Genomic DNA, 144179 nt, shown 5'->3' on the forward strand with positions numbered 1-144179 from the left:
TGGTCAGCAGGATTATCCTCTGGTTTTACATGTCTCCTGTTGGCAACTGAACTCAGTTCCTGGATTTCAGAGACTCTGTTGGCCACAAAAGTTTTCCGGTGACCAGGACTATACTGCTGCCAACAGAGAACTATTGTGGAGTCCGTCTGCAAATGAATGTCACTGCTATCTATGATGTCTAAGGCATTGGCCACCTTGTGAATGAGTCGAGCAAAAAGCAGAGCACCACATAATTCTAGTCGGGGAAGAGACAGTTGTTTTACAGGGGCAACCCGAGATTTGGCTGCAGCCAATGAGACCAACACACTGTTATTGGGAAGAACACATCTGACGTATACACACACACACCAATACCAACTGTGAAGCACCATAAAAACCATGAATTTCTAATTTAACATACTGGGGCAAGGAATGATCTTCCTGTTAATCAAAATACCATTTAGGGAAGGCAGTTGCACACAAACAGCATTCCATTCATCAGTGAGGTTGGATGGAAGAACTTCATCCAAATCAAGGCTTAGTTGCCACATTGCGCTGCAAGAACAATTTACATCTTATGACTGCTGGACCTAGAAGTACCAGTGTGTCATAGATTGATGCTATTGTAGACAGGACATTGCGCTTGGTAACCATTGAGAGCCGATGACTCTTCAGCTGTGCATGGCACTGGAATGTGCCAGAGCCATAGCATCAATCTATGACACACTGGTACTTCTAGGTCCAGCAGTCATAAGATGTAAATTGTTCTTGCAGCGCTTGTGGCAACTAAGCCTTGATTGCCATAATATCCATAACGTTTTTATGGCTTGTTCACCAGTAGGATGACAAGGCAAAGATGTTTCTCTGTCCTGCACAGTATTTCTTTCCATGACCTTGTGACTAGTTGAGTCAGCTGGGTTTGAAGTTCCTGAGCTTCAGCTTCTGTAGCTGATCCACCTAAGAAGTCGCCCATATAACAGCTGGACATCAACGCTTGCGACACCACTGGAAACCTGTTTTGATTTTTCAAAGCCAACTGTTGAAGACATCTGGTAAGAAGAAAGGCAGCAAGAGCTGTTTCATAAGTGAGTGTACACAGTCTATATTCTTGCATCGGTTTAGACGGTGATTCCCGCCACAGAATTCTCTGGAAGTTCCAATCATCAGGATGGAGACACACTTGGCGATACATTTTTGCTATGTCAGCTGACAAAACCACATTAAAGGAGCGAAAATTTATAATAATGAAAAATAAATATGGCTGGACAGTGGGATCAACCATCACTGAGAGATACTCCATTAGAAGCGGCAGCAGAGCCATCAAATACTACCCTCAACTTAGTAGTGGAGCTGCATTCTTTGAAGACAGCATGATGTGGAAGGTAGCACCTTGGACCAATAATACCTTGAGAATTAGAAACCTCCATGTGTCCCAGTTCAACATATGCATGCATAAATGCAGCGTATTCCTTCTGCAGATACGCTTGCCTTTTAAATCTCCTCTCAAGATGCGCCAGTCTCCGAGAGGCTTGTTGTCGTGATTCACCTAAGTAAGGGCTTACAGTCACGTTTCACTGGCAGCCGAACCAAAAATTCTGCCTTCTTCATCCTGTGCCGTTTGGTGCTGAAAGTGAGCCTCATATATTTTATCCTGCTTACTCGTCGTTTTTGCAGACAGTTCCTCTAACTCCCAAAACCTTTGCAGTTTGGCGTCTAAATTGTCACCTCTAACAAAGCATGAGGTCACTGTGGAACGAGGCATGTTGCATGCAGCTGAAGGCATCCTACAAGACAAAATCCAGCCAAATTTTGTTTCAATCGGTGAAGGATAACTTGGTTTCACCAGCCTTTCCTTACAAACAACATCAAAGAACACCTCAGCACCAAGAATTAAATCTGCTGTGACAGGCTTGTTGAATTCTGGATCAGAGAGCGGAAGATTACATGGGACACTCCAGAACCTTGTGTCTGTCTTGCTCATTGGTAAGTCGCCGGTGACATGGTCTACAATAGCACAAATGGTTCTAACATGAACGTCGTTGAGCCTAGACGACAGTTCAACATTACAAGTGTAAGACACTGACGCTGCAAAGGCATTGTTTATGCCTTTCACAGGAAATGAATGTTTACTTCGTTTCAGTTTTAATTTCTCTGCCATGTCCTTAGATATAAAGGATAGCTGACTCGCACTATCTAGCAGAACTCTGCAAACCTGCTGTTTACCCATGCTGTCCTTAATGTTGACAACAGCTGTTGCCAACAAAACATTACAATGGATATTTGCTTTCCCGTTCGTAGCTTGATGGCCCAAGGAATGGTCACCAGATTCACTGTTCTGCATTCCTTGGATCATCAGGCTTGTGGAGCAGTATGTTGTGCCTTCCCTTACAGGTCTTATGAGGAGAAATCTTGCATTTAATCGAGAAATGACCAGAGCAGATGCACAAAAAAGAAAGCTTATTTTTTGTCACATATGCCCGCCGCTCATCGGCATTTAGTGATTGAAACCCCTTGCATTTCACTACAAAAATTACATGACTTCTCAGTATCAGCATTAGCCAGATGAGCTCTCCTCACATGTCTCGTTTGATTTGAATTATCAGCATTTCCTTGCGAGGCCCTTGAGGTGTTATCCATGAATCTGATCAACTCAAAGACCTGACATTTTGTTTCCAAATAATCTATCAGTTGATTTAATGTGGTGAATGTCGACCCAGACATCTTTACCTCTCACTCATGACGATCTGTGGGTCGCATACTAGACAGAATCTCTTCCGAAATAATAACTTCATTAAGTGGGACATCAGGTTTGATAGCTTCTGGGGCTACATACGTGATTAATTAGTTGCCTATAATCGCTCGCTGCACCATGGTCAACTGTAGGTAAGGCCAACAAAGCCTCAGCATATATGGCTGTAATTATTTTTGCGTTATTATACCTGTGCGTAATAAGTCCCCAGGCTATCGATAGGTTTCCTGCTGTGTTTCAATAGGTCTTTAGCTTCACCCCACAAAGACGAATTAAGGTAATGAAGTTTTTGAACGTCATCAATTGATTTGTTATTCATACTGAGACTCAAAAATGTGTCCCCGTATGATGACCACTTAAGATAGTCGCCTTCAAAATTTGGCAAGTTAATAGCGGGTACTATCAAAGAACTGACGCTGCCTGGCGGATTCGAGCCCAAAGGCTGCAAAAGCTGGCTGTACCTCTTCATTGATCCCTTGATAGTGGATTCAACGAAGTCCCACGAATCCTCGAATTCTGCCCTGTCCTTACTATGATCTGCTGATTCGTCTTCAGTTTCCAGCCGTGTTTGAGACGACTCAAAATCAGCCTGAATCCAGCCAATCGACTTAATTTTGATTCCAGCATTTCGATACTGCACAATGCTCGCTAAGCGCGCGAGAGCGGCCGTTGCTACAGCTCTCTGTTTGACTAATTATGTCTTTTCTGAGGACTCCATTTTTGGACTGGGAATATGATAGCAGGAAGCCAACAGCTGCACTGACCAGGCTGCAGCGGCAGTAGGAGGCAGTACGGACTGGAACAGCAACGGCATCACGGGCACTGGCAGCTGGCGTGGCAGACAGGCGCTGCAGTCTCCGGCGGCGCGAAGTTTCGGCGGGAGCAGGAGGTGACGTCACCGGTGATGCTGGCTCCGACGCGTTTCTGTGCCTCTCGCGTTTGAATTAGAGACACATTAAATGTTCACAAATATGTCCCCGATCGCCGTTGTTAAGGCTGTTATTGTCAAAGTTCTGAACAGGCCTTGGGACACTCGATAGCGGTCACCAACGAAACGTAACGTGCGCAGCTCACACGTGGCTTTTTAAAAGTTCACAAATACCGGAAAATAAATCCGCGCGAACGTAAATTCCCCGTAGTCACTGCATCCGGCCTGGAGAACCAAAAATTGTACTCACGGGCTCTTCCTCCCACGGTGGTACATTGGAGTGTGAGTGTATAGTGCTAGAGGACTCACTGTCCTCCCCTTGTTTCCACTCACAATAATTGGACGAAACAAATTATATGGTTTAAGTGTTTATTAGAATAAACTTTACAACGTGCACAGGCAGCGCGCCAACTGCGGCTCCTGGCTTAGTTGGGAGACATAGACACGTCCGTCCGCTACAGAGTCTTGAAGCTACCTATTCGGTCGTTACAATGGCGGCTAATCTTACCTACACGCACGTATGTCCAGGGAGATCCACATCCACACTTAGGTTGCAAGGTCTCCCGACGGGGAGCAGACTAAACTGGACAGTCTGACCTTCCCAGTTTGGTAGCTGCCACTAGATGGCGCTTGGAGTGAGTTGCAGAGTCCAAACAGCAGCTGAGTTAGCCCTACTTCTAATTATAATCTATTTCAGATTCCTCAAACAAAAAACCACGCCCAGTATTTGAAAGAAAGCACAATTCATGCCCGTCTACAAGAAGGGTGGTAGAAGTGATGCACAAAACTACCGTCCAATATCCTTGACATCGATTTGTTATAGGATCATAGAACATATTCTGAGTTCAATCGTCATGAGGTACCTTGAACGGAGTGAGCTCCTCAATGCCGACTAGCGTCGATTCCGAAAACATCGATCGAGTGAAACACAAGTCGCTCTTTTCTCACAGGATATACTGAAAGCAGTATTTATCAGCATTTGTCCCCATACGACATCTACAGTTATTATCAAAAGTTCAATCGAATGGGGTGTCAATAGAAATTTGTCACTGGACTGAGGATTTTTTGGTGGGGAAGACACAGCAAGGAATCTTGGATGGAGAATCATCAACATTGTTGATTTAACTACAGGTCTGACCCAGGGAAGTGTATTGCGAACCCTGCTGTTCATGTTGATATTAATGACCTTGCGGACAAATTTAATAACAACCTCAGATTTTCCACAGTTAATGAAATTAACTCTAATGCAGTACTGGCTGAAAAAAACTGCATAAATATTCAGTCAGTTCTTAGTAAGATTTCAATGTGGAGTAAAGACTGCCAACTCGTTTTAAATGTCCATAAATGTAAAATCCTTCAATTCAGAAAACAAAAATACGTAAGTTTTTGTGAGTGTAATAACACTGAGGCACACCTGGAATCGGTCAACTCACTGAAATACCTGGGTGTAACATTTTGTAGGGATATGAAATGGAATAATCACTTAAACACAATCGTGGGTAAAGCAGCTGACGGACATCAGTTTATTGGTAGAATACTGGGGAAATTCAATCAGTTTGCTAAGGGGATTGCTTACAAATCACCCTTGCAACACATTCCAGAATATTGCTCAAGTGTGTGACATCCAAGTCAAATAGGGCTAACAGGAAATACCGAACGTCTATAGAGAAGTACAGCGTGAATGGATACACATTTGTTTGACCCAAGCGAGAGCGTTACAGAGCTGCTGAAGAAACTAAACTGTAAGACTCTTGCAAGATAGACGTAAACTGTCTCATGAAAGCCTGCTGACAAAGTGTCAAATATCAGCTTTAAATGATGACAGTATGGACCTACTACAGTCCTCTACATATCACTCTCATAACGACCATGAGGACAAGATTAGCAATTACAACGTGCACAAAGACATTTGAACAGCCATGCTATGCACTTCATAGTGGTTTCCAGAGTATATGTGTAGATTTAAATGCGTGCTAAGTTTGTAAATGTCTCGCTAAAGTGCACTAATACGTGTTAACGCTTGACAAAGTGCGTTGTTTAACGTAACTTTTAATTCTACTATTTTTCCATTTTGGATAGAACTGTGGCAACAACGATCCGCGACTGTGTGTGAGCAGTATTAGAAGTACACACTTTATTAATTTACCAAATCAACATATGAAACATGCAGTGGAAGATACACTTACACAAAATAAACACGAATGCAGCAACCAGAAACAATCGAAAGAATTCGTCAGTTAGAAACAAAACAAAGATACTCCGCACTGCCTGTCTTGGTCTTCATGTTCGACTACTTGCGTTACAACGAACCGCCCCCCCCCCCTGTCTCCCCTCCCCCCCAAATAGAGCGGAGCTTAAGGTATAAAGGTGTATTTATACCAAAGAGATCTGTCAGTCCTCATGCATATTGGAGAAATAGAGTGAGAGTCCTGTGAGCTTCGGTCCAAGGACGACATAGCGTCATTGGTAACTGCATTTACTGACATAGGTGGTGACTAAATGGACTCATATAGTGAGGGTGTAAGCAAGTTTTACAGTCTGCTATAACGAAGGCATGAGGCAATAATACTGGAACTGACCCACAGTGTCAACTGTTTGGAGCAGGTAGGTCGGCTTGGCGTGTTTAATGGAAACATTGGTATGTACTGAATGACATGTGCAATGAGGTCCAAGCTGGATGTGGATCCATATAAGGGAGTTGCAAAGGGGTCTTGCTGGAGTCTATGTACAGCATAACATGAGAGCATGTAGTGAGGTCTTTCTGAATTAAAGTGGATGGGTCTGCATGGTAGTAAGCTATGGTCGGACGAAAACTGGAAATGCAGTTCTTGACTTGCTGTGTTATGAAGAGAGGCTCTTGAGGTTGGTAGTCCTGTTGCTTACTGAAGAATTTCGATGGAATCCTGACGGTTTCACCATACATGAACACTGTGGTTTATGCCTCTGGGGTAGGGACGAAAACAATGTTGAATCATAACACATTAGGGCCGACTTGAAGGCCCAGTGCCAACATGCCATCATACTGTTATGGAAGGGTGGTAACTGGTGGTATGATGTATAAAACCACATAAATCCTCCAGTTCACGAAACAAGATGGACTCAGACTGGCGGCCTTGGTCCTTCGTTACACTAACAGGGCAGCCAGACTTCAAGATCCACGTAGCTAGAAATGTTATATGACCTACCGAATGTTGAAAAAATATACATGAAGCCTTCCACAGCGGCGAGAGATCCTACCAGGTCGATATGGACATGAGAAAAACGTTGTGTACGCTCCTTAAATGAACCAATTAGTTAGTGGACATGACGTCCTACTTTGGCCGATTGACAAGCAAACAAGTTTTCACCTACAGCCTGCAGTCACGCCTCACACATGCCAACACAAATCTGTCCGATTCCTATAGTACCGCTGACTCCAGACTGAGCGAGTTCATGGATGGCATTAAAAATCTGTTTCCTAAAGCACAATGGAACGAAAGGTCATGGACGGCTTTGAGAAATATCATATAAACTAGGAAACTGGCCAATGGCAACCTCTGCAGACAAAGTCCTATGTTTATTTTCATGATAAACTCCTTTAACTCTGCGTCAGTGTCTTGCGCCATAGCCAGTTGCGTGATCCTGATGCCTGCAGAAACCGCATTTATGTTAGAGAAATAGTCAGCCACGACATTATCAGTACCTCACAATGACGAATATCAGTAGCAAACTGGTCGCTGAATTCCAGATGGCGGAATTGCTGTATTGATGAACGATCACGGGGAGTGCTGAGAGCCAAGCAGACTGGTTTATGACCGGTATAAAAAGTAAAATGGCGTTCTTCTACTTTCAGTCTAAAATGCTTAATGGATTTGTAGATGACCAAAAGTTCCTCTGTTGTAGGCACTCCATTTTGACTGTGACTCCAATGATGTGCGCAAAAAGAACCCAAGCAACTGCCATGTACCACTTACTTTCTGTTGTAGGGCCACTCCTTCACAGTCTGGCTAGCATCAACAACGATAGCCAGGGGAGCAGAAGAAATAGCACGTGCTGGAAGCACTGCATCCCTTTAGCTGGATTTGATCTTGTTAAATGCTTATAACGTTAATAGGACAGGGTGATGTCCTTATGAAGTTGGGCCAGAGAGTGAAGCAGTGAGGGGTGCTTGTATGGTTGTGCATATGGTAGGTGACACCTGTAGAAATTCACCATACCGAAAAAAACGGCATAACTGTTGAAAGTTCTCTGGGAGAGGCACAGAGCGAGTCAAGGCAATCTTAGTTTGCAAAGATTGAAAACTAGAGGAGGTCACGCAATGTCTCAAGAGACCGCCTTGTCAGTCTGAAATCTGTAATGGGAAGGTCTGTCAAAAATAGTCTGTAGATTTGTGTCGTATGATATGCGACACAGAAGGGAAGGCCCAAAAGCACTTTGTCCGCGAAGCGTGGCCATGTTTGATCTGGATTCTGTAAGCCAAACAGCATTCTGGCATATTCGAAAAGGCCGAGAGATTAACCACTGCTGTCTTCTGAATATCTTAATTTTAATCGACATGGTATGGAGGTAACAGTGATCTGTTCTTGATGATCAGTTACTAAAAACAGCCAAGATCATAGAATATTTTATTTTTTAAAATGACTTGTTTGACATGTTTAATCAGCCATCTTCAAACTATGTGCATCATTTGTCTGGAGCCGGTGGCATGGTGAACAGCTGTATGTGGTCACAGCGCTAACAGTGCCCTCCACCACACAAAGATGGCTGATGTAGGTGTAGATATCTTTGTCTGGAATAATACTTGGCTTCTCTGTCTCCAATGTTATCACTTTCCCAAGTAGTTCACTAACAGCATTCATTGTGGTAAGAAGTTATTTTAATAACGACCATTTGATGTTGGCAGGTGAAATGCGGCTGTCCCTGCTGGTGCCGATGAGAGCAAAACCACCATGAATTTCAGTTCATGGCCGTGTGGGGTAGCTGATCGGTTTGAAGCGTCTTGTCACCGTCCGCGCGGCTTCCCCCGTCGGAGGTTCGAAACCTCCCTCGGGCATGGGTGTGGGTGTCGTTCTTAGCTTAAGTTAGTTTCAGTTAGATTAAGTAGTGTATAAGCTTAGGGTCCTGTGACCTCAGCTGTTTGGTCCCATAAGACCTTACCACAGATTTCCAATTTTTCCAGTTTCAGTTCATGAGTATTGTGTCAACAGTTAGTACGTCCGTAAACTGCTCATAATCTGTAGATGGCCAACTAAACGCGCCGAAGCTGGTCATTTTAATAAATGAGATATTCTGTGATCTTGACTGTTTTTTTAACTGTTCTGTACATCTGTCGGTTCCATTGGAAACTGGTGAGATTCAGAGCTGCTGAGCTCCCACTAACGTGACTGTAACGTCCTGGAGATAACAGTCAATAGTCACCCATGCTTTTAAAGCGTGATAGTCCCCACAAGGACGCCAGGAACCATATTTCTTCTTTACTAAATGGAGAAGAGATGGCCACGGTCTATCTGAACAGCAAATAATTCCTTCATCGATTAAAACTTTTATTTTTTTTCATGGGCCATACTTCTCATGTGCCACCCAGTTGTCTTTTGAAACAACTGGAAGTCCCCAGGTATGTGATGGCTACTATTGTGCATTATTCTAGAGAGTGGCACACACAGCTGATTGATGTCATCCAAGGTCACCTGGGGAGTGATGTCATCACGTAAAATACATAATTTAACTTGAGCCACCTAGAGGGCTGTGGTCCGTCGGTAATTCGAACAAATAATATACCACTAGAAAATTCAAGAAATTAAAGCTAATGCAGAGACTTACTGACAATCACTCTTCGCATGCACTATTCATGAGTGGAACAGGGAAGGGATGATAAGTTGGTGGAATCAAAACTTCCATCTGTCACACACTGATAGGTAACTGATCCAGATGTAGATATCTTTGGCTGGCATAATCCTTATTCTCTCTGTCTCCAAGATCGTCACTTTTCAAAATAGTTCACTGACAGTCTTTGTTATGATAACAAAATCTTTTAATTACCTCTCTTTGACATTGGCAGATGAACATGGCTATCCCTTATGGTGCTGTCTAGAGCAGAACCACTGCGTTTTTCAGTTTGAGAATATTGCGTCAACAGTTAGTATATCCATAAAGCGTTTCACCATTCATTCAGAGTTGAGTCCCCCATGAGGATACGTCAATATGAAAAGAACGGGTTCAGCAATATCAGCAGTCATAAGGCCCACTGCAAGTTCTTCATAAAACCCAAACACACCACCTTGCCCACTTTGCTGTGTTGTCTGAAAGTCGTTACCTAAGAGTTAGTTCACAGCAGTGATACAAGAGACAACAGTAGACTGATCTTCAAGTTTCACCTGTAGAACACTGATGTCCGATCCCTAGTCAATCAAATAAATTCGTGCACCACAGGTGTCTTGGACATACAATCGGGGTGGTGTAGGAAAACAGTGAAGAATGGAATGTCAGTGAGACATGGCTGGTAATACAAGGGAGAAACTCACCATCTTAGACTCAGGTGTTCAAAGCTGATGTCAGCCCATGTGAAGCAGAAATTCTTGTACGGGTGTTGTGTAGGCACTTTACATCAGAGCAATCACCTACACCTATTCCCAGCCACTGTTCTTGTTTGGTAGTTACACAGAGTGTGCATTTTCTAGCCATTTGTCCAAATCAGGCTTGACACCAAGACTGTCTGCGGCACTTGCTGACGTCACGGAGAGTGCTGCGTCGTTTGGCAGACCGAAGACTGCTGGGAGCCGCTGGAGCTTGGCGCAATTGCCATTGGACAGCACTAAAGTTGTTGTTGTTGTGGTCTTCAGTCCTGAGACTGGTTTGATGCAGCTCTCCATGCTACTCTACCCTGTGCAAGCTTCTTCATCTCCCAGTACCTACTGCAACCTACATCCTTCTGAATCTGCTTAGTGTATTCATCTCTTGGTCTCCCTCTACGATTTTTACCCTCCACGTTGCCCTCCAATGCTAAATTTGTGATCCCTTGATGCCTCAAAACATGTCCTACCAACCGATCCCTTCTTCTAGTCAAGTTGTGCCACAAACTTCTCTTCTCCCCAATCCTATTCAATACCTCCTCATTAGTTACGTGATCTACCCACCTAATCTTCAGCATTCTTCTGTAGCACCACATTTCGAAAGCTTCTATTCTCTTCTTGTCCAAACTGGTTATCGTCCATGTTTCACTTCCATACATGGCTACACTCCATACAAATACTTTCAGAAACGACTTCCTGACACTTAAATTTATACTCGATGTTAACAAATTTCTCTTCTTCAGAAATGATTTCCTTGCCATTGCCAGTCTATATTTTATATCCTCTCTACTTCGACCATCATCAGTTATTTTGCTCCCCAAATAGCAAAACTCCTTTACTACTTTAAGTGTCTTATTTCCTAATCTAATCCCCTCAGCATCACCCGATTTAATTTGACTACATTCCATTATCCTCGTTTTGCTTTTGTTGATGTTCATCTTATATCCTCCTTTCAAGACACTGTCCATTCCGTTCAACTGCTCTTCTAAGTCCTTTGCTGTCTCTGACAGAATTACAATGTCATCGGCGAACCTCAAAGTTTTTACTTCTTCTCCATGAATTTTAATACCTACTCCGAATTTTTCTTTTGTTTCCTTTACTGCTTTCTCAATATACTAAATACTAATATACTAAAGTATAGCATGCTAACTATTTCTGCTGGCAGAAGCTGCTCCTCTACAACAGTGTCGCCTGTAATTGTACTCATGACACCATGTCCAGTTTGTAGGACCCTACTTCCGATATTGTATTACAAAAATTATATAGTTGATCAGCAACGAGTAACTTTGAGTATAAATTTGAGGTGTTGCTGGCAACCACAATGCTCTTGCCCGCAAAGGCAACCGATTACTCCACACATTTCTAAGTATTGCCTCTGGAAACTAGTGGTCAGAGATGACGCCAGAATGCAGAATGCGATTAATGCGATTTTCTACCAATAAACTTATTTTGAAAGACTTGTTGGATGCTATGATCTGTTGTTTTGTGCACTCGATGAAGCACATTGGCCTTAAGGTGTGTGTATCTGCACGCCTGTGCCATGTTATGCACTATGTTGGGCAATAACAACATGGTCTGAGAGTCTAATGTTCCTAGTGTCAGAACGAATTGCAGGGTGTCATCAGTGATACCGTAGCTGGTAAATGAAAGTTATAGAAGCCGGAACCATAGACCTGGTTGTTACAATATGTACATCGGAACAATGAATTTTCCACATGGCACGGCAGACACGATGCACCTTATTGGCGAAATGTTTGCGAACTGCATGTCATGAGAAGTGTCCAGCACTTGTCCGAAATTTATCGCCGCTTCTGGAACGGTAATCATTCTCTCAGAGGCACATAACTATCCTGTGAGAGAGAGCATCCAGAGTGGCTGGCAGAATATCCTCACTTTTGATGTGAGTGTCACCTGTTATGGTGCTCGTCGGACACACCACTTGTCGTAACGTCGATCCACAGTTAAGTGCGATGAGTATGAGCAGTACACACTTTATTAACTTACCAAAAACACATATGCGACACACAATGGAGGATAAACGTTATGCAACATGAACACAAAGAGAAAGGTGGCAAAAGAAAGCAACTCAAAGAGCTGGTCAGTCAATAACTAAACAGAGATATTCCACGCTTTCTGTCTTGATCTTAATGTTTGATCATTTGAGTCACCAAAGTTATCAAAAACACGTATTTTGTGAGTTAACTGAAAGGAACAAAAAATTCTCGTGACTCTTGGGCAGTCGAGAATTTGACCACATAGGTAACAGATTTACAGGTGTTCCTAGTATGGAAACCACAAATCGTGCTTGCTTCTGGACATGTGAAAAATATCGGGTAGCACTGTAGTTCAGGTTCCACGTTATAATCACTCTAATAACTTAACTGAACATTTAAACATTTGTATAGCACGGTTTTAATGTTTAACTGCACGCATATTTAAGGAATTATTATTGCATGAAAAACGAGGATTCTAGTCAGTACATGCTGCCATCATTGAATCATGATTAGGTGATTAACAGACAGTGTACTATACTTTTTACCTCTTGTGCCCAAGCATTTAGAAGGGTTTTTCTTTTCATTGCTGTATAGTAGAGACAGTAAGAGCAAAGAGGTACAAGTACGGTATCTCAAGATGTTTTTGGAAACCAAAGGAACAAGTGTTTCGACTTCACTGAAATCTACTGAACTGTCCAGAACACTAGATGATGTCACATCTGAATCAGATGAAGCTTGCAACAAAGTGGATTTAAACAACTCTGATCATGAAAGTACTTTGACTGAAATTGCCAGCAATATTCTGGATAACATCTCTGAAGACAAATACGTACTACCCCAACAATATTCAGCAGCTGAAATGACTGGAGAAATGAGTGCCAAGAACCCTGGAAAAGCTCAATGTATCGTGCCAGATGGAATTCCACAACATGATACAGAACTCTCGACAGTCGTCAGATAGATTGGAGGAGTAGTTTTGCCTCGAAAATCAAGAACTTAAGTCGTGAAGTACAGTTCAAAGCACTTTCAAAACCATGAAATCCCAGTTCATTCAACAAATAATGACCAATTAGCAAACATTGGTTCAAAGGGACAAGGCAATGGTTTTGGTGATGAAGTGATGCATTGTAGGTTGGTGCACTTGACACCAAAACATCAAAATTTTGTATGTTGCCTTTTCCTCTTCAAGATGGGCGCCTGGTCTTCTTCGAAAAAGAAGGACAGATATAGGCAATAGAAGACATCTGACAGAATGGCCATTACGAAAACGCAAGAAGTCATTGTCAATGCATTACATAGTGGAAGCCGTTTGATAGAAATTTCGTTGAAAATGAAGGACTGATTGCCAAAGAACTAAGTAAACAGATCAAAGACGCCAAGGAGAATGACGCAACATCTTAAAAAGAATTGTTCACTGCACACTATACTTGACAACACAAAATTTGGTTTTGTGTGTACATAACGGAGTAGCTTCACAGAGACAATAATCCCTCTAGTGCAAGGAACCTTCATGGTCTATGGAAGCTACTTACCAATTTTGACCGTGTCATGGAAGAACAGTTCATCCATTTGGAAAATCAACCAGATAACGCATTTTACCTGGCTTCCACCTCATCCATGTGGAAAAGCCAATCCGATAGCACAATTTTACCTGTCTCCACTTACACAAAACTAGCTCATTCAGCTAATGGCGTCCGCTATTCGCCAGTCTATTTAGCCAATGACGAGTGCTGTCTTTTGGTCAGGTACATTGTAAGCAGACGTATATGGGCATACGTTATGAAGATAAATCATTTCAGAAGCCTTTCTTTAGCCTCACTGAGATAGCCACAAGGACAGCATTAGCCTTAAAAGTGACATGTTAGACCAAATGAAAGAGGATTTTAGGTCATAATATTGTGACAATCCTGCAATAATGGCTGATCGCAAAAGCAGAGTTAGTTGATGGATTGAGAACAGAAGTAATCTTACTGTCTTTGTGATATGTAATAGCCACTTTCTGAATTTAACATGCGTGCTTTTGATCAACAAAGGTACAACGATGGTACTATTCTTTGAAAGTATTCCAGTGCTCTTCGTTTCCTTTTCTCAATGGACGCTGTACCTGGAAGAATTTAAAAAGCCATATCTGTGGTCCAAATTTGGATCCCAGATCATATGGGGTGCGAGAAAACAAGCTGTATACCCCATCAGGCCATATAGTAACAGTTTCCCAGCACATAATAAACGGTCAAGATTTAAAGCAAGCCAGTTGTATAGCCACATGTTGTGTTAAAGATTTCCCAACTCTGATTCTGATTCTGGAGCGAAATTCTCACCCCATATACAGAGTTTAGAAAAGGCTCCACTTACCTTCTATGAAATTCCATGACTCTGCACTTGATCTGAAGGCTCTTCACTATTAGATCTGTGAATGAAGAGAGGCGTTACTGACCAAGCCACACATCTGGAAGGATCTAACCTATGCAAGGAGTGAAGTGTCAGTAATGTACTGAGCGATGGATAAAGAAAGCCAATGATTGACAAGAAGTTAAGAGATGCAGGACTGATGGCTGAGAAAGAAATAGAAAGAGTGAAGAAAGTAACAATGAACTGTCTTAATGTTGAAATGAGATGGACGAAAAGTTCTGGTTTCCTTTTCACAGATGAGATCTGACAGGGAGGAGCTGAAGACTAAATGCGAAAGTTTTGCATAATTTACAGCCATTAACAGCTATGTTCCGAAATTTTGGACTGACGGATTCTGTTCCTTCTGTATTTGCTTGATTAGTTCCTGTGCACCTACATGTACAGGTTTTATTAATTCACAATTATAGAACCATAGAACGAAGTTCAGGTTCGTAAAATCTGAATGAGCTGAGTCAGCATCAGCGAACAGACTCGATGATGGAAGAATAATACCAGAAAGTTCATAATTCCTCCCACAGTAACTATCAGCACAGAAATCAATTTTCCATATCGCAGTCTGTACTCAAATCCAATAAAGAGGAGCCAGATTCCAGCAGCACATCACAGGGATGATCTCAACAGTGAATGATTCTGTGCCTGGATTTCCTGACTACTGCTAAGGCAATCTGGCCTCAAGATGGTGAGACCAGGTGGCTTGCTGGGAGTGCTGCCTATCCTGTGCTGCCATACCCCGCAATCTGTTTGGCTCGGTAACGCTGATATCTTCAGTAGCGGAATCGATGTCGTCATCCAGCTAAGCTGCAAGCTGTCAGGCTGTGCTTCCATCAAAATAGGAGAAATTGTACAGGTCATTGTTAAATACAGTGACGAAAGTAGCTGTCTACATCATACTGATTGCCCCTGCCTCCATCGTTGTGAGAGATTCTATACCGAACTTAAGAGTACCAATGAAACAAAGTATGTTTAATCATTTCACTTAGTACTGCAAGGGAAGAGATAGATTAGGATAATTTTGATGGACTGATTGAGCAGTTTGTAGCTACAAAAGGACAATAGTTGCTAGGTTAAGTCAATCATACAAGAGAATTTTAATAATTTTTTATTTAGTTTTTGTTGAAACAAACATAATTCAGCCATTTGCTGCAGCAAAAGTGCAATCCGAGTTTCTTATGTCATTTTATGGTTTTTGTGAAAAGAGTGAAACGAAAGACTTTCAGATACAAAAATATGACTAATACCAGCTATTGGCTTAAAGTGCCATAAAACGAAACTACTTTTCTGTTGATTATAGTTTCAACTTTTTTCCTGTACAGAGCAGAAACGTAGCTAAGAAATGAGATCCCATAATTAAGACACAGTGAAAAAATATTTTTTTGAAAGAGTTGAGTTTTTACTGTATGTTCTTTGTGTTAAAACATCGTACATATGGATTATACAAACTAGATCCTACTATGTTCTCTTTTAATATCAACATAACTTCAAAGTTACCTGTTATCAAGAACACAATAACCAATAAAAGTTTGTAACATCCAAATTATTTAATTATTGCTCACATTTTACTATAACCCAATTCATTTAGAAGTATAGACGATTTGGTTTGGTCTGCAGTTTCAAATTGGAAATTTTTTGACAGTTTGCAAAATGGGTGATATAACTAAAGAATTCTAGGCTTAAAATTTCTCTGGTCTAAGATACTCAATAATTAATGAGAAACATGTAATTTGCAATTTTACTTTATTTGTGCACTCAAATGTAGAAAATTAACAAGGATGTACAGGATGAGAAGTGGGACAGGGCTTAAACAAAAAATGGGTAGAGGTCGGCACAGAATAGGACTGGAAAGTTCGAAGTTCATCCAGTATGACTCCACCCTTTAGGGCAGGTTGGAGAATCCACATCCATGTTCATTACAGAACCAACAAAGTCTTTGAACCAGATCCTCTACTCGGCTCCAGACCAGAGGATCCTGGTCAGCTGCAAATAGACAGTTATGCTTCCGAGTGAGGCTCCCACAAGTTTTTCGAAAAATTTAAGATTGGTCTCAGATCCCTGGTGACAGATGTAGCTGGCGCAGACATGAGCAGTGGATGGTATCTTCCACCCAGTATGATACTATTTTTGTAAGAGGAACCATCACTCACTTAACATTCGAGTGACCTCCAACTAACAGACCCTTCTTTTACCTCTGTAGCTTTCCAGGTGTTGACAAAGGAGAGACTGCAGCTTGAGCAAGAGAGACAAGACTATCAGGACCATTTCTATTATTAGTGAGAAACAATACCTTAAGTCTATTCATTAGCAGTATCAGGCTAGCTTTTTAGCCATTTGCCACATACAGCCTTCCCTGTGAAACAGCTACAAATCTGAACATGCGCCACACACCACTTGACGGTTACTTCTTAGTGATGGATTCAAGTTCTCTGCAGACCATGTTTGCAATAGAAATAACTGCTAAGTTTTGCGGTGCATTCATAGGAACAGGAAACTGCCCTGTTGAAGCCAATTCACACTTGTCTGATGACAAATCAGGTCACGTTATGTCAAAACATTTCAAAATTTATTTCAAGTGGCGACATTCACGTAGACCATCAACGGACTAACATGTCACTTCACGTCATGTTAAGTCCCCATCAAGTTTCTCGGGAAGAATGTAGACGAGATGTGGCTCAAATTCAAAGATATAGTAGCAACAGCAATTGAGAGATTCATACCTCATAAATTGGTAAGAGATGGAACTGATCCCCCATGGTACACAAAACAGGTCCGAACGCTGTTGCAGAGGCAACGGAAAAAGCATGCGAAGTTCAGAAGAACGCGAAATCCCGAAGATTGGCTAAAATTTACAGACGCGCGAAATTTGGCACGGACTTCAATGCGAGATGCCTTTAATAGGTTCCACAACGAAACATTGTCTCGAAATTTGGTAGAAAATCTGAAGAAATTCTGGTCGTATGTAAAGTACGCTAGCGGCAAGACGCAGTCAATACCTTCGTTGCACAGTGCCGATGGTACTGTTACCGACGACTGTGCCGCTAAAGCGGAGTTATTGAACGCAGTTTTCCGAAATTCCTTCACCAGGGAAGACGAATGGAATATTCCAGAATTTGAAACACGAACAGCTGCTAGCATGAGTTTCTTAGAAGTAGATACCTTAGGGGTTGCGAAGCAACTCAAATCGCTTGATACAAGCAAGTCTTCAGGTCCAGATTATATACCGATTAGGTTCCTGTCAGATTACGCTGATACAATAGCTCCCTACTTAGCAATCATATACAACCGCTCGCTCACCGATAGATCTGTACCTACAGATTGGAAATTTGCGCAAGTCGCACCAGTGTTTAAGAAGGGTAGTAGGAGTAATCCATCGAACTACAGACCTATGTCATTGACGTCGGTTTGCAGTAGGGTTTTGGAGCATATACTGTATTCAGACATTATGAATCACCTCGAAGGGAACGATCTATTGATACGTAATCAGCATGGTTTCAGAAAAAAAATCGTTCTTGTGCAACGCAGCTAGCTCTTTATTTGCACGAAGTAATGGCCACTATCAACAGGGGATCTCAAGTTGATTCCGTATTTCTGGATTTCCGGAAAACTTTTGACACCGTTCCTCACAAGCGACTTCTAATCAAGCTGCGGGCCTATGGGGTATCGTCTCAGTTGTACGACTGGATTCTTGATTTCCTGTCAGGAAGGTCGCAGTTCGTAGTAATAGACGGCAAATCATCGAGTAAAACTGAAGTGATATCAGGTGTTCACCAGGGAAGCGTCCTGGGACCTCTGCTGTTCCTGATCTATATAAATGACCTGCGTGACAATCTGAGCAGTTCTCTTAGGTTGTTCGCAGATGATGCTGTAATTTACCGTCTAGTAAGGTCATCCGAAGACCAGTATCAGTTGCAAAGCCATTTAGATAAGATTGCTGTATGGTGTGGCAGGTGGCAGTTGACACTAAATAACGAAAAGTGTGAGGTGATCCATATGAGTTCCAAAAGAAATCCGTTGGAATTCGATTACTCGATAAATAGTACAATACTCAAGGCTGTCAATTCAACTAAGTACCTGGGTGTAAAAATTACGAACAACTTCAGTTTGAAAGACCACACAGATAATATTGTGGGGAAGGCGAGCCAAAGGTTGCGTTTCGTTGGCAGGACACTTAGAAGATGCAACAAGTCCACTAAAGAGACAGCTTACACAATACTCGTTCGTCCTTTGTTAGAATATTGCTGCGCGGTGTGGGATCCTTACCAGGTGGGATCGACGGAGGACATCGAAACGGCGGAAAAAAGGGCAGCTCGTTTTGTATTATCACGTAATAGGGGAGAGAGTGTGACAGATATGATACGCCAGCTGGGATGGAAGTCATTAAAGCAAAGACGTTTTTCGTCGCGGCGAGATCTATTTACGAAATTTCATCAACAACTTGCTCTTCCGAATGCGAAAATATTTTGTTGAGCCCAACCTACATAGGTAGGAATATCATCAAAATAAAATAAGAGAAATCAGAGCTCGAACAAAAAGGTTTAGGTGTTCGTTTTTCCCGCGTGCTGTTCATGAGTGGAATGGTAGGGAGATAGTATGATTGTGGTTCGATGAACCCTCTGCCAAGCACTTAAATGTGAATTGCAGAGTAATCATGTAGATGTAGATGAAGATGTAGAAGAAAGTTTTGATGGGGGTGTCGTCTGCTAACATATAAACTTAATCTATTCTCGCCACACACATTCAACTTATAGTAGTAGATAGACTGGTTTTGTGCCTTCTTAATCTTTATTGTACCATTTGTCTTGTTTTCGTGGCCAATTTCAAATGTTCCATGATGACTTCGATATTTTTTCCATTGAGTGTTCTTCCATAAACGAGATCAGATATCTACAAGCGAAAAATTATTTAGCTGTTAGAGTAACAGAATAGAGCTGATGCCTACTCTGTGTCTAAATAATAACTAAGTTGATGAAGCAGTTATCATTAAATACAGGGAGCAAAAGGCTATTTACAATTTGTACAGAAACCAGATGGCAGTTATAAGAGTTGAGGGTCATGAAAGGGAAGCAGTGGTTGGGAAGGGAGTGAGACAGGGTTGTAGCCTCTCCCCGATGTTATTCAATCTGTATATTCAGCAAACAGTAAAGGAAACAAAAGAAAAGTTCGGAGTAGGTATTAAAATCCAGGGAGAAGAAATAAAAACTTTGAGGTTCGCCGATGACATTGTAATTCTGTCAGAGACAGCAAAGGACTTGGAAGAGCAGTTGAACGGAATGGACAGTGTCTTGAAAGGAGGATATAAGATGAACATCAACAAAAGCAAAACGAGGATAATGGAATGTAGTCGAATTAAGTCGGGTGATGCTGAGGGAATTAGATTAGGAAATGAGACACTTAAAGTAGTAAAGGAGTTTTGCTATTTGGGGAGCAAAATAACTGATGATGGCCGAAGTAGAGAGGATATAAAATATAGACTGGCAATGGCTAGGAAAGCGTTTCTGAAGAAGAGAAATTTGTTAACATCGAGTATAGATTTAAGTGTGCGGAAGTCGTTTCTGAAAGTATTTGTATGGAGTGTAGCCATGTATGGAAGTGAAACATGGACGATAACCAGTTTGGACAAGAAGAGAATAGAAGCTTTCGAAATGTGGTGCTACAGAAGAATGCTGAAGATAAGGTGGGTAGATCACGTAACTAATGAGGGGGTATTGAATTGGATTGGGGAGAAGAGAAGTTTGTGGCACAACTTGACAAGATGAAGGGATAGGTTGGTAGGATATGTTTTGAGGCATCAAGGGATCACAAATTTAGCATTGGAGGGCAGTGTGGAGGGTAAAAATCGTAGAGGGAGACCAAGAGACGAATACACTAAGCAGATTCAGAAGGATGTAGGTTGCAGTAGGTACTGGGAGATGAAGGAGCTTGCACAGGATAGGTTAGCATGGAGAGCTGCATCAAACCAGTCTCAGGTCTGAAGATCACAACAACAAGAACAACAACATTTTTAAGTGAAAAACTCAGTTTTAATGGAGGAGAAAAATACGTTTGTTCAATTTGGTATTAGTTACATAAGGAAAAAACGCAATACATAAGGCAAACAAGCTCTATTTATTCTGTTATAAATATTGTTTGGTGTGTTTGTATGTATATATTTCCGCTGTCTGATAAATTTCGAAGTTTTCAAATGTTATTTCAGTTCTTAACACTTTACCACTCAAAATTGATCATGAACATACGTTACGAAATTTTCTTTTGGCAATAATAAATTTTATCATTTCTAGTTCCTCAATTCTGACACTATAATCGGATTTATTGTGCAGTGGATTATATCTTGTAACTTCTCTTTGACCATTCAGTACTGGGTTTAAGAAAATTGATGTGAAATGATGAGACATCAAGTGTGAATACACCCTGACATGATGCTCACATGATGGTAAGGTGACATGACATGATGTGGTGGTACATTGATGCCTAACATGAATCGATCTTTACTCCACAACTGGCTCAATTCTCAATGGCCATATGATGTTGGTCGATGGTTATCAACATACCTTTTAGTCATCTGTGAACAGCATGAAACACTTCAATCAAGACCCTGCAATCAACCCAATCTTGAGCCATAATTACTCATGAAAGCTACATGTGAACATATTGCTAGCAACGATAATAACAAACAAAAAATTAAAGCATAAAATTCAAGTAAAAACAAGTTGTTGCTTCCTTCCAAACAAAAGTATATAAAAACTAAGGTGTGTGAAATGCACAGAGCTTGTGCTGCAACTGAAGCTGCTGGTAAATAATCACGATTCCCTGGGATGTGCAGAACTCAAAAGTTTCTTAATTTAATCTCTTCTACAAGAGATCTTTGCAATATAGACAAAGGATTGAAAGACATCAAGGAATGTGTGAGCATCAAGGAATGTGAGATGAGAACCAAGTTCTAGCATTGATGGTTTCTGGGGAAACTCAACCATTCTCCTCCAATTAGCATGAAAATCAGTCTTGATGCCCCATCACAAACTAAGAGAGAGCCAAACCGAAAAGAAAAAGAGCTGAAATACTGTGAAGAAGGTGTATATTTCTTATTATTCCTATTTTTCGTCATCTTACCATTTTATCTCTGCTACTATTACTCGTGGTGTTGTTACTCCATTTCTGCTATCTGCTCCCAAATCATGCTCCCAAATCATGAGCAGGTGTCTTGATTAAACGCAAGACGACTTAGCTTCAGATGTCTGCAATCATTTATCTACAAAGTTTGCAGATTCGCAGTACTTACAATTTCCTTCAGCTGTCATAGACGTCACAGAAAAAGCGGTGAGTGACGTGTGTCAACATCAGAGCATGATCACTTGTTATCTTTCAGGTCACACAGTCACGATAAAGCAGTAAGCTCTCTACCTGAGTCATAGATGACTTAAGTGAATGAGGTCAATCACCTATTTACAAATGCATCCAAACAAAGGACATATATGTATCTGTTGAATCTCATATCTCTAGGCCAAACCCTACTTTCATTTTACGATTTTCGAAACATGACTTACTTAGATTTATATACATTTGAGTAAATGAATTTCACATAATACTTCGCTTTGCAATAAATAGGAAGCTCAAATTCAATTTGGCTTTAATTTCAGATACTTTCACACATTTAAATGTTCTGTTATTCATCAGTTTAAGTTATTGATCACCATTACAATAATAATCCTATTAAAAGCAAGCGACAGAACAAATTGTTAAGAAAGAGTTTCAAAGAATTATTAAGTGGTTCTTTCAGAATGGACTCTCTCTTAATTAGAAAAACACCATATTCAGCTCTGTGCAACAAATATTATACTCCAACAATTAATGTAGCACATGAACAGGTGTCAGTAAGTAAGGTAGAATGTTACAAATAATGCATGTACATACTGATGGTGAAACCTTCACCTGGAAGAAACATATTACTAAGATGCTCAATCAACTAGGTTCAGAAAGTTTCGCTCTTCATTAAGTCACTACTTTTGGAAACAAGCAAACTAATATCCACTTATTAATGCATTATGGTATACTTTTATGCATATCCTATCATTTCAAAAGACAGTATTAATTGAACACAAGTGAGCAGTAAGAATAGTATGTTATGTTCACTTACAATTATCATGGAGATGCTTTTTCAGGGAGATAGACATTTTAATTGCTCATACATAATATGTACAGTTCTTGATGAAATTCACTGTACATAATTCGTAAGTACTTGAGGAGAGTAGTGGTGTACATAGCTACATGACCAGAATGAAAAATTACCATTATTACACTATTCGTTATTAAAGCTGACAGTGACTCAGAAAAGGATCCAATATGTGGCCACAAAAATCATTTGTCAGTTTATAAATAAAATAAAATATCTAACAGGTACAAAAAGGGATTTCAAATCTAGACTAAAATAATATATTTCTAATAATTGCTATTCCATATTATAATTTCATGTACAGGGTGATCAGAAACAGCCTGAAAAATTTGTGAGGGTGTTCTTGGAGGGTTGTGCTGAGGAATAATTGTTAAGAACAAAAGTCGATATGTTGCACCATTTCAGTGTTGTTTAGCATTGAAGGTAGCCAATCAGGGCACCCTCAAATTCAGGCACTTGCATGCTTTAAAATTCAATAATGTACAGACATCTGTGGATCTGTGAGTTACCACTTGGTCAAATGCTCATTACCAGTTAAAATGTTCATTTTAGTGGTAAATTTAAGCTAGATGAGCAAAGCTGCATTTGTTCAGTTTGAAAAAACCAAATGAAGAACAAATTTGGCAACACTTTCTCTGGAAGTCCACTTGAATTTGTGTGCACTACAACCTGATTGGCTAATTTCGATGCTAAATAACTCAGAAATGGCGAAATCTAATTTTTTCCTCAACATTTATTTCTCAATACAATCTCCCCTACAACAATCTTACAAGCTTTTCAGACTGTTTCTAACCACCCTGTAGTTAGGGGGTGGACCATTTTAATCCCTAACAGAGAATAATTTGGGATATAGATGAGATACAGGAAAATGTTTTCGATAAAAGTTGTGGGTGGCAAAGAGGGTCACATATAGCTATTAATGGCCCTGACTTCTAACATTATTTTCAAGGTGATGTGGAGGTTAAAGTAATTTTCTTGAATAGGAACCCTAATATTTGATTTAAGATATGAAACTAGCAATAAATTTTATGTAAAAACTCATACATTATTCAAGGCCATTGCAAGGTCAAATAAGCAAATATGTTTTTAGTTCTAGTAGGGATTAATTCAGAATAGAGGAGAGATACAGAAAGATATAGTGTTAGATACAAACTGGAAGGGGCATAAGGGGTCACATATCATTACCAATAACTATGATCTCAGAGACAATTAGTGAAGATCATTCAAAAGTTTTGTTTCATGGGAACCCCTATTTGTCGTGTCAGACTGGGAAAGAGCAAAGACAAATCTGAATTTTAAGTTTTAATTAAAATGTCTGTTGGCAAAAAAGACTACACCACAATTTGTAAATGTTATTTTGACACTTGTGAGACAGAACAAACATTAATATAACGCAGATCATTGACTTAAAAGTCGTAAAGTGGATCCACTTGGCTCTCATTCCTCGAGATGCCTCCTTCGAATTTGTATCTAACACAGTATTTTGCTGTACCCCTCCTCTATTCCGAGTTAATCCCTACTAGGACTAAAAACATATCTTCTTATTTGACCTTTACTGAACCTTGCCATGGTCTTGAGTAATGTATCATTTTATATGTCAAATTTATTGCTCTTTTCAAATCTGAAATCAAATATTAGAGTTACCATTTTAAAAAATCACTTTAACCTCCACATGATCTTGAAACTTACGTTCAAGGTCGCAGCCATTAGTAACAGTGCATGATTCTCTATGCCACCCACAAATTTTATCTAAACCAATTTGCTGTATCTCATCTTTATCCCAAGTTATCCCCTTCTATATATATACCACGTTATCCCCCATAATGGATATATATATACGAGGGTTGTTTTTTAAGTAAGGGCCGTTCGCGCGTATAGTCCCATAGTTCGCGCGGACGCCGCAACAAGCCACCGCGCCACTTGCCGGCATCCTTCCCGTTCACACTGATGCAAGTTGCAGCTCTGTAGCTGACGTGTACGCATTGCTGTGCTACTTTATAATGTTTATGAAAACTGAATCGCCCGCCGCGTGTGAGATACGGTCAGTGATACGTTTTTTGACCGCGAGAAGCCTATAAGCTGCAGAAATTCATCGTCAGTTAACAGAAGTTTATGGCTTGAATGCAATGAGTGAAGGTAAAGTGCGTCAATGGGTTAGAGAGTTTAAAAATGGCCGTCAAAACGTCCATGACGGCCGGCCTTCTGTGATCACTGATGATTTGGTGGCTGCAGTCGAAACAAAGTTTCGTGAGGACAGAAGATTCACAATTTCCACTCTTTCTTTGGAATTTCCACAAGTTTCAAGATCGGTTTTGTACAAAATTGTGTCTGAAAACCTAAACTTTAAGAAACTGTGTTCGCGGTGGGCACCCAGACTCCTCACAGAGGACCACAAAGGGAAGAGATTTGCCACTTCATTGGACTTTTTGATTCGTTACGAGGAAGAAGGGGATGACATGTTGAGTCAAATTGTCACTGGAGATGAAACGTGGGTATCCCATATCACTCCCAAAAGCAAGCGACAATCGATGGAATGGCGACACAATACCTCACCTGTCAAGGTCAAAGCCAAACAGACGCTGTCAAGGCGCAAGATTATGGCAACTGTGTTCTGGGAGTGGCGCGGTGTTTTGCTAGTGGACTTCATGCCACAATGAACGACAATCAACTCAGATGCCTACTGTGCAACTCTAAAGAAGCTCCGCAGAGCAATTCAAAACAAAAGGCGCGGCATGCTGACAAAAGGAGTTTTGCTCCTGCACGATAACGCTAGGCCTCACACCTCTCAAAAGACTCGGGATTTGATTGATTCTTTTGGCTGGGAAGTTTTGGACCGTGCACCATACAGCCCCGACCTTGCTCCAAGCGATTTTCACGTTTTCCGGTACCTGAAACACCATCTTGGCGGGCAGCGCTTCAATGACGACGATGAAGTGAAAGTGGCCGTGAACTCTTGGCTGTCGGAGCAGGCGGCCGAATTCTTTGAAGAGGAAATTAAAAACTTAGTTGTACGGTATGACAAGTGCTTAAATAAACAAGGCAACTATGTAGAAAAATAGGTAAAAGTGTGTAGAATCAGAAAATAAAAGTTTTTTACAAACGTATTTGTATCTTTTTTTAAAAATAAAAAAAGTCCTTACTTAAAAAACAACCCTCGTGTATATATATATATATATATATATATATATATATATATATATATATATATATATATATATGCAGTATTGTAATTATATGAGAAAGTGTCATGCTGGATGTGTCAGCGAAGTTTTTAATGGTGATTTAGTCTGTATGTTCTAGATTAAAAGCTGTAAAGGTTAATAAATAAATCAATGTTTACTTAGTTGGACTCCAGGGTACAGGATAACTCACTTAGTTAAGTATTCTACAGATCATTTGTGTGACATTTATATATATATATATATATATATATATATATATATATATATATATATATATATATATACGATTAATATCAAACAAATGATTTATGGAATGTTTAACTAAGTGATTAACAGGGTATAATTATTGATTTATTTGTTAACCTTCACTGCTTTTAATCAAGATATATGCAAATTAAATCACCATTAAAAACTTCACTCACTCATCCAATGTGACACTTTATAGTATAATTACAATACTGCATAAAATGAATAGTAATGGTCCCATCACACTTCACTGGGGCATATGAGCTACTGCCATGTAGTTGTAGTTGGCTTCATTATACATTCTGCATTCTGCCATTAAGAAATTTTCAACTCAATCACGATCCTCGTTAGATGTTCCTTATCAATGTAATCAATGTAATTTCTTTACTGGGTACTTGTGATGTATTAAATTAAAAGCTCACCAAAGCCTAGGGAGACTACATTTACCTAGTTACCTATATCAAAGTTGCTGACGATATCATCTGCAAGAAACGTGACTTGGGTTCACATAATTAATTCTTACATAATCCATTTTTGGTTGCCATGTGACAAGTTAGTTTATTCCAGATACCTAGCATGAAACTCAGAACGGAGATGAGCAATATTGGGTAGTAATTAGATAGATCTGCCACATTTTCTTTCCAGTCAGAAGAAATAAATTTCTCCTCAACAGACATTTGATAAACTACACTCAAGAAAGGAATTTAATGACTAACAAATTACGTATAGAACCTGACAAGGATCATGTAGGGCACTGGGGACGAGTTGAGCTTTCATAATTTCAGCTGTTTTTCAACACCATTAGTACTGAAATTAAATGATTTTATGGCATTGTTGGCCGGGAGGCCCCAAGCTGAGGATTTCGGCCGCTGTACTGCAAATCCTCTTTAGTTGACGCCACTTCGGCGACTTGTGGGTCAATGATGATGAAGGACACACGACACCCAGTCTCGTGCTGGGAATCTAACCCAGGCCCCTTGCGTGGTAGGCGGAAACGCTATGGCTACGCTACAGAGGCGGATATCATTAGTACTGAATACTATGCTGTTCATCTCAGCAACGCTATAAGAATTTAATAATGGAGCACTTCTTGATTTCAAAAAAGGAATTCAGTATTTCGTGTTATTTTCTGCAAGTATCTATATCGATCAGTGATTCCTCAACAAAAGTCCGGGCATTAATTTTTGTACCAGGTTAGGCGATGAAACTGTTACAGCACTGCACGTGCAAAAGGCAATCCAAATGCCCGTTGCACCAACCAGATTAAGTTTTTTTGTGGTTTTCCTAAATCTATGAAGGTGATTGCAAAGCTGTACGTTTGTCTAGGATGAATTTCACATATACACGTGATTGCTTTCCTTCTCTGTCCTTGTCCAGTTCGAGGCAATTTTGTGCCTCTGATGACCTAGTCGACGTTAAACCGTCATTTGCTTTACTTCCATTTCTAGGCTATCAATTTTTCCTCCACTGGCAGCTCTCACCTACAACCAATACCTCTTACGTGTTTTGAAAAGACCCCGCGACGTTTACTGCTTTATTATTTATTGAAGACTTCACACATTGTCCTTTCAGCAATGAAGAGTGTTTCAAATAACGTCCGTGGATGTGTGCTTTGTTGTGTACCAATTGTGCAGTGAGCGTTGTTCATTAAGAAACTCCTGATACTGTTTTTGTACCAACAGCTTCTCTACCATCTTTAATTATTGTATTAGAATATATTTTGCTAGAGCATCATCAACTGTTCCCTTCAATATGACACATAGTTCCTCTATACGCTCTTTGGCCAAATTAAATGACTTCTCCATTTAACTGGGAGTATGTTTTAGTTTTTTGGTTGTTTTGTAGCTCTTTACTTATTGGTGACACCAAGTGAGCTAGCCTGTCACTGCAGAAGACGACATTACAAATAACCAGTATACCCAGCGAGGCTTACGTTTTCCGTGGGTTTCCTAAATTGCTTGAGGCAAAGGCGGGATGGTTCCACTGAAAAGGGCACGCATAGTTGACTTACTTCCCCGCTTCGAGTTCCACCCAAATGATCTCATCGTCGACAGAACGTCAAATTTTCCTTTTATCTTGGCCATCATTGTTGCTGCAGCTACATTATAGTCACTGGCCTAAATTTCTAAGAGAACATCCACAATGTGATCAGTTCGTTTTCTGTCTGTTTCCACGATGGGTAGCTCTCCGAAACATCAGTTGTAGATAATTTTTAGAGAAATGTTTTATTACACTTTGTATCGTCCGTGACTTATGAATTTGTATTTTCCCGTTCTGTGATGTTTAAAATCTGACGCTCAGTTTCTACTTGCATGTAATAGTCTCAATGTTGTCTTCAGTCGAACATATAGTACAAGCAATATATTAAGCCATGATTTATGGTACCAATAGTGAACAGAAATAAATTTTGATACTTTTTAACAAAGGGAGTTGTGAAAAATATCAGGAACTCCAGTGGACCGGTAAGGTTTCTAGTGATCGACAATCGACATCGATAGCCGATGCTTGTTTCTAGTGATGAGTGAGGTATAGGTTAAGATTTTGATGCGCGGTGTTTTACTTGTTGGGAACGTGTTTTTGTGAAATATTTGAATCTGAAGAAGTTCTGATCATGACTTTAACAGAGTTGTTGTCAGGGTTATCCGATAACCCATATTTTGGGGCTGGTTTCGGTTTGTTTGGGGTGGGAGCAGGTGCCGCGGTACTAAGGAAGATGCTTCAGGGAGGTATGATTTTATTTCGGCGTCATTATATGATAACTTTGGAAGTTCCGTGTCGTGATAAAAGTTACCAGTGGCTGCTCCAGTGGATAACAGAAAAAGGCGCTAGACAAACCCAGCATTTAAGTGTGGAAACTAGTTTCGAACAAAAAGATACAGGTCAGGTTAGAACCAAGTACGATTTTATACCCAGCGTTGGAACACATTTATTCAGGTGAGTTCAGAAGCTTGCACCCTAAACTGACTCGTTTAACATCATTAGATGATCAATGGAACATGTAAGTAACTAAATATATCGTCCAAGATCTGCCAGTGGATAGGCAAGTTCAGTAAAGAAACAGGTTAACTTCAGATTCTTACTTTGTATATACCTAATAAATCACCAACAACAGAGGCACTTCCTACGCAGAAATCAGAGCACTGAGATTTTTTTTCATTTGTTCGCAATACCATTACTTATTATTTACATAATGCGAGTTTATTAGGCGTACTTTGATTTTTGTTTTGTTTCGCTGATCTGATGGATACACACAATTCATTGCTTTATTTCCTTGCCTTGTTTCTGTTAGATACCAAGGAAACTGGATCAGAGTAGAAAGAACAAGAGAGCAACAAACTCTTGACCTGCACATGGGCATACCTTGGGAAACAGTTACACTCACAGCATTTGGAAAAAATAAAGGCATGTTCTTCAGTATTCTGGAAGACGGTGAGTCTTAAAGATCCAGTAACAGCTTTTATGTTCAAAGTAGTCATATGCTTCAGGTAATACATAGAATCTTTCTGTACAAATATATACCTGCTCATGCCTTCATACACTAAATTCATGTATCAAAGTTGTAAGTAAAATAAGGAAACAGATAATTTTTACAATTGTATTAATGTAAATATTAACTTTTAAGTAATAGATTTCAGCTATCAGTCGTCCTTTGGAATATTTATTGGCAGATCTAGATTTCGGCTAACAACTAGCCATTCTCAATGCTCTATCCTTTTTATTTTTTTGGTCAATGCATGTAAGGCCTGTTGGTTGGCTTTGTACACAGTTCATGGAATCACAGTTGAGTATTCCATGAACTGTGTACAAAGCCAGACAGGCATTACATGCATTGACCAAAAAAATAAAAAGGATAGTGCATTGAGAATGGCTAGTTGCTAGCCGAAATTTAGATCTGCCAATAAAGATTCCAAAGGACGACTGATAGCTGAAATCTATTATTTACAAATCAAAATAATAGTCACTGCATGCAACAGCCTCTGAATGGAGGGTAACCTGATGAATATTAACTGCATAAGTTTCATTATATTGACATAGGCCTATGCAATACATTTTCCAGTTTTCTTTCTTGATCCATTTGTGTTAAAATTAGAAAAAAAAACCTTGTAATTGTTATATTGTTTATAGCTCTGGTGATATTCTTTCTGTGGTTCCCTAATCCTAGTATTAAAGCAAAAGCATTCACTGGTGTATCACCTAATGTAGGAACCCATATTAGTTTAACCTATCATATTGCGTATATAAAGTTAGGTTCTTAATTTTAAAAAATATGTAATTTGTTTTGCAGTAGTGAATTGTAATAATTACAGTACTAAAATCCTCCATGATTAGTTTATGCTTGATAGTACATCTCTCTCCAGCCCCACTATAGTTTCACACCGCATTGCCTGTAGCATTTGTCCTTAGTTGTTGTTCATGTCTTATTTCGAACAATGGAAAATCCAGGATGGAGTGTAACAATATTTTGAAAATGAAAATAGTCGACAGAAGTGTCCGATACCACGCGTCAGCTTTGACCCGTGACGTAAGGGTGTTGTGGTGTGTGATGTCATGACGGCGCGGAGTTTGGTTTGTGAGTGTGGCGTGTTTGTAGATGTCGTCGTGTTGTGGTTTGTTGTTCCCTCTGGTGGTATGTTCAGGGTTTTCGTTTCTGTGGTGTAATGGGCTCAGTTTGCTGTTGCTCATTATCCAGTATTGTTCGAATGTGTTTGTAGTGGAATTCATTTCAGTGAGTTAACGATTTTGTGGTTTTCTGTGAAGGTTAATTTAGTGGTGTTCGCTGCACGTCGTGTGGTATTTTTTATTAAATTTAATCAGTTTGCAGCTTTTCAGTTTAATTGCCGAGGTTGTCAAATGCTGTATTTGTGGCGAAGAAATGAAGTTGGCTAAAGTTCCGGCCTCTCGGACCAGGGACTGTTATATGTGGCGCTGTTGGAAAGATGACATTTGGCGTTCCATATGGCGCGGTACTTGGTTCGAGAAGTCTAGGTTGGGAATGTGCGAGAGTGTACTGGTGACTTATTACTTTTGTTATAGATCCCCACACAGTTTTTGTGCGCATGAGACTGGTGTGAGTGAGAGGAGTGTGCTTGATTGGTTTTCTTTTCGCCGTGAAGTGTGTTCAGAGTTCATTAAGTACAGGGGTAAGCTGTGGGGGGGGGGGGGGGCATGGGGTTGTTGTGGAGGTGGATGAGTCACAGTTTGGGAAAAGGAAGTATGGGAGGGATAAGTCTGTGGTTGGTCTCTGGGTGTGGGGGGGCTGTTGTTCCGGGGGGTGGGTGTTCTGATTGTGTTTTTAGGGTTGTGGAAGGGAGGTCTAAGGCCGAATGAGTGGGGTTAATTGAGGAGTACATAGAACCGTGGTCCACAGTAGTTTCAGATGCATTTTCTTCGTATAGGGGGTTGGGTGAGAGGGGATTCCATCATTTAGTAGTTAACCATATCTTAGAGTTCAAAAATTAAGAGATGGGGGCTTGCACCAATACAATAGAGGGGATGTGGGGGGCTGTTAAGTCAGTTCTGGGGAGGGGGACGAGGCGCTCTTCCAGCCTTGAGTCTCATTTAGATGAGTACTGTTGGCGGAAGAGTGTCCCTGAGGGCTATTGTGTTTTTTGGGTTTTCTTAACGGCTGACAGTAAAATGTATAGGCCGAAAGTGGTTGGTTAGGGTGGTCTGGGTAGGTGGGTGGGTGGCTGCGGCTCAGGGTGGGGTGGGTGGTTTATTTCGTGTTAAGTGTTTGTGAGGGGGAGTGTGTTGGTTTGTGTTTAGTTGTGGACGATATATTTTTTTGAAGTTTTTGTTGAGTTGTAGAGTGTGATTGAGATACTTTTATGTTGCATTTGGTTTTTGTTTGTGGGTTTTTTATTTTGGGGTTGAGGTTGGGTTGATTTGGGGGGGGGGGGGTTGAGGTGTGGGTGGGTCGGGTCTTTCTTTTGGTTGAGTATTTTGTTTCTAAATTTGTTTATATTTATATAATAGAGGGAAATATTCCACGTGGGAAAAATATATCTAAAAACAAAGATGATGTAACTTACCAAATGAAAGCATTGGTATGTTGATAGAGACACAAACACACACACAAAATTCAAGCTTTCGCAACCCACAGTTGCTTCATCAGGAAAGAGGGAAGGAGAGGGAAAGACGAAAGGATGTGGGTTTTAAGGGAGAGGGTAAGGAGTCATTCCAATCCCGGGAGCGGAAAGCGTGTCTGCTTGTGTCTGTATATGTGCGGATGGATATGTGTGTCTGTGCGCGAGTGTATACCTGTCCTTTTTTCCCCCTAAGGTTAGTCTTTCCGCTGCCGGGATTGGAATGACTCCTTGCCCTTTAAACCCACATCCTTTCGTCTTTCCCTCTCCTTCCCTCTTTCCTGATGAAGCAACTGTGGGTTGCCAAAGCTTGAATTTTGTGTGTGTGTGTTTGTGTTTGTTTGTGTCTCTATCAACATACCAATGCTTTCATTTGGTAATTTACATTATCTTTGTTTTTAGATATATTTGTTTATATTTAGTTTGTCCCCACCCAAACCCCCCCATTTCCCACGCTTGTCCCGTTAGTGTCATTAGGCTTTTTGTGGAAAATGTGTGTGTGTGTGTGTGTGTGTGTGTGTGTGTGTTTGTTTGTTTTTCGATGTATTTTCGTCCTCTTAGTGTGTACGTAACGACTTTATTTGCGCCATATTAGAATCGTGGTTTGTGGTCGTTTCCACCATATTTGTGACATCATGGGTCAAAGCAGACGAGTGGGATCAGATGCTTCCGTATTTCCATGAAAATTGCCACTCACCATATAGCGGAGATGCTGAGTCGCAGATAGGCACAACAAAAAGGCTGTCACAAATATAGCAGTCTCAGACCTAAGTTGCTTCAGACTGCAGGTTTTTTGTGTATGTGTGTGTGTGTGTGTGTGTGTGTGTGTGTGTGTGTGTGTGTGTGTGTGTGTGTGTATACATGAGTGTGTATTTGTGTTTGTCATCTATGTTTGGCGAAGACATTACTGGCCGAAAGCTATATCTGTGACAGTCTTTTTGCTGTGCATTCTGCGACTCTGCATCTTCGCTATATGGTAAGTAACAACTTTCCTTTTCACAATAATGTTACACGCCATATTTCACTTCACATATTCATTTTAGGTGTGTATAGCAAAATGTATTCCCAAAAGTCATCAACCACAAAACAATAATATCCTAAACATGGAAGCCTATTATGACATATGATTGGTATCATTATTTGCACTTGGTTTCTACGTAGAAGAATAATGTCACAATAGCAGCCAAACATGAATCAGCAACATTCAAAACATAGCAAGTGAATTGAGACATAAGACTGGTATCATTATATTTGCTTACTCTATGTGTTTGAAATACATGCCGCAGTACCCACCAGCTATTGGAAGGGAAACTAGGGTCATTGGAAGCATTCGATTCCACCTGTCTGCTTTGACCTGTGATGTAATGGTGTTGTAGTGTGAGATGTCACTGTGGCACTTCTTGAATTTGTTCGTGTTTGTGGATCTCATGTTGTTGTATTTGGTGGCGCCCTCTGGTGGTAGATGTTGATGTGGTCTTGGGTTCATGTGAATCTTGGTTATCACTATGGTAACATGGGTTTATTGTGTGTGTTGGCCAACCTAGGTGATTTTGTTGCAGGCTTTTGTTGGTAAGTAATTTTGGTTTTGATTTTATTCTATAGTAATTGTGATGCTTTGTCTGTTTTATGTTTATGATATTTGTTTTTTGTTTTGATTGATCTCAAGAAAGTGGTGGGTTCTGGATTTTTGAGTTGTTGAGGTTGTGGTTTTGGAGCTGTTTTGTGAGTTACGTAGGTTTGTGACGTTTGTAGTTTTTTTGCTAGTAGGTTTTGAACTATAGAAGTCACTGATTCTACTTTATGGAATTACAAATGGTGGTTTTTTGGTATCCTGGGCTGTAGTATGAATATTTGTTTTGGGATGGTGCAGTGTTTTGTATAGTTTAGTTTGTCCCTGCCATAAACCCCATTTCCTGCGGTTGTCCTGTTAGTTTCATTTTATTGTTAGGGTGAGGCATTCTTGTGTCATTTTTATTTTTGTTCATCTTTCGTGGCATGTGTATGTAGTGCTACATCATTGCCATTTTGTATATGCTGAAAGTAGGCACTTCCGCCATGTGGATGACATCATGGGTCAAAGCAGATGGGTGGAAGCAGACACTTCCATAATGCCAGAAACAATATTCTCAAAGAAACCAAATAACGTGCCAATATGATTATATCTTTAACTTCAGTTTACCTATTTAAATGAAGTTAAATCCATTACATTCACTAAACATACATCAATATATTTATAATAAAAATCCAAAAACACATCCTTACAGGATACTTTTCTGTAAAAAAATGTAGTGCAAAAAATCTAGACTATTGGGAAAGACAGTTAATAAAAACACTATTCAGTATACAAAGTAAACAATAGCAAAAATGATTACAACCAAAAAATATACCTAACCATAACTTTCTCTCAAACAGCAACCCTTACTAACCCTGTTGCCCCCCACCACCACCACCACGACCATTCAGACCTGCATCCCGCCATCCTGATTTAGATTTTCCATTATTTCCCTAAATTGCTTCCGACAAATGCCGGTATGGTTCCTTTGAAAGATCATGGCCAACTTCCTTCCCCATCCTTCCCTAATCTGATGGGACCGATAACCTCGCTGTTTGATCTCCTCCCCTGAACCAACCAACCTACCACCACTAGAACCACCGTCACCACTGCTGCCGCAGCCAAATAATAGCCCTTCCAACAACCGTACCTACCTTCCTACAACAAAAGAAACTAAAATTATGTTAAGAGAATAAAAAATATTCATTTCAAAATAAACACTAAAAAAAAGGAAACAGGTAAAAATATAGCACTTCCCTTCTCACCATCCCAACCAGTCGATAACTGGATCATCACCAACACCTGTTTTGTGGGTACAAAACCACATGAATGAGAAATATCAAAAATAACAAGCTAAATAAACATTATCATCGATCGTCAGCCTACACATTTTGGCCAGGTTCACAAATTTTCTTTGTAATAGCACTACATAAAAACATTGCTGCTATGGGAAGGAGCCATTTTAATAATTTTGATAGGTTTTCCTCATCATTTGCTTCCAATATGTCCCACCAACACAGTCTAACACTGAAGTGAAGTTATGGTACTCAGCATGTCATCTCCTCCATCGACATATGGCTGTTAACTACAGTGTCAGGTCCATCAAACAAACAACATACACAACAACCTTTTACAGATAACGCCACATCCAACAACTTTTTCTGATATCAAAATTTACAAGAGTGTGCTCCAAAATATCCTCTTCTCACATGTCAACTTTCAGGTACTTGTCACACACCAATACGTCTTTATGTTAGTGGTAAAAACCACTATATAACAGACACATAAGTTCACCCAAATACACATAAATGCTACAATTTCCAGTGGACTCTATGAGAACAGGTAGTCTGGCAAGGAGATACCATATCTCCAAAGTTTTTATCAGAGAAAATTTCCAGGTTCTGAAACTGTGCAACCAAAAGGATACATCTTAATGCAACATCGCTGAACAACGTGCAATATGCTCATGGCAGTGTATTTGCTTGTAGTGCAGATAAATTTCACAGGAACTTAATAGAACAAATTTGAAAGTAGGCTTGAAAGTCAGTTAGGAAAAGATAAAAATAGTGTACTATGATCAAACAAAAAATAGTACAAATTAATAAAAAACATGTTTAACCAGTTACTGAGTTATTTCATTGAGACCAATAATTTGGATGTCAAAAGAAATAAAGCCTAGAGTTGTTTTGGTAAATTTAACAGAGGATTTAAAACTATGCTTCTGAGCTGAAATTAAAGCTTGTAATCAGTGCATATTACCAGTTTTGACCTACTGCAGTGAGATGTTGGGTATTAATGCACAAATCATTTTAAAGTGAGGATTTCTCAGTGAGCTTTAGAAGGATTTCTGTTATGTCAAGGGAGACAGGAAAACAGTCAAATTTATCAGGGAGCAGACTGGATTGGAAGATACAGTTAAGACTAACAGAATTAATATTTGTCTAAGTGGAACACTTATCCAGGTGAATAAGTTGAAGGTGGACCAAGGAAGTTAGTTGACAGATTCTTAGAATTTAGAAAAGGTGAAAATAATGTTCTTATGGAAGCTGGATTGACAGCATGCATGGGCAGCATGGCATGTATGTAATGGCATGCAGAAATGAAGAGGGGCACATCATTCAGCAGTTTATTTCAATATCATGTTGATGATTGTGTCATATTTTTGTTACTAACCCTCCTCAAAATTTGATTGTTGTTATATTTTTACTTACAACAGAATACATATCATCCTTTTTTACATAAGGATGTACATCAAAAGTAAAGACACGTATGCATTAATGCCACTTTTGGTACAGTATATTGTCACTGTATAGTAGAGTCAATGAGAAAAGACCTTTGACAGTTCCATTGCAGTGGGTTTGGTGTGGCCACTTCCCTTGATTTTGATAGACAATCATGTAAAGTGGTTTTGTAGGTCTCTCTATGACCATGTCTCAGTGTCATCACAGTTCTGTAGATGACAACTGTTTTCCCCAGCAGCAGTTTATGCTTCACAATTGAAAGCTGACACCAGTATTGCTAGCTGGCCAGGGATCTACTCTCACCCAGTGTACTACAGCCATAATGCTCATGTTAAATTTTTACTTTATACCGAAAACATGCTTTCCATCAAACTTCAGAACGTAAACTTTCTGTTTGTGAGTTAGATGGCATGTTATTCTTAGACTGCAAAACTTTGTAAAATGAAGAAATGGTTCTCAATCCTGTCCCCAAAGGTCACTAAATATGGAGAGCAGGTGCACCAGGACATTCTTTTTCTGTAAACAAGTGTTTTATCTGCTAGTGGCTTTTGCTGGATGTATAGACACTCCTATCTTCAAAATAATTTCTTTCATGTTTGGATGGATTTGCCTTAGGAGTGAAAAACCTGTTGCATTGGATTAAAAGTAATTCCCAAATGCTAAAAATCATAGTCTAAGGCCACTTCGAAATTGTGAAAATTATTGAATAAGAATGGTGTCATTTAAATTATGTGGCTGACAGTGATAGATTTCCATGGTTTTTTGAATTATTGATGGAGGGAGAGGGGGGGGGGGGGGGGTCAGTGACATACATGCACAGGCAGAAAGAGAACACTGACAATATTTTTTTTTTATGTCTATATTAGATTTTGGAACAGACCAGTTGGTTGTGGTGACTGACTAATCTGTAACGTAGCCTGAGGTCCAAGTTAGGTTGGAAGGTTGCAGTTTGATTGTGAGTTGTTGAAGAGTAATGAAATTCTGTAGTGATTCTCAGATGATACCCTACCATTACTCCCAGTAGTCATACATTTTTAAAATTACAAGTATTGATTAGATTATGTGCTGAACTCACATGCCTTTATCAGAAATGTTGCTATGTGGCAGTTGTTGAAAATATTGTACAACCCATCAGCTTTGCCCTGTAATTGTATCAAGTCACCTAATCAATTATAAAACTAATACAGTTACTGGGACATTGTACAGTCATCCTTATTTTAGCAGAGTATCATGACTTCCTTGGAAATATTGGGACACGAGGTTTTGGGCGAAGACGATCTTGTCATCACTTTCAAAAATATTAATACTGTCAAATTATTGAGACCACATCACACAGAGGGGAGGTGTGACATTATTAGTGGGTGCATAGCCTGTGTTTTGTACATTACTTAGTTGTGTTTATGTACCCAATAATCACCCCCCCCCCCCCCCATTCACACACACACACACCCTCTCTCTCTCTCTCTCTCTCTCTCTCTCTCTCTCTCTCTCTCTCTCTTTTTCCCATAGTGTGTCTAAGAATTTCATATGTATGTGCCATAAATCACTCTGTCACCACAAGTTTAATTTCAAAAAGTTAACCAAAGGAGAATGACAGCATTTAAGACTTAAGTTCGACGGTTTCAGTGTAACCAAATTCAGTCATTCTTAAAACTTTTGAGAGGCTATTATAAATATACACCCTTTATTAAAAAAGCAAAAGGCAGGAGGAGGGCTGATATTAATAAGCTTATTGATAGCTGATAAATTAGATATTACAGTAAATATACTGTACAGCCAGCATTATTCAATCTCTGAAAAAGTTTGTATACTATAGTCTGTTGTGTATCTACATCATGGAGTACGTATTTCTTGGTGAGATAACAAATGTTTCATTAATGTGCAATTTCCTTAATCCAGTTTTTGTCCAGCTAGGCAGATGGCTCTCAGACAGCATGAAGGGAAAACTATTATGTACACTGCTATGGGAGCTGAGTGGCGGCAGTTTGGGCATCCACGGAAAAAGAGACCGCTGAGTTCTGTAGTTCTAGATACTGGAATAGCAGAAAGAATACTCAACGATGTGAAAGATTTCATTGGAAATCCATCATGGTATGGAAGCCGAGGTGAGAAGTTGACTGGCATAACCTGTATGTGGTTAATTGTTTATAACTTACAGACTTTGCACATGTTCTTTTTGTTTGGTGACGGAGATTTTTGTTCTTAATTATATTTACCACACCAGCAATACCAGAAAAGCAGCATTCTGCAGCCCTCCCCCCAAATATCTATGTCTCTCCCTCTCCCCCTCCCTCAGATCCTCCCCCCTCTCTCTCCCCCTCTCTCTCCCCCTCTTTCTCCCACCAGCCCATGGCTCTCCCGCTCCCCCCTCTCCCTCCCCCTCCCCCCCCCCTCCACTGACCTCACCCCCTAAGCTTTTTTTTAGAATTACAGAATTTAGTTGTGCCCGTATATGCTTAAGTAATTAGTATGTAATTTTACTTTCTCGTATTTTTCTTCTTCATGCTATCCTATTTTCAATGTTCCACATGTGATGATTAGAAATCAAGCAGTTTTTTCTTCTAACAGATGCCCTTCGTGTTACCCTGTTTCTATACCGTCACTGTAACCATTTACAGATAACGTATGACACCTTGTCAGAACGTATGACACCTTGTCTAATCCAATTAGCAGTGTAGACACTTCTTTACAGTACAGTGATCGGCCACGTGCATTACAGTTGTTCAGGCTGTGTGCTAAAGACTGTTTCATGCGTCAGTCCTCAGCATAAGCAGCCAAGGATGGTAAAAGCTGCTGCCTTGTTGCATTCAGAGGCCCAAAGAGATGATGTTTTTTAAGCTTGAAAAATTGCAAATATTGAAATCAAGATAACGTTTTTAAAAGTTTCTCTTTACTTTTAAGAATTTACTAAGATTTTATGGTCACATAATATGAATAGGTCATAGCAGGGGAATGCACTCAGATGTTCAGCAGTTATTCCTGATAGGGTTTTAACAGTTCACCTTCAGGAATAGTTAACAAATTATGATCCAGAAATATACAGAGTCCAGAAGGCACTGGAGTAGGAATGAAATCATCACAGCAGAAAGTTTCTAATCTGCTCTGACTCAGTGCCGTACAACAAATCTTCCCAGTAGAGAAAATGTTATTCAAACCATCCATACAGTCCTACATGAGATGCAAAATGAAGGCAAAGAGATGGGGATACTAGGTACTGGGACACCTGGGGATACAGGGAAATGATGCAACAAACGAAGTGGCCAAATAAGAATGTAGAAGTGGTGTAATTCAGTGTGCAGTCCCCCAGCACACTATCACCTCATTGTCTGATAGAAGAGACACACATTAGTGGGAGAATAAATGGTTCAAAGTGGTAAACAAACAGTGGTCAATCAGATTAAAACTGTGTGCCGGACCGAGACTCGAACTCGGCACCTTTGCCTTTCACGGGCAAGTGCTCTACAGTCTGAGCTACCCAAGCATGACTCTCGCCCCCTTCCTCACAGCCCTACTTCTGCCAGTACCTCGTCTCCTACCTTCCAAACTTTACAGAAGCTCTCTTGCTAACCTTGCAGAACTAGCACTCCTGGAAGAAAGGATATTGCGGAGACATGGCTTAGCCACAGCCTCGGGGGATGTTTCCAGAATGAGATTTTCACTCTGCAGCGGAGTGTGCACTGATACGAAACTTCCTGGCAGATTAAAACTGTGCCGGACCGTCGTGCTTGGGTAGCTCAAATGGTAGAGCACTTGCCCGCGAAAGGCAAAGGTCCCAAGTTCGAATCTCGGTCCAGCACACAGTCTTAATCTGCCAGAAAGTTTCATATCAGCGCACACTATGCTGCAGAGTGAAAATCTCATTCAGTGGTCAATCAAATTGACCCCCCAGGCATGGCAGACCTAATGCCAACCAGACTGATGGAAGTGATGCTCACCATGCAAATAATGGGGACACTGTCCATTGATATAGTTCCCTCCTTCAGCAGGAAGATCTGTCATTGTGTGGTGCTTGTAGTATACCACTTTTGATGCAGTATGTTTTAACTAAATGTGTGTATATGTGGACGTAAGGGCGACCTCGGTTTGGCTGGAGCTCTGTCCCCCATCCACACTGATGAGGACCGTGTAAAAAATTTCAGGATACTATTAAATGTCGGGCCTCGTCCCTAAAGTTTTGGGAAGAGTAAATCAATGAGCTGTGAGTGGAAAGCTTCACTAGCAGTTTAGCATTTTTATTAATTTTAAGTGTTGTAATGTAGTGCATCATAAATTAAATTCCTACTACTGATAGGTGGATTTTGATATACTTGTATTACAAGTAATTTAGATTCTGAGGACGAGCATTGCCCCCCCCCCCCCCACACACACACACACACCTTCTCCCTCCCTCACAGTAATCCATCAAGCCCCAGAGCTTTGTTCAGTTTTAACAGTTTCAACTGTCTCTCAGCACCACTGACACTAACTCTTTTTCACTCATCATTTTAGTGGTACAGCAATTGTAAGGCAGATTTGAAAACAGAGTTAAGCATTTCAGCTTTTGCTTTGCTACCATATATTTCAATTCCTGTCTCACTAACTTTAGTGCCACTAACAGCCTTTATGTACAACCAGAATTTCTTTGGATTTTGTGAAATATCATTTGACAGTATTGTGCTATGTAGTCATTCAAGGTTTCACTCACTGCTCCCTTGACACCCAAATGTGTTTCATTCTGTCTAGAGTTCTATGGTTTATTTTTCATCTATTATGCAGTAGGCTCTCTTTCTTTAGAAGTTTCTTTACAGTGACTGTCTACCATATAAGGTCCCTTCCATTATGAACTGTTCTTTTAAACTTGAGCCACAGTTCCTCTACATGCCTCTGTCTTCTGCTGAAAGTTTTAAGTTCCTCGTTGAGATATGACACTAATGACTTTTTATCTAGTTTACTGAACATATATATCTTTTTGCTTGTTTTATTTACCTATGCACTTCAGTAATCATTGCTGCCACAGTCACATCAGGGTCGCTGATACCAGTTTCTATGTGAACATCCTCAAAGAGGTCAGGTCTATTTGTTGCCATTAGATCAAATATATTTACATCATGAGTGGGGTTCCAAACTGCATGTTCTAGGTAGTTTTCATTGAAGTCACTTAGTTATGTTTCACAGGATACCTTATCACACCCACCACTAATGAAACAGTAATTTTCCCAGTTCATTGGTGGATGATTAAAATCTCCACACTGATAACCTTGAATTTAATCTCCAAAGTCTCCACCTATGATAACTGTATGATTGGGAACTTCCATACAAGTAAACTGAGGTTTTCTCTAAAGTTTTCAGTAACATCAGGAGATGAGTCTGGTGAGTGATAGGAGGATCCAGTTACCATTTTATGCCCATCCCTGACACTGAGTCTTGCCCAGTCAAACTCGCATGCAGCTGCAATTTCTATCTCATGTGTAATTGATTGGCAGATTAAGTTTCTGTTCTTAAGTCGAGGCCTGGTGCTCAGCCTAGGTGGAATCTTTCTAAATTTTTACCCAACTACTGCACCGCAGGCAACATGCATGCTTATAACATCCCCAGTCATACGTGAAGCCAGCGCTCAGTAGCAGTGACAGTTTCTCTTTCAGATTCCTTAGAACAAAGTGACCCTTGGTAATAACACGTTTTCTGGTGACAGCCCTTTCCAGTTGGCTGTTTGTATGACTACTACTTGTAACTCCAATACTGCCTTCCAGCAGTTCCTTTTGGTGTGGCCGCTCTAATAATTATTGATTTCTTATCTGAAGAGCTTCCATTTGTGGTGCTGGACAGTTGCGTATGGTGACTTCCCCTGTCTCGGTCGCTTTCTATAGCCCCATCATTCTGCCAATGTAAACTCAGATCATTAGGCAGCATATGCTATCATTGCAGGACAGTTATTTTACTTTGAATTCCCTTTCAATAATGAAATGATAATCTCAATCATCATGTAAGAGAATGTTGTTTGTTTTATATGTAAGAGTGACTAGTACTTTTTGCAACTGGATTAAAATGAACCCTGTTTCACCTAAATATTCATTACATACAGTATTCACTGTACAGATAGGTTTACAAAATGTGTGTGTGTGTTTTTTTATGAGACAGAGTTGAAACACCAGGCCCAAATTAGCCTAAATGGGTGTTGGAAACTGCCTTAAAACTGCACCCAGACTGGCCAGTGTATTAAGATAAAGATGTTAATCTGACATTTGAATTGGTTTAATATGGGAATAGTCACACTTGTGTCAAAACCTACTGTGTGTGTGTGTGTGTGTGTGTGTGTGTGTGTGTGTGTGTGTCCCATTCATAGTTAGTTAACATCAGTTGAAACCCATATGTTAAATTTCAGCCACCAACATGAACTATTGAAACTGCTTGATGTACAACCCTGAATTGTACCACTGTGTGAAGTGGCCCTCTTTTGTCACAGCCTCCATTTGCTTGTCGGCAAACACTGAATTACTGATAGAAAGAAATCATAGAATAATTAAATATTCATAGAGAAATACAACCTACATTTTCTCCATAATGTTTCTTCCACAGTTGTATGGAAAATACACAGATAAGTACAAGGTTTCCAAAATGTCACTCTTAATTTTGTTTCTTGTAACTATTGGAAAAAAACTGAAATATTGATGTAATGATCCAAACATATATTTTTGTGTGCCATGAACATACAATTAAGAACATTTGACAGGCCTATGAATTGCAAGCAGACTTAAATGTTTCCATAAAAAATTGGGCCAGAGTTAGGAATGAATCAGGTCTGATATTGATTTGTTGTGAGGAATTCCATACACATTTAGTCAGATCGGAAAACAAAGGATAGGTAAACCAATAGTGCATGTGATTGCTACTTGAGAATTGTCTCACAGTGGTAGACTGGGAACCTCAGTAATTTTCCCATTGTAATGTTTTCCCTGTTGATATTATGTAAAATACCTTCCACTGATGGAATAATTCTCTAACAGTTGAAGTTCACTCATCATTACCTGTGAACTCTGAAGTCTCTCTTCTATAAACGTAAGCTCAAAATTCTACTGATACTAATTCAGAATTTTAATGACCACACCAAGAACCCAGAGAGACTAGATTTGTTTACACAAAATGGAAGAAGATTGAAACACACAAAAAATATGTCTTCCTTTCCCATTTTTCCAATTTACCACAGGTGTGGATCATGGCTTCCACACTGTAGAAGCCGGTGACATTTACCAGTAAAATTCATGGTGCACAGCTCTCTTAAAATTTTACTGACAGTATCTCCTTTCCTTTTCAATATCTGCTAGTCATAATCATCATCATCATCATCATCAGTCATTGTGCTCATTGCTGAGTGTCGTGACCCCATGAACCAAGTGTCTCCATCCCGGACAGTTGCCAGCTTGTCTTAGTGCCTGCTGAAGAGGTAGACTGGAGATCATCTTGATTTGATCTGTCCATCTGCTCACTGCTCTTCCTCTTGGTCTCATGCCCTCGGATCTTTCCTTGCAAGACTATTTTCTCCATCTCTTCTCACAATATGGCTAAAGAACTGGAGAATTTTTTTGGTGACTTGAAAAGAAAGGCATCTGGGGATATTGCGTTGTTCAAAGATGGACACATTTGTTGTTCTTTCGGTCCATTTTGTGCGTAGCATCCTGTGCCCGCACAAAAGCTCAAACGCGTCAATGGGCTGTTTGTCTCTGGCCTTGAGTGTCCATGTTTCGCAACCATAAAAGAAGACAGAAAACACAAGTGTTGCATCTAGCCGGATCTTTGTGCTATTTGTTATTGCTCTGCTCTGCCAGATCTTGATGAATTGCTTCATAACCACTCGCCCTAGTGTGATCCGTCTTCTTATCTCGTCTTCACAACTTCCGGTGCTGCAGGTGGTTGACCCAAGACAGATGAAGGAATGCACGACTTCCAATTCCTTTAATCGACCTGTGAGCTGGATCTGTTCTTCTCAATCAATTATCATGAGTTTGGACTTGCTGAGTTTGATGTCTGATCCATGTGCTGGACTAATGTCCTTTATTCTTGTTAGTAGCTCAGCAAGTTCATCTTCGCTTTTGGCTAAAAGCTAATATGTAACATCAAAAGCTAACCCCAAGTATGATCTAATAACATAGCATATATAGCTCCTAATGTCATGTTTTCTGACACTTTATTGCATCAAACCTTACTAAAAATGACACTTGTGGAAAGATATTAAACACAGTGTATATTCGCGCAGGCTTAAGGTTTTTCATGTTTTTGCATCCGAACTTGAGACTTTCAGTGCTTTATTTATGTGTTCAGTTTGCAGCTTTAATGAGTTTCCACAACTGAACACTGATGTTTAGTGATGTCACAGATCATATGCTGTGACCATTTGACACAAGTGAACCAAGCAGCCCCCATGCTAATTAAAGAATTTGCAAAGCTAACATGCAATATATGTTGTTTTTATATTTATGCTTGTGTATTATGAAAACATGCAGATTAAGCAATACACTGCATTAAAGTTCTCTCCAAAGACGTCATTCTTAGTATAGTGTGTTGTGCTAAAGTCTCAAGAAATGTGATATCGTTTGCTAAATATTGCTACACAGAAATTATGTATATAACCTTGTCTGGATTTGCACTGTTTTTGTTCGTGATTAATGTTTAGACTGGGTCTGGGCACACACAGTTCCTCACTTTCACCGTAATCTCATATTCCATTTTTTTGCCTAATAAATGTTGTACTGTTTTCAGACTCACTGTGTGCTACAGTTGTTCATATGAAGATAAAACTCACTAGAAATCGGACACAATACACTCACAATAAGGACACAATACACTCACAATAAGGAAGTTCCTAATAACAAACTTTATTACGCAAATGTTGCAGCAAGCAAGTAAATTCTTTGCAACTAATAAAATTAAGTGGACATGTTTTCCACACTTATGTCCTCCAATCATTCGTGAAACTCTCACCAGGCGGTGCCACTTACGTTACCATGTCTTAGTGCACTCTAGCAAGAATTTACAAACTTAGCATGCACTTCCTACAATGGATAGACTTGCCAATGCCTTAAACAGTTTTCTTTGACTATCAAAACGTTAATAGTAAATATCAATTAATGATGCAAAACTGCTGAATAGAGATATACAGACTGGGTTCTGCTAGGGAAGATTTAGACCCTCTGTTCATTCCATTTCATTGTAAGCAGTGGAATGAGAAAATCATGAGGCTGTTGGTAGGACATCTTTAGGCTGAATGAACACTGCTTTCAGGAGGCCCAAAACAGCTGTACTCCACAGAAACAATTCCCCCAGACCTCTGCTACACAGAGCTACAAGGCATTTGAAGGCACAGTGTTAAGCCTAGCTTCTGCCTGTTCGAAAAACATCACTCAGTATGAACACTTCCAAAAATACTGACAGTCAGTGTAAAAATTCTTGTGGGAAGTTTTTGAAATGTGTTCTGATAAATATCAATTTCTATTTGATTAGTAATAAGTACATTGCAATATAGGACCATTCAGTGCCAAGTGGTGTAATTTTGGAAAAAGTTCCTGCATGAACATCATGGATTTTGCTGAAATTTTGTGTGAATGTTCACTAATGTTCCCAACAAACATTGGTATTGTTTTACTTTTGCAGATTTAATACTTGCATAGATATAGTCATTTGTTTGATTCCATAGTGCAGCTGTCAACAGTGCTCCTGTGTGTTTTCGGTCGCTTATAGATATAAGATCTCCAGCAATATTTTCTGTAAAGAAATAAAAGTAGGTCATCTTATAAACTTCTATGCTCTCTTAAACAAAATAATGAAGAAGACTTTCTGAACAATTTTTGTATGAATAATTTGAAACAACATCAGACAAAAAAATAGATGCCGGGAATAAATGTGACATTTAACTTTTTATATCTTCGGAAGTAATCCTGGGATAAACCTGAAACATTGCACGTTATAACTTAATAATACAAGGTCTTGGAATACCAAATTTGGTTCTCCTACTGCTTTTTTCCAGTAGTTTACAAACTAAGGGCAAAATTGACAGTTTTTCTAAAAGTGCCAAAAATAGCTATTTTTTGTCCACTTTTACAGAAAAGAGTCTTCTGCAAACTCTTTTAACACTTTGAGGACTGAGCGTGAGTGTGGACGCTCAACCGGCTGGTACTGAACGATTTCACAGTTTTTCTGAATTTTCTACAGCAGATTCTATACCACAGAAAATAGATTGCCTTTTTGCATTTAAAAACTACGTCCATTCCCTTCAGAGTACTGCAAAGGAATAAACATTTACATTAGTGACAAGGGTTGTATACTAATTTGAGAGTATGCTGTTTTCACAGTGAAAAAAATTTTTTTTTCTTTTAGGACCTCTAAGGGACATAGGATTGAAGTTGTTAGTTTTAAATGAATAACTGTTGAAATATGAACTTTTATTTTATTAATAATCACACAGTTACATTGGCTTTCGTATGAAATATTTCGAAACATTTTGGAAAACAAAGCCCTACGTCACAGGTTTCACAATAATATCGCGTCTCTTTCCTTGAAACTTTACCATATCTGGCCTTGGTTGTTTCTGCGCATAATTTGCACCTTCTCTGATTTTGTGGGTGGAATTAATTTTGGAAAATGTCTTCTGCTTAGTCTGTTGATGGGTGAACTATTCTGAGAAGTGCATGAGTCTAAGAGGCCACCTTTGTGAACCAACTTCCCTCTGTAATGTATTCAATCAGATGTTTGCTTGTATTTCGTGACATTTTGTACAAAATGTATGAATTTACTGTCATGAGCATGAAAATGTGAAAGAAAACATTTTTCCACCACTTTATTTGTTTTCGTTCAAAAAGATAGTACGCCATTAGCTGGTCGCTATGATCCACACCAGCTTTTTTACTATTGTAGTCCAAAACACAGGCTGGCTTCATTTTTTTCACCATTCCAGTTTTAGTTTTTACACAGACATTTCTTGCCATCATTTTATGCTTTATTGTCAAAAGAAAAACGTCTCTGTTGTCCTTCCATTTTACAAACAATAAGTGATCTCGCCTTCGAAACGAAAGTTCATTTTTTTCAATTTCTGGGCAACAAGATCCCTTGGTAGTCCTTTTCTATTTTTCTGCACAGTACCAACTGCCTTAGTTCTTTTCCCCCCACAAATAATCCAGTAAATCAAGGCTGGTGTAAAATCGGTCCATGTATAATGTGTGACCTTTATTATGAAACAAATGACACAGTCTGTCTACAATGTGGAAAATGCTGTTATCTGCATTAGGCTGTTTTCCAGAATAAATTTCACAGTTCAGAACGTACCCACTTTCACTTTCACATAGCATAAAAAATTTTACGCGATATTTATTAGGCTTATTTTTCATATACACTCTAAAACTCAGTCTACCACGAAAAGGGCAAATTCCTTCATCTATAGTAATATTTTCACCTGGCTTGTAAGCCTTTCCACTTTGGGTCACGCATCTGTCGAATATAGGTCTTACCTTATGAATAGGATCGTGACCTACCTGGTTTTTAGGAATATATGTTGCGTTATCTAGGAGATGTAACATTCGTAGAATTGACAAAAATCTCTCTCTTGGCAGACACTTTGCCGCAAATGAGGACTGCAACACGGGATTTGTTGACCAGTAGTCAGATAGTTTTGGTCTCTTGACTAGGCACATATGCAAAATAATACAAAAAAATTTATACAGTTCACTGCGTTTCACTGTTGTCCACTTACGCCACACTGACTGAGGCTTCAGTTTTCCTGTAGCACTTAGTGTCTCTATTGTCATTCTAGCATAGCGATTTGTCTCTCGTTTGATCAGTGTCCCCAGTTCTTCATTGAAAAAGTATGTGAAACAATCAAACACTGAAGAATGTTGGTCAATCCCATCTTGAATTCCACAGGATTCAGAAAAAAAACAGGAAGCTGGGGAGTGATTGTATCGTCATCTGTCCACTGGCCAGAAGAATATGGCAAATTGCAATGACCAGTTGTGGTTGTTGTGACAACGATGTCAACAGCCTCATCTTCAGGTCTTCCTGATGGTTCACCGTCCAAGCGATCGTTTTCATCTATAAGAAAATTCGTAAAAATTATATTTTTTCCAAACAGGAATCAAACCACAGAATTAAAGAAAATTCGGACAAAAAATAGCTTACCATCATTAATGTCAAAATCTGCAATTTCTCCATCTAATTCTGAAGGACTATTGTTCAATAAAAACTCTATTTCTTCATCTCGCAAGGCCATGACGAAAATAAAGCGCAAAGCTATCAGCCGACAACAATCTAAAGTTTCGAACTGCCGCGCGCCTGTTGTAAGTAGAGCGTGAGCGTGGCAAAGCAAATGACTCAAAATGTACTCCTGTACCACCTCCAACAGTGACATATGCTGCCATCTATAATTTTTTCTTGGTACTAGGATAACCAGACAGTACTTTTAAACCTACAGAATATGAAAGTCATGCGCTGGGAGTCGTAAACATCGCTGATAATCGGCCGACGTAGTAGCTATGTCGATAGTCTTTTTGGGGTACTGTCGGACCGACGTAGGAGCTACGTCGCTCGTCTCGAAAGTGTTAAACTGTTTTCACTACAAATATGTTCTAAACCACCCAAAGAATATATTTGATTTTGCAATGGGAGCGCATAAGTCCCTTAAAAATTTTGCTGGTACTCATATCTAACATATTTTATTATGTTCTACAATTGTTTAGTACTCTCTGTGGAAGATAATATCAAAAGTCCTGCTGACTAGGAAATGAGCTTGAGTCAGAAAAACTGCACACTCTCTCTCTCTCTCTCTCTCTCTCTCTCTCTCTCTCTCTCTCTCTCACACACACACACACACACACACACACACACACACACACACCATCCCGTCCCCCTCCCCCCCCCCCCGTCCCCCTCCCCTCTCCCCCCCCCCCCCCCCCCCCCGTCCCCCAATAATTTGAGGCAATTATATTTGTAAATTGTAATTTTTTTTTGGTTCTGTCTCATCAAAATTTAATCCTAGATGATCCCATCAGTGACGTCATCTGCCTGCCAGTATAGTTTACCTCATGTCATTCTACAGCAAATTAATGAAACCTGTAGCTTGAAGTAAACATAAGCTTAGAATACTAAAAGAGACCTCTTGTAGCTTGGCTTCTGATGCATACAGAACTGCATCATTAAGCTTGGGATTCTATGTACTGAAAGACTTATCAGGCTTGGGAACTAGGGGTTAAGAATCTCACCCATGGCTGCTCTTCCATAGCTATCAGGCATGGCCCCTATGGCAGTGGGGATGCTGGTTATCTCACCCAGTCATCAAAACTTTTGATATTACCTCCCCAGAGAGTACTTAACAATTGTAGAACATAATAAAAGATCTCAGATTTGAGTACCAGTGGAATATGGATGCATTTTCAATTCACCTACACCATGTCATTTTTAGAGCTTTATATGCTCGTATTGCAAAACCACATGTAGTTTTTAGGTGGTTTAGAACAAGTCCTTTCTAATGAAAATGATTGAAAAGAATTTGCAGAACTCATTTTTTTTTTAATTTTTTTTATGCGGCCAAAAATAACCGTTTTTGACATTTTCAGAAAAATTGCCAGCTTTACCCTCAATTTCTAAACTATTTGAAAGCAGTAGGAGAACGAAAATTTATATTCTAAGACCTTAGGTGCCAAGTTCCAGGCTTATCCTGTGATTTACTTCTAGAGATATAAAAAAAGGTTGTTTTTTTAGGATGACGTTATTTCTTATTACCTATAAGAAAATGGCCCAGAAAATCTTTTTTGTCATTGTTTTGCTTAAGAGAGCCTAAAACATTGTACCAGATGGTCTAGTTTTGTTTCTTTCAAGAAAATATTACCGGAGATATTCTGTCTCAAAGCTGCCGAAAATTCACAGGTTGCGCTATGGGGTCAAACAAATTACTATATCTCTCGAAGTATTCAATTTGTGGTCGTGAAGCTGTACCAGTGTCTATTGGGAATGTGACTGAATGTTCATCAAAATCCATGATGGCCAAGCAAGAACTTCTAGACCACTTGGCATGGAATTGATCCTCTGCCTTCAGGTGGCCCTACCTCATACAAAAAATAGATGTGTGGAATAACTACAACCTGTTCATTGTGTACCATAAGAGTGTCTGTGTAAAGCATTGATCTTTTCATACTTGCTCCAGAATTCCCAGTTGATTCCTGAAAACATACGTATAGCATAGGTAACAATAGACTATCCATACTGATTACGGGGTCTGTTGTGTGTGAATGTGTGGGTGCAGGCACAAATTAAAGTGGTTGCCTCTATTTTCCCCCCTTTGAGTGAAAGCATCCTTTCAACACACAGTTCTTTTTTAAAATTGGACTGCTCTGCATTGTAAGTGCAAGCTTCACTAAAATTAACAAACTTATGCTTTGTGTTTACAGTATAATTTTAGTTCCTGGCATTTATTTCAGGATAATTAATAACTGAATGTGGCAATGTCACTCAAAGATTCTTCATACGTATAGTTTTTGTCAGTGTATTCTCGCCGGTGAATTCGCAATATCAAGCTTTTCAGTTGTTTTGTATCAGATGGTTGTACTGTTTAAATGTTAGTCTAACAGTGTATCCAACATTCCATACATCACGTAATCTTTGCCCATATTTTTCAAATGATTGTTTCAGTTGGCGGCATATGTTTAATCTCCGTAGCAATCGGTAAAACATTCACACAGAGTTCCGTGTTACCTATGAGGTGAAACTAAATGTACAGAATATTTTTGAAACTCGAACTAGTGTTGGAAAGATCTGTAAACACTTTGCAGGGAAAAAAGAGAGAGAGAGAGCTCCGAAAAATGAATATTAGCTTCCCATTTCAACAAAACCGTGATGTATTCTTCAGTGAACACCGTGGCGATAACACTTATCTCAATCATGTGCATAATAATTGCTGTAACTCCAGCTATTGATATCCAGGGGTAGTTGGAAGTACCAAGCAAGAAACTATCCTTTTAGTGATAGTGCAGCCATTTGACAAGAAACAACTGAAAATTGATAGTGTGAATTCACCGATGCAGAATACACTGACAAAAATTATACACATGAGGAATCTTTGAGTGACATTGCCATACTCAGTTATTAATTATCCTGAGATACATGCCGGGAACTAAAATTATATTATAAACACAAAGTATAAAGTCATTAATTTTAGACAAGTACTAGAGAAGACTGAGCACAAGTTGTGATTGGAACTGCAACACTCTTTTCGATGGAGCCTGCCAGTAGATCTTCCTCTGTGATGCTCAGCACATCTTACATTCTGTCCCATCTTTACGTATATTCACTTTGTGCCTTTTTCTTTTCTGTGGAAAACAGTCTATAAATATATGCCATTGGTTGATGAAATGTACATCATATGAAAGATTCAGTTGGTGCCATTGTTTTATTATTACTACATTCAGAACAAAAGCACTTGCAGATTACCATTCAGCACCTATCGTAGCTGTGTGTGTTATGAGAGAAAGTGAATACATTTGTCAATTTAGGATATAGTTGCATTAGGTTACACAACCTGGAGGGTCTCCAAGTATACTGATCCAATATTGACCCATATACACACAGTACTCATGAAAATATATGCTGACACAATTTTTTGAAATATCACATTGTAAAGCAACTGACATTGAGTGACAGTAGAAAGTCTTCCTTACACGCCTATCTATGCAGGTGTACTCACACGTTTCTTATTATTGTTGAAGGCTGATGTCAGCAACTTACTGGTAGACCGATACCACAATACCAAAACAATTATTATTAAGTACATATAAGTGAGGGTACCAGTTACTTGCATTGGCCACAAATGGGTCAATTAAAACAGAGCAGGCACAAATTGGGGAAAACATTGAGTTTCTTTAGCAAAAGAAGAGAAAACTAGAATTGGTTTAAGAAAAAAGTAGCTATATCTGAGAGGAACTATGAGTTCCTGAAGTTTGGTGATTCATCGCAACTGCTTCAGCTGTTCCACTTGTGGCAGTGCTCAAGTAGGTGCTTTGCTTTTGTTAAAGTTCCCTTTAAGTAAATTACTACTTCCGGTTTTCCTACATTCTAGGATTTTCAAACTTTACATACAACAGCAAAAGTGACACACTTCCTATTTTAGGAACTAATGGTTCTTCTGTTGGGGATGGAGAGATGGATAGGTTGGAAAGTTTAAAAAGGAAAGAGGAGAGAGACTCACCTGCTATATAAACAGTAAGTTTGTCATACCTTATAATTTGTGATAAAGATTGTGATTCAAATTGTATTTTTTAGGAATTCCTTACCGTAGAGGATACCTTCTTTATGGCCCACCCGGCTGTGGGAAATCCTCATTCATTACAGCACTTGCTGGTGAGTTGGAGCACAGCATCTGTGTACTTAACCTAAGTGATAGAGGACTCACTGATGACCGACTCAACCATTTATTGAGCCTTGCTCCTCAACAGAGTATAATATTACTGGAGGATGTGGATGCAGCATTTGTCAGCCGTGAAGACTCTTCACAAGGTGAGTTATTTTATGACATAACTTTTGTGTTCATCCTTTATCACCTGTATAATTCAGTATTCAACCAATTGTGTTGTCTGTTGTTGTAATAATACAGCTTTAACCCTTTTGCACTAGACAAGTTCTCATACAATAAATTTTGGATAACCAACATAGTAGGATAGTCTGCTACAACCTGACATTAACTAGTTTATTACAAAGTCCAGCACAAAAGAAACAAGACTTACATTAAAAATTCATATATTTACCAAATGTGTTCAATTAGTGATGGTCACCTTCAGCGTAAGATCCACATAACACAGGCCTTATGGTACAATACCTAAAAGTGTGAGTAGCAAATTGCTCATACACTGCCCACTAAGTTAACTGATCCTGATGAAACTCATAATATCATAATGAAATATTTCAAGACCAAAATACAGTTTCTTTTTTATTCAAGTGGTGTGCAATTAAGAAGTGATTTACTCCAGAGAGAGAGAGACTGACTGACTTTGAAGCGTCACTAATGTTCTTTGTATATGTGTTGCAAAACAATTTGTTCTTTGTGCTCAGTTCCTTGGCCCAATGTGCCTTCCCATGCACACACCACTTTGGCCCTCTTGTAGAAGGTTACTGGTGCTCTTATCCTGCCAACATGGCAGTAGGTAGATTTACTTCTGAGGATGGTGGCAGGCACATCTGTGGAAAGCTTGAGAATTTCATTTGAAATTACACTCCATTGAATGCCAAAAAAATTTTTCTTCAGGAAAGCTGCCATGAAAGGTTCAAATAAACACAAAATTCTCAACATTATAGGAATCCATATTGTGATTTTTGATAATGTTACTAGTAATCGTATGGTTCAGAAGCCACCTATGTAGTTTTTTGTTGTGGTCTTCAGTCTAAAGACTGGTTTGATGCAGCTTTCAGTGCTACTCTATCCTGTGCAAACCACCTCCTCTCCGAGTAATTAGTGCAACCTATTCCCTCCGAATCTGTTTAGTGTATTCATCTCTTGGCCACCCTCTACAATTTTTACCCTCCACTCTTCCCTCCAATACTAAATTGGTTATCCCTTGATGCCTCAGAATGTGTCCTAACAGCTGATTCCTTCTTCTAGTCCAGGTGTGCCACAAATTCCTCTTCTCCCCAATTCTGTTCAGTACCTCCTCATTAGTTATGTGATCTACCCATCTATATTTCAGCATTCTTCTGTAGCACCACATTTCAAAAGCTTCTATTCTCTTCTTGTCTAAATTGTTTATCGTCCACATTTCACCTCCATACATGGCTACACTCAATACAAATACTTTCAGAAAAGACTTCCTGACACTTTAATCTATACTGGATATTAACAAATAACACTTTCCTTGCCATTGCCAGTCTACATTTTATATTCTCCCTACTTCGACCATCATCGGTTATTTTGCTGCACAAATAGCAAAACTCATCTACTATTTTCTCATTTCCTATCTAACTCCCTCAGCATCACCAGATTTAATTCAACTACATTCCATTGTTCTCGTTTTGCTTTTGTTCATGTTAATCTTATATCCTCCCTTCAAGTTACCGTCCATTCTGTTCAACTGTTCCTAAGTCCTTTGCTGTCTCTAATAGAATTGCAGTGTCATCGGCAAACCTCAATGCTTTTATTTCTTCTCCCTGGATTTTAATTCTTATTCCAAATTTTTCTTTGGTTTCCGTTACTGCTGGTTCAGTATCCAGAATGAATAACATCAGGGATAGGCTACAGGCCTCTCTCACTCCTTTCGCAACCACTGCTTCTCTTTCGTGCCCCTGGAATCTTATAACTGACATCTGGTTTCTGTACAAATTGTAAATAGCCTTTCGCTCCCTGTATTTTATCCCTGCCACCTTCAGTCTTTGAAAGAGAATATTCCAGTCAACATTGTCAAAAGCTTTCTCTAAGTCTACAAATGCTATAAACAGAGGTTTGTCTTTCCTTAACTTACCTTAGAAGACAAGTCGTATGGGCAGTATTGCCTCATGTGTTCCTGCGTTTCTACAGAATTCAAACTTATCTTCCCCAAGGTTGGCTTCTACCAGTTTCTCCATTCTACCATAAAGGATTTGTGTTAGTATTTGCAGCCGTAACTTGCTAAACTGATAGATCAGTAATTTTCACACCTGTCAGCACCTGCTTTCTTTGGAATTGAAATTATTATATTCTTCTTGAAGTCTGAGAGTATTTCGCCTGTCTCACACATCTTCTCAACAGATGGAAGAGTTTTGTCAGGACTGGCTCTCCCAAGGCTATCAACAATTCTAACAGAACATTGTCTGCTCCGGAGGCCTTATTTTGATTTAGGTCTTTCAGTGCTCTGTCGAATTCTTCTTGCAGTATCTTATCTCCCATCTCGTCTTCATCTACGTCCTCTTCCATTTCCATAATTTGCCCTCAAGTACATCGCCCTTGTATAGACCCTCTATATACTCCTTCCACCTTTCTGCTCTTTTCCTTCTTTGCTTAGAACTAGTTTTCCACCAGCTCTTGATATTGATACAAGTGGTTCTCTTTTTTTCCAAAGGTCTCTCTAATTTTCCTGTAGGCAGTATCTATCTCACCCCTAGTGATATATGTCTGTACATCCTTACATTTGCCCTCTAGCCATGCCTGCTTAGCCATTTTGCACTTCCTGTTGATCTCATTTTTGAGATGTTCGTATTTCTTTTCGCCTGCATCATTTCCTGCATTTATAATTTCTCCTTTCATCAGTTAAATTCAATAACTCTTGTGTTACCCAAGGATTTCTACCAGCTCTCGTCTTTTTACCTATTTGATCCTCTGCTGCCTTCACTATTTCATGTCTCAAAGTTACCCACCCTTCTTCTACTGTATGCCTTTCCACTGTTCTTGCCAAATGTACCCTAATGCTCTCTCTGAAACTCTAAAACTTCTCATTCTTTGAGTTTATCCAGGTCCCATCTCCTTAAATTCTTACCTTTTTGCAGTTTCTTCAGTTTTAATCTACAGTTCATAACCAATAAATTGTGACCAGAGTCCACATCTGCCCCTGGAAATGTCTTACATTTTAAAACCTGATTCTTAAATCTCTGTCTTGCCAATATATAATCTATCTGAAATATATAATCTATTTTCCAGTGTCTCCAGGCCTCTTCCACGTATACAACCTTCTTTCGTGATTCTGGAACCAAGTGTTAGTGACAAGTGAGTTATGCTCTGTGCAAAATTCTATGAGGCAGCTTCCTCTTGCATTCCTTACTCCCAGTCCAGATTCACCTACTAATTTTCCTTCTCTTCCTTTTCCTACCTATGGTTTGGCTATTGGTATCACTGAGGCACGCCTCCCCCCCCCTCCCCCCCAGGGGGTCCACAACTCTTTTGTGGACACGTGCGTAGCGAGCACGGGACCCCGAGCTAATGTGGCCCTCCTTCCTTTCCGGGCTGCATACCTTCCCTTTCCGCATCCTTCCCCGTCCCCCATCTTCGCCCCCCCCCCCTCACCTCTGGCTCTTTCCTTCCCTTTCTCCCCCTCTGGGAGTATGGTTTGTGCCTACATCCGGAGACGGATGCTCGAAACTGTTACAAATTCCTTGCTTTCTACACTTGCAAGTCTTCGTCCTTCCTCTGTCCTTCTCTTTTCCTTCCCTCTTCTCTTTGCCCTTTTCTCCACTGCGGCATTTGAGACCCCTCTTCTTTCCTTTCCCTTTCTCTTTTTTTTCCTCTCTGTGCGTGTCTGAAGGCCGACCCACGCATTTCCATGTGTAGCCGGTGACCGGGTAATGCGTAATTCCCCACCCCGGGTAGACAGGTAGGACACGTACGTACCCCCTGGTAACGGCCAGGCCCAGGGAGGGGTGATTACCCGAGCTGATACCTTCCGAAAGTGCCGATTGGTCCCTCCGTCCGTTTGTCGGGAGGTGTGACCTGAGGTGTGAACAATCACCTAAGGCTGGAGTGCCCTCAGAGAGGGCCCCCACAAGGGAGGAGCACGCCATCGGAGACGCCGGTAATCATGGGGGATTCTTTCGCAATGGTTTCCTCACCTTCCACTATGTCTGCTCACAAACGTAAGTTCACTGAGTCTCAGCCACAGACAGTTCTTCCATCGTTGCCACAGTTCCTTGTTATATCTCGGTCTGACGAAGGTCACGACGTCTCCACCGTCAACCCTTTCATTATTCAGAAAGGTGTCGACGCAATTGCAGGTCCTGTAAAGTCTTGTTCCATATTACGGAATGGCACCCTGTTGTTAGAAACAGTCAGTGCCCTCCAGGCACAAAAATTGCTGCGTACTTCTCTGCTCCACACCTTCCCTGTCCGGGTGGAACCGCACCGTACCTTAAATTCCTCGCGTGGAGTCGTTTATACACGCTCCCTCGATGGATTGTCTGACGAAGAAATTCAGCACTACCTGTCTGACCAGGGCGTAACGGCTGTTCATAGAGTTATGAAAAGGGTTGACATGAACATCATTCCAACCCGCACTGTCTTCTTGACATTTGACAAAGTTAAACTCCCATCGAAAATTAAAGCAGGCTATGAGATAATTTCCATTCGCCCTTACGTCCCAAACCCTACGTGTTGCTATCGGTGTCAGCGGTTCAATCACACCAGCCAGTCCTATTCCAATCCGGCCAAATGTGTTACGTGTGGCAAGGATGCCCATGAGGGTGTTTGTCCACCTCCATCCCCTCGCTGCATCAACTGTATGGGTGACCACGCTGCTTCCTCTCGAGATTGCCCCGTTTTTAAGGACGAAAAGCTCATCCAGGAAATAAGAGTGAAGGAAAAGGTGTCGACCTTTGCTGCTCGAAAATTATTCGCCAGTCGACAGCCCACCGTGCCTCAGACAGGAAAATACAGCACTGTCCTTGCTTCTCCTCGGCCAACAAAGGAGGCGGCCACGCAGACTTGCGGCCTCACCTTTAGTGCCACGGTCGTCAGATCGGCCAGCGCAAAGATCGCCCGTTCAACCTCACCACTTTCGCCTGCCCACTCTATGGCTCACCCTTCGTCGGGTTCTGCTAAATCTCGAGCCCAAAAGTCAGACACCAAGACTTCGAAAAAAGAGCATACTCGTGAAGAGTTTTTACATACCGCAACTTCCCAACCATCGGTTCCTCCTTCATCTAAACATCATACTTCCAAGAAGGCTACAAAGAAACCCAGTTCCTCTCCTTCTCCGCCAAGGCGTGTCCCATCTACAGCACCACCTGGTGGAAATCGCCCTCGGCCGTCTTCTGTGTCGCCGAGGCGCACTGCTGGTGGCCGGTCAACCGGCCGATCGCTGGTGGCAGGAGCTGCTGCTGACCAACCTATGGATCAGGATCTTCTGCCTTCGGCTGAATGCCATTCCATGCTGTCGATCGCAAGCTCTGAGCAGTCGTTGAGTTGACAGCACCCTTGGTCACATTCCTCCATTTTCTGTTCACCCTATGTCCATTATCCACTGGAATATCCACGGTATTTGAGACAATCGGGATGAATTGTCGATCGTCTTACGATCCTACTCGCCGGTCATCTTGTCTTCAGGAAACAGAGCTGCGTCCCCATGACCGCTTTGTTCTCCCTCATTTTCAGTCCGTCCGATATGATCTCCCCTCTGTTGAAGGCACTCCAGCACATGGAGGACTCATGATTCTTCTCCATGAAACTCTCCATTATTACCCAATCCCTTTAAACACTTCCTTCCAAGCTGTCGCCGTCCGTCTTTCCCTTTCCGGATACACGTTCTCTCTTTGTACTGTATACATTCCATCGTCCACACCAATGGCACGAGCTGATCTCCTTTATCTTCTTGGTCAGCTTCCACCCCCCTATTTGCTGGTTGGGGACTTCAATGCCCACCACCCGCTTTGGGGATCTCCACATCCTTGTCCATGTGGCTCACTATTGCTAGACGTCTTCCACCAAGCGAATCTAGTTTGCCTCAACACTGGGGTCCCTACATTTTTATCTGCCTCCACGACTAATTTATCTCATTTGGACCTTGCGGTCGGTACTGTTCCGCTAGCTCGGCGCTTCGAATGGTTCGCCCTTGATGATACACACTCGAGTGACCACTTTCCATGTGTCCTTAGACTGCAGCCTCAACTGCCATACATGCGCCCGCGACGCTGGAAGTTTGCCCAAGCTGATTGTACACTTTTTTCGTCTCTAGCGACATTCGATGACCGTCACTTTCCCAGCGTCGACGATGAGGTCACCCATATTACCGACATTATTCTTACAGCTGCGGAACATTCAATACCACGCACCTCCGAATTGCCCCGGCGCCCCCCAGTTCCTTGGTGGAACGAGGCATTCCCTGATGCAATACGTGAGCGGCGACGTGCTCTCCGCGTTTTCCGCCACCATCCTACTTTGGCCAACTGTATCCGCTATAAGCAGTTCCGTGCGCGATGTCGTCGTGTCATCCGCGATAGCAAGAAGGCAAGCTGGAAATTCTTTATTAGCTCATTTAACACCTTCACTCCCTCCTCGGAAGTTTGGAGTCTGCTTCGACGGTTCTCAGGCGCGCCTAGTTTCTCCCCGGTCTCTGGGCTCACTGTCGCGCATGATACATTCGTGGACCCCGTCGCAATTTCTAACTCGTTGGGTCAGCACTTTGCTGAGATTTCGAGCTCTTCAAATTACCCGCCAGCGTTTCTTCCGAAGAAACGTGCAGCGGAAGTGCAACCTCTTGCTTTCTCCTCTCAAAATCGCGAAAGCTACAATACTGTTTTCTCCATGCGGGAACTCCAACATGCACTCTCTTCTTCTCGCTCCTCTGCCCCAGGACCAGATGGTATCCACGTCCAAATGTTGCTGCATTTATCAATCCATAGTCTGCGTTACCTCCTCCGCCTTTATAATCGAATTTGGACCAACAGTACTTTTCCCAGACGATAGCGGGAAGCTATCGTCGTTCCTGTTCCGAAACCTGGAAAGGACAAACATCTCCCCTCTAGCTATCGCCCCATTTCTCTCACGAGGAGTGTCTGTAAGGTTTTGGAGCGTATGGTGAATTACCGTTTAGCGTGGTGGCTGGAATCCCGCAATCTTTTAACACCTGCCCAATGCGGTTTCCGAAAGCATCATTCTGCAGTTGACCATCTTGTTGATCTCTCCACTTATATCATGAACAATTTTCTCCGGAAACGCCAAACAGTAGCAATATTTTTTGATCTGGAGAGAGCATACGATACCTGTTGGAGGACAGGCATCCTCCGCACACTTTTCTCTTGGGGCTATCGAGGTCGGCTACCCCTTTTTCTTCGCGAATTTATGGCAGAACGCACATTTAGGGTGCGGATGAACACTACTCTCTCCCGTACTTTCTCCCAAGAAAACGGGGTACCCCAGGGCTCCGTGCTGAGTGTTGTACTGTTTGCCATTGCCATCAATCCAATTATGGATTGTCTCCTTCCTGATGTCTCGGGCTCCCTCTTTTTGGACGATTTTGCGATCTACTACAGCTCTCAACGGACCAGCCTTCTTGAACGACGTCTTCAAGGATGTCTCGATCGCCTCCACTCTTGGAGCATTGAAACCGGCTTCCGTTTCTCTCCCAGTAAGACCGTTTGTGTTAATTTTTGGCGATGTAAGGAGTTTCTTCTGCCCTCCTTACATCTAGGTCCTGTCAACCTTCCGTTTTCAGACGTCGCTAAATTCTTGGGTCTTATGTTTGACAGAAAATTGTGCTGGTCCTCCCATATCTTTCGGCTCGCTGTCTGCGATCCCTTAACACCCTCCGTGTCCTGAATGGTACCTCCTGGGGAGCGGACCGAGTGGTCCTTCTCCGCCTCTATCGCGCCTTAGTGCACTCGAAATTGGACTATGGAAGCATAGTCTACTCCTCTGCTCGGCCATCTGTTCTTCAGCGTCTCGACTCTATCCATCACCGTGGATTACGTTTAGTGTCTGGAGCTTTTTACACTAGCCCTGTGGAAAGCCTTTATGCTGAGACTGCTGAACCTCCGCTGTCCAATCGGCGAGCAGTCCTTCTGAGTCGTTATGCTAGCCATCTATCTTCCATGCCTGCTAATCCAGCCCATGACCTTTTTTTCGACACCACCTTTGATGTAGGGTATGCAGGCCGCCCCTCCTCCCTACGACCACCGGGAGTCCGCTTCCATCAACTGCTCCATTCTCTTTCCTTCCGCTTTCCTAAAACCTTCTTGACAACTTGGGGTACAGCACCGCCTTGGCTCCGTCCCCGGATCTGCCTGCTCCGTGACCTTTGTCGATTTCCCAAGGATGGTACCCCTTCACTTGTTTATCGTCGGGCATTTGCTGCTCTATGTGCACAAATGACGGACGCCACATTTATTTACACCGACGGCTCGAAAACATCGTTAGGTGTAGGGAGTGCCTATATTGTTGGCGACACCCCAAATCACTTTCGGCTTCCCGACCAGTGTTCGGTTTATACTGCAGAGCTTTACGCTGTTCTCCAGGCTGTCCACTACATCCGATGCCATCAGCGGATACAGTACGTTATCTGCTCAGATTCTCTCAGCTCTCTCCTCAGTCTCCAAGCTCTTTATCCTGTGCACCCTCTGGTGCACCGGATTCAGGACTGTCTGCGCTTGCTCCACCTGGGGGGCGTCTCGGTGGCGTTCCTCTGGCTCCCGGGACACGTTGGCATCTGTGGAAATGAGGCGGCTGATATTGCAGCCAAGGCTGCAGTCTCTCTTCTTCGGCCAGCTATTCAATCGATCCCCTTCGCCGATCTACGGAGCGTTTTATGTCGTTGTGTTGTTCATTTATGGCACGCGCATTGGTCGACACTTCCCCATAATAAATTGCGGGACGTGAAAGCTCTTCCTTGTGCTTGGACCTCTTCCTCCCGAACGCGTCGTCGGAAGGAGGTAATTTTAACTCGACTCCGGATAGGGCACTGTCTTTTTAGCCATCGACATCTTTTAAGCGGCGATCCTCCCCCACTATGTCCCCACTGCTTTCAGCTGTTTAATCCGTTACGCTCCTGTCTACAGCTATCGCGCTCAGCCGACTGCGTTCTCCAGTTTATTAGTGCGAGTGAAATGACGTCAGTCATTTGAAGCTTTTTTTTTTTTTTTTTTTGGGACAACCAACCCCTTTCGGTTGTGGATTTTTAAGCCTTCCTTCTGCTTTTAGTTTCTCCAATTTTATGACTTTCGTTCCCATTGCTGCTGGTTTTCAATTTCGGTTTTTTACTGTTTCCTAAGTCACGGACCGGGCGCTAATGACCATAGCAGTTTTGTGCCCTAAAAAACCCAAACAAAAAAAAAACTGAGGCACGCAAACCTCCCCACCAATGGCAAGGTCCATGGGTCACGGTTAATTTTGTTAAAGTTTGAAGGAAGTCAGTAAAAGAGAGTTGAATGGTACTTTTTATGGCATGTCTAGTTGGACTAGAAAGTATGTGCATACAGGTGTCAAAGGAGGAATGGTAAATATTCAGCGATACAAAGGAACAATAATTCACACAAAAAAGTCTAGCCAAGATGGACTCTAAACTGCGTACCTTGAGAGCTGTGGGCACTTTTTCAGTAGAAGAGATGTTTCACAGTAGCAAAGATGTAGTGCTCATAGCTCTTAAGTAAGCATTTTAGAGCCCAAGTTTACTAGACTTTTTTGCTTCAAATGATCATACCTGTCATATCCCCGAATACTGACCGTTCCTTCTGGGACACCCTCTAGGAAGAAGTGTAAGGCTTGAATATAGTGCAATTGTTATTGCACAATGTCAGAAGCACTTAATAGCACTAAGATTGTCTTATGCCAAATGTGAGCTTCATGCAAGCATAATATTTCTGTATGTTCAGAAGCAGAGTGAAACAGTTTCCATCATCAGTTGTGTCACGTATGTAGACCAGACACTAGAACAGTCAACGAAGGAAAATAAGGGGAAAAACTTCATCTAGTCGCAAATTTTTGTGCAATGGTAAGAGGAAATGTCAGAAACAACATACTAATAATCCTGTCCAGTGGACAGTGAGCATTGAGAGGAGAGGTCCCTTTTTGTGATTTTATTGAATAACTCAAACTGCAGCTTCTAGCTAAAATGTTTGCCAGTACAAAATTAAACTATGTTACATTTCTTACAAAAAAAGTTCATATTCATTTTTTTCTATAGGAATAATAGTTTCTGTGTTAGGCGATACAAAAATAACAATATTCGTGATATTCTATCAGCATGGGGGTGATCTGCAATAGTGTGGATTCTGAGGAAACTTTCAAACACCAAGATCACTAGTAAAGCGGGTCAGGGGGTTAGAATAGGCCCGAGGTATTCCTGCCTGTCGTAGGAAGCGGCTCAAAGGAGTTTCACGCGTTTTGGCCTTTGTGTGATGGTCCCCTGTAGGGTTTGACCTCCATTCTTCAAAATTTTCCCAATGAGTGAGCCAATTAGGGAAGGGCGCCTTACAAGGTGCATCGTGTCCATCGTGCATTGAGATCTTTAGCCCCCTTTCTCGTCATTGCAGTCCTGCCCATTCTCCATCTCTTTGGCAAGAACACTTTCCTAGGTGCGTTTTCCACCATGCACTATGCAATGTCGATTTCTGCGTCAACGATGACCATGGACTTCTTTGCGCCTGATATCCAGTGTGTTAGCCAGTCTGTTGTGGTGGGGCCGCCATGTACCCTGTTGGCTGTAGCCCTCTGACCGCATAGGGATCGTTTTGCTGATGCCTGCACCGTATGTCACGTATGTCAAGGGGTACATGCCCATCCCCCTGGGGCATTGGGACTCTCGGCAGTGGCCTTTGCTGCGACTAGGTGGCGCCCGTGGGGAGGACCCCTGGTCAGAGTGGGTGGCATCAGGGCGGATGACACGTGATGAAGCGTAGTCCATCATCTCTTGCTGGTGATGAAACACCAGCAGTCTCTAAGTGATCATGAGCTCAATTCAACGCACAGAAGTATAACCCCCAAATCGTTCCCCTCCGTGGCCACACCATGGGAGGAACATCAGGCTAAGGATGGCAGCGGATCTTATTCGCCCCGGTACCTTGTATGTTTAAGAAGTGATGGGGAATCTTTCATGACAATGAAGCCTCATTTTTTTGTTGAGCATTTAGAGGACACGTTCGGGGAGGTGGAAGGCTTGTCCAAAATCAGATCTGGGTCAGTCTTGATCAAACCAGCATCCTCTGCCCAGGCACGGGAGTTACTCGATTGTGACAGGCTGGGGGATGTTTCTGTAACCATCACGCCCCATAAGAGCTTAAGTATGGTCCAGGGTATCATATTTCACAGAGACCTTCTTTTGCAGTCTGACAATGAGCTGTGCACCAATTTTGAGCGATGAGGTGTACATTTCATTTGGCATGTCCACTGGGGTCTGAAGGATAATCAGGTTGCCACTGGTGCCTTCATCTTGGCCTTTGAGGGTGATAAATTGCCCGAGAAGGTCAAGGTGATAGTCTACCTGTGTGATGTAAAGCCCTATATCCCTCCCCCGATGCTGTGCTTTAAGTGCTGGAAGTTCGGCCATATGTCTTCCCGGTGTACTTCCAGCGTCACATGCTGAGATTGCAGACGCTTATCTCATCCCAGTACTCCACGTGCCCCGCCTCCCATCTGTGTAAACTGCAGAGAGCACCATTCGTCTTGCTCACCTGACTGCAGGGTTCTCCAGAAAGAAGGGAAAATCATGGAGTACAAGATCCTGGACCGACTGACCTACACTGAGGCTAAGAGAAAATTTGAACGCCTGCATCCTGGGCGTATGACATCGTCTTACGCCACTGCTACAACAGTTCTGGCACCATCAGCTCTGCCAACCCAGTTCACCCCTTGATGGGAGGGGGGGGGGGGATGCGCATTTCCCTCCCTGTTGCTCCTGCACACCCACCCCCTCCCAACCATTGGGGACGTCCATCCCCACTTCTAAGCCGGACAAGCGTAAGTCTTCTTCGGCTTCTCTTGCTAGGAAGGGGTCCGTTGCATCACTCCCTTCCCAGGTTTCTTCTACATCTACATTTATACTCCGCAAGCCACCCAACGGTGTGTGGCAGAGGGCACTTTACGTGCCACTGTCATTACCTCCCTTTCCTGTTCCAGTCGCGTATGGTTCGCGGGAAGAACGACTGTCTGAAAACCTCCGTGCGTGCTCTAATCTCTCTAATTTTACATTCATGATCTCCTCGGGAGGTATAAGTAGGGGGAAGCAATATATTCGATACCTCGTCCAGAAACGCATCCTCTCGAAACCTGGCGAGCAAGCTACACCGCGATGCAGAGCGCCTCTCTTGCAGAATCTGCCACTTGAGTTTGTTAAACATCTCCGTAACGCTATCACGGTTACCAAATAACCCTGTGACAAAACGCGCCGCTCTTCTTTGGATCTTCTCTATCTCCTCCGTCAACCCGATCTGGTACGGATCCCACACTGATGAGCAATACTCAAGTATAGGTCGAACGAGTGTTTTGTAAGCCACCTCCTTTGTTGATGGACTACATTTTCTAAGGACTCTCCCAATGAATCTCAACCTGGTACCCGCCTTACCAACAGTTAATTTTATATGATCATTCCACTTCAAATCGTTCTGCACGCATACTCCCAGATATTTTACAGAAGTAACTGCTACCAGTGTTTGTTCCGCTATCATATAATCATACAATAAAGGATCCTTCTTTCTATGTATTCGCAATACATTACATTTGTCTATGTTAAGGGTCAGTTGCCACTCCCTGCACCAAGTGCCTATCCGCTGCAGATCTTCCTACATTTCGCTACAATTTTCTAATGCTGCAACTTCTCTGTATACTACAGCATCATCCATGAAAAGCCGCACGGAACTTCCGACACTATCTACTAGGTCATTTATATATATTGTGAAAAGCAATGGTCCCATAACACTCCCCTGTGGCACGCCAGAGGTTACTTTAACGTCTGTAGACGTCTCTCCATTGATAACAACATGCTGTGTTCTGTTTGCTAAAAACTCTTCAATCCAGCCACACAGCTGGTCTGATATTCCGTAGGCTCTTACTTTGTGTATCAAGCGACAGTGCGGAACTGTATCGAACGCCTTCCGGAAGTCAATAAAAATAGCATCTACCTGGGATCCTGTATCTAATATTTTCTGGGTCTTATGAATAAATAAAGCGAGTTGGGTCTCACACGATCGCTGTTTCTGGAATCCATGTTGATTCCTACATAGTGGGAAAGATGACACCCTCCAGTTGCTGAAGAGCCCAAAAGCAGCTGGTCGTAAGGCTTCACACTCATCCTCAGTCCCAGAGACAGAGCCAGTGAAGTCCCCCCAGCCAGGGAAACCCAAGGAGCGGTGAGAGAAATCCAAGAAGAAAACCAAGTAATTGCGGTGGTACCCACACCATCGCTACCTAGAAGCTCTGAGGCTGGGGATGGGGTGGAAATTTTGGTGTCCGCTGAGGACCTAGATCTCGCCAGACCCTCAGAAACAATGGATATAGATGCTCAGGCAATAAATCGGTGGCAGCAGGTGACTCTGAGGTGTAAACTGCCTCATTGAATGTTCCATGCCTTCCCAGTCTCACGATGTCATCCTCCAGTGGATTTGCGGCAGTTTTTCCACCACCTGGTTGAGCTATGGCAACTGTTTAGCTTTACATTTGCTATCTGCATTTCCGCGGCTATAGGGGATATTCCAGGAACCGTAGCAACTATAATCGAGTGTCAGGTGGAGTTTGCGTTTATGTCCTAAACTCGGTCTGTAGTGAACATGTGCCCCTTCAAACCCCTCTTGAAGCTGTGGATGTCAGAATAAGGACGACACAGCTAAATAACTGTCTGCAATGTATATCTTCCTCCAGATGGTGCAGTACCCCTGAATGTATTAGCTGCACTGCTTGATCAACTCCCTAAACCTTTCCTACTTCTGGGAGATTTTAATGCCCATAACCCCTTGTGGGGTGGTACCATGCTTACTGGCTGAGGCAGAGATGTCAAAACTTTACTGTCGCCAGAGATGTCGAAACTTTACTGTCACAATTCGACCTCTGCCTCTTAAATACTGAGGCCGCCACACATTTCAGTGTGGCTCATAGTAGTTACTCGGCCATTGATTTATCAGTTTGCAGCCCAGGACTTCTCCCATCTATCCACTGGAGAGTACATGACGACCTTTGTGGTAGTGACCACTTCTCCCCATCTTTGTGTCACTGCCCCAGCGTCAGGCACACGGAAGCCTGCCCAGATGGGCTTTGAACCAAGGCAGACTGGGGAACTTTCACCTCTGCTGTCACCACTGAATCTCCCCCACGCGGTAACATCAATGTGATGGTTGAGCAGGTGGCCAGAGACATAAGGCAGTCCCTTGGTCGTCGCCGGAAGTCGCTGAAGCAATTAAGGAGCGTCGGTGAGCTCTACAGTGGCACCCTTCCCTGGAGCACCTCATAGCCTTTGAACGGCTCTGTGCCTGTGTTCGCTACCTTATCAAACAACAGAAGGAGTGTTGGGAGAGATATGTCTCCACCATTGGGTGCCACACGTCACCTTCCCAAGTCTGGACAAAGATCAAACGTCTTTTCATGTACCAGGCCCCAACAGCTGTCCCCCGTGTTACCATAAATCAGGGCTTCACAACATACGTGCTCGTGGAGCAAGCTGTGAGCAGCAAGGCGCGAGCACGCTACCCCCACTACCAGACCAGAGCGGAGAGTGGGAAGAGTCACGTGGGGTACACAAAAGCTGCCGCCAGTCAATGTAAATCCGCGGCCACCTGCAGGGATATCACTCACAAATTATTACTGCGACAAATGAAACAAATAAAGGAGAATGTACACGTGCCACATAATTTTATTAGCTTAGTGTATGCCTCTACCATCTGTAGACACTGAAACTAAAGAATTCCACGACAATCCTATATTTTCAACACTACTTAAAATATCACCTCCGGTTGTAGTGTTCTTCATGGCTACTACATCGAGGAGCTCCTCCCTCACCTGAAGATCTCTGTCAACACCTATAGTAAATATGGCAAGCTGCGCTGTTCCAGTGATATCAACACTTTCGTCCAGAGCTAGAGGATACGCCATAAAATCTTAACAGATATTTGCAAGCTGGCTCTGGACATCGTCTGCCATGTCCTGTATGCGACGCATAATGGTCATGTTAGATAATGGCACAATCCGAAACTGTTCAACTTGAGATGGACACAAATGTTCTGCTGCAACTACCAAACATTCTTTTATTAAATCGCCATCAGTCAAGGGGCGCAGGGATTTTGCTAAAAGCAAAGCAATTTTGTAGCTCACTCTGAGAGCTGCGTCAGTTGATTTTTCGTCGTCGTCCAGATCTTCTTCGGATAGCTTCCTTTTAAGTTTAATAACTTCCTGTGCACGATCTGGTCAATCACATTTTCCACGCCCATAGTCTTTCGCGTGGTACGACATATAATGTCGCTGCAAATTAAATTTCGTAAAAGAATTCAGCGTTTTGTGACATACTAAACATTTTGCAACACCATCTTTTTCAGTAAACAGATACAATTCCTCCCAATGGGGGTTGAACTGCGAAAGCATGGTTGGGGTTACACAACGGCGACTTCACATGATTCTTAACCAGCGAAGTGACTGTTAAGAGCTGATCGCAGTACTTTAAACGTTACACAGTCGGCGCGAATTCAATAGGCACGCTGCGGCCCTATTCAAACGTCCGCGCGCATTTCCCCTCCCTCCCCTCCCTCCGTACTCCTCGACCTTGCAGCTGCTCGCGAGCACGTCCCTGCGCAGACGCGAGTACTCGCGCTCAAAACCGGCCAGTTGTTAAGCCCTGCCATAAATGGTGAGTTATGTACTGACGCAAATGTGATTGCCGAGTAACTTGCTCGAGCCTCTGCATCGGAGAATTACCCCACAGCCTTTCGCGCACTCAAACGGCGGCTGGAAGGGGACATCCTCTCATTCACTACACACTACAGTGAATCCTATAATGCCCCATTTACAGAGTGGGAGCTCCTCAGTGCCCTTGCACATTGCCCCGACAAAGCTCCTGGGCCTGATTGCATCCACAGCCAGATGATTAAACATCTCTCATCTGACTACAAGCGACATCTTCTCGTCATCTTCAACCGTCTGGTGGGATGACGTCTTCCCATCGCAATGGCGGGAGAGCACCATCATTCCGGTGCTCAAACCCGGTAAAAACCCACTTGATGTGGATAGCTATTGGCCCATCAGCCTCACCAACATTCTTTGTAAGCTGCTTGAACGCATGGTATGTTGGCGGTTGGGTTGGGTCCTGGGGTCACGTGCCTTGCTTGCTCCATGTCAGGGCAGCTTCTGCCAGGGTCGCTCTACCACTGATAATCTTGTGTCCATCGCTCTACCACTGATAATCTTGTGTCCATCGAGTCTGCCATCCGAACAGCCTTTTTCAGATGGCAACACCTGATTGCCGTCTGTTTTTACTTGCGTAAAGCATACAACACGACTTGGCGGCATCAGAGCCTTGCCACATTGTATTTCCGGGGACCACTCTCGATTTTTATCCAAAACTTCCTGTCGCTCCGTACTTTCCATGTCCAAGTTGGTGACTCCCATAGTTCCATCCATATCCAGGAGAATGGAGTCCCGCAGGGCTCTGTACTGAGTGTCTCTATTTTTAGTGGCCATTAACGGTCTAGCGGCAACGGCCTTGCCGCAGTGGCTACACCGGTTCCCGTGAGATCACCGAAGTTAAGCGCTGTCGGGCGTGGCCGGCGCTTGGATGGGTCACCATCCTGCCGCCATGTGCTGTTGCCATTTTTCGGGGTGCACTCAGCCTCGTGATGCCAATTGAGGAGCTACTCGACCGATTAGTAGCGGCTTCGGTCAAAGAATACCGTCCTAACGGTCGGGAGTGCGGTGTGCTGACCACACGCCCCTCCTTATCCGCATCCTCCTCGGAAGATGACACGGCGGCCGGACGGTCCCGGAAGGGCCACTTGTGGCCTATAGACGGAGCTTTTTTTTTTTTTTTTATTAACGGTCTAGCAGCATCTATTGGGCCCTCCGTCTCACCTTCTCTGTATGCATTTTGTAGTGCTGCTCCAGTACTGTTGTTGCCGAACGGCGCCTCCAGGGAGCCATCCACAAGGCGCAGTCATGGACTCTAGACCACAGCTTCCAGTTTTCAGCCGCTGAGTCGTGTGTCATGCACTTATGTTGGTGTCGTACCGTTCATCTGGAACCTGCGCTTTACTTTAATGACGATCCACTCACTGTAGTGGAGACATATCAATTCCTAGGACTGGTTTTTGATGCTCGATTGACTTGGCTCCCTCATCTTCATCACTTAAGCAGAAGTGCTGGCAGCACCTCAATGCCCTCCGTTGCCTGAGCAACACTAATTGGGGTGCAGATCGCTGTACGCTGCTGCAGCTCTTCGGAGCCCTTGTCTAATCCTGAATTGACTATGAGAGTGTGGTTTATGGTTCGGCAGCGCCTTCAGCATTGCATTTACTTGACCCTCTGCATCACTGTGGGGTTCGATTAGTGACAGGAGCTTTTAGGACGAATCCAGTGACCAGCGTACTGCTGGAGGCTGGTGTCCCTCCACTGCAGATCAGACGTGCGCAACTGCTCGCCAGTTACGCAGCACACATTCATAGTTCCCCTGAGCATCCAAATTACGGTCTCCTTTTCCCGGCAGTTGCATCTCCCGCATCGGAGGCCCAGATCGGGGCTAACGACTGCGGTTCGCGTGCGGTCCCTTCTCTCCAAACTGGAGTCCTGCCCTTTACCACCTCTGCTTGCGGTCCGTTCATGTGCACCTCCTTGGTATACGCCTCGGCCGCAGCTTCGTCTGGATCTTTTGCATAGCCCTAAGGACTCCGTTAACCCCGCCGCTCTCCGCTGTCACTTCCTCTCGATTCTTGACATGTTCCAGGGCTCTGAAGCAGTTTGGCTCAATGACTGATGGTCATGTAGGCTTCACATATGTTCATGGGGGACATATTGAACAGCATTCTTGCCAGGTGGCTGCAGTGTTTTCATTGTAGAGCTGGCAGCCATATCTCGTGCTCTTGAGTACACCCGCTCCTGCCCTGGCAAATCACTTCTCCTGTGTACTGACTCATTGAGCATCCTACAAGCTATCGACCAGTGCTACCCTTACCACCCCCTTGTAGCATCCATTCAGGAGTCCATCTATGCCCTGGAACAGTCCCGCCTTTCCGTGGTGTTTGTGTGGACCTCATGACACGTCGGAATCCCCAGCAATGGACTTCCCAACAGGCTGGCCAAACAGGCATCTCCGAAGCTGACCTGCGTTCTGTCTTACACCGCGGGGTTTTCCGGCATTGGGAGACAGAATGGCATAACAGCATGCACAACAAAATGCATGTCATTAAGGAGACTATGAATGTGTGGAAGTCTTCTATGCATGCAGGCCTTTCGCAGGGAATCAGTTGTCCTCTGCCGGCTCCACATTGGCCATACGTGGCTAACATGTGGTTACCCACTCTGTCGTGAGGACCCACCTCAGTGTCGCTGTGGCTCCCAAATGACAGTCGTCCACCTCTTGCTGGACTTCGACTGCCCCACTTTTAGCTGTTCTGTGGCAGACTTTTAACTTTTCCAGCACCCTGCCTTCGGTGTTGGGCGACAAAGCCTCCACAGCAGCTTTAGTTTTACATTTTATCTGTGAGAGTGGGTTTTATATTTCTATGTTGGTTTTAGTGCATGTCCTCTGTCCCTCTGTGTCCTCCACCCTAGTGCTTTTAGGGTGGAGGTTTTAATTTGTTGCAGAGTGGCTGGCTTTCCCTTTGTATTCTCGTGGTTGGCCAGCCACTGTAATCTGCTTTCATGTTTTACTCTCTTCTGTTTCTAGTGCCTCTCTTGTTTTCTTGTCCTCTTTTGTCCCTTTTAGTGTTTGTTGCCTTCCCTTTGTTCTTGTGGCTTTTCTTTCCGTTTTGTGTTATGTTTTGTCCATTTTATTTTCACACTTGTGGCATTGTTTTATCAGGAACAAGGGAACAATGACCTCGTAGTTTGGGCCCTTCTCCCGCCTGTAAACCAACCGTTAGGTTCATATAACTGGTTTCCGCAAGACTATGTTGCCACCTTTGAATCTGCAGTAAGGTAGAACCGAAGTTGACAGGAAAAACAGTTAACTAGCATGATATAGCACTGTACACAAGTATTTCCAGTTACCACAGTATGTGGAACAACAACATACCTTGTGCCGTATAACATTAGATCATCTCTTTCATCTGTACTGTAAATGGCACTACATCACATATACATGTGTCATTGTTATGAAATTCCCTGGAAATCAGCATGTCAAACAGAAAAGAAATACTATGTGCAAGCATGATACTAATGCACGACTATGAGTGCCCACATAGCTGACAACCGACTGAGAATCAGGGTAAACATTCTGTTACGTAAGCCCACCAGATGCCACTGTGGTGGTGTGACTCAATAATATCGTCTTCCATTGGACAAAAGCATATTACAGATAACTGTTTTACATTAAACAAAATCCAGTGTTATTACAACCTATATAAGCCATTGCAAGCCACTGGCATTTGAAGCTGACTGCAGAACTTTTCTACTGTCGCCAACATACATTCCGCATAAGGACCACGAAGATGAAAGAAAGGGGGGGCCTCACATACGGAGGCATACAGATAGTCATTTTTCCCTTGCTTTTTTTGTGGGTGGAACAAGAAAGAAAATAATTAGTAGGGGTACAGGGTACCTTCTGCTACACTCCGTACAGTGACTGGTGGAGCATGTATGTAGACATCTTATAAAGATTTAGTATGAAATTCTACTTCTACTGCATATGCTTCCAGATGCTCGTCTGAGCAAAATTTAATAACATTACTGGTCTGAAACATATTGCAGTTTTTGATGACTATGGTGATTCCTCATTTGTTCATGTCAGAAAGTAAGAATGTAACTTAAATCACAGCTGATGAGGAATTTTAACACCTGGTCATATTTCAACTGATCTATAACTCTCATAATCACATAGAGTTCAACTTAAAATACAGGGTGATTCAAAAAGAATACCACAACTTTAAAAATGTGTATTTAATGACAGAAACATAATATAACCTTCTGTTATACATAATTACAAAGAGTATTTAAAAAGGTTTTTTTTCACTCAAAAACAAGTTCAGAGATGTTCAATATGGCCCCCTCCAGACACACGAGCAATATCAACCCGATACTCAACTCGTTCCACACTCTCTGTAGCATATCAGGCGTAACAGTTTGGATAGCTGCTGTTATTTCTCGTTTCAAATCATCAATGGTGGCTGGGAGAGGTGGCCGAAACACCATATCCTTAACATACCCCCATAAGAAAAAATCGCAGGGGGTAAGATCAGGGCTTCTTGGAGGCCAGTGATGAAGTGCTCTGTCACGGGCTGCCTGGCGGCCGATCCATCGCCTCGGGTAGTTGACGTTCAGACGATAAGGTTTCATAACTAACCTTTTTCGTAGGACTCTCCATACAGTTGATTGTGGAATTTGCAGCTCTCTGCTAGCTCTGCGAGTCGATTTTCCTGGGCTGCGAACAAATGCTTGCTGGATGCGTACTACATTTTCATCACTCGTTCTCGGCCGTCCAGAACTTTTCCCTTTGCACAAACACCCATTCTCTGTAAACTGTTTATACCAACATTTAATACACCACCTATCAGGAGGTTTAACATCATACTTCGTTCGAAATGCACGCTGAACAACTGTCGTCGATTCACTTCTGCCGTACTCAATAACACAAAAAGCTTTCTGTTGAGTGGTCGCCATCTTAGCATCAACTGACGCTGAAGCCTAGTCAACAGTGCCTCAAGCGAACAAATGTACAACTAAATGAAACTTTATATCTCCCTTAATTCGCCGACAGATAGTGCTTAGCTCTGCCTTTTGTCGTTGCAGAGTTTTAAATTCCTAAAGTTGTGGTATTCTTTTTGAATCACCCTGTACATTGAACTCACTGGGGGTACAGATTCTGAAACGTGATTAGGGAAAATGATAGAACAAGCAGTTATACTACTTTCAGGTCCAGTGTATACTCTGCGTTAAAATCATGGCATTCATAAAAAAAATTAAAAAAATATCTTGGAGACGTAGCCTGTTCATTGCAGTCTACTGAGTCTAAAATTAATTATCCTGGGTATCTCCCTCTGCATGTTAATTTGAGGCACACGCACATTCATTAAATACTGCTTTACTTGTACACCAAACTTGTAAAGCCATTCCAAGGCTGCACAGACATTGTTACAGAAGAGGCCAGTTCTGCTGGAAACAACTGGAGCTTGAATGCTTGTTTGGCCACAAGGGCCATTCATCAGTCATCAGCTCACCTGTCACTGGGTGAAAGCAGTGTGTAGAGTGGCTATTCTGATACCACATGGTGTAATGAGTCCAGTATTTTTAATATGTTGATCCTGCTCAGTCAGTGAGCGTTCAATCATAATGTATACAAAAGAGCATGAAACTTTTATAAAATAGCAGGAAACAAGTTATGCCTGTTTTTAGCATACAACAATCATGCTATTAAGTTAGAATTGAAAAAAGAATTCATTCACTAACACACCAAAGTATGGTTTCTTTGCTCGCTATAAACGGTACTGCTCAGACAACTTTAACCACTGGTAAATTAACAACCATGTTTGCATTTGCTAAGTCCAGCTGTACTTAGTTTCACACACACACACACACACACACACACACACACTTTATCAATGAAACAAATAAAAATTCAAAGGCTACATTGTACACTACTGAAGGATCATAATTTTAAAAGAATAATAGATGTTTCTTTCCTGGTATCTTTGCAGTAAAAACAGCATTTGAAGGCCTAAATCGTGTAACATTTAGTGGGCTTCTTAACTGCTTGGATGGGGTTGCTTCAACAGAAGCTCGCATTCTTTTCATGACGACAAATTATCTGGAAAGGTAAGGCATGCTGTAACGGCCTTTTTTGTTCTGTTATGATCAGTTACAAAATACAAAACTCTTGTCAATATTTGAGCATGTGTAAGTATTCAACTGATTTTTGTGTACCTTCTTACAACCAGGATTCAACCCTACTTCTTCACAGGTTAGATCCTGCACTAATTCGACCTGGGCGTGTGGACCTTAAGGAATACATTGGATACTGCAGTTATCAGCAGGTTGAACAAATGTTTAGGAGATTCTATTCTGATCAGGCTGTTGGTGAAAGAGCTGCACAGTTTGCAGATGCAGTGATGAAGACCAAGAAACCAGTGAGCCCTGCACAGATACAGGGATATTTCATGTTTTATAAACAGAGTCCCGAAGATGCTATGAAAAATGTTGAACAGATCTGGACTTTAGGCTAGCAGTGTCCATGTAGAATGAATTCTGTAATATAGTATCCCATTTTGTTAAGTCAACTGTATTGTGAATAATATAAAGTTTTATTTTTCACTGGTCTTTTATTTCTGTCAATATTTACCATTTGTGGCATTTGATACTGTGGTATCTTTAATTATCAGCAAGGCAGAGTTTCTAAAACAGTTATACAGTTAAGTTGCACTAATTATTAAGGAATTTCTATTAGCAGAATAAGTAGAAAATAGAGATCACTACTTACCAAATAGAAGAGTGCTGCAGAAGTCGTCCTTCAGTGCAAACATATGTACACGCACACAGCCATTGTTCTCCCCCCCCCCCCCCCTCTCTCTCTCTCTCTCTCTCTCTCTCTCTCTCTCTCTCTCTCTCTCTCTCTATCTATCTATCTAACACTGCCAGCTCATCTAGGGTGAATAGTGATCTTCACTGTGGTGGAAACAGAGAAGTGGTCTGAGGGGAGGAGCAGTAAGTGAAACATTTAAGAGATATTGTGCCAATGTGGAACATGCTGAGTACAGGAAGAATGACTGTCATCTGCATAGGATACTCGATAGGAGGTTGCCAAGAGAAAGTGTGAGAAAATTTGAGGGATGAGGATAAGGAAAGACAGTAGGAAGGATATTCCTCATTTTAGGGTTAAATGGAAGGTAATGGAGAATGTGTTCCAGTAGTGGGCACTATTTGTCTAATGGGGTGAGTGCTTCTTTGTAGCTTATCATTAGGTGTTGAGATAACACAAGAAAACTGTTCCTTAAAGAGATTGAGTGTTAAGTCAGTCTTCACAGGGTACAAAGTTCCTCTCATTACTGTGCAATATTAATAACTCCCAGTTCACATCCTTCTGGTGTGGATTCACTGAGGAATTCTTTTAGAAATGTAGTGAGATGATTTTAATTGTTTTATTTCAAAAATCTTGTTTCTACGAGTGTGAAGTCATCCAGCTTACTTTAACAGGAGAAACATAAAACTGATACATATATTTTGGATTCTAAGAGCGCATTATTGTCACTAATTGTATGTGACTTCTTTTGGATCACATTTGGTGATAAAACATAATGCCTGTTTTAGATATGTAACTTATAACAAGAAATAAAATAGACAGATCCGGTTCTTACATATATAATCTTATTACAGTTACTGTTATTCTTGATATACACTGTAAATCAAACACAGTATAGAAGCATATGTTCACCATGAATGTGTCCAGGATTTCCTGTATTGTTAGAAAGTTCCAATTTTTTTAAAGTGGTATTTGAAACTAGATTCCTCATTTGTTTTGATTCCATTAAAGCTAAATTAAATATGTGATGCAAGGTATGTGATAACTACAGACACACTATTAGGAACTGCAGTATAGAAGAAAGATTGGAGGGATGCTATAGTATTGTGATAGTTTGTGTATTTGTGGGACCACACAAATCCACATTTAATTTGATCATACTGTTGTATCTGTATTACCATTACCGTATTGAAATATGTTCCAAGTCGATGCAGTTTATAATCTACTGCCAATGGCAATACAATTGAAAAGGAGTGAGCAATTGATGAATGTCTAAATTTTATTGTGTACTGTTTTAACTTCCGTTTTCATTTTGATGGCCGACTTCTCTGCATCTCTTACTGTTGGCTTCTGCTGAATATTTTCAATGGGGGAAGTCTACAGTCTTGTTATTGTGTCAAGTGACTACCATCTTCTGATAGTTGATTTTGTTCTGTGGCACATGCTTTGACCATGAGAGATGGAAACATGCAATTAGAGCATGGATTTCCATTGTAGTAATGGAAATTTCTGAGAAAGGATTATAAAACTCCTTTTGCATAATGGTAATTTACATCTTTGCTTAAATGTTTTTAGATCCAGTGTCCATTTAATCTTGCAAAAATGAAACTTTTTGAGTATATGCAATGTCCAGTTCAGAGCTTTAAAAAAAAAAACCTTAGTTAAGATTATACTTTAACATACCCTGTTTGTGTTCTTCCAATCCACTGGAAAATCGTAGAGAAAGTAGCTGCGAACCAGATCCAAAATTTTATTGTAAAAAATATTAGTATAAGTAATCAGTTTGCATTGCAACATGGAACAAACACTCTGGATGCAGTGAATAACTTTATTGAAGACATATGCAAAGCATTGGATCAGAGGAGTAAAGTTGCAGGTATCTTGTGTGATCTTACAAAAGCCTTTGAGTCTATAAACCATGCCTTGTTTATCTACATATTAGATTACTACGGAATAAAGTGCAATGCTCTGAAATGGCTTAAATTGTATTTTCAGAACAGAAATCAAAGGTAACTATCACCTCAAATGCAGCGAATTATTATTCTAAATGTAGTCTAGTATTACAAGGTATGCCTCAAGGTTCCATTTTAGGGCCAATCCTATTCCTATTCTACATAAATGACTTATCCGTGAATATAAATTCCCCATTAGCTCTGGTTGTAGGTGATACTGTTTTAATTGAAAACGGTGACACAGAAAAAATTCTGAGCTCTATCGTGAGCCCACATGATACTCTAGAAAACTGGTTTCAGTTAAATTGGTTGAAACTGAATACTGCAAAAGTCCATGTGATACATTTCTAAACCAAATGTATGAAACTTAAAATACAAAATAACAATCAACTTGTGGAATACACTTCCTCATTTTCTACCAAATAAACTAAGCATTTTTGCATTTTCAATGCATACTAGTAAATTCTGACATTAGTACATGAAATATAGCATATCGTAGTTATTTTGAATCTGTCATTAGGTACGGTATAATTTTCTGGGGAAGTTCAAATAGTGTATTTTGTATACTGAATCTGCAGAGGAAAATTATCTGATACATGTGTACTGCACAGCAAGAAGAATAATGTCACCCATTATTTTGGAAACTGCAAATCCTAACTGCCCTCTCTATATAAATTTACAAAATTACAATGTTCCTACACAGCAGACAAAAATTGAGGACAATAATTTTAACCATACATACAACGCAAGAAATAAAAAGCATATTCTACTCTCATACCAGCTGACGTTATGCACAGACTCCAAAGTATATGGAAATGACAATGTATAACAAATTAATGGGCAATAACATATTTAATATGTAGCCAGAGATTCTAAAAATAAGGCTATGGCAAAATCATGTGGGACAGATTCTACTATTTGGTAAAGGAATTCATAGAGGATGAAATTATAATTTGAGCAAGGGGCAGTTTATTGCTAGATTTTTTAATATATGATATATAACAGATTATTATTATTATTATTATTATTATTATTATAAGACGCTGTTATTAACAGCTGTTCTATGTGTACGATGAAATATTACCACAATTTTGATGTGTCACCTGTACCTGAATCAAATGATTTAGATTATGTTTGTTATGAGACTAATAAATCACATTTCACAAAGCTTCTCAAATGAAAAGTCTTTCTGAAGATAACTTTCACAGATACAATTATTTCAAAAGTAAGATTTCCAAGCCAAAGGAAAACACTAGCTGTCAACACATGACACAACATAAGGCAAGCATGAAATCAAGTTCCAGTGACACAAACAACTTTCTGGGGATGGTGACCGCAGCTCTGAAACCTTATAAATAACAATAACCATTCAAATTATCATAAGAATTATACCAATCAAAAAGTCAAGAAAGATGAGATGTTTCCATAAGCCGCATACCGTAGCTGTGTGAAGGTGCTTTATTCATAACTACTGGTTTCACATCAGTATAGGCACATCTTCAGATTTATAATGGTTATATTTGCATAATGTAGATGGCCAACTATGGAGTCTCAGCTTTTGGGAAGAACTCTGTATCACAGTGTTGCTACTGTGAACAGTGAATCATTCAGTTTACAAAAATCTACCATCAAGAATCAATGAACAACGGCAGAAATAAGAAAGAAGCAACAGAGCCAAATGTGACAAAAGTGGGCACTAGTAACGGCACAGTGGTCTTCCACCTTCCAGTGTATTGCTGGTCTCCACGGGCTGCTTACACCACATCAGTCTGCTAACAATACAGCGGAAATATGCACATTATATGGGATTTTAAGTTTCACTTCACTGGTTTTTATACAGCCCGTGTCCATCGGATGTTATAATAAATCCTATGGGGTGTTATGCAGCCTGGTTCATTCAGCATTCATGCTTCATAGATTTTGACAAGCATCTTTGTGTGTACTCAATTTTATTAAGATGACCCATGGTTGAGGTTTGACTCTTAACGTGGGTAACTTTCTGAAAACTGGGACTCTGTAATTGTCCATCTACCTTATGAAAACATAACAATACGAGAGAAGGAAAGTTGCTACTCACCATATAGCGGAGATGCTGAGTCACGACATATACAATAAAAAGACTTGCAATCATAGTTTTCGGCCATTAAGGCCTTTGTGAGCAGTAGACGCACAGTGTGCGCGTGTGTGTATGTGTGTCTACTGCTGACAAAGGCCTTAATGGCCGAAAGCTATGATTGTGTGAATCATTTTATTGTGTCTATTGCGACTCAGCATCTCCGCTACATGGTGAGTAGCAACTTTCCTACTCTCGTATTGTTACATTCCATCCTGGATTTTCCATTGTTTGATTTATGAAAACATAATCATTATAAAACTGAAGATGCATCTATACTGACATGAAACCAGTAGTTGCGAATAAATCACCTTCATAGCTATGCAGCTTTTGGAAACACCTCATCATTCTTGACTTTTTAATTGCTATAATTTTTATGAATATTTGAACAGTTACTGACTGTTGTTACTGAAATAATTCATGTTCAACTTAAATACGTTCTAAGTGGTTCGCAACAGACGCTTAATGCTTTTTTTTAATCAATTTGTTGACTGGATGATTCAACGGAAAAGTCAGAGGAAGGATAGGCCATACCATGCCCAGTATAGCACTGTTGTGTTCAAACCAACCTTTGAGTTGAGTGTATCATAATCTTTAGATTCCTTCAGTCAGATATAAGTATAGTTATCCATTTTTATTTGATTATTGTTAAAGTTTTGTTGAAAGATAATTTTTCCTGTTCAATAATATGATTACGCAGTTACTGTGTGTGATCCAAACAAAATAAGAATCTAGCACTACCATTTGTTATAGGACTCTTCACTATCATTTCAGTTTGCAAAAAATTGTTATCATTATAAATGTGTATTCTTAAAAACTATACGAATGTTTTGTAGTCTTGACACAACGGTTGGCACTGGTTATTTTCCGAAAATTCTAAGGAAAGAACAGGGTTAATTTTGCATGTAATTTTCAAAACAGCATAGCATCTTATTTTGGCATCTCCCTCTCTGTACTGACAGTTTCATTCTCTGTATTACTGAAATAGAAGCGGAAACATATCTATAACTACACTGAGTGGAATCTGAATAATCACATTTATAAACTTGTAGAGATTTTTACTATGTAAGTCATTTGTGAGGCTTCTGACTAGTGAGGCACAATTATTACTTTTTCCCCTTCTTTCCTTTAGCATCCTTCTCCTTTCCTTTGCCCTTTTTCTTTCTATATGGACCTAGACCCCTGCGAACCATTGTGCCCCTCCACCAGGCTTGTATTCTTGTAGCGGTCATATTTATAAAAATTTCTTCAGCTGCCTTTCGTTCTCTTTCAGCTACAAATTCTAGGTAGTCTCTTATTTCTTCTTGGTGTTTCTGATACTGAAATGACAGAAAAGTTATTTTAAATACAAAGCTCAGAATTACAGTGCAGAATTTTAAAACTGCTGTTACATGTGCACACTATCCATAGTTGCACAGTTTTTCAGCAACAGATACAGTACATAATAAAAAGAAAAGATTTTGAAGAAAATATAGTTGCTATTTCCTTCTCATTTTTGTGAACAAAATGCAAGGAGGTTGATAACATTTGGTGAACTAGACATCAAATGTTAAGGTCAATTTACGTAGGAGACCATTCTTAGAATAATGGACAAGAGACTGGCATGCATAGTGCAATTAATGTGGTCTGTTGACAGATACTTTAACTAGTAGTGCTGTAAGAATTTTTTGTAAGTATACAAGGACAAAACTTTTTGTCATCTGAACAAAGAAGTAGAAACGAAGAACTGATTTGCATGTAAACTTTGCACAAGTGTCCAGCAAGGTTGTCTTTTTTGCCATATGACTTGTCAATTTAAAAAAAAAAAATGATGGTTTGAATCCATCAAAGGTACACGTAACATCTAAATCATATCTATACTTTATCAGAATTGACCAAAATGCTTAAGGAAGCATTTCATTCATAAGCAAGAGGAAAATCTCTAGTAAAAGGAGTCGTATCACTGCTGGTATTGGAACATTGCTCAGTTTTTACAGTGTTACGGCTATTACAAAAAAACTTATTTAAAATTATGAGATATCTGTTTATGCACATTCAGTAATACTTGATAATGGAAAATTCTTTGAGCTGCAGCACAATGACAATTTGCACATCACACAAGTCAGTAGGATACACACTCAGGTACCATTCACAAGTGTTGTCAGAGCCCAATGTTTGAAGATATTATTTGCCATTCCTACCCCACTTAATTCATATTTTCTTAATTAATCCTAAACACCATCTTTACAATGACTTGTATCAAACTAATTCCTCATTTATCTACTATTGTTACGATGCTACATTCATTTTTGTTATCTCCATTTATGCTTTTCTTTTTCGCAACTGCTTATATGTCACACTATATGTTATAATTAACAAGAAAGAAAGGATGAAGATACTAACTATGCTGCAAGTTGCAGCTGATGGAAACAGTTAAATATTAGTTCATTCTAATGACTCCATGAAAAACTGGTTCGTATGTTTATAGTTTATGAAGAGGAAGTTAGTACGTTCAATATTGCATTTTCTTGGTAGAAAATTTGTGAGGACAGATTGCATACTGAAATTAATATTTGTCAAAAGTGACATCCTTACGTTGTTCATGAAAATTCCTATTATTGCAGAACAAAAGGTTGAGAGAGTGACCTTGATTCCTGCTACTTCAAATTGGTCAATTAGAGAAACTGCAGGTGACACATGACAGAATGAAAGTTGTGCAACAGTCATTCCAAAGAGATATTTTGTTGACTAGCAAAGAGAGAGTCTGCCAATGATAATATGACCAAGGAAAATGTGTACCTATAAGGTGAGGACAGGGGGGGGGGGGGGGGTGCATTTTGGACCTACTTGAAATACTCTATTCCCGAACGACATTGTTCCCTATTCTCTTTTATTTCTTCTACAGTGAGGAGAATAACATGGAGTAAAGCTATGTTTTTTGTTTGCCCAGAATATTGGAACAGCTCCATCTCTTCCTCCAAAAGCATAACACATTTTGACTGAGCAGACTACAGGTTGCATGTGGCAAAACAAATACTTCCCAAGGGCCACCTCCTTTACTATACAAAATATAATAAAGTGCAACAGAATTGTTTTGATATATAATTCTTATATTTTCTTCCTACACCAGTAACAGCCAAATGGAAAAAAAATGACAGCTTACTCACCGCAGTAGAAGGTATTATTAGTTTAATTTTACATTCACAGTTGCTACAGGAGCAGAAGGTATAGAAGTTGAAGAATGTTCAAAGATTCCATTCTGAAAATTATTTATTTAGATTGTCTGAGTTGATTTTCTGCATATTTAACAGTTCAACAACATGGAAAGGACAGTTTATTACCCCAGAATGGAGTGATGTGGAACAGATTTTAAATAAATTTCCCCATAATTTTACTTCCATGCTTCATGAAACTTTATATAGAGAATCATTCAACAATGTGTTATAATGTCTTTGAACTCATATTTTAAGTATATTTTGTTAAGACCAGTTCTGTGAGTTTAAAAACATTTATTTGTGCTTTAATCTCCCTGTAGTGCACTACGAAGGTGAAGTAAGATGGAGATTTTGCCCCTCCCATCTCTCGCAGGTCTTTTTAAGCCTTGACCTTGTTCACATGATGTCCACATTAATCAAGAAAATTTTTACCATATCACTAAAATCACCATTTTGGGGAGGGGGGGGGGCACCCCAAGTGCGCAAAGATTTAAATATCTTCTACTATTAATTTTTCACATTCTTCACTTAAAATTTGCTGACCTCCAGGTTTCCTCCTAAATTTTTCATTTACCTTATTTCCCAGTGTTGTTTTTGGAACACCATATTCCCCAGCCATTTTCCTTAAGGTTCTGCACTCTGCAACAGCCTTTTTCTGTGCATTTTCGTTATATTTAAAGAGTGCAGAACTCCCAGGAATCTTTTTACACTTTCTGACCATGTCCCACTTCACCCCTGAAAACAGGAATTATTTCAACAAATAAGCTCCATTGATAAATTAATGGCAATAATATTATGAAAATTTGTGTACAACATAACCTGTATGCTAGGTCTGGGATTATTTGTTAGTTTGAGAATTGTATTAATGTCCTTCAAAGCTATGAAAGAGGTTTGTGAAGATTTGGCATAGTTTTCATTTTCCTAAATGAAAGAAAAAAATATTCTGTGAATCACTTACTGACACAATTAACTTAAAATACAATGTATCAGCTTTATTAAACCTCGACAGATAAAACTAAGTGCGAAGACTAACTTGAGAAAGAGTCTCTAAATGTCAACACCAACAAAACGGCAAAGGTAATATGACGACTCACTTCACCCTACATGTTCTGTTTCACCCCACTCTATGGTATTCTCCATGTTGTTGCTATTCCATCTTGTACTTTCCATTGTTTTATTTAACAGGTCAGTTTTTTCAACATTTCTGTGAAACTTTCTTGTTACCATTCAGGTTGTTTTGTCTTTTAAAAACTTAACATCCCCTTGTTACAAATAAATATGGATACCACATATTTGATCAGTATTTCAGTATGGGCACAAAAGTATTTTATAAGCGCACACCATGTGTTAATCATGTTTCTTGAAAAATGTAACTATTACAAAAGAAAAATTAAACCATAAGAATCTTTGAATCTATCATAATGAATCTGAGCACAGCTACTGTAGATGACAAATCAATACGTCAAATTTTAGTGCAAAAGCTGGTAGAATCAGTGAGGTGTGCAATAGCTAACATATGAGATAAAAAGCCTAACCAGTATAACTTTGATACAGCCACAACACAGGTGACTGTGCATCACAGGTGGACAATACTGAAGTCATTCTTAAGGTTAATTCACATGCAACAATCTTTCTGTGAACATCACATCTGTACAGATAGATTGTAGTGTGTTGACAGGTGAGTTGTTTAGGTAGGACATGCTCACAAACCTGGAAGTTGGAGCAGGAGGCTTGAGAAAAATTGCTCAAATCTGTGGACACACATCATCTGTGCAGACAAACCACAGTATGTGGATAGAAAATCACCACAAATCTGGTACATGAAACAGTTTTAGTCAGCTGTTTGTTAAGTCTAGTGTTTCTCATCTTTGCATACACAGTGAACTCTAGTATAGTTTATATGCGTCAGTTCTTTACGGAATTCATTGCTGAATTAACTGAAATATATAGGAGTCACACATGTTTGTGGAAAGCTGAGACCCAAAAAATTGTACAAAATTACCACTTCTGCCTGCTATATGATTAGAAACCATTCTTACTTTGACCAGAATAAGGGAAGCAGACTTTTTCTAGGTATTATCCTATGCCGTAATACTGTTCTATACTACGATCTTTTGTGGCAGTGTAGCTAAAATAAAATATTTATTTGACAGAAGAGTGGAATCAGAATGTTGTGTTACATTGATAAAGGTGTGGTGTCACCGCCAGACACCACACTTGCTAGGTGGCAGCCTTTAAATCGGCCGCGGTCCGTTAGTATACGTCGGACCCGCGTGTCGCCACTATCAGTGATTGCAGACCGAGCGCCGCCACACGGCAGGTCTAGAGAGACTTGCTAGCACTCGCCCCAGTTGTACAGCCGACTTTGCTAGCGATGGTTCACTGACAAAATACGCTCTCATTTGCCGAGACGATAGTTAGCATAGCCTTCAGCTACGTCATTTGCTACGACCTAGCAAGGCGCCATTACCAGTTACTATTGATGCTGTAAAACATGTACCGTCAAGAGCGATGTTCACCATTTATGGATTAAAGTTAAGTATTCCACAGCTACGTCCTTTTTTGCTAGTCTCATTTCCTTGACCTGTTCCAGACCTCACGCCAGCCTGCGTGAGCTAAAACGCGTGCCTTTCGGCTTCCTCTCATAGTGGGTTGGCTCTCTTGCCAATCCACAACAAAAGGAATGTTTTGCAACAGTGTCTTCACATATACTTGTGTGTAAATACATTTACTCACAAATGGAATACATGGTTCGTAACAAGAGTGAATTAAAGGTAAACTGTCAGTTCACTCCTACAACATTAAAAATGAAAGTTCTCATATAAACTATGAATCCCTACTTACAGTTCAGAATTCTGGTGAAAAGGTGAACAGGTTGTTGATAGACTTTAGGCAGCACATTAAAAATATCCGTATGCTTAGAACCAAAGTCAAAGATGGTGTGGCCATTCCTGCAATTTGTTAGAACACATGGAGTACAAAACACATGTCCCTGTAACTTGTCACAAATTAAATTTTACATAATTGAGATACTTTGCTTTTCTTAATGAAATCTTTCTTCACGACAATTACATAGGTTGCATGTATCATGTACCGTTTCACTCAATGTTTTCTTGGACATTGATGTCAAAAATTCTAAATCTTTGTAATTTCTTCCTGTTGCCAGGAATCATAGTGTTGTGCTATCAGCCATTCATGTGACGAATTTACTCTCCACATAAAAATATTTTGTTGTGTTGTATGCCTCCATGCTCATTTGCAAATAATTTGTCAATCATTGGGTTTGCAAAGTAACTCACAAAATAAAACTGTGAAAACTGCTGTACCTTAAGGAGCCACTACCTTGACTGTTTAGATCATTATTTCTGCCACTGAATCTTTATTAACAATCTTTAAGGCTAGTTGCAAACACAGATCTCACCAGAATTTCCTGTGCCCTGAATTGAAATATTCTTCAAAAGAGGGTGAGTGCTTGCCACTGAAAGTTCTTTCCTAGACTAATAGATAGTGGTCAGCAGCATATTGGAGTTATGTCTGTAAACTGAAGGCAACTTATTGCATGCACATACATTCATGCAGACAGATTGTTGCATGTGCACTGGCCTTCACGTCAGTGAAGTAATAGGATGAAGTACAAAATTAGTTGTTTCATGCTAATTTTCATCTTGAATGTAGTACAAACACCAGCACCATGAAACTTGTTTATTTTGGACCACTGATTCTCTATACGACGTTTTAACTGGGCAAGGCTGGATCCATTGACACACTGGCAGCTGATGATGGTTCATATGGTAAACTGGAGACCATTTACACCCATTCATTTTGTTTTCATACCCCCAGAAAGGTGATTTTTAGCCAGGATAACCACTTTACTGTACAGTAAAGTACACCTAGAACTGGAGTAATGGACATTCTAGAGAAAGCAACACTGGCCAAGCCATGCATTAAAAAAAATAACATAATAAAACATTTATAACTTAGGATGGAGATGATATACACACTGTACCTCAGTTGGGAGCTACAGAGTCATGGCTCAACATTAATTCATAACTCTCTCATTCACCTGCTGACTGAATGGTACACAAAGATACTGAAGTGTGTTCAGCAATTAGAAGTTCTGCTTTGGTCTTGGGTGTTTTTAATTTGTTAAAAATCTTACCAGAACCGCAAGGTCCTCCAGTTCCTGGAAGTGCTGCTCACGCTGTTCTGTCAGTTTTGAGATATGGAGCTGCCTCTCTTCAAGTTCAGTGATGTATCTATGTTGCCAATCGTCTATTTCTTGCAGAAGTTTCTGAAACATAAACAGAAAAAAGCCCTGCTTCATTTATCAAATAGCTGAATGCATACAATTGTTTAGTTTTATGTTTTTTTTCTTACAAATTATGCTTCATTATGCAACCAGTTTAGTATGCCTCTAGCTAATCCTTGAATCCTTTCTCTTGTATAATTTGACTATTATAATTACCTGTCTCAGTGCAACTGCTTCTAGCCTGTCTGTGAGATATTCACATTGACATAATGAAATTTTTATAATACAGGGTGGAAAAGACAAGTCCACTGTACTTCACCTGCTGACTGAATGGCAAACAAAGACAATAAGAGAAAATTCCTGAAATGTGCCTACTGTCATTATTTTGTAAATGTATGACTATATTTATGAATTCAGCTAATGTAAGTGGGTGTCTCCTTCCATCTGAATTTTTTTAAGCAAATTGAAAGGAGAAACATTAAATAAAACAGGAAGAAGTAGATTTTAGCACTTGTGATTAGTTTTATAGTGCAAAGCATTTTGTGACACAGGATACAGGCTGTAACCTCACGAATATACACCCTTCTTTAGCTGCGTAATATTGAAAACAGGTGCACCATTAGCAACACTAAACAAGTGCACTTGCGAACACTAAATGACAAAATATCATGAATCTGCACACACTGAACAGAACATTGTTTTGTTTCCTGATGACTTAGTTTGGAGCCAGACAACTAAAACATTTACATATGGAAAGGGTGTGTAACCAAAGAACTTGATTTTTGTCTTTGAGCTATCACGATATTGTGGACTGCTGGTGTCGGTTGACATCAGCATAAGTAGTCTCACAAAAATTCATATGACTCAGAATGCTTCTGAGATTTTCCAATATCTTATTCTGGAAATTGTTTCCTTTTTAAGCATGAAAATGCACATCTCATGAGCTTCAGTTTTTAGCACTTCCTATTACTTTTCTTCTGATTTCCCTTTGCCTTTCTCAACCTCCACCCATCCCCCTCCCCAATGAGAAAAAGAAGAAAAATCTGGTAGATTATAACACAACAATATCATTACCATTCTTTCTATATCACATTAGGAGTATAACCAGTGGCCATTTCATACTCCATTTTTCATCTACACTCCTGGAAATTGAAATAAGAACACCGTGAATTCATTGTCCCAGGAAGGGGAAACTTTATTGACACATTCCTGGGGTCAGATACATCACATGATCACACTGATAGAACCACAGGCACATAGACACAGGCAACAGAGCATGCACAATGTCGGCACTAGTACAGTGTATATCCACCTTTCGCAGCAATGCAGGCTGCTATTCTCCCATGTAGACGATCGTAGAGATGCTGGATGTAGTCCTGTGGAACGGCTTGCCATGCCATTTCCACCTGGCGCCTCAGTTGGACCAGCGTTCGTGCTGGACGTGCAGACGACGCTTCATCCAGTCCCAAACATGCTCAATGGGGGACAGATCCGGAGATCTTGCTGGCCAGGGTAGTTGACTTACACCTTCTAGAGCACGTTTGGTGGCACGGGATACATGCGGACGTGCATTGTCCTGTTGGAACAGCAAGTTCCCTTGCCGGTCTAGGAATGGTAGAACGATGGGTTCGATGACGGTTTGGATGTACCGTGCACTATTCAGTGTCCCCTCGACGATCACCAGTGGTGTACGGCCAGTGTAGGAGATCGCTCCCCACACCATGATGCCGGGTGTTGGCCCTGTGTGCCTCGGTCGTATGCAGTCCTGATTGTGGCGCTCACCTGCACGGCGCCAAACACGCATACGACCATCATTGGCACCAAGGCAGAAGCGACTCTCATCGCTGAAGACGACACGTCTCCATTCGTCCCTCCATTCACGCCTGTCGCGACACCACTGGAGGCGGGCTGCAAGATGTTGGGGCGTGCGCGGAAGACGGCCTAACGGTGTGCGGGACCGTAGCCCAGCTTCATGGAGACGGTTGCGAATGGTCCTCGCCGATACCCCAGGAGCAACAGTGTCCCTAATTTGCTGGGAAGTGGCGGTGCGGTCCCCTACGGCACTGCGTAGGATCCTACGGTCTTGGCGTGCATCCGTGCGTCACTGCGGTCCGGTCCCAGGTCGACGGGCACGAGCACCTTCCGCCGACCACTGGCGACAACATCGAAGTACTGTGGAGACCTCACGCCCCACGTGTTGAGCAATTCGGCGGTACGTCCACCCGGCCTCCCGCATGCCCACTATACGCCCTCGCTCAAAGTCCATCAACTGCACATACGGTTCACGTCCACGCTGTCGCGGCATGCTACCAGTGTTAAAGACTGCGATGGAGCTCCGTATGCCACGGCAAACTGTCTGACACTGACGGCGGCGGTGCACAAATGCTGCGCAGCTAGCGCCATTCGACGGCCAACACCGCGGTTCCTGGTGTGTCCGCTGTGCTGTGCGTGTGATCATTGCTTGTACAGCCCTCTCGCAGTGTCCGGAGCAAGTATGGTGGGTCTGACACACTGGTGTCAATGTGTTCTTTTTTCCATTTCCAGGAGTGTATGATTACTGTGTTACACTATGTTTATTATTTTTCAGTGCATTCTGTCACTTAAATAAGGCTACAGAACATTTTTCCATGTGTATGGCACATTACGTTTTAATGCTTACAATCTGTTCTTTGTATAGTGTTTTATTTTACAGAAATGAAATAATGTTCAAAATTTACTTACATTTTGTGATTCATTTATGTATCGTTCAACAGCCTCACCAACTTTGACCTCAGTACTGCTTTGTCCCTCAAGTTCCTCGATAGCTTCAGTAAGATGTCTCTCTTGTAGATTATATTTGAGAAGATTCTGACTTTGCCTTGCCCTTTCCCAGTGATCGACATATCTGAGCTGCATTTCGCTGTCAAACATCACATCTTGCATTTGATCCTAATCAAATTTAAACATCTGCATGAGAATGATGTTCAAATAAATCACAAAGAAAGTGCTTTGTTATTCAGATTATGTGTGAACTTTATGAAAACCTTTAGTTTTGCAATAATTTCATCCCTCTGATAAAGCTTGTCATGAATTTCTTTTGCTTCTTCAACAATCTTTGCCTGCAGATATTTTACTTCCTCTGAATTTCGCTCTTCTTGTTCTATAAGGTCTTTCTCTTCCATTTGGACCAATATCTCTTGGAGAACAGTTCTGCTTAACACGTGGAATGATCCAGTGGCCTTTATTTCTTCCACTGTTGCCTGCAATGTCTTTTCTAAAAATGCACTGAAGTAATAAAAAACTAAATTAGAATTTAAACTTTGACAAATAAACAGATTTAAACCAACATTTTTCCCCTTTGAGAACAACTGATTTCTTTATTGTATTTAGCACTGAAATTGAAAGAACTGACTACATGAAATCAACATTAAAGTTTCACATGTTATATTGCACCAGTTAGATCTTTGTAACTAATTTAGTAAAGGAACTGAATTTGTATATTATATCTAGCTGAATTCATTGCTAGCTCATAATTTAGAGAGACAGAAAATCAAAAATTATCTGGAAAGAAAGCCACAAGTAAGGGTGGTTGTGCTGTAGGATAGTGTTTAAAATGTCAGACATCACACTGAGGCGACAAAAAGCATGGGATAGTGATAAGCACATACACAGATAGTAGTAGTATAACATACACAAGGCATAAAAGGTCAGTGCATTGGCAGAGCTGTCATTTGTACGCAGGTGATTCAAGTGAAAAGGTTTCCAACCTGACTATGGCTGCATGACAGGAATTAACAGACTTTGAACGAGGAATGGTAGTTGGAGCTAGACGCATGGAACATTCCATTTTGGAACTGGTAAGAAAATTCATTATTCCAAGGTTGACAGTGTCAAGAGTGTGTTAAGAATACCAAATTTCAGGCATTACCTGTCACCACAGAGCTGCAGCATTTACATAGAGTTGTTAGTGCAAACAGACAAGCAACACTGGGTGAACTAACCACATATATCAATGCGGGATGTACAGCAAATGTATCAATTAGGACAGTGCAAAAAAAATTGGCTTTAATGGGCTATGGCAGATGGCCAACTCTAGTGCCTTTGTCAACAGCATGATGTCACCTGTAGTGCCTCTCCTGGAATTGTGACCATATCAGTTGGACCCTAGATGACTGGAAAACCGTGGCCTGGTCAGAAGAGTCCTGATTTCAGTTGGTAAGAACTGATGGTATTGATGTAGACTCTATAAAGCCATGGAACCAAGCTGTCAACAAGCAGCAGCACTCTGTCTTCAGGCCACAAGTGGCCCATCGGGACCATCCAACCACCGTGTCATCCTCAGCTGAGGATGCAGATAGTAGGGGCGCGTGGTCAGCACACCACTGTCCCGGTCATTATGATGGTTTTCTGTGGCCCGAGCCGCTAATATTCGGTCAAGTTGCTCCTCAATTGGCATCACCACTGAGTGCATCCCGAAAAATGGCAACAGCATATGGCGGCCCGGATGGCCACCCATCCGAGTGCTGGCCACACCTGACAGCGCTTAACTTCGGTGATCTGACAGGAACCGGTGTATCCACTGCAGCAGGGCTGTTGCCCCTAAGCTGTCAACAAGGCACTGTGCAAACTGATGGTGGTTCCATAATGATGTGGGCTGTGTTTGATGGAATGGACTGGGTCCTCTGGTCCAATTGAACTGATCATTAACTGGTAATGGTTATGTCTGGCTACTTGCAGACCATTTGCACCTATTCATGGACATCAGGTTCTCAAGAAATCATGTTCCCTCAATTGTTCGCCATTGGTTTGAAGAACATTCTGCACAACTTCAGCGAATGATTTGACCACCCAGATCACCCAACTCAAATCCCATTGAACATTAATGGGGCATAATTAAGAGGCCAAATCCTGTAGTGACAACACTTTGGCAATTATGACAGGCTAAGGAGGCAGCATGGCTCAATATTTCTGCAGGGACTTCCAACAACTTGTTGAGTCCATGCAACATTGAGATGCTGCACTACACTGGGCAAAAAGAGGTCTGACATTATATTAGGAGGTAATCATGATTTTTGTCACCTCAGTGTATACTGCAATAATTAGATAAAGCACTGAAAGACCTAAGTCAAAATAAGGCCCCTGGAGTAGACGAAATTCCCACAGAATTATTAAGATGCTCTGTTATTCAAGACATGTGAGACAAGCAAAATACCCTCAGACTTCAAGGAGAGTAGATTAATTTCAATTCCAGAGAAGGCAGACACTGACAGCTGTTAATATTATTGAATCACCAGTTTAATAAGTTATGTTTGCATACTGCTGACACAAATTATTTAGAAAAAAATAGAGAATGTGGTGGAAGCGCACATCTGGGAAGATCAGAGTTTGGGTTCTGGAGAAATGTAGGAACACGTGAGGCAATAATGACCCTTAGAAGATAGTTTGAAGACTCCTCTAAATTGTGAAGGTAGTAGGGATGAAATACAGTTGGCAAAAAGTTATCAACAGTTATACAGAAACCAGACTGCAGTTATAAGAATCAAAATACATGAAAGGAAAGCAGTAGTTGGGAAGATAATAAGACAGAGTTGTAGTCTATGTCCAATTTTATTTAGTCCATACGTTGAGAAAAAAGTAAAGGAAACCAAGGAAAAATTTGGAAGGATATTGAAGTTCAAGGTGAAGAAATAAAACTTTTGAAGTTTGCTGATAAGACTGTCATTGTGACAGAGATAGCAAAGGACTTGAAAGAGCAGTTCAACAGAAGGCACAGTGGATTAAAAAGAAGTTATAAGATGAACAGCAACAACTAAAGTAAAACAAGGGTAATGGAGTGTAGCTGAATTAAAACATTTGATGCTGCAGGAATTAAATTAGTAAATAAGACACTAAAAACTGTAGATGAGTTTTGTTACGTGGACAGCGGCAAAAGTGATGTTAGCTGAAATAGAGAGGGTATAAATGCAAACTGGCATTTCTGAAAAAGAGAGATTTGTTAACATCTAATACTGTATAAACTTAAATGTTTGGTAGTCTTTTCTGAAAGTACTACGAGGGTAAGTCAATTATTATCTGCAAAGTCATTATAAAATTTTATTGTACTCAAATAGGAAACTTACAAGAACATCATTTTTTGACATAGTCTCCTTGCATTTCAATGCACTTGGTCCATTGTTGTACAAGCTTCCTGATGCCCTAATAAAAGAAGGTTCTCAGTTGAGCTGCGAGCTAGGAATGCACCGCTTCTTTCACTGCTTCATCCGAGGCAAATCCACTGCCCCTTAATGCCTGTTTTAGTGGACCAAACAAGTGATAGTCAGAAGGGGCAAGATCGGGACTATAAGGACGATGATCCAGTACTTCAAATTTGAGTTTCGGAGTGTTTCAGTAGTGTGGGCAGCAGTATGTGGATGGGCATTGTTGTGCAACAACACAACACCTTTTGACAGCAATCCTTGGTGTTTGCTTCGAATTGCAGGCTTTAGCCTGGCTGTAATCATCTCACTGTAACATACGCTGTTTATTGTTGTAGCCCTATCCCCATAATGTTCCATTACTGGACCCTGTGCATCCCAAAAAACCATAAGCATCAGTTTTCCTGCAGACAGATGGGTCTTGAACTTTTTCTTGCACAGCGAATTTGAATGTTTCCATTCCATACTCTGCCGTTTACTCTCCAGCTCATAATGATGGATCCATGTTTCATCACCAGTAATGATCCTGTCTAATAAGTTGTCCCCTCTGTTATCATAACGATCCAAATGCTTTTTGCAGATGTCCAAGTGCATTTGTTTATGCAACCGTGTGAGTTGTTTTGGGACCCATCTTGCACAAACTTTATGAAACCCATGTCTGTTGGGGATGATTTCGTAGGCAGAGCCGTGACTAAATTGCAAACGATGTGCCACTTCATGTCTGTCTAAGATAATCATTTCACATGAACGCTCAATGGTTTCTTCATTTGTGGTGGTAAACAGACGTCTGGCTCCTTCATCGTGCGTAACACTTGTGCGGCGACTATTTCGGAGTTTTTTAATCCATTCATAGACAACCCATTGTGGCAAAACACTGTTTCCGTACTGTACCAAAAGTCTTTCATGAATTTTGGCCCCTGATATGCCTTCCGACCACAAAAACAGATCACTGAATGTTGCTCTTCTTTGGTGCAAATAGACACTGGAGCAGACATTATTAACAGCACAGCAGTGACAACGAAACTAACCTAGCAGCTTGAAAATTGCAAAGATATAACAACAAATAAACAAAGCATGCATTATCAACGTAAAATGACACTACTACCAAAATAAACAAAAATTTAGCTAAATTGCAGATAATAATTGACTTACCCTCGTATCTGAGTATCCAGTATTGCTCTGGTATGTGTTTATTCCAGTTCTATTAGTCCACCTTCTTCTTCCCCATCTCTGTCCATCTCCTCTGCACTCCTCTCTGGTCATCTCCTACACCCCTTCTCTCCATCCACCCCTCCACTTTCCGTCCATCTCCTTCTGCCCCTCTCTGTCAATCTGCTCTCTCCCACTCTCTCTGTCCATTTGCTCTTTCTCCTTGGTCTTCTCCTCCCCTCAGTATCTATCTTCTCTAGCACCCCTATTTCCCCCTCACTCACTCTATATCCTCCTCGACCCCTCTCACTATCCTCCTCCTCCTCCTCCTCTCTCTGCCACTGCTTCGCCCTCTCTATGTCCATCTCCTCCTCTCTCTGACCATCTCCTCTTCTTCCATTTCTCTGTCCATTTCTCCCTCCCCTCTCCTTATCCATCTACTCCTCCCATATAACTGTGTCCGTGTCCTCCATTCCCCTCTCTGTCTGTCCACCTCTTCCTCCTCACTTGTCTCTCTCCATTATCACCCACACCCAGGCAGGAGGCTGCTGGTTCTTACCTCCATGGCATTTCTTACAAGACCTTAAGTAATATGTGTACCAAGTTTGCTTGAAATCAATCCTGGCACTTAGGAGGAAACTTTTAACCATGGCTTTGGCTACATGAGCACATGTCGCATATATTTAATATATTGTGCACATATTTCACCTATATTTCTAGTGAATTTCACCCTGCAGGTTCATTTTCATGCAGCTCAATGTTTATGACACCATTTCTCCTAAACTTTGTGTCATACAACAACATAATTTTGTAGGTATGTTCCAAGTGGCATATGCGAATACTGTCAGCAAAATAAATTGCAAATAGAGTAAATAGTAAAGAAGTAATAAATTAAAACATGATGCCTTATGTGGCAGTTTTATTGCAAGAACAAAAAAAATGTAAGTAAATGATAATTGTTTTTTTCCTTTTGCTTTTATTCTTTCATCATTCTGTGGTGGTTGTCAGCAAAAAAAAGTTTCTTAAACATTTAAAATTATATGTAAAGTTTGTTGCAAGTCACTAAATGCTCTCATTCTCAAAAACTGGATGAATAAAGTCTGCGTATTCGTGCATTGTGGGTTACACTACTTTTTCAGCTCCATCCCTTCGATGGTTTGGTGATTCTTACCCCACAATGATTATTTCTAGATAGTAAGTGATATGTGTAACTAATGAGGAGGTACTCACCTGAATACAGAGATTTATGGGATTACTTGACTAAAAGAAGGGATTAATTGATAGGACACATCCTGTGGCATCCAAAAATTATCAGTTTGATAATGGAAGGGAGAGTGGAGGGTAAAGACTGTAGAGTAAAACCAAGGCTCATCTACAGTAAGAAGGTTCCAATGAACGCACGAGGTGGAATCCAAAATTTTCAGGACTGGTGCTGTCATCTGGAAAGTAGGAGTCAGTGTGCACAGTAGCATTCAGCTGGGAGGACTTGTTGCGTGTTCACGGTGATTTCTATAATACTCTGTGTTTGGTCTGTGGTGATTTTACAATGGATCTGTGAACAGAACAGCACGTGTGTATCAAATTCTGTGTGAATCTTGGGAAAAGTGCTATGGAGACCCTTGCAATGATTCAACAAGTGTTGGGGGACACAGCATGAGCCATATGCGTGTGTTTGAGTGGCATACTTGGTTCAGGGCCGGCCGTACAGATGTCAATGATGATGCTCACACTGGAAAGCCCATTAGCTGCACAACGCCATTCATTGTTGCCAAACTTCAACAATTGGTTCGTGCGGATCGACATTGAACCATTCAATACCTTGCAGATGAAGTGTGTATTGGTTATGGGACATGTCAATGAATGTTGACTGATGAATTGGGCAAGCATTGTGTCGCCGCAAAATTTGTGCCAAGGGTCTTGACTGCTGATCAGAAGGCACAGCGTGCTGAAGTAAGCATGGACCTTCGTCAGACCACATCTGATGATCCAACCTTCTTGTCACGGGTTATCATCAGTGATGAGAGCTGGATTTATGGTATGACCCAGAGACAAAGCAACAATCGTCCCAGTGTAAGAGCCTGGGCTCTCCAAGACCCAAAAAAGCGAGACAGGTGAAGAGCAAAGTCAAGAGCATGATCATCATTTTTTTTTTACACCAAGGGAATTGTGCACAAAGAATTCGTCCCACCCAACCAAACAGTGAATTCCACGTATTACTGTAACGTTTAGCGACAGCTCCGTGAAAACGTGCACTGATGACGGCCCGAACTTAGGCGTCAAGGGAACTGGCTGCTGCATCACGACAATGTGCCCTGTCTCACATCCTTTCTCACCAGAGCCTTTTTGGCAAAAAACAACATGGTAGTTGTACACCACCCACCATACTCGCCAGATTTGGCACCTTGCGACGTCGCACTATTCCCAAAACTGAAACTCAAGTTGAAAGGCCATCGGTTTGACACTCTAGAGAGGATTCAAGAAGCATCACTGGCGGTGATAAACACCCTCAAAGAACAGGGATAGCACCTCGTAGGTTGTGGTATGCAGAGACGAGGAGGCTTGCATGACAATGGACAACCAATGAGAGCTGCAGAAAACCAGTGTTCAGAATGAAGACCACAACAAGCACAACATACCAGGGAGACAGAATGGCTGACCTTCAGGACACACACACATGTGAAAGTGGAAAAGCTCTATACGTATTATCAATATCAATAGATGGCATTAACCAGATTCTCAGAGAATTTGCAAATCCTTCTGGGTGGATGAAGAGGTCTGGTGTTCCTTCAATAGTCAGTTGTTGCTTGGTACGAGTGTCAAATAAAAACTGAACATCAGAGGTATATCACAGCCCTGATGGTGCCTAACACAATACTAGGTGAAACATCAGGATGATATCTTCTGCTAGACCACAGTCCATCAGCTCATTAAGCTTTTTGTACTGTGTATCTCCTATGAGTCATCAGCCACATATTTTCCAGTGTTTTGGAAGAGATTTGCAATTTTGACTTTGAAATGTGTAGACAGTCAGCCAAAAATTCTTCTCATCACATTTCATGTGACAATCAGTGTCAGTGGAAAATACTGGTTTGGTTCTTGCAAAAATAAATAAATGAGTAGAATTTTGTGTGTCCATTTGAGAGGGTGACCCAAACTTAAGTCTAGTGATATACAACATTATGCCTTTACAGTGCTTCAACAGCAACTGAGCATTACTGTGTCATGATAGTAGCTGGCACACAAGTCAGACCAAAAATGGAAAGGAAGCCATGGTGAATAAATGTCTACAGAGGTCATGTGTTCTAGAGGACATTGAAGCCCATTGTTTGTTTCTAATCCCAAAGCACAGTAAAATACATCAAATATTATTGTGCTAGTGTTAAGTAAAATAACGCACCAGGCTGTTCCGCTAAAATGTCTTAAAAATGATACTGTCCAGGTCCTGAGCTGTGCACCACTATGGCTACATAGCTTGTTCTCAATCTGTCTCTTATGCACTCAGTAAGACCAAAGATATAAAAACATTAGTAAACTGTTGTTCACCATGTCTTCTGTGCTCCACTTGTCCAGTCTCATATGCTGGCCTCTGCCACACCGTTAGTCTGCTACCATCATAAAGCACCATTACTAGAGTACTGGTTATTTTTCATGTTTTGTTATCCCAGCTAATACATTTTGTTATACCAAATATTGTGCTAGATTAATTTGGAATTAAGATTGAATGACCACATAAAATTCCACTTCAAAAAATATTTTGTTTGGAACAAGAAACAAACAAGCATTTGTCTGCAACATTGGTTGCATTTGTCTCCAACATTGGTTTTGCATTGAGCATGTGATCAGCAGTATTTGCTTCAAGTGATTACACATTCCAAGAATAAAATTTCAAATATCTGCCAAAACTCTAGAGCAAATGTTCCTGACAACTCTCAAGAGAGGTTTGTGGTTCAACAAAAATAATGTTTACAATACAACAGTTGATGTAGGACTTGTTCTGTCACTTATTTCTATTTTCAGATCTGGCAATGATTTGATAATGTGAAAATAGAAATAAGTGCCAGAACAAGTCCTACATCAACTGTTGTGTTGTAAACAATTGTAAACATTTGATGTAGGACTTCTTCTGTCACTTATTTCTATTTTCAAATCTGGCAATGATTTGATAATGTGAAAAATGTCAAATAGTACCATGTTTTCAATTCATTGTTAAACTGTAGGTCTCCCTGTAAAGTGGATGAGTTAGTCAATTCAAATGTCAAGGAAGGCAAGGGCATCCTACCTCCAATAAAACTATGCCCAGTACAACAACAAAGTGCTCAAACTGACCTTCAAGTTGAGAATGGAGCATTTTGCTTAACATGTCAACATAATATTTATTACACATCAAATTCCATCTGTTGTGGGTAAACCACCCATAGCACTTCTCAATTTTGTAGGACTAACCATTATACAGATACCAATTACATCCCCATGAAGCACTTACATACCGATCCCTTTGCAATTTCTTCAGTTTCATTGAGGCTATAGCCACTTCTCTTAACAGATCAGTTTCTACATCAATGACTCTGTCCTTCTCATCGGGTACACCAAGCCTGTAATGAAATTGTTTCATTGTAAGCAAAAAACAGAAGTGTATATCATATTTGTGTATTAACTTGTAAGATCAGATGCTTCATTTTTTTCTTGTTTTTACAGTCAATGATGATCAGAAAGAATTTTCTATGAACTGTTCTTAAGGAAAAATTAGTGTTAAGAATGAAGTTACTCCTTTTGCTTAAAATACTATTTAGAAAATATTCCAAAAATTAAGACACATTTTTGTGAACAAGACTAAATGCAAAACTTGTCTAGTACACAAGGTGGAATCCATGGTAAGTAATAAATTTGTTACAATACTGAGAAATGAAAATATTAACATTCGAGGACTGTCTCTTTGAAGGAGATCAACAGGATAGCCAAATGTATACATTCCATTTCACTTCTTTCATATTTCTGTAGTGGAGTCTAATTACAGCAGCAATAACATGGACACTATTAAATGTCTGAATCTCTGGTCCAACAGCTTTGAGGATTTAGAAGGTTATACTTCCTCTCTGTGCAACCTAAATTGCAAAAGTTGGCAGAGTGGATAGGCTTTGAAAAACTGAACACAGATCAATCGAGAAAACAGGAAGAAGTTGTGTAGAACTATGAAAAAAATAAGCAAAATATACAAACTGAGTAGTCCAAGTGCAAGATAGGCAACATCAAGGAGAGTGTGAGCTCAAGAGCGCCGTGGTCCCGTAGTTAGCGTGAGCAGCTGCGGAACGAGAGGTCCTTGGTTCAAGTATTCCCTCGTGCGATAAGTTTACTTTCTTTATTTTCACAAAGTTATGATCTGTCCATTCGTTCATTGACATCTCTGTTCACTGTAATAAGTTTAGTGTCTGTGTTTTGCGACAGCAAAGCAAAACCGTGCGATTAGTAGATGAAAGGACGTGCCTATCCAATGGGAACCGAAAACATTTGATCGCAAGATGATAGGTCAACCGATTCCTCCACAGGAAAATACGTCTGATATATTCTATACGACACTGGTGACGGCATGTGCGTCACATAACAGGAATATGTTGTCGACCCACCTAACTTGTACACTTGGCGAATGGGTAAAAAGGTTCTTCTACCTCACCCAATTTAGGTTTTCTTGTGGATGTGATAATCACTCCCATCACTCGCATCGGACGGACTGATAATAATTGTCTGAAAATAAAAAATTAAACCTTTCTCTCGAGAGAAGACTTGAACCAAGGACCTTTCGTTTTGCAGCTGCCCACCCTAATCACAGGACCACGGCGCTCCTGAGCTCACATTCTCCTTGATGTTGCCTATCTTGCGCATGGACTACTCAGTTTGTATATTTTGCTTATTTTTGTCATAGTTCCTCACAACTTCTTCCTGTTTTCTCGAGTGGTCTGTGTTCAGTTTTTCAAGGCCTATCCACTGTGCCAACTTATATCTAAATCTGAGGGGGGGTGCGATGGAGAGGTTCCCTTGTGAGAAACTATTCCAAACTCTCCCCATTTCCTAACCTCACTGGTCCTTTTCCTTCACCTCTCTTCCTTCACTTTCAACGCTACTGCCAGAAGGAGCCACTGCCTCCAAAAGCTTATGGGAATTTCAATGTCTTTATATGTGTGTTCTCCTGTTGACATTCAGTGAGTAGATTTTTTATCTACCCAATTACATTATACTTTCAAAAATTTATTATTTTTGTTGATAAATAATCAGTGTTGACGGAGAAGGGTGCATGTATCACATTGAAATAGAGATCCTGGTTTAGAAATGCTAAAGGCAAAAATGAGAAGACATCCAAGAAGACATATTTTTGTGAGTGATAATTTTATTAACCTGCATAACTTAACAAGGTGCTACATTCAGAACAATTGTACCAAGTGGCATACCATACTCCTACACAAGACAAAATTCTGTTGTACCCCTTCAAGTAACTACACCATTGTTCATACAGAATCACAGGCAGTAAGACTTCTAGTCACAAGATAATCTTCAGTCCCAACACAGGTGCCTCATGCACAAGACTTTTCACATGGTTCAACCAGGAGAAATCAAGTGAGGTAGATCAAGCAAATGAGTGGGCCATGAAGCAAAGCCTCCTATCCAACTTTCAGGCAACATTTATCACAGATGTCACGAGCAAGATGTGCCAAAGAGAGTTACAATTCATCATGTTAAACCACATATGCCCATGAAGAAAAGGGGAAAACCTTCTGACAATATGGGACTGTCTCTGAAACACAATATAACAGGTGCATTTATTTAAGCAGCAAGCAGATGCTGGTTTATTAACCAGTTACTGATTATACCTGCCCACAAGTTCTCTGTAACTCTATATTGATGGCTCTTCACAATGTTGCGTGGAAGTTCTAAATGACCAACACTTGACTACTACACTACTGGGTATTCTGTATCTTGTGAATCATGTTTAATCTGAGGAAAATACACACACAGGAAAACGAGAACTAACATACAGCTCCAAAGTACCTACTAACTAAACACAACATACAGTCTGCAGAAAGTATCAACTGACTCAAAATAACCCTAGGTTTGGAGTCAATATGAATTAAAGTCTGCATCTTCGGATAGAGGTGGAGGTGTTGTTGCTGTTCATGTATTACTTTCCAGACAGTACTGAATGCGACACCCATTTCACACGCTAAGGATCAAGGGCTGTCTGAAGGTCCTTCATGCATGAAAGCAAGCACGGGTATTTGCCCAGCACAACCCATCAGCTTTCCTTCATTTTCAGTTTGCTTGTCAACAGTGTCTCAGTGGTTAAGTGCTGGACTACAGACCCACAGGTTTGGTTCCTGGTCATTCTTAGGATTGGTTGGGTACAATCTACAGTGGACACCACAAGGTACTGAAGAAGATCCCAGCACAGGGGTCAAAACACTGATTATTTGAAGAAAATATGACGCAGCCTAACAACCCAGAAGATTTTAATTTTAGTGACAATGGCCACGAAAGCCTACAGACTTACATGTATAGCTGATTCCTGCTACATGCAAAATAACAAATGTACTTTATATTCTGTGGCTGCATGAGTCAATAATTCACCATACTGTATGTAGAGACTTACTGCTAATTACTCACTTTTTTTCATATTAGCTAAGGACTGAGTATTATAAACACCATTTTCCCAACTTTAGATGGGACAGTAAAAACTGAATAATATTTCTCCAGATCATCAAACAAGAGCCGATACGTGTTTACAATATGCATATTGGCATATATGAAATACCTGTGAACAAACCTTTTGATACAATAGTTTTAACTGGCTAAAAGAGTAGTAAAATGGGGTTTACAATTTTATTAGAGAACTATGGAATTAATAGCAATGTGTGCTTCAGATATTCTGGAGTTTATGACATTTTATGATATCCATGGAGATTATTATCTAGTACAAAAATATTTTAAATGTCAATTTAATTCAACCATTCAATTAATAATAACAACATTATTAAACCTCGCAATAGTGACTCTGCAGTGAAACAAAAGTACTTAAATACAACTAAAGAACACAAATGTTTGTTACATCTAGCTATAATAATATTATTACTCTGAACCAAGGAACAATATAATTGGTATGTTAAGTTATAATACAGAGTTGTCTTTTTTTCTCCTTTCTCCTACACACATGATAATGACAAAGAATTACAAAACAAAACCTGTCTCACCAATATAATAATTAAAAACAATTCAATATACCAAGTAAAACATATAAGAATTATATTATTTTAACCCTAGAAACGAAATTTATACCTTATCCTGCATTTCTGAAACATCGTCCTCCTCATCTGTTTCTTGTGGAGTAACTTTACTTCACTCTAATACATTTAAAACCTCCAAAAATAAATTCACTTGACTGACCATTTACATAACTGTATTTCACAAAACAATGATTTAGAGATTGTTTGTTCATTGAGGTTGGGCCAATCTTTGAAATACACAAAAATGTCCCTGAACGTTCAAATTTCTTCCTTCGCTTGGGCGATAACTTGCCTTTTACTGTTTGAACTACAGCAGTTTATTCATTAACAGATGTAGCTTTTTCTACAGGAAGAGGTAATGGGTTGATTGGTGTGCCTTTAGATTCTGCTTCAGATGAAGCCCTGTCATCAAGATCAGTGTAAGAGAGGCAGCTGGCCTTATATGGTCTACGTTCATGTCTTGTGTGTGTGTGTGTGTGAGAGAGAGAGAGAGAGAGAGAGAGAGAGAGAGAGAGAGAGAGAGAGAGAGAGGATGCGGGGGGGGGGGGCATTATTTACCATTGAGAAGATGCATAAATCATCTACTTAGAGTTAAATCGATCAATTGTAGAGTGAATGAAATCTGCAGGAATATGTATGCTGAACAATTGCATAATTTAGAGTCATTTATTTTATGTCTTGACTTTCACGTCATACATTTGGGGCATCTTTAAGCATAAGACATGTTGACTCAGATTGTTAGGCAATCGGAAGAATGGGCAAATTTAGATTTGGTGGAAATACAGTAACAGGTTTGCCACCTCAACTCGGACGGCAGTGCGCTTACAGTGCGTTTGGTGCATTTGTAGTGGTTACGATGCAATAGTCCTGTCGATTGCCATATTCTGCGCCACCCTGAAGATGCATACGACATTTTTATTGGGCAGTTACGATTCTTATCCGACATAATGGTGGATACGATAGTATGAGTTCAAACCAGTAGTAATGGAAAAAATCAAGGTCTAAGCTAATGGAACACTTAACTCTCGACGCGCAGCCCCATACTGAGTTTCACACAAAAATTTCACTTGTGACGCCTTGCCTATCCGCGGACGAATTAATGTTTTATATTACTTGGCAATGTAGACAACAAGAAACGAAGGTATTCGTATATATTCGATGATAATGGCTGTTGACACATGTATGTACTGGTATACTTTTTCTTTCTTCTTTCAAGGTTTAAAACGATTCTACGAAACAGATTACCTCTCTTCCAGCGTTTTGTAGTCCATATTCGGTTCAATGGGTGGCTTGTCGTTGGTGTAACTCAGTATATTAATTTGATCAATACATGTTTCTAGAACAGATATAATTCCAATCGCTTCAAGTGGAGAAAGTACAATGTGAGTTGTGCTGACAGTTGTCTCTTCTGAAATAGAAATGCTCTCCGTGGACTGCTGTGGTGAGCTCGAATCGGACTGATCTTTGAGCTCCTCACTTTCGGGGCTAGCTGTTCCGGAATCAACACGCGAGTTTTCCGAAACTGGTAAACTATTTTGTTCGCTCTGGATACTCATATTGTTCCGAAGCTTCAGCACAATAAATGGTATTTATACACCTTTTAATGTTCACACAGTAGCTGAATATGTGTCAGCGCAACTACAAAATGAGACCTGATAAACTCCGAGTTGCTAGGCAATGATGTAAATAAAGCCAGACGCCTGTTGTCATGTGCTACCTTCGGTGTAAATTTGTTTATTGTGGTACTGTAATTTACATAAATATGGTCATACATGTACAGCATGCTTGACAAGTACATGTATGCAAGACTGTGTGACCAAACATACACGTACGATAAATCTGCGCTAGCATCAGGTGTGTACAAGGAGCTTGCTTCATCGAATTTCGATTACACATGCGTATGCAAGCATTCAGGCATGAGCGTGTGTACCAAGAATACGGAGGCTTGAGTAAAGGCCTGTCCTCACGCAACGATCTGTCTGCGCAAATGTCTGCGCACATCACATCTGCGCAGACAGATCGTTGCGTGTGGACAGAAGATTTGCACCAATCTGAGGTGTGTGCAAACTTGGAAATTGGAGTTGGAGGTTTGAGCGAAACCTCTCAAATCTGTGGGTTCAAACCACATCTGCGCAGACAAGTTGGAGCGTGTGGACAGGAGATCGCCGCAAATCTGGCGCGAAACAGCTGTTTGTTCAGTCTAGTGTTTGTATTTGTGCGCACAGGGCATTAAAATGGCTGATACTCGTCAGTGTTCTCGAGAGTTTGTAAGTGAATTCATTGAAATATATAGAAACCACCCATGTTTGTGGAAGATTAAAGTAAAGAATATAGTGACTGAGACAAAAAGACAGCAGCATACAATGCTCTAATTGAAAAATTGCGGGTGTTATTTCACTCAACTCTTGTTTCGATATTGCAGTTGAAAATTCCAAATGCTTGTAGCTCCTTCCTGTTGCTAGGAATCTTAATGTTACCGCCAGCCCTTCATGAGGAGAAATTTCCCTTCTCTAAACAAGTATTTTTCTCATAATATGAGGGGTTACAAGCTTTAAGAGATAATTATAAGTTTCAACATCCATCCGCAAATAATTTCGCCAGTCGTTAGGTTCGACCTGCAACTCTCGCAGTAAATTTACGTGAGAAAACTGCTTTCGCTTTTGCAGCCACTGTCTATACCATTTTGACCGCTTTCTCTGTTTCCTACGGTTGATCTGAATGTTTTTTGCAACACAAGTTGCGAACACAGACCACAACACAACTTCCTCCATTTCTATATTTCAAAGTAACTGAATTAAATTTTTGACGTTTACGGGGAGCGCAGTCGCTTGCTACTGATTTCTTTTCTACGCCGACAGATGGCGGGCGAGTAGTAGATTGGGGTTTGTGTCGTGTGAACACACCACATTTGCAGTGATCTTTTGCATGTACAGACATCTGCGCCGATGTCTGCGCAGACAGATCGTTGCGTGTGGACCAGGCTTAAGCATTCGTCAGTGAGTTAATGTTTATTTGGTCCTGCTAAATTACATTCTGTACAGAGTTTGCACTCAAATGTAGGATAAGGCAAAGAATACACTATTACAAGGAGAACGAAAAGAAAAATAACAATAATGTGAGACAGTTCCCATAGCGTATCTACCGCCAATAGTAAATATGGGATTTATAGTTTCGTTTCTGTGAACACTCTTTACTCCACGTGTCCTCTTTCGAGTTTTTTCGTAATACAAACAAAGAGGGCGCTAAAGCCAGCGCAAGGATGTCTGGGATTTAATTTGCTGGTGAACAAACATTCTCGTACAAGCATGCTTCAGTTGTGTGTAGGTGTGAAGAATGTGTGTGTCTTGTGCAAATATACTTGCACATGCTTGCTTGACAATCATGCAGTTACGTGTGTGAACACCATAAAAGATAACACACACGACGAGAAATTTTCCATGAGAGGTAAATACTTTCTGCAACACGGGATGGAAATAAGAAACAACAAACGTTGGTCAAACAATTGAACCTTGAACGAATAGTATTCTTAGAAAGAAGAAAACTGTTAAATATATGTTAGACAGCCTATTGAGGCAACCTATGTTCGAAAACAGGAGGTACTAAATATCTTAAAACAAATAATGAACCCAAGCCTTTAGCAAGCATGGGCCATGATATGACAAAGAAAGACACCTTAAGCACTTCCAATTTTGCAGTAATTCCCGAATGTGACGTGAAATTGGCTTAAATAACGATTTACTATTCATGTGCTTACCCTATATCTCTCTGCATGATGTGACTACTTTCGAAAGGTGATCAAATATTTGTTTTCTATTATTTATCAAATTTCAGTAATCGCACCGCTCCTAGTGAGCTCACTATTGTAGAAGAGTTTTGTGTTGATAGTTGATGGAATTCATGTTCAGTACAGCTTAACCAAGGTCGCCTCTATTAAGCCCCCTTTACACCTAAGCGATCACTGGCGAACATGAGCGAAAGCGCATTTGTGTGGGCAATGCACAAGGATTCGCCAGCGTGTACCATCCACACTTGTACCTATGAATAGACATTTACACTGGAGTGAATGGAAGAGAACAACAACATAACCAAACAGCTGATTTCAGTGTTCGCATAGCTAACACACCATATTTGGTGGTTTTCGTATTCACATTTGCTTACTATGAAAACACCGTACGCAATTTTTGTGATACCTTACTCTCCGAAATACCCGATTTTTAGTACGATTTGTTCTGTTAAAGTATCGGGAAATGCACATAAACGTGTGGAGGTAGTGCACATAACATTGAATTGCAGCTCCAGTTTTTCTTATCACTAGCCCAATGCCTTGCACATGTGTAGGTTGGTTGTAGCACTATTTACCGACAATCATCATAACCTGAAGAAAGGTTAGCATTAACACTCTGGTTATCGACAACTGGGGATCTTTCCATAACTAGCAGCGATTGTTTCGCATTTCAGTAGCTTTCAAGACATCAGGCAGTTTCTGATGTCTGCGGTGACATATGTGTAAACGATTTTATTAAAGTACATTTAAGGAAGGTAATGTCAATAAGATACTATTACTGAAATGTGAAATATAGGCCATATATGACTTGTCACATAGGCTACTTGATAAAATACGCTGTATAATTTGTTAGAGGGCAAATAGCATAATCTCGGATAAACCATATTTATTTATCATCAAAAGTCACTAACAGTGATACATCATTACAGATATTACGAATGTAAGCAAAAAAAGATTAGGTCTTTCGCATATTTTTAATTTTTATCAACATAATAGATACAGTTTCGCTCTTATTTACTTTCACAGAAGTTTATTGTGCATTTCCTTTTTTATAAAAGTATTTATGAAGCTTATGCTTATTCAGTCCGTTTCCGCATGATACTAGAATGTAATGAATTTATCGTCTTTCTCACGTCCCCAATTGGACCTTAGAGTGGTTCAGCAATTATCTACTAATCATACTTCTTTGCCTTCGGCATTTGCACTGTGTATCTCTTCAGTCATATTATTATCTGTGTTCATCTGTCAGCAGCAATAGATTCTCTTCAGCTTGTGATTGTGATTTTTATTGGTCCCATAAATTACCTTTTGTACAGATATGTACTTGTAACACAGGACAGGTCATTAGGCTTACAATCTAGATAATATGAAATATAAAAGTATATAAAATAGCTAACTCATTAAATACACATAGGAGCTTTCACAGTATATATATATATATATATATATATATATATATATATATATATATATATATATATATATATATATATATATCACTCACAGGATAAACTTCTGATCACTGTTTGCTAATGCAGTCAGCTACAATATAAAATTCTCCTTGTATCAGAAACTTTTTTAGAGTTGTGGAGAACGTTTTCTCAGTTTTGAGGTCTTGTAATTCCCTTGGAATTGCTTTTATTAACTTGATACCAGAGTATTTGGGTCCTTTATCAAAACTCTTAAGTCTATGTGGAACGCACCACAGTTGTTTTCTGTTTTTGTTGTTTTGTTTCAGCAGTCTCCAGTTTTGAATATATACAATGATGGAAATATTAGAATGTTTAGTTCTTTGAAACAACTTTTGTGCAATTCTTTTTGCTTCTTTGTCAATATAATTCAAATGGCTTGCATCTGTAATGTGAATATTCTCTTCATTCCTGTGATAGTTGAGTTCCCCCATACTGTGATTCCATATTGAATGTGAGGTTCAAAAAGTCCATGATAGACAGTGCACAAGAGATCACAGTGAGTATACTGAGCCAGTTGCTTCATTATAAATATCACTAAGCTTAGCTTACTGGAAACAGTATTTATCTGTTGTTTCCAATTTAGCTCACTGTCTATTGTAACGCCCAAAAACTTAACTGAAGCTACTTCTTCCAGTCCTTTTTCATCTAAGAAAACATCCATACGTTCTTCTTCTTTTATTTTTGAAGACCAGGTACACAGATTTTTTTTCAGATTAATAATTAACTCATTTTCAGAGAGCCATTGTGCTCTGCTACTGACTGATATGAATGTATTTTGCTCAAGTGCCTCCACATTGTTGGAAACATTTAACACAGTCATATCATCTGTATAAAGTATTTTGATTTCATTTTCACATGTTTGTTTATTATTCACAAATAAATTGAAGAGAACAGGTCCCATTACAGATGCTTGAGGTACACCATACTTAATACTTCTAACTTCTGATCTGTATAAGTTATTAATGGCTACATATTGCCTACTGTTACTTAGATAAAATGTTATCCAGTTTGCTGTATGTCCACAAATACCAGTATTCTCTAGTTTCTTCACTAGGACTGTATGATCAACTGTGTCAAACGCCTTGGATAGGTCAAGAATAACTCCAGACGCTACCATCTTGTTGTCCAAGGCCTGTACGATTGATTCGGTTAATGATTCAATTGCTGTTCCCGTTGATTTCCCTTTCTGATATCCGTCCTGTGCTGGAGTTATTACATTATGTTTTTCCAAATAAGTGGTTAGTCTGTTTAGCATGAGAATTTCTAATATTTTGGAGAAGCCTGATACTAAAGATACTGGCCTGCAGTTGTTAGGGTCGTCGTGCTTTCCCTTATTGTATACAGGTACTACTTTAAGCAATTTGAGTTTATCTGGAAATACTCCATCTTGGAAAGAGCAGTTGGAAAAATCCAGTAGTGGCGTAATTATTTCTGCTACCACCTGCTTGATTAGTTAGTTTGACACTTCATCATGTCCAGCAAACGTTTTTGCTTTTAGCTTTTTCATAACATTTGTCAGTTCCTTTTCAGACACTGGTTTCAGGAACATTGAGTGGCTTGGCGTATCTGTCACAATAGTTTGGTAAGTTCCTTGGCTATTATATCCATGCTTTAGTTTTTCTATTGCATCTGTGTAGTTATTATTCAGGATGTTGGCAATTTTTTTTTTATCTGTGATGATTTTGTTGTACCTTCTTGTTTTCTGTGAGTATTTTTTCTTGCCCCTCTCAGAGTTAATTATATTCCAAGATGCTCTCATTTTATTTGTTGATTTTGACATAGTCTCATTAATTGATTTTACTTTTTCTTGTCTTATCAACTGCCCGTATTTCTTCTGCTGCTGCCTGTAGGTTTCAATATTTTCTCTCTGTTTCATTTCTAAGGTAGGTCTCTGTTCTAATATTTCCTTCGCGATCCACTGCTTATTTTCGAGATTTTTCTTTTCCTCTTGGTTTTTGGAAATGCTAAATTGAAGTAATGTGTTATGGTGTCTTTGAAAGCATTGTGTTTTCAATCTGTTCCCTGGGCTTGAAATGTGTCTGTCCACTGTTCTTTTCTTAACATCACTTTGAAGATGTTGATATTTTGTTGGCTGGTAAGCCTAACATCTCTTTCTACACTTTTGTCTTCCTTTTGTGAGTTCAGATTTCCATATACTTCACAAAGCTGTCAAAAATGATCAGAAATTCCTGTTTGTAGAACCTTTGTTGTATATGCTTTGCTATCTATATTGGTGATAATATTGTCAATAATTGACTCAGTTTCCAAAGTCACTCTTGCTTGTTCCATAACAGTTGTCTTCATGTTGTATTGTTGTAGCAGCTCCTCAAATTTTTGCTTTCTCTGTGTCTCTCTTCCCATATCAATGTTAAAATCACCACATATTACACAATCTTTATTATCATTTTTTTTCTAGTAGAATGGACATTTTTTTGAAGAAAGGATGTATTTTGACACTTGGTGATTGGTACACACAGAATACTCTTAACTCACTGTAGACCATACCTGTAATTTCAAAATCTTTTTATTTCCATTTTGGTAAGGTTTTGTATGTATCATTCATACTACTAACATAATTCTCTGCTGTTTGGACAAATACTGCTACTCCTTCACCTCTATATTCTGATCTACAGAAATAGTTTACAAGAACATAATTTTTTATGGTAAGACTGCAAATTTCATTTTCTTTTAAGTCATGTTCGCTTATACACAATATGTCTGGGCATATTTCATTTGCCAGTAGTTCTACTTCTAGTTTCTTTTATTACTCATGAATTGCAGATTTTGATACAGAATTCTGAGCTCATGCAACTCATGTCAATAACAACAAAAGTAGACAAGATAGCAAACAAAAGCTTTCTGTATTGCTAGTGCTGAAGTGGAGAGGCTATGAACATGCTTTGATTGTTCCTTCTAAAACCAACAACCACTGGATCACAAACAAACACGTGTGAATGCGACCCACCCACAGCCAAATGCCATTTGTGCATGGTTGCCTACTGTTTACATCAGAGAGATTCTCGTTCACTGTTGCACATTCGCTTATGATCACTTTCGTGTGGGCCTTGTAGAGAGCTTGAGAGTCCAGATTCATCACATACACCATGTGTTAGCTTGCGACATCAGTGTGCCAGCTAGACTGAGATAACACTTAACATTTTGCTGAGTGCAGACAGTGTAACAGCTACTCTAAATTTGTAATCAGTTTCTTTTTTTAGATGTGGTTCCAACAAATAATACAGAAACTTCAAAAAGCTAATTTCTCTCAGTAATATACAGACTTCAAGATGCCACTGCGCTGAAGCGATTATGCAAGGTAAGGCAAGTGTGAGCCAAACACAAAATGTATACTCCATATCATATAATCTCTGACATGCATTTATTCCTTGTCTTTCATTAGTATTCTGTTGTTTTTGTATATAATTGGTTGAAATGAAAAATGTCAAGTTATAGTTACCATGTTTAATGTTGTGAATAAAGTAAATCTGTTTAAATGACTGCTTGGGTCGGGTGCTGAGTCACATATTGGTTTGGTTCCTGTTGATTCTCTCAGTAGGTGGGATTATATTAAACATGGCCTACACCTCAACAGGAAAGGAAAGGATAAACTGGCTGGGCTAATAGCAGGAAATGTAAGGGGGGAGGCACTGCCATGAGTGGTAATATACCAGTGGTCATAGGTGTTGGAGTAGCACTTTTTTTTAGGATAGGTAGGACAGAACGAAGTCAAGTTCTGAGAGAAGTAAAGATTGGAACAAACCTTCCATTTGATAAAGAAATCAAACAGCATAATCCTGGCACATTGGATCAGCGAACACAGCTGTTGGTTAAAAATTTACAGCAATGAGCAGAAATTTTATTTCCACCCAATTTCATCTTGATAAATGTGAAATGCCAACTACCTTTAGTGCATCAAAATATTCGAGGGCTTGGAAGTAAAATTAATGAACTACTTATGTGCATTGATGAATTAGAGTCATTGAACCCAGTTGATATAATCTGCCTCTCTGAACATCATGTGACCACTGGTATAGATATGTTAAACCTTACTGATTTTAAGTTAGCCTCCTACTTCTGGAGACAAAAGATGGAGAAAGGAGGAGTTGCCACATTTGTTAAAAACAGTTTTAAATTTAAGAATATTGACATTAATAAATTTTGCTTAGAGCAGCACTTAGATGCATGTGTAACAGAGATATAATTTCATAATAGGTCCTTTATAATAGTAGCCATATATAGAACAACTTCAAGAAATTTCAACCTGTTTATAAACGGTCTTGAAGATGTACTATCTCATCTAAAATTAAAAAACAAAGAACTAGTGGTTGCTGGTGATTTTAATATAGATGTCCTGAAAAACACTGTCTGTGAACAGTTACTGAAATCAGTTACATTGTCATTCAATTTAATTTCTACTGTAAATTTCCCAACTAGTATATTCAAATGTTCTAAGACTGCCATTGATAATATATTTACAGACAATTCTCGGCAACTAAGCCACATTACAAAACCAGTAGTAAATGGGCTATCTGACAATGACATGCAACACCTAACATTAAATTTTGAAAATTGTCAGTGAAAAACATCTATCAGAACTGAGAACAGAAGGCCCATAAAACAGTCAAAAACTGAGAAATTTAGGAGATTGCTCAAACAATTTAATTGGATGCATGTTTACAACATCAAAGACACAAATGGAAAATACAAGACATTCATTAATAAAGTTAGCACCTTATTTGAAAATTGTTTTCCCCTGAAGGTAACTCAAATTAAGCAGAAGTCTAATAAGAAACCATGGATCACACAAGGGATAGAGATTTCATGTGAGACAAAAATGAAACTCTATCTGATACCTAGGGATCCCTTTGATACTATCATTATAGCTCATTACAAAAACTATGGCAAAATATTGAAGAAGGTTATCCAGAAATCTAAACACCTGCATTATGAGAAGAAGATAAATACATCCAGCAATAAAATAAAAACAATATTGGATATAGTTAAGTCAGAGACAGGTAGGACCAGAAATTAGCAGGAACAAATAGCTCTAAAAATAAATGAAACCATGGTAACAAACGCATGTTGTGTTGCAAACCATATAAACAAGTATCTTGTCTCTGTTACTGATAGCATGGGGTTGTCAGGTTCAGTAAACAATGCAATGGGATATCTGAGACCAGTGCACACAAGCAATCTCAGTAAAATGGAATTGACATTTACTTCACCCAAAGAAACAGAACCCATCATAAAGTCCTTGAAATCAAAGCATTCTAGTGGTTATGATAACATGTCAACAAAGTTTATAAAAGAGTGTTCATGTGAGCTTAGTTATATCTTAAGTTATTTGTCACAGGAACATTTCCAGACTGGCTTAAATGTGCTGAAGTTATACCTTTCCACAAGAAAGGGGACAAAGAAATATCGTCAAATTACCGACCGATCTCACTTTTGCCAGCTTTTTCAAAAATCTTTCAAAAGGTTATTTTCAAGCATCTAGTTAAGCACCTTAGTGAAAATAACATACTGTCAAAGTCACAGTTTGGGTTTCTTAAGGGTTCTGATATTGAGAAAGCTATTTACACTTACTGCGAGAATGTCCTTAATTCATTCGAAAACAAATGAGAAGCAACTGGTAAATTCTGTGACCTGTCAAAGGCGTTTGACTGTGTGAATCACAGCATTCTTTTAAGTAAATTAATATATTATGGCGTCACTGGTTGTGTTACAAAGTGGTTTCAGTTGTATCTTACTGATAGAAAACAAAGATTGTCATTATGTAACACTTCATCAGTAGGCAATCAGACATCATCTGACTGGTGGTGGTGTTCTGCAAGGTTGCATACTAGGTCCACTACTGTTTCTTGTGTATATTAATGAACTGACATCTGTTACATTACCAGATGCCAAGTTTGTCTTACTTGCAGATGACACAAACATTGCAATAAATAGTAAATCAAATATAAATTTAGAAAGGGCAGGTAATCAAATTTTACTGACATTAATAAGTGGATCATAGCCAATTCACTGTCATTAAACTTTGAAAAGACCCACTATATGCAGTTCAGAACTCCCAAGAGATTTCCTTCTAGTGTGTGTATAAAATATGATGACATGGAAATAGAAGAAGTTGAGCGTGTAAAATTCTTGGGATTACAACTTGATAATAAATTCAGTAGGGAGCAACACACTAACGAACTGCTAAAGCGCCTAAACAAGTCTGTGTTTGCAATGGAAATTATGTCAGACATCAGAGATATAAATATAAAAAAACTGCCATATTTTTCTTATTTTCACTCCATTATGTAATATGGTATCATATTTTGGGGTAACTCCACAAACAGAAAAAATTTTTAGAGTACAGAAGCGTATAATGAGAGTAATGAGTAGTGTAAATCCAAGAACATCATGTCGAAACCTATTCAAAGAATTGGGCATACTAACCACAGCTCCTCAGTATATTTATTCCTCAATGAAGTTTGTTGTAAATAATACATCTCTTTTTCCAGCAAACTGCTTAGTACACAGTATCAATACTAGGAATAAGAACAATATACATAAAGATTTAAAATCACTTACTCTTGCCCAGAATGGAGTCCAGTATTCAGCAACGCATATTTTCAATAAGTTACCAGCAATCATTAAGAGTTTAGTTTCAGACAAGGCACAATTTAAACATAATTTTTAAAAAAATTTTTGGTGGCCAACTCCTTCTATTCCATCAATAAGTTTCTCAACAAGTGCAGTAGACCATTTTAATAAAAATTTATTATACTTTAATTTTTGACAATACTTGGTTGTAACAGCCAAGTAACTACCTACTGTGTGAATGATGGATGTATGGAAAGCAGATGTAAGTCTTAAGTCTGTAAATAGTGGAAGTTTAATTTTAAATCTTGTAGATGATCTGACTGTTCTTAACTGAGGATCACTGAAATGAATAATTTACTTTAATTTTTTGACAATACTTGGTTGTAATAGCCAAGAAACTAGCAAATGTCTGAATTATGGATTTAATGAAAGCAGATGTAAGTATTAAACCTGTAAATATTAGAAGTTTAAATTTAATTCATGTACATAATTTTACTGTTTATTGACCAAGGATCATTAAGATTAATGAAACTCAAGTTTTTCTAATTACATTTTTGTAATGTGTTTATCTGATATGTTCCACACCCAGGAGGATTCCCTCTTTTATGGCTCTATGGAATGAATAATTAATCTAATCTAAACCTGCAACATTCTGGCGACCATTATATGATATGTGTCATTAGCCAATGCCTCATACCATACCTTGTCACACTCTAAGTATACAACATCCACCTCAAAGTGCCATGCATCTTCTGCATATTTCCCCCATAACTAACAATACGAGACCCATCATCGACTGCAGACCTGCCTCCAGCCACCGGCATCAAGTTGTTGTTAAGCTGCCACCATCCTGGCAACAGAATTCAGTTTTATGGTTTGAACAACTGGAGAGTTAGTTCACGCTTGCTCATGTAACTAGTGATGACACAAAGTACAGCTATGTTGTCACTGCATTAAATGAGGACATGGTTACAGAGGTGCAGGACATTATAGCATCAACACTCAGCGCGGTTCGACACACAACTTCAAGAACGCTTTGTTCACCCACCTGTCGCAGTCTGGGACAAAAAGGTAGCGATATTACTCCATACTGAGGAGCTATGTAATCTCATTCCTTTGCAATTACTGCACTGCATATGGATGTGGGCGCTTATGCTGCCACCTCACTGCTTGCTGGTCACCATCATGGGCTGGCAATGATGAATCAAATCCAATGTGTCCCACCAGTTCATTTCACCTGCACCATCGCTGCTCGCCCTGCTGCTCGATACAATCCTCACTGGGCGATGATATCAAGCTGTTTGTTTCACGCTGTGTTTATTGTTGTATATCCTAAAACTTGAGCTATGATTTATTGCTTCAAGGTCACTCCAGCAGTGCCATGTGTGACGCTTCTAATACTCTGTGTGAAATGTGAACAGCTGCAGGGTAATGACTCCTGGTGGGCTACAGAGTAAATACAACAATGCTACTGGCTACCAGTGATGTGCCATGTGCCAGCTGCAAGGTATCAGCAGCGAGGAAGCAGAGTAAACATAACCCTAACTTCATTAAGGTGGACATATTATGCATTATCTGGTTGTTGCACTTTCCACCTGATACACAGAGGATACTGACGATATGTGCTGTCGATCTCGACAGGCTTGCACAATCTGCAGATCGCATTGCAGAAATGTACCCATTCACATGTGTTGCAGCTGTTTGTTCACATTCTCAAGAAGATAATTTGCTGCACTGTTGCACAGATAGGCAAACTTATTCTAGAAGTCGTAGCTTTACAGGCACAGCGCTCATGTCAGCACTTAGCTCATCAAGGAAGGGGAGCCACTCATCTTTCAATGCAGGAGTATGTTGTTCCTGCAGAATGTTCAGTCCAGAGGCACTGAAATGCAGTCCCCAGTGTGAGGCGGGAGATGCATCCAGGAGTCAGTGATGATGGAGACTGGTTCCCCATATGACAGCTATCAACTGACCATTACAGAACACAACACTATATGAAGCTGCAGTTCTTAGTGGGCACAGGTGCTGATGTGTCAGTATACCCATCTGCCTGGCTACCTCACTGCAAAAGTGATGAGTACTGTTTTTTCGCTGCCATCGGTTTTACCACTCTGACGTTTGGTTGTGTCATATTAGTATTGAATCTAGGTCTCCATCGTAAGTTCGAGTGGCAATTTATCGTGGCAGATGTGGAACACCCTATTACCAGGGCAGACATTCTGTGGTGCCCTCTGTCATAGTCACCTTCTTGACATTACTACCAACTTAGTTACGGATGTGTACACTGTGTAGATGATACCACAGTGTGGATGATTGCAGATGATTCATAGCTTATAGAACTATTGAAGTAGTACCAAAACGTCACTCAGCAATCCTACACTAGCACCGATTTAGCATTCGATGGTACATCATATACTGACCAAAAAAGGACCGCCAGTTCACGTTTGAACTCGTCATTTAATACCAGAGAAGTTGAAAGTAGCAAAGTGGGAGTTCTTTACCCTCACCCAAGGAATCTGTCATCTTTCGAGCAGTAGTTGTGTATCTCCACTCCATGTAATCCCAAAGAAAAATAACAGATGGAACCCATGCGGGGATTATAGACAGTTCAACGCTAGGACTATTCCTAATCGTTATCCAGTACTGCAAATCAAAGACTTTGCGTTCAGCATCCATGGCAAATGCATCTTCTTCACACTGGACTTGCTTTTTATGAGGTAACTGTTGCTCCAGACGATATAGCTAAGACTGTTGTTTGCACCCTTGGACTCCTTGAATGTACCATAATGCCTTTCAGACTATACAACACTGCACACACCTTTCAATGCTTCATGGACAAAGTCTTGCACAACCATGATTTTGGCGTTGGTAATGTCTTGGTAATGTAATGTTCAGAGACGGAACTCCAAAGTTTTTACTCACCTCTATTCACATGGATCACTTATCAATCCATCACAGTGCATATCTGGAGCAGCAGAGGTTCAGTTCCTGGGTTACACCATCAACGCTCAACGAATATGGCCACCACAGGAAAAACTAAAGGCCAAAACCAACTTTCCACAGGCTTTGGCTGTTCGAAAATTGCCACGATTTCTCGGCACCACCAACTTGTATCGCCATTTTGGGGTTCACTGTGCTCTCTTAACCACTCTACTGACTGCTACAACGTTCAACAAAACCTAATGATAAACTGCAATGGACTAGCTAGGCCGACTTGGCATTTACCAAAGTGAAGACTACCATCACAGAGGCCACTCTGGTAGCGCACCCATTTCTGCAGGCGCCTTTCGTTCTAATGGTCGATGTGTCTGCCACTGGGATTGGTGCCATACTGCAACAACGAGGAGATGAACACTGGCAGTTCTTGTCGTTTTTCAGACAGAAGTTATCGCCACCACAATAGAGCTGGACAACCTATGATCATGAATTGCATGCACCATACGCCACTATCAAGCAGTTCCACCACATTCTTGAGCGATAACAGTCATGGACAACAAACCACTGATGTATGCTTTCTGTCAGCGACCAAACAAAACATGACCACCCCAACTGCGCCACCTTGACTTCATAGGACAGATCATACAGATCATGTCCCGCTTTGTACTCTCTCTTGGATAGAAGTGATCATAGTCAGGATAGATTTTGAAGCACTCGCTTTGGCACAGCAGTCTAACGCCAAGCTGCAAGATTTGCTGACACAGCCATCAGGTCTGCAGCTCCTTGGTGTCCAAGTACTGCCATCAAGTGCATCACCAGCAAATGATGTTGGTATGGCGAAACCATCACTGTTTGTGACCAGTGACTTTCATCAACAGACAACAACATCATTACACAATTTCTGTCATCTCGGGATACATTGTGTGATGAACCTAGTGAAACGAGCTATTGTGTGACCAATCATGGACAAAGACTGCAAGAGATTCTTGGGACAGCGTGTGTTGCACTGTAATGGAATAAAATCTGCCACTATGTCAATTCATGCATTGCCACATGTGTCCTACCAAACTGATGCATCAACCATGTACATCTGGACATCGTCAGCCCTCTCCCACCTTCTGAAGGAGATACATACTGCCTAACAGTCACTGATGGCTTCACCCACTGGCCTGAAATGTTCCCCATGGTCGAAATTACTGCTGAAACAGTCACAACCACATTATTCCATTGATGGATTGCCTATTTTGGAGTACCATTATGTATTATAGCCAACCAGGAGAGACAATTTAAGTCATACCTATTCAAAGCATTCGCTGTCCTATTGGGCTTGAAAAGTATTAGGACTAGAGCATACCCTCCAGCAGCAAATGGATTAGTTGAATACATACACTGACAATTAAAAGTATCCCTTTGATGTCATAACTCTTAACAATGGATAGACTCACTCCCAGTCGTCCTCCTGGGCCTCTACACGTCTGTCAAGGAAGATCTAAAAGCCATGGCTGCAGAACTGGTCTATAGTAACCGATCTAGGTGCCCAACGAGTTCCTCAGCAACATGCTGAACGACCTTGTTGAGGCATCAGACTTCGTCCATAAGCTGCATCAACAAATTTGGCAGCTATGTCCAATTGCCCTAAGAGATTTCCATACTCACTGACCTTTTTTTTTTCAATGGTATGTAGAATTGTAATCAAGTTTTTGTTTGACATGTTGGGAAATGCAAGCCATTGCAGCCGCAATATGATGGACTATAGCCAATTATCAGCAGGGAGTAGAAGATGTCTGAGGTGGATGTTATGGGAAAGCAAACCACCATCTCTGTTGACCGACTCAAACCCACCTTCAGTACCTCCTACACTGGTACCAATGTATTATTGATAGACCAGCCACAACAGATGTTGGATGCTCACATTCACAATTCTATGGCAGCCTGCACAGGGCTTCTCATTAGGTGATCTCAATTTAATGTCTGTTTTAAGAAAAGATACCATTAGTAGTAAGGGGGGAGGGATTGGTGATCGTGTAATGTAGTGACAAAAGTGAGCCAAACATGAATTATTGTATGTAAATAAATACATTTATTTTTTACTCTTCATTAGTATTTTGTTGTTGTTCATATCCATTTGCTTGGACTGAAAAATGTCAAGTTTCCATTGTGATGTTCAATGTCATGAATAAAATGAATCTGTTTAAACCCACAAAAAACATTGTATTCTTGTTCCTTTGCAATGGTTGCAAACTTTTGTAATAAAGTTTTTAGTAACTCTTAGCTCCTTCATAACAGCATATTATGACATTTATAATCGGGAATTTACCATTATAAGTCAGGAATCACACAGTCTTGTTAGATGCCTATGTACAATATTTTCCACACTTGCAATTATTTCAATCTACTGCTGTTTGAAATGTATAACTACTTTCATTCGTATATAAATTGCATTAAGGGGAGTTAGAACGGAATTTTTTTTCACATTTTCGGATTTTTACCTCGTTGTAAAGTTCACAATTTTCTGAGTAAAATAATACATATATCACCCACAAACTCACATGGGAAGTATTTTATTTTATTTTTTTAAATATAATCTACACCGGTTGAAAAATGTTAAAATTTTTACGTGCATTACTTGAAGATGTAATAAAATCAGTAATTTTTATATAGAAGACTTTGGATTGCTATGTCATAAAGGTTAAATTACGTGTTTGTAGCACTGTCAAAAACCGTATCGTATTGTTTCACAGCATAAACACGCGTTGTATGTCGAAGTGCTAACGTTTTTCCGAGGAAAAGTGACGAATAGATTGGTAAATTTCTCAATAAGTAAAGTATGACGCCAAAAAGAAGTGTTTTTAGGAAACATAGGTTTCATAGTAATAGATTTTCGAATAAAGGGAAACACTGTTTTGAGCATGTGGCATATGAAGTTACACACAATGAAGTACATGCAAATTTGTCAGTATCTAGAGAAACACTCATTAGTACTTCGAAGATTAAAATAAAACGTTATGATACACAGCTTCCTCAAAACGAAAGTGATGTAAATGGTAGGTTAGGTTATATTTTGATAGATTTACACATCCTAAGAAGGCTACTAGGCGAATTTGTGTGTTGTAAAATACGTGGAGGGCCAGTTAGTTTACATGAAGATAGTAAGTTATCAAATGGACTAGCCAGGAGATGTTTCATTAATTGTGCCAGTTGTAAAATATATACTCATTCATTTTGGAACTATGATAAGTGTAAAGACAACTATTTTGAAGTAAATGTTATGTGGTTTTATGGATTGAGAGCTGTTGGCAAAGGACACACTGCAGCAGAAACAGTGTGTGCCATGGTGAATATGCCATTCCCACCTTATAAAATCGACAGGTATGCAGGATTTATTGGAGCTGCTGTGGACTCTGTTGCATGTGAGTTAATGAAGGATGCTGCAAACGAATCTATTAAAATAAATGATGGTATGACTGACATACCAGTAGCTTTTGATGGCACTTGGCAGAAGCATGGCTACAGTTCTAAGAATTCTGTTGCAATGGTGACCAATGTGGATACTGGAAAGGTAATAGATTTCCTGATCTGAATCAAATATCGTTATAAGTTTAAATTAGGTCATATCTGTGAGAGAAATTATGAAGAAACAAGTGGTGGTATTGAGGCCTCTGCAGCTATTGAAATTTTTAGTCCATCTGTAAACGAAAGGGGAATGTTACACTAGGTTCTTAGGTGATGGAGACTCAAAAGCATAAAGCAATGCAGTAGCCACTCAGCCTTATGGTGAGAAGATTATCACAGAACTGGAATGTGTTGGTCATGTCCAGAAGAGGATGGGCGCCAGGTTGAGGAAGTTGAAACACTGTTTGAGAGACAACAAACTTTCTGACAATAAAACCACAAGAGGCAGGCTGACAGACAAGATGATTGATGAACTACAGTAGTATTATGGGATGGCCATTAGAAATAATACTGAGGATTTTTTGAAAATGAAGCAGGCAGTATGGGCTACCTTCTTCCACAGGCTATCAACTGATGAAAAACCAGTACACCATTTTTGCCCTCCTGGACCTGATTTGTGGTGCAATTACCACAATGACCAGTACTCAAACAGTTCATACAGCCAGAAACATTCCATGCCAGCAGCAGTCATGGATATCATAAAACCTATTTACAGAGACCTGACAAATCCTGAATTACAAATGTTTTTGTTGGAATGAAGACAGCAAAATGGGGGATCAGTGATGCTGTTATTGCTTTTAATGATGGCAATGTTGGTGGGTTGAAAGTGCTAAGTATATGGGAATTAATCCTAGAGCAACCTGCATCATAGAACTTAAATGGACAGACAAGGTTCGCATTGATAAAGCAGAGTATGCAGCATAGTCGGCCACTATGGAGTCCAGAAAGAAGAAAAAACTTGGAAGAAGATTAAGGGGATGAGTGACTAAAAATAAAAAGATTAAGCATATATTAAGTGAGTTACAGTCTTTTGAAACTTTAGAAGTCGTTCCTGAAAATTTACATTTTCTGTTGCACTTTTCCCTAAATCTCAGAAACCACTCTGAGTACAGTATTCAAATTTTCAAGGAGTAATAAGATACATATCCTGAGTCTATTGAACTAAAAGTAGAACATAATGTTATGTATAATTAGAATTATTTAGGATAATGCACAAAAAATAACACAAAATTTAATTGTGTAATTAAAAAAATGTATTTCCGAAAGCAGTGGCTGAAATGCAATTATTGTAGTTCAGTAGACTCAGAACATACAGTTTAATGTCTTGTAAAGTTTCATATCGATGGCTACATTGGTTCCTGAAATACAGGGAAGCCAAGTCACTAAATTTAACGTTGTCAGGATAGGGCGTTCCAGCTCCCCTTAAACTAGCATTATAGTCTCTTGGAACCGCAACATTATATTTCAGCAACTTTGTACATGACTGTGATGCAATAATTATTTTGCCAAACTTCTTAGATACTGTTCCTCAATATGTTGAATGTGATTTTTTTCATCACAAATCATACATATCTGTTTAAATTATTTTATGCAGCTTTCTGAGATAGATTGATCTGGAGACTTTGGTGTGAGATTTGTATGAGAAGCATGACTAATCTATTATTTTTTAAACTGAAATTTACCCATATTTTATAGATCTCAGAGTTGTCAGCTCTAACTTTTATTTATCATAACATGAATGGTTTAGATGACAGATACAAAAAGAAAGTCTCGTCATGGTCTCCAGCAACACAAAAGGCCTACATGAAGATGACACAAATTGTTTTTTTATACTGTGGTCACTATATAGAAACATTGATTTTACTGTATAAAACAATATCAAACTGTAGAACATGTTGCAAGCACTCCAAAGATTTGTCTGTGGAATATTGTGGAACTAATTACATTTGATGTCTGTGACATAATTAGGAATACTGCTTCGTTGTTGTTGTTGTGGTCTTCAGTCCTGAGACTGATTTGATGCAGCTCTCCATGCTACTCTATACTGTGCAAGATTCTTCATCTCCCAGTACCTACTGCAACCTACATCCTTCTGAATCTGTTTAGTGTACTCATCCCTTGGACTCCCTCTACGATTTTTACCCTCCATGATGCCCTCCAATACTAAATTGGTGATCCCTTGATACCTCAGAATATGCCCTACCAACCGAACCCTTCTTCTAGTCAAGTTGTGCCACAAATTTCTCTTCTCTCAAGTTCTGTTCAATACCTCTTCAATAGTTATGTGATCTACCCATCTAATCTTCAGCATTCTTCTGTAGCACCACATTTCGAAAGCTTCTATTCTCTTCTTGTCTAAACTATTTATCGTCCACGTTTCACTTCCATACGTGGCTACACTCCATACAAATACTTTCAGAAACGACTTCCTGACATTTAAATCTATACACGATGTTAACAAATTTCTCTTTTTCAGAAACGCTTTCCTTGCCATTGCCAAACTACATTTTATATCCTCTCTACTTCGACCATCATCAGTTATTTTGCTCCCCAAATAGCAAAACTCCTTCACTACTTTAAGTGTCTCATTTCCTAATCTAATTCCGGCAGCATCACTCGATTTAATTCGACTACATTCCATTATCCTCGTTTTGCTTTTGTTGATGTTCATCTTATATCCTCCTTTCAAGACACTGTCCATTCCGTTCAACTGCTCTTGCAGATCCTTTGCTGTCTCTGACAGAATTACAATGTCATCGGCGAACTTCAAAGTTTTTATTCCTTCTCCATGGATTTTAATACCTACTCCGAAGTTTTCTTTTGTTTCCTTTACTGCTTGCTCAATATACAGATTGAATAACATTGGGGATAGGCTACAACCCTGTCTCACTCCCTTCCCAATCATTGCTTCCCTTTCATGTCCTTCGACTCTTATAACTGCCATCTGGTTTCTGTACAAATTGTAAATACACTTTCGCTCCCTGTATTTTACCCCTGCCACCTTCAGAATTTGAAAGAGAGTATTCCAGTCAACATTGTCAAAAGCTTTCTCTAAGTTTACAAATGCTAGAAACGTAGGTTTGCCTTTCCTTAATCGTTCTTCTAAGATAAGTCGTAGGGTCAATACTGCCTCACATGTTCCAACATTTCTACAGAATCCAAACTGATCTTCCCCGAGGTCGGCTTCTACCAGTTTTTCCATTCGTCTGTAAAGAATTAATGTTAGTATTTTGCAGCCGTGGCTTATTAAACTGATAGTTCGGTAATTTTCACGTCTGTCAACACCTGATTTCTTTGGGATTGGAATTATTATATTCTTCTTGAAGTCTGAGGGTATTTCGCCTGTCTCATACATCTTGCTCACTAAATGGTAGAGTTTTGTTAGGCCTTGCTCTACCAAGGCTATCAGTAGTTCTAACAGAAAGTTATCTACTCCCGGGGCCTTGTTTCAACTCAGGTCTTTCACTGCTCTGTCAAACTCTTTACGCAGTATATTATCTCCTATTTCATCTTCATCTACATCCTCTTCCATTTCCATAATATTGTCCTCAAGTACGTCGACCTTGTATAGACCCACTATATACTCCTTCCACCTTTCCGCTTTCCCTTCTTTGCTTAGTACTGGGTTTCCATCTGAGCTCTTGATATTCATACAAGTGGTTCTCTTTTCTCCAAAGGTCTCTTTAATTTTCCTGTAGGCAGTATCTATCTTACCCTAAGTGATATGTGCCTCTACATCCTTACATTTGTCCTCTAGCCATCCCTGCTTAGCCATTTTTCACTTCCAGTCGATCTCATTTTTGAGATGTTTGTATTCCTTTTTACCTGCTTCATTTACTGCATTTTTGTATTTTCTCCTTTCATTTATTACATTCAATATCTCTTCTGTTACCCAAGGATTTCTATTAGCCCACGTCTTTTTAGCTACTTGATCCTCTGCTACCTTCACTATTTCATCTCTCAAAGCTACCCATTCTTCTTCCACTGTATTTCTTTCCCCCATTCTTGTCAGTCGTTCCCTAATGCTCTCCCAGAAGCTCTCTACAACCTCTGGTTCTTTCAGTTTATCCAGGTCCCATCTCCCCAATTTCACACCATTTTGCAATTTCTTCAGTTTTAATCGACAGTTCATAACCAATAGATTGTGGTCAGATTCCACATCTGCCCCTGGAAATGTCTTACAATTTAAAACCTGGTTCCTAAATCTCTGTATTGCCAATATATAATCTATCTTCCAGTGTCTCCAGGCCTCTTCCAGGTATACAACCTTCGTTCATGATTCTGTAACGAAGTGTCAGCGACGAGTGAGTTATGCTCTGCGCAAAATTCTATGAGGCAGCTTCCTCTTTCATTCCTTACTCCCAGTCCATATTCACCTACTACTTATCCTTCTCTTCCTTTACCTACCACTGAATTCCAGTCGCCATGACTATTAAATTTTCGTCTCCTTTAACTGTCTGAATAGTTTCTTTTATCTCATCATACATTTCATCAATCTCTTCGTCATCTGCAGAGCTAGTTGGCATATAAGCTTGTACTATTGTGGTAGGTGTGGGCTTCGTATCTATCTTGGCCACGATAATGTGTTCACTGTGCTGTCTGTAGTAGCTTATCTGCATTCCTATTTTCCTATTCATTATTAAACGTACTCCAGCATTATCCCTATTTGATTTTGTATTTATAACCCTGTATTCACCTGACCACAAGTCTTACTCCTCCTGCCACCAAACTTCACTAATTCTCACTATATCTAAATTTAACCTTTCCATTTCCCTTTTTAAAGTTTCTAACCTACCTGCCCAATTATGGGATCTGACATTCCACGCTCTGATCTCTAGAACGCCAGTTTTCTTTCTCCTGATAACGAAAGAGATCCGACTGTGGGACTATTTTACCTCCAGAATATTTTACCCAAGAGGACGCCATCATTATTTAACCATACAGTAAAGCTGCATACCCTCGAGAAAAATTACTGCTGTAGTTTCCCCTTGGTTTCAGCCGTTTGCAGTACCACCACAGCAAGGCCATTTTGATTAGTGGTACAAGGCCAGATTAGTCAATCATCCAGACCGTTGCCCCTGCAACTACTGAAAAGGCTGCTGCCCCTCTTCAGGAATCACAAGTTTTTCTGGCCTCCCAACAGATACCCCTCCGTTGTGGTTGCACCTATGGTACGACTATCTGTATCGCTGAGACACGCAAGCCTCCCCACCAACAGCAAGGTCCATGGTTCATGGGGGGGAGGGAATACTGCTTCAATGAAATCGATTTATCAACTGGGTTAGATGTCCTTTTGCCTTAAAAAAGTTGAAACAATAATAGACCAAAACCATATTTCATTCCGTTTTATGCATGCAGCATGATCATATGGACGTTCAAACAGTGCACAGCAAATGTAAGCCAGCTGTTGTGTGTTGTGGGCATTCAGGTCTCAGTGGACTAAGTTTGATATTCCAGCACAAAACTGCATTTTGTACTAGCATATTTCTGCTAATCTTCGCTACAGAAAGAAGAGACTATATACAGAGTGGGACAGTTAAAATCTCTTGTGGAAATATCTGGGACACCGAATGAAAAAAGGGTTGTAATAAAAGTTGTTCATCTCGAAAGGGGACTTCCAATGACACTAAACTCGAACCCCCTGCGCCATCCCGAGGGAATGGGAGGAAGGTCAACTTTTAAACCTTCAATAGAAGCTCCTTATTTTTATTACAGATTCGGATACTCTGAAAAAAGTAACTATTACATGGAACAACTTTATCGTTGCGTGATGGATGGCGCTGTAATCGACACAAATCAAAATATGTTACAAACCGTTCAAAAGTTATAGGGGAGTTCGATATGTTAACCATTGTCTGTGATACATTTTGTAACATTCAAATAACTCTCTGTGGTGCACGGATGGTCAACATGCGTTGCAGTCCGTGTTGACACTTTCCCTGTAGCTGCATCACCTCTAGGTGCAAGGATGTAGTTCCATTGTGTCGAACACGACTGTGACTGCACTGCGAACAATGGACAAGGAAACAGCGACACAAAGCGGTCGCGATTCACTTTACTGCAAAACATTCGAGCCACAATCATCTCTTCCTACATGTGCAACGATGTTGACGAGTGCAGAGAGGGTAGATATCATTGCTTCATACTTTACATCAAAGGGGCACGCAGGAGAAGCTCGTCGACGGTTTGTGAACCTGTTCCTCGAGAGGAATGTTCCTTCTGCAAAGACGTTTCTTAGTATTATCCAACTGTTTACTGCAGCTGGTAGGGTTGAACCCACATAAAGAATCCGAGCACGGTCTGTGACGAACGAAAATGCCTCAGTGGATATTTTAGCTGTAACTGCTGCATATCCTGACATTAGTTTGCTGTAGATCGAGCAAGGTGCAGGAATTTTGTGATGAAGTGTTCTGCACATACTGCCTGAACGCAAATACCACCCATACCACTTGTCATTACGTCAAACCCTGTATGGGGGCGACTTTTATAGCGGCTTGAACTTATGCACTTGGGTACACTAACAACTAGCAGTCATTTATGATTTTCATTCACAGGTACTTTTGTGATAACGTAACGTTTATGAATAGTGGTCATGTTAATCGTCATAATTGCATTATAGAACGTTGGAGAATCCCTGATGGTTAAGATAAGTCGAGCTTCAGTGCCACTGGAGAGTCAATGATTGGTATGGTGTGTTAGATGCCCAGATAATTGGCCCATACTTCATAGACGATAATGTGAACGCTCGAATGTATAATGATTTTTTTAGATAATATTTTGGCAATACTACTGGAAGATGTCCCACTTCAAACAAGAATGGATATGTGGTTTCAACACAATGGCTATCTAGCGCATTATTCATGGATATCTCGAGAAGTTTTGAATCGACACTATCCTGTTCGATGAATTGGATGAGGAGGTCCTGATGAGTGGCTTCTGCATACACCCCATTTGCTGCCTCCCAATTTTTTACTGTGTGGAACGCTAAAAGATAAATGTTACATGGAGGTACCAACAATCCCAGCAAATATGCGGCAGCGAATTATCACTGAATGTGCAAACATTAGTGAAGAGTCACTTAGTGATGTAGGAATGTCTTTCAGAAATAGAGTTGCAATGTATACTGTAGCAAATGGGCACCATTTAGAACATTTGTGTCAGTAAAACATGAAGATTTGTGAGACGCAAGGAGACACACTTAAGGCAAGCACCCCAATGGTGAGAGGCAAGGGACTCACCTAAAACAAGCACCCCAATGGTGAGAGGCGTTGGGGGCTCACCTAAAACAAGCACCCTAATTGTGAGAGGAGGGGGAATCGTCTAAAACAAGCACCCCAATGGTGAGAGGCAAGGGGACTCACAATAAAAGGCAGCCTAAAAGGAACAAAACACTACTAGGTCCACATCATTGTTCCTAGATAACGATAAATGTATTTGTTAATGCACTGATAAACAAACCAATGACCTGTTCCAACTACTTTCCGTTTTGGCGCCATCTGTGAAGATAATTACACCAACAATGTGGACACTGTAATGTGTTATGGTCTGGAGAATCAATTTGGTTTGCTATAAAACTCTGGTTTCATATTACAGAATTTAAAAATACCACCCTTCTATCCTCCTGGGATCCTAATCTGTTGTGTCATAATGACAAAATCGTATGATACAAAAGTTACGTGGTTTTTCCTGCAAAATTCGAATCCTCAATAAAAATGTGGGGTTCCTATTAGAGAGTTCAAAGTTGACTCCCATCCCACCTCCTGGGAGTGGAGCAGGGAGGTCGAGTGTAGTCTCACTGGATGTCTCCCTTTGAGATGAACAACCGTTATTGCAATTCTCTTTTTAATGCAATGTGTTGTTTCCTATATATTTCCCAAAACAGTTATAACTGCCCCACACTGTGTATACACACACTGCTGCAATAGTGGTGTTACCATAATTTTCGTATCTCATGACACTGAACAAAGTTAAAAGGAGAGTTTTGTGACATAAGCAAGGAGAAATACGAACACACTCCTCTAATAATGTATTAATACTGAAGCAAACACTTATTTGGTGACAATACATTTGAAATGAGTTTGTTGTTGATTCGAATATTCACTTTGATCTGAGATACATCTTCAGAAAAAATTACAATATAACAGAATGTTTTATTGTATTTAATTTTAACACTACTTGTTACAACACTGTTCATTCTTCTATTGTACTAACCACACAAACATTGGAAATTTGGTATAATCACCTCCTTTAACCAGATCTAATTCTTCGCTTTCTTCTCTTTGCATGCATGTTTCCTTCTTATTTCTGGAACACACCTTGTTGAAGGCTGTATCTTGCTTGAATGTGATGGTAACCAAAAAATAATCTTGGCACAATTTCCAGTGAAAGCACTGTCACCAGACGATGGAACTCACAAAGATTCCCATCAGAGTCCTTGTCAACTTACGCTCTAGACACATCAGGTTCCCAATGTTCAATATGAATAACACTTCTTTTGGGTGGATTCTACTTACTTCGGGGAAAGTTTTCTTATTCAGAGTTTTCTGTTTTCCTTTCCAGTAGGGAATCTAAATACTAATACATTACCCTCTTCCTTGCTGGATTTGTAATTACTCTTGCAATCAGGAACACAACATTTTCTAGAATCTGGAACTAAAATAATTTATTAATTGTTCATATTTTAAATCAAATTATTATTATGTTTGATGAAAAGCTGAGAATTTTAATAGACTGGTCTGTTGTACTACTTGAACATTACAAAATGAAGTCTATGAATTGAGGTGAATGTATGTAGGTATTCATAATTTTAACACCTAATCACTTATGAAAGGTCAGAACTAAATTGATGAATCAAAAACATTATTTTGCACTTTTGTATAGAATTTTTTTACAATTTGGTTGGCTAAAGTAGTTTAGGTAGCATAGCTGCAAATGTAGATATAAAAACACTATGATGTTTACAGAATTCTACACTTACACTAGTGTTTCATATTTGACTGTAGTCACGAGTATCGTTACAATTTTATCAGAGTACAGCATACCAAAATGACATTATATAGTGGGATTAAATAGAAGATGCAAAAGTACACAAACAAACTCTTCAATTCACTGCAACTACCATGCGATAGGCTTTTATGTAATGTTGTCACATTTCAGCCCTCTGGCCTCCAATACAAACAGCTGTGGTTTAACATGCAGCTTGTAACGCAAAGAAGTGAGTCTGATCCTGTTGGAATCCATGTGGTGGATAACAGACTCTTTGCACCTGAACAGCCTAATGGCCGATTCACCCTTGGTGGAACGAAACATCATCTCACATCACCGTCGAGGTTTCTCAGTAAAAAAGTTTTGATGTTGACGTAGGAGGGGGCAATTGTGTCATCGTCCGATAACATCGGAAGTTATCTAATTTTGCTGTACTCACTCATGCTAGAGTAGTTGATTTTGTGCTTTTGTTTCTTATCTTTATTTTATTATTTTGCTTTGTCTTCGTGACAAATTTCAAGTGTTACACCATATCCTGGATATTTTTCCATTGTTTGTTCTTCTACAAGCAAGGCCAGATATCTGAAACCAAAAAATGATTTAGGTTTTCCAATAACAGAACAGAGCTGATACCTGGGCTATAAATGCACAGTCCAGTCACTTTTATGTGACCCTCCCCCCCATGGTCAACGTCAACGTGCAATAGTTACTCACAGACGATATGCGGCAGCATTAAAAATAAACGTTGATGTCGAATATAGGTGGTGTTCACATTAATGTGACTGTACCCTATATGACAACTTGTATCCTGTGAACATATGCCATTTTAAAGCACCAGCACATTGAATATCTCTCGAAAATGTGTCATTGTTGCTATGATTTGTTGTAATAAAATTACAGGAACGCCATATCGGTAGTCAAATAATTTTTGAATTGTAACTTGTGTGATCTGAAAGTATCAGAACACTAAAGAGCCATCAAAAGCATGTTCTTCTTGGTATGACTTGTATTACTTAAATGTAAATTAATAACACAATGACGATTAAAGCATTCAGGAGTTGGTAGGAGACAAGAATGGTCACATGTTATGGAAGTTCAGTGTAGTGTAATGAATAGAGATGCCGAGGTATGAGGCAGTATATGCAGTGTGTAGCTGGTTCATGTCTCGCTAAAGCAAAAAAAAAATTATTCCCTTTCACATTTTCTAGAAAGTTCTGGGACTTCCTTATTAATTTAAAGTACTGGAAGAAATTTAAGACCACTGAATAAAAACATTTTTTTTTTCATTTCACAATGACTGTGTTATTTATCATATGTTAAAAAGTGTTAAATACTAAATCAACATTTTTAGTGCTTTGTGGGTCTATCTTGGGCCTTGTACCAAGCCAAAGTCCTGTCAGATGTAGACTGAATCAATTTCCGCTCTTTTCCTTAGAAACTTCATCTCACAGCCTATGAACCGCAATCTCAAATTGTTCAAGTTCTTGGGTTTGCATTTTACAAGATGGTAACCCATGGGACTCTACAAGTTTCCAATTAGATTGTGGTCAAGCCTATATGGTGCTCATGGAAGCAGCTAATTGTCTTGCTTCCAAAATCATTTCTTTGCCACTAGAGATCTGTCACATGGTGCTCTGTCTTGCTGCACAATGAAGTTTTCACCTAGCAAACGCTCAGCAGAGGGCACCATAACCTCCTCCATGAATTCACAATATGTGTCACTGTTCATTGCATCATCTACCTACCTGCAACGACCTAGCACTTCAGATGTTTTACGCTCCCCGAACGTGATGGCTCCACCACGCTGCCACACAGCAGGAACAACACAAGATGGAGGAAATAACTCTGTTATCATCTTTCTAACTCGAACCTTGCATCGAGAAAAGATTTCAAAGCAGGATTCATCAGAAAACATGAGTCTTTCCTATGGTTGTGCAGTTCATCCAACCATGTTTTCTTGTTAATATCATTCATTGATGGCTTACATACTGCACAAAAGGATTTTAGACCAGTTTCATTTAACATGTTCCCAACATTGCGAACAACACCACAGGATGGTTTAAATTCTCCTGATATGTTAGTAGCACTAGCATTTCTGTCACATTTACCACTTTGAAGCAATTTACGATCCTGTCTGGGAGTTGTCTTCCTCGGGCAGCCTGAACGAATCTTGTAAGATATGGATGTGAACTCATTGTATGACTGTACTGTTTAATGGACACAAGTTTTTGACATTCCCAATCTCATAGTGATTTCTCTCTGTTTTCTTTGCCTTCATGAGCCTGATAATTTACCACTTTAACTCCTCTTAAACTCGTTTTTTTTTAGTTTTCATTGAAATAACATAAAATCATCGCCTCAAAAAATTCCAGTTCAAAGCAGGAAACTCATGAATAATACAGTAGTGTGCAAAACGTAAGGACCAAAGGACTTTTCACATGATGTGTCACTACCAAGTAGCAGAGCATTATGAAACTTGGACCATACATAGAAAGAACTGCTACAGTATTGTACAGAAGGCAACCAAAAGAAATATTTAGTGACAAGAACAGAAGCTACATTTTTATTCAAAGAGAATAATTACACTGAAGTCACCACGATTTATCCTGGACATTTCTGAAAGCAAGACGTCATTCTTAACAGGGTATGTGTTCATCATGGGTGGCAGTGCATTTGTGCATTGTCATAATGTGCACGTATGCTGGCACAAGGTTGGTGAGAAGTTCTGGTGGTAGAGAACTCTATTCCTCCACCAGCGTGGTTGACAACTAATAGATGACCGTTGATGCTTGTGGACACTCTGCAATACGTCTCCCCTGCACAACCCACATGTCCTCAATGGGATTTATGTCAGGGGATTGGACATGCTGATTCATTCGCCAAATATCTTTTATTCCAAGAGCTCCTCCACCTACACAGTTCAATGTGGTCACGGATTGTCACCCATAAAAAGAAGTTATTTCCAAATATACCCCTGAAAAGATGCACATGGATAAGAGGTACAGTCTCACAACAATGATGAATGGCAACTGCACTGTGTTCAAAGATTTGAAGGTCATTGCGCCCATCCACTTGCATCACCAAACTGATCAGGTTCGACAGTGTTTCTGGGTACATTAAATGCTCCCACGCCTCGCCATATGAGAACACTTAATACCTGTAACACCTGATACATATCCAAGGTTGGTTCTTGCCATCAACCCCACTTTTAACGAGCCGTAGATGGTTAAGATTAAATAATAATGAAAAACATATAAAACACTTTAATATAATCATAATAATAGTAATAACAATGATAGTAATTTTTAATGTTAATGCTTAATGTCTTGCTTCAGCATAACAACCAAGAAATCGATATTTAGAAAAATGCGTGAGTTATAAAGCATTCATCCAAAACTTTGCAAAGTACTAGTGTTATGCTCTGATTTAAGAATTATACTAGCAAAAAAGTTTATCAGTTTTGACAACTTCATAGTTCTCACGGTATAAAGTAGAAGTGCACACTCATCATAATAATGTTCCATTTAGCAACAAGATTGTGAACTCTGTTCTGCAGACTACAGCGATGTGAACATGTAAATGGGGAGAATGTTGTTTCTTTCAGTGGTTCCAGCTATGTTCGAGAAGTATTTTTGTCATTTTTTCCTCTGTGTTACCTTACTCAACTTTTTAAAGTCTGCTGGTGTTGGCAGCAGATATCGTCAGCGAATAGGCGCCTCTCCCCTAGCTGTAGTGTTTTCTACAGCTAGTCAGGTCGCAAGTGAGTCCTCATGTGACAATCCTCAGGAAAGCATCTGAGAAGTATCCTGTGTTAACCAAAGCTCATGATTTTTTTTTTTTAGAATTTCTTGCCATTTTCGAGATTCTTTGTTTTAATGCTGCTTTATTCTCCAAAAGTTACCTGGAAAATTTTGATATTAATATTACCCTATATATAAAATTAAAAGCTTGTGATTAAATGTTATTTGGGGAGGTCATGACACCAACCTCCCTCTCCTCCTCTACTCCCTTGGCTCCATTATTGAGTAGCACTACAAGCTAATAAATACAGCCACGACAATCACTGGTGCGAAAGTTGTTACTGTTTGACAGCAGGAGCGACACTATCTCTTCAAACGGTGGGAAAGCAGACATTCACATGCGTCTTAAATTAATTTTTGTTTTTAGTTATTTTCTATTTATTAAACGAAATAGTTGTTATATTTTTGTGTTCCATCTGTTAGTAAGTTATCAAGAGACATGAAGTACCATTAAATGGACGTGGAAACAGCTGAACAACACTGATTGAGTGACATAAGCTACAGCTTATTTACAAAGAAATTCTTTTGAATATGTGTATTCGCAGCTTACTCTACTGAAAGCAAGAAAAGGTAAACACCCATTTCATGCATGAGAAGCATGAATTTCTGTTGTTACTATCATAGGCACTTTCCATGGCATTCGCCCTTTCTTATACTTCACTCCACTTTCAAATTCACCAATGGTTTTAGAAAAGTAATTACTTTCGCTTCAAAAGCGAATGTATCGAAGATTCTTGCTCTTCGTGGCTCAGATTTAAGAACAACTGTTGAATTGTATGAATGCAGAGTCTCGCGGCGATAACATTGAATAAAATGTTCTCGGGTTTCCAATCGCGTCAATTGGTTAAAACTACACGAGCTTTCGGCCAAGCACTCCTTGGCCATTGTCAAGTGTTATGACTGCCAGTGGGTTGTTGGTGCGCCCTTATATACGCTAACTGCCGGCTGTGACGTCACTGGTGCCCGTGACATTGCCATAGATGGGTATGTTTTGAGTTAGCATTCGATGTGCCCTCTTCAACCGCGCGATTGCTGGATCCCATGCAGCGCTGAGCTGTAAGCCACCGTCTCTATTCAGGGTGTTTGTGGTAATTTTTATTTCAATAGCTTCCTTTATTAAACTGTCCCAGAAGCCGTTAGTGGGAGCCACGACAGAGGTATCGCCAAATTTTATGTGGTGACCCGTTTTCCAACACATGCTCAGCTAACGCAGATTTCTCTGGATAGCGTAGGCGATAATACCTCTCATATTCTTTCCTGCATTGTTCCACAGTAGGCACTGTGTGTCCGATGTACTTCTGGCCACACTCACAAGGTATTTCGTAGACTCCAGGTGTTCTGAGACCTACAGCGTCTTTAACGGGTCTCAGTAATTGACGGATTTTCGTTGGAGGCCTGAAGATTGATTTGATTTTGTGTCTTTTCAACAGGCGGCTTATCTTGCCCGACACAGAGCCACAGAATGGCAGCAAAGCAAGTTTCTTTTCCTGCTCTTCGTCGCTGGTCTTATTCTGATATTTCCCAGAAATCACTTCTTTCACTTGATGGGTGCTGTAGCCATTATTCCTGAAAAACTTGCGTAGGTGTCTCAGTTCGTGGGGCAGGTTGTCGTCGTCTGATATTACTCTTGCACGATGCACCAATGTTTGCAATACTGTGCGCTTCTGTGCTGGATGATGATGGCTGGTGGCGTGCAGGTACAGGTCTGTGTGGGTGGGTTTTCTGTAGACGCTGTGGCCAAGGCACCCATTTCGTTTACGGTGGACAAGGACGTCGAGGAAGTTCAATGCATTGTCTTTTTCCACCTCCATGGTGAACTGGATATTACTGTTGATGCCACTGAGGTGTTCCAAAAACTCGTCTAATTTCTCGCCTCCGTGTGGCCAAATGACGAACGTGTCGTCAACGTATCGAAAGAAACACTTCGGCTTCAATGCCGCAGTATCTATGGCAATATCCTCAAAATTCACCATGAAGAGGTTTGCAACAGCTGGAGCCAACGGCCTACCCATTGCTGCGCCGTCTGTCTGATCGTAATACTGGCCCTTGAACACGAAATAGGAGGACGTAAGAGTGTGCCTAAATAGCTCGACCACGTCACTTACAAAGTACTGGGAAATTAGATCCAAAGAATTTTTGATAGGCACATTCGTAAACAGCGCTACTACATAAAAACTGACCATAATATCGTCCTCACTAAGGCGTAGACGGTTGAGTCTGCTGATAAATTCTGCTGAGTTATGATGTTCGCAGTGTCCCACATTTGGAGCGAGGAGCTTGGCCAAGTACTTCGCCATCTTGTATGTTGGAGAACCTATTGTGGACACAATAAGGCGAAATGGCGTCCCGTCCTTGTGTATCTTCGATAAACCATAAGCAGTTGGTGGTCTAGGCACCTGTGGGAGAAGATTCTTAACCATACTGTCTTCCACTGAAGATCGCTTAAGAAGTTCTGATGTTTTTCTTACTATTCTTGATGCCGGGTCGCGTGGGAGCTTCCGACAAGTATCTTCGTTCAGTAGCGCACAGATCTTCGTATCATAGTCCCCGAACTCCATAATTATGGCGGCATTGCCCTTGTCAGCGGGAAGTACCACAATGCTTTCATCATTACGTAGTGCTCGAAGGCCGTTGCGCTCAGCCCTGGTCATGTTGGCTGCTGGTAACTTCGCTTTTGTCACTATACGGCTGGTTTCTCGCCGTATTTCGTCCGCTGTTTCATGTGGAAGCTTGTGGACGGCCTGTTCAACACCGCTTATTATTTCACAGACAGGAATGACCAGCAGTGAAGGTGCGAATTAAGTCATTTCTTAAGTGCCGACATTGCACCCGCGTCTATATCTCTCACCGTCAAGTTGATGACGGTGCGTTCTTAAGATCTGTGGTCCGCACCATGTTTTGTTGCGAACCACAGATCTTCAGAACGCACCGTCATCAAAGTACTGGTGTGCGTAAAGGGTTCTTACCAGATAGGAAAGACAGAGAATATCGGAAAAGTTTAAAAAAGGGCAGCTCGGTTTGTGTTGTCGCGAAATAAGGGAGAAAGTGTCACAGATATGACATGCGAATTGGATTGGCAATCATTAAAACAAAGGTGATTTTCGTTATGGCCAGAACTTGCAGAAAATTTCGATCTCCAGCTTTCTCCTCCGACTGCGAAAACACTTTGTTGATGCCCATCTACATTGGGATAAATGATAATCTTAGAAATCAGAGCTCGCACGAAAGATTTAAGTGTTAATTTTTCCCGTGCGCTATTCATGAGTGGAACGGTAGAGAAGTAGTCTGAAGGTGGTTCGATAGATCCTCTGCCAGGCACTTAAGTGTGAATTGCAAAGTATTCATGTAGATGTAGATTAGTTGCTCTTATTTCCTAAGAATTGCAGAGTACTGATGTAGATGTAGATTAGTTGCTCTTATTTCCTAACTTTCGTGTACCGATTGGTATAATAGACTGTAAACAAGAATAGAACTACTGCATTATTATGCTTATGTACACTCCTGAAAATTGAAATAAGAACACCGTGAATTCATTGTCCCAGGAAGGGGAAACTTTATTGACACATTCCTGGGGTCAGATACATCACAAGATCACACTGACAGAACCACAGGCACATAGACACAGGCAACAGAGCATGCACAATGTCGGCACTAGTACAGTGTATATCCACCTTTCGCAGCAATGCAGGCTGCTATTCTCCCATGGAGACGATCGTAGAGATGCTGGATGTAGTCCTGTGGAACGGCTTGCCATGCCATTTCCACCTGGCGCCTCAGTTGGACCAGCGTTCGTGCTGGACGTGCAGACCGCGTGAGACGACGCTTCATCCAGTCCCAAACATGCTCAATGGGGGACAGATCCGGAGATCTTGCTGGCCAGGGTAGTTGACTTACACCTTCTAGAGCACGTTGGGTGGCACGGGATACATGCGGACGTGCATTGTCCTGTTGGAACAGCAAGTTCCCTTGCCGGTCTAGGAATGGTAGAACGATGGGTTCGATGACGGTTTGGATGTACCGTGCACTATTCAGTGTCCCCTCGACGATCACCAGTGGTGTACGGCCAGTGTAGGAGATCGCTCCCCACACCATGATGCCGGGTGTTGGCCCTGTGTGCCTCGGTCGTATGCAGTCCTGATTGTGGCGCTCACCTGCACGGCGCCAAACACGCATACGACCATCATTGGCACCAAGGCAGAAGCGACTCTCATCGCTGAAGACGACACGTCTCCATTCGTCCCTCCATTCACGCCTGTCGCGACACCACTGGAGGCGGGCTGCACGATGTTGGGGCGTGAGCGGAAGACGGCCTAACGGTGTGCGGGACCGTAGCCCAGCTTCATGGAGACGGTTGCGAATGGTCCTCGCCGATAGCCCAGGAGCAACAGTGTCCCTAATTTGCTGGGAAGTGGCGGTGCGGTCCCCTACGGCACTGCGTAGGATCCTACGGTCTTGGCGTGCATCCGTGCGTCGCTGCGGTCCGGTCCCAGGTCGACGGGCACGTGCACCTTCCGCCGACCACTGGCGACAACATCGATGTACTGTGGAGACCTCACGCCCCACGTGTTGAGCAATTCGGCGGTACGTCCACCCGGCCTCCCGCATGCCCACTATACGCCCTCGCTCAAAGTCCGTCAACTGCACATACGGTTCACGTCCACGCTGTCGCGGCATGCTACCAGTGTTAAAGACTGCGATGGAGCTCCGTATGCCACGGCAAACTGGCTGACACTGACGGCGGCGGTGCACAAATGCTGCGCAGCTAGCGCCATTCGACGGCCAACACCGCGGTTCCTGGTGTGTCCGCTGTGCCGTGCGTGTGATCATTGCTTGTACAGCCCTCTCGCAGTGTCCGGAGCAAGTATGGTGGGTCTGACACACCGGTGTCAATGTGTTCTTTTTTCCATTTCCAGGAGTGTAGTTTGAGAGGATATGTTGGCGTATTTATGGAACTGTATTAGTTTAATTAATCATATTACTGGCACTGAAAGAAACTTGTTTTGCACTTTCATGATCATAGCCAGTAAAATACGAGTGGAAAGTTTCACCATTTGTGAATGGTTTCATCGTCCCTAATGTCCATGGCAATCACAATCTTTAGAAAAAGCTAAATTTTTTACTTATTTTTGCTGTCACTTCGACTGTGTTTAGTTACGTCAAAATTATATAATTTGACTGAAAGTTTGAAATGCTATATACAATAAAGACCGAGGAGAAATCAAGATCACTATATTGTTTTTATGGCCAATTTTGTTGCAGTCTGCGTTGTAGATTTCCCTCTTACACTTCACTTTGCTAATAAATTTCTGATAACAAAAAACAGCCATTTAAAACTGACAGGAAATTAAAAATTGGCTGGAAAGTCGGAGAAAATACGTAAAGTCAAACATGCCTTACTGTTCTGTTTGAGGGTCAGACCCTCGCGCACGGCTTCCAACTGTCGTAAATCGTGAATCTAGAAGGTGTGTTGTCATGACGAGAGAACGACAGTCAAAAGATTGGGGCGGGGGAAGGGGTGGGTTGTTCAATACAATATTTCAAAACAAACTAAACCAGATTACAGACCAGACAAGGCGGCGCTGAAGAAGATTGTTGCTTTTAATAAGACTACCGCCACGGAAGTGACTGCTGAACTTATGTGTGCCAATGAGAACAGTACAACGGATACTATAAATGGATAACAGCAACACGACAGATCCACTATTTCCAAACGTCCAGTAAAACAAGCGAGTGGCCTTAGAGGTGTAAGGAGGACAAAAACACAACTACTGAACAATGGCAGCAGGTAATGCAGTCTGACAAATCGACAATTACGTTCCCAACACCAAGGAACGTATGTCTACAAAAACACTAGGAGAAGTGTCCCACCATACAGTCTCCTTCCAATTGTGAAAGCACAGTGGTAGTTCCGTACTGAATTGCGATATCATATCAATTATATCATACCTCTCAGTGATCGAGTTCGTAACAACGAAATGAAAGGTAATTAGGAAGGTGTATTTTAGGTGACTTTGTTCATCCAGTGGCGCAGATGGGGATTCATCTTCCAAGATGACACAACCGCCATACGCACGGCTGGAAATATCCAAGATCAGTGTGGTGAGCTGGAGGATAAAATAATACGTTTTCCATGGCGTCCAAATTCTGAATCCACTGTGGTGTGTACTGCATAAATAGTTAAGGACCAGTTTCCCTCTCTCAGCACATCACAAGAAATCAGAACACTTTCTTTGTGTAAAGTAGTATAAAATCCTATTGCTAACAGTGCGAATGTTCTATGTGGCACTATAATTTATTAGGTGGGTATTCATATTATTATTTCCAACCCCTGAGAAGTGGGATGACAGATTTGAGCTATAGAGCTTAACTTAGTAACTTGCTTTTTGTATTGCAATCAAATAAATGCTTAAGTGGTGTCATAAAATTTCCTAAAAATTATTTCATTAAGTTTGTGTCATAACTAGCTGGTGTCAGGAGGACAAATTTCCATTTTTACTTTAATCCTACTGTGCATACACTGGGTCCAATGGACCCAGACAGTGTTTTAACTTTTAATTGCTGCAATGAAAGACTTAAATCTGAGCCCCACTCCTCCGATATGCTGTCTTCCAATAACAAATTAAAGATACTGTACTATTATAAATGTGTATCATTAGTTTTAAGTGACACTTATATTCTCTTCTTTGTACCACATATTTACATAACATGTGTCAGATGATCCCTTTGGTTTATGTTGTAGTGTTATTAAATTAGATTGATTTGTAATCAGTTACATTTTATTGAAATTCATAGAATACATAATTGGCACACTTATGCACTGTTGTGATTGTTTACCTATATGAACAGCCACTTGTCACAGAGATAAAGCCATACAACGTTGGAAAACAAAACACTGTCTAGTTACGCAAAGATACCCTGCTTGCAGCCAGTGAGCGGCGCCATCAGAGGTGACGCACCAAGTGGCTACAACCGTTTACACGGCGCGTCAAATTAGCAGCGGTAAAAAACACACTTAGAATTCACTTAGAAGTGTGAAACTTGAATCAGCTTGAGGCAATAACAAGAGTCATTAGATCTGATGACAAAAGACCAAGAGAGGCTAGGTTACAAGCTGATGATATTGCTGCTGCATCTTACATATGGAAAATATTTTTAGGACAGTCCAGGAAAGTAATGATGCCTAAAATTAATGTTACCATGGAGGGACAACTAGTTCCATTTAGGGGCCCTTATAGATTTGTGCCGTACATGCTAAATAAACCTGGAAAGTCTGGAATGAAAATATTCAGGATTTATGAAGCGGAATGTGGTTATGCCTTCAATGGAATTATGTATATAAGAAGAGAACAAGGTGAGCCATCCCAGGAAAATTTGGGCCTTACCACAGTGAATACCCCTGCAAGCAATATTGCTGGCACAGCCAGTAATGTTACTGTAGATTATTATTTCCCAAATGTACTAGTGGCAGAACATCTCTTGAGTAAAAACTATCGCGGAAACAATGAGGATGAATAAAAGAGAAATTACATGATCCGTTTTTTGGCAAGGAGAAACAAGTGTGTAATACTACTGAGTACAGTGCATCACGATAATTCTAGATAAACAACATCCCAACATGACTGTAGATGAACATCCAAAACGGATTTTATAACCGAAAGAAGGGTTTATAGTGTAAATTATTCTTAGCAAATTATTCAGGATTAAAAATACATTCTTTATAACTTAATAAAACTTTTAAAAATGATTTGACCTGACTTCTATTATACTGTTAAACCTTAAAACAAAACACTCATGCATGAAAATATCCACAAAATACTTGTTTTCACTTAAAATCTCATATTGCACATAATGGGTTCAACAGATCCAAGGTACGTAAATGTCCAAAAGGTATAGGTCATGCACAGAATGATTAATATGTTAATTTTTATCCTTTCTTCACTCTTCGCCTATTCTTAAGACGACGTAATGCATTCAGGGTTTCCATTAACAGTTGCCTCGATAATGACTGAAAGGTACATCACTGGCTCGTTGCACCACCGTTTGGAGTGTACTTTAAGCCGATGATCAATATCTGAGTGAACTAGTAGCCACATCGGAGCAACAGCGTACGACTGACTCCCAGCAATAAATACCTACTAAAAGAAGTCCATGAAACGCCATTTCTGCTATTGCTACATACATCTCACTGTTTAGCGTTGCGAGGTAAAGCGAATGAAACGTCAAACACAGGTAGTAAATATTCGTGTGCTTAAACGTCGTCATACAAGCTAGATCGGGATGTTGTGTAATTGGAGAACTATGGAAATTGTATGTATGACAAGAGAAATGTACGGATGTATTTCATAAAGTAGGCGAAAATAGAAGCTACACGGAGCTCAGCGAACTCCACTGAGAGAGAATACAGGAGAGACATTCTGTATCGCTGTGCGGTTCAGTTAAAATTCCGAGAGCGCACGTTCCTAAAGAGCAACTCATCTATTGCTCCCTCCTACGTATACCTCGCGAAAAGACCACGAAGTAAAATCAGAGACATTCGAACTCTCACGGAGGGTTGCCAACAGTCATTCTTCTCGTGGACCATTCGTGACTGCTACAGGAATGGGGGAAATGACAGTGGTACACAAAGAACCCTCGGCCACACAGATGTAGATGCAGACTTTCGAAGAGAAAAAGACATTGCTTACAATCTTGTGCGACCCATTCTAGAACATGGCTAAGTGAATAGCGCCTGTTCCAGATAGGACTGCCAGTGGATATTGAACGAACAGTCACAAGTTCGTTTGACTCACAGAAATGCTGAAAAACCTGAAATGCTAGACGCTTGAAAATAGACGTCAACCATAAAGCTGAAACTAACCGCCAAGTTTCACGTACCAGTACAAAGTAAGTACTGCAGGATTGTACTACAACCCAGGTCTTAATTTCGGCTGGAACGGCGTTCCGGCACCGCCTAGGAACTTTTAGTTTTGAACACACTGGAACAAGTCAGCACCGGAGATTCAAAATAGTACACGTGTATTAAATCGCAAAGTAACTATTAGCTTTATGCATAAGTTCGTAGCGTTTTCCTTTTGCATTTTGGTATTCTGGTTGGCGTGGGTTTATTTATCGATTGTCATTTTTTTATTTGTAGTTCACTGTTGCTATTTCAGTTTACATATTCTTATTTTGTCATTTGGAGATAGTGAGTGGAGCTGTGGATGCTAGAAAGCGGAGTGCCAAGTGGAGGAATCGGAGAATTTCCGACATATTCTTCTGTTTGAGATCAATAGAGGTGTGACAGCAGCGGAGGCAGTCAGAAACATTTGCGCCGTGTGTGGTGATAATGGCATTGGACAGAGCACTCCAAGAAAATGGTTTTCTCGTTTTAAGGAGGATCGTTTTGACACTAGTCACTCTGCATGTTCAGGAAGACCTTCGGCGTTTGATGAAGATCGTTTACACATTAATCCACAATGATCTACGTCAGTGTACTCGAGAACCGACAAATATGGTGGACTGTGATCATCCCACCATCGTACGACGTCTGCATTCAATGGGAAAAGTTCAAAACTCGGTTGTGTGAGTACCGCATACTCTAAGCCAAAATCACAAAAATCATTGGGTGGCCATATGTACATCTCTGCTTGCTCTTCATCAATTAGCTCGTGAACACCGACCATTCCTGTCCTTCATCGTGGTTGGTGACGAGAAATTGTGTCTATATGCTAACAAAAGAAAAAGAAAGGAATGTTTGAGCTCAAACAAAGCAGCATCCGTACAAAGACCTGCATGCATCCACAAAAGATGAAGGCTATGCATCTGGTGGAACAGTGATGGCGTTGCCGTACCTAGCTGGGACCTCGCCGGGTCACTCTTGAGATGCGGGTGTAGAAATGAAGTAAAAGATTTAATTAATAGAATTCCATTTTATTTAGACCACAATTATGTGGAACTTGCGAGAGAAGTAGTTGGTGCCCATATTTTTCGAAAGATTTCATCTTTTTCAGCAAGTATTTTTTCTATTTTACGTATTTATTTAACGCCATGCAACTCAGCTTGTAGTTAAACTGGCACTGTGAGATTGATTCCATAGTCCCTGGCAGCAGTCGATTTCTTTTATCAGTCCATTGGGCAGACATCAGTGGAAATACTCTTTCCACAGTGGCGTACTGTGCAGGAATAGAAAACAAATACTCACATAATAGGATTTTCGGTTTCCTTAAGAAAGCAAATCCAATTTTCTTCCAGGGAGTGTTTAGGCTTCCATTCTTCCGAGTCACGCTTAAATTGTAAATCTTCAGATTCATATATGCCTAAAAACAATTGTCGCCTGAAATCTTCACACCATTTTTAGTTAGATATATAATAGAGTTTTCAGTCATCTTCCAGTCTGGGGTTTCAGATTGCGTCACCCTATCAAATACTCGATATTTATTAAAATAAATTCTCCAAGTAATCAAATGCTATTGTATAGAAAGCCTGC

The 144179-nt window shown here is 40.4% G+C and overlaps 2 protein-coding genes and 1 pseudogene across 2 annotated transcripts; 1 reads left to right on the top strand and 2 right to left on the bottom strand.

Annotated features, from left to right (window-relative positions):
• Positions 1-28580: 28580 nt before the first annotated feature.
• Positions 28581-75393, top strand: LOC126236410 (mitochondrial chaperone BCS1). The gene is made up of 6 exons (XM_049945707.1): positions 28581-29130; positions 29486-29625; positions 38486-38680; positions 52848-53081; positions 74781-74898; positions 75044-75393. The coding sequence occupies exons 1-6, from the start codon at positions 28808-28810 to the stop codon at positions 75303-75305; spliced, it is 1272 nt and encodes a 423-aa protein (XP_049801664.1). The 5' UTR covers positions 28581-28807; the 3' UTR covers positions 75306-75393.
• Positions 75394-80686: 5293 nt separating this feature from the next.
• LOC126234451 (dynein regulatory complex protein 9) lies at positions 80687-103988 on the bottom strand. The gene is made up of 6 exons (XM_049943145.1): positions 103941-103988; positions 98916-99020; positions 90130-90370; positions 89828-90034; positions 87017-87148; positions 80687-80982 (listed from the first exon to the last, which is right to left on the bottom strand). Exons 1-6 carry the CDS (start codon positions 103964-103966, stop codon positions 80770-80772), a joined length of 924 nt encoding a protein of 307 aa, XP_049799102.1. The 5' UTR covers positions 103967-103988; the 3' UTR covers positions 80687-80769.
• On the bottom strand, positions 91566-91683 carry LOC126238598 (5S ribosomal RNA; annotated as a pseudogene).
• Positions 103989-144179: the final 40191 nt, after the last annotated feature.

Source organism: Schistocerca nitens, chromosome 2 (genome assembly GCF_023898315.1).
Source record: "Schistocerca nitens isolate TAMUIC-IGC-003100 chromosome 2, iqSchNite1.1, whole genome shotgun sequence".
Taxonomy (NCBI): domain Eukaryota; kingdom Metazoa; phylum Arthropoda; class Insecta; order Orthoptera; family Acrididae; genus Schistocerca; species Schistocerca nitens.

Coding starts and splice junctions, on each gene's coding strand:
- LOC126236410 (XM_049945707.1), top strand. CDS start 28,808: ATGACTTTAACAGAGTTGTTGTCAGGGTTATCCGATAACCCATATTTT. Junction 53,082..74,780: donor CCGTGAAGACTCTTCACAAG/GTGAGTTATTTT, acceptor GTATCTTTGCAG/TAAAAACAGCATTTGAAGGC. Junction 74,899..75,043: donor ACGACAAATTATCTGGAAAG/GTAAGGCATGCT, acceptor ACTTCTTCACAG/GTTAGATCCTGCACTAATTC.
- LOC126234451 (XM_049943145.1), bottom strand. CDS start 103,966: ATGGACTACAAAACGCTGGAAGAGAG. Junction 99,021..103,940: donor TACAAAACGCTGGAAGAGAG/GTAATCTGTTTC, acceptor ATTTCATTACAG/GCTTGGTGTACCCGATGAGA. Junction 80,983..87,016: donor TGGAGGACCTTGCGGTTCTG/GTAAGATTTTTA, acceptor CTGTCATTTCAG/TATCAGAAACACCAAGAAGA.